This window comes from Danaus plexippus, assembly GCF_018135715.1.
Source record: "Danaus plexippus chromosome 29 unlocalized genomic scaffold, MEX_DaPlex mxdp_37, whole genome shotgun sequence".
NCBI lineage: Eukaryota > Metazoa > Arthropoda > Insecta > Lepidoptera > Nymphalidae > Danaus > Danaus plexippus.
In genome coordinates this window covers 223915-339232 of record NW_026869858.1, presented here as the reverse complement: position 1 = coordinate 339232, position 115318 = coordinate 223915, and the positions used below count along the sequence as shown (strand labels likewise).

The 115318-nt window shown below is 37.0% G+C and overlaps 10 protein-coding genes and 1 long non-coding RNA gene across 17 annotated transcripts; 5 read left to right on the top strand and 6 right to left on the bottom strand.

Annotated features, from left to right (window-relative positions):
* Window positions 1-4608: 4608 nt before the first annotated feature.
* Window positions 4609-12868, bottom strand: LOC116777008 (uncharacterized). The gene is made up of 10 exons (XM_061529230.1): window positions 12759-12868; window positions 12471-12533; window positions 11814-11879; window positions 11445-11564; window positions 9311-9373; window positions 8514-8648; window positions 7999-8114; window positions 7216-7397; window positions 5997-6180; window positions 4609-5120 (listed from the first exon to the last, which is right to left on the bottom strand). Exons 1-10 carry the CDS (start codon window positions 12801-12803, stop codon window positions 4985-4987), a joined length of 1110 nt encoding a protein of 369 aa, XP_061385214.1. The 5' UTR covers window positions 12804-12868; the 3' UTR covers window positions 4609-4984.
* Window positions 12869-21631: 8763 nt separating this feature from the next.
* On the top strand, window positions 21632-35654 carry LOC116777017 (phenoloxidase-activating factor 2-like). 3 transcript variants are annotated; one of them, XM_061529227.1, is made up of 9 exons: window positions 21632-21767; window positions 29396-29564; window positions 29763-29880; window positions 31168-31270; window positions 31458-31564; window positions 32101-32357; window positions 32861-33048; window positions 34560-34724; window positions 35317-35654. In XM_061529227.1, exons 2-9 carry the CDS (start codon window positions 29396-29398, stop codon window positions 35476-35478), a joined length of 1269 nt encoding a protein of 422 aa, XP_061385211.1. In that variant the 5' UTR covers window positions 21632-21767; the 3' UTR covers window positions 35479-35654. The 3 variants fall into 3 exon arrangements, with proteins under 3 accessions (XP_061385211.1, XP_061385213.1, XP_061385210.1); XM_061529229.1 differs by lacking the exon at window positions 21632-21767 and adding an exon at window positions 22247-22265 and having other exon boundaries at window positions 32122-32357; XM_061529226.1 differs by lacking the exon at window positions 21632-21767 and adding an exon at window positions 22247-22265.
* A 2783-nt stretch (window positions 35655-38437) lies between these two features.
* Window positions 38438-39420, bottom strand: LOC116777012 (transcription initiation factor TFIID subunit 10-like). The gene is made up of 2 exons (XM_032670349.2): window positions 39262-39420; window positions 38438-38923 (listed from the first exon to the last, which is right to left on the bottom strand). The coding sequence occupies exons 1-2, from the start codon at window positions 39417-39419 to the stop codon at window positions 38704-38706; spliced, it is 378 nt and encodes a 125-aa protein (XP_032526240.1). The 5' UTR covers window position 39420; the 3' UTR covers window positions 38438-38703.
* A 1034-nt stretch (window positions 39421-40454) lies between these two features.
* Window positions 40455-41738, top strand: LOC116777006 (ADP,ATP carrier protein). The gene has a single exon (XM_032670344.2). The coding sequence runs from the start codon at window positions 40683-40685 to the stop codon at window positions 41583-41585; it is 903 nt and encodes a 300-aa protein (XP_032526235.1). The 5' UTR covers window positions 40455-40682; the 3' UTR covers window positions 41586-41738.
* Window positions 41739-47597: 5859 nt separating this feature from the next.
* LOC116777013 (V-type proton ATPase subunit e 2) lies at window positions 47598-51873 on the bottom strand. Its single transcript, XM_032670350.2, has 4 exons — window positions 51674-51873; window positions 51558-51605; window positions 51054-51141; window positions 47598-47797 (listed from the first exon to the last, which is right to left on the bottom strand). Exons 1-4 carry the CDS (start codon window positions 51769-51771, stop codon window positions 47777-47779), a joined length of 255 nt encoding a protein of 84 aa, XP_032526241.1. The 5' UTR covers window positions 51772-51873; the 3' UTR covers window positions 47598-47776.
* Window positions 51874-52082: 209 nt separating this feature from the next.
* On the top strand, window positions 52083-53105 carry LOC116777019 (uncharacterized). Its single transcript, XR_004353979.2, has 3 exons — window positions 52083-52307; window positions 52394-52539; window positions 52903-53105. It is a non-coding gene; the product is annotated as an uncharacterized LOC116777019 (long non-coding RNA).
* A 387-nt stretch (window positions 53106-53492) lies between these two features.
* LOC116776996 (uncharacterized) lies at window positions 53493-63780 on the top strand. 2 transcript variants are annotated; one of them, XM_061529149.1, is made up of 7 exons: window positions 53493-53678; window positions 55415-55552; window positions 56125-61428; window positions 61856-62028; window positions 62429-62643; window positions 62846-63045; window positions 63463-63780. In XM_061529149.1, the coding sequence occupies exons 1-7, from the start codon at window positions 53566-53568 to the stop codon at window positions 63518-63520; spliced, it is 6201 nt and encodes a 2066-aa protein (XP_061385133.1). In that variant the 5' UTR covers window positions 53493-53565; the 3' UTR covers window positions 63521-63780. The 2 variants fall into 2 exon arrangements, with proteins under 2 accessions (XP_061385133.1, XP_032526219.2); XM_032670328.2 differs by lacking the exon at window positions 53493-53678 and adding an exon at window positions 54124-54290.
* LOC116777003 (uncharacterized) lies at window positions 63777-70369 on the bottom strand. Of its 3 annotated transcripts, none has more exons than XM_032670340.2 (8): window positions 70172-70369; window positions 69728-69883; window positions 69136-69261; window positions 68850-69013; window positions 68318-68473; window positions 66565-66692; window positions 64116-64222; window positions 63777-63973 (listed from the first exon to the last, which is right to left on the bottom strand). In XM_032670340.2, the coding sequence occupies exons 1-8, from the start codon at window positions 70298-70300 to the stop codon at window positions 63794-63796; spliced, it is 1146 nt and encodes a 381-aa protein (XP_032526231.2). In that variant the 5' UTR covers window positions 70301-70369; the 3' UTR covers window positions 63777-63793. The 3 variants fall into 3 exon arrangements, with proteins under 3 accessions (XP_032526231.2, XP_061385135.1, XP_061385136.1); XM_061529151.1 differs by having other exon boundaries at window positions 69728-69878; window positions 70172-70262; XM_061529152.1 differs by having other exon boundaries at window positions 69136-69256; window positions 69728-69878; window positions 70172-70262.
* Window positions 66862-68196, bottom strand: LOC133320551 (ubiquitin-associated domain-containing protein 1). Its single transcript, XM_061529150.1, has one exon. It carries the CDS (start codon window positions 68078-68080, stop codon window positions 66932-66934), a length of 1149 nt encoding a protein of 382 aa, XP_061385134.1. The 5' UTR covers window positions 68081-68196; the 3' UTR covers window positions 66862-66931.
* Window positions 70370-70639: 270 nt separating the features above from the next.
* On the bottom strand, window positions 70640-86387 carry LOC116776998 (kinesin-like protein KIF3A). The gene is made up of 14 exons (XM_032670334.2): window positions 86228-86387; window positions 85906-86112; window positions 77722-77927; window positions 77143-77273; window positions 76655-76854; window positions 75507-75704; window positions 74868-74998; window positions 74679-74731; window positions 73851-73975; window positions 73689-73765; window positions 73098-73278; window positions 72449-72685; window positions 72076-72189; window positions 70640-71725 (listed from the first exon to the last, which is right to left on the bottom strand). The coding sequence occupies exons 1-14, from the start codon at window positions 86231-86233 to the stop codon at window positions 71597-71599; spliced, it is 1995 nt and encodes a 664-aa protein (XP_032526225.1). The 5' UTR covers window positions 86234-86387; the 3' UTR covers window positions 70640-71596.
* An 856-nt stretch (window positions 86388-87243) lies between these two features.
* On the top strand, window positions 87244-97685 carry LOC116776997 (coiled-coil domain-containing protein 186). 2 transcript variants are annotated; one of them, XM_061529188.1, is made up of 15 exons: window positions 87244-88453; window positions 89133-89345; window positions 89964-90083; window positions 90880-90988; window positions 91190-91344; window positions 91818-91927; window positions 91998-92157; window positions 92885-93001; window positions 93833-93934; window positions 94046-94133; window positions 94502-94581; window positions 94936-94974; window positions 95412-95618; window positions 95994-96140; window positions 96367-97685. In XM_061529188.1, the coding sequence occupies exons 1-15, from the start codon at window positions 87395-87397 to the stop codon at window positions 96436-96438; spliced, it is 2778 nt and encodes a 925-aa protein (XP_061385172.1). In that variant the 5' UTR covers window positions 87244-87394; the 3' UTR covers window positions 96439-97685. The 2 variants fall into 2 exon arrangements, with proteins under 2 accessions (XP_061385172.1, XP_061385173.1); XM_061529189.1 differs by lacking the exon at window positions 94936-94974.
* Window positions 97686-115318: the final 17633 nt, after the last annotated feature.

Genomic DNA, 115318 nt, shown 5'->3' with positions numbered 1-115318 from the left:
TTGACTGGTAAGTAATTACATGGATAAAATTTTTTTAACAGCCTATCTGTCACAGAATTAATACTTGTAGACACGGGCAGATCTCGACATTAAATATTTTTATAGGTATTTATAAAACGGAAACTGCGATTACCAACTTTTAATCTCTCAAACTTTGATATTTTGGTAAATTTTTAATTGACAGAGAAATGCATGTACAATAAATGATGTCTAAAAGATGTCTGTTTATATTACATTTGTTATATATTCCTGTTGTATTTGTACTTTGGAAGTTATTTACGATGTGATAATCATTTATTATTAGTTTCTGATCCGTTAGGAATTCGTTAGAATAAAAACAAATGAAGACAACAATACTTGTGAGAGAATCTAGTTTATGTAATGAGGTAAACATATAGCGTGTCCCAGTGTTCAGTGAAATGATATAATTTTTTTTAAAAATTGTGTTCTACGTTTAAATATTGATGGCATCGTGGAAGTAGTGGATTCTCTGACAAGTGACGAATTGAGACGAAGGAATGAAAAACTTAGTCCATTCGTAAAAATTACGTTACGTACGTATTTTAGACCTAATTCATTTTCTTAATATAAATCATAATACCAATTGTATAAGAAATTAAATATTAAGTTATAGGATGAAAAAAAAACTTTTTTATATCAGGGGAAACTCCGTCGAGCGGTCACTCCCTGTGGGGGCAGGAAGCGGTGTCTGGAACTCGAAATCGAGTGCTCGTGCAAGCAATTACCAGATTTAAAATCATTATCTTTAAGTGCATCCCGTTAGTCCATCAGCTAGTTAAACCATTAAGGCATAACCTCAAAATGTATTTCATGCTTTGCTGGCAATATCGCTGGACAGGAATTGTACTACATCTGTCAAGTCGCAAAGCTCATTCGCTTGCCTTAAACATTCAAAATTATTGATTTATTTGTTCAATAATAAATTGGTTCGATATTCTGAACATAATTAATGTTCTGACTAAAATTATGCAGAAGCTCACCATGAATACTCGTACTAAAATCTGAATAAAGTTAAATAAGTTAATAAATAGGCTCACAGGATATCGCTCGGCTGAACACTTTAAACAGTGTTAGCAGAAGCTGAAGTGGCTCAAGATCTCAACGTGAAAATAGATTCCATAGCAATAAATACAAAGCGTCTCAGAAGAAAATCAACTATAAACATGGTGGTGAAGTGTTAGGAGGTCCCAAAATCAAATATAGAGCAGACTTTATTAACCCTAGAGCCACAATAACTTTAAAGGATAGATTCGATTAGTTTAAAACATATTTCGACGTACGTAGAAACTCGATTAACCGGACTAATTATTGTCGTTAGGCACACGGATAATCGAATGTATGAAAAAAGGCGGGTTTAGTGCGTATGTAGTACATAATATATGCTTATTAAAAAAAAACAATTACATATCAAATAAAATCATTGTTTATTTATATATAATTAAAGGAAACATTTTCTTAGATTAGATATACATATGTATACGCAATAAAAACGGAAGCTTTTATGATGAAATAAAATATTTACGTACTCGTGTACGTGTGATTTGTTAACAACGTGTAATGGTAATGCAATTGGTAATCATGAAGTAAAGTAATAACTTCAATTTTAATTTTTTTATATTCGGTTATTGTTTTTTCACGTAAGCAACTCTTTCTCTTCGTTGCTGCTATATCGAGAATTCGTTTCAGCTGTAGTAAGCTCACAGTAACACTCTGTTTGCTTTTCGAACCACTTGAGATCCGTTTCCAGTGCATGAAGTGCTTCATCGTGAGATGGTCCCGCATCATTTTCCTCGTCTTGATTCTCTTCTGTTTCGTCTTCTCGCATTTCATGCTGTTCGTTTCTCTGCATTATGTTTTCTACGATTCCGTCACCCGACATAATCTGAAAGCCTCGATCATTACTGTCACAAGTGTCCCACTCTTTCGTATCATCATTCACAATCCTGACATATTTGTATATTTAACAGTAGCTCATTAATTTCCTCTAAAATTCAATCATCCGTATTCGTTACTGAATTTTCAATGTCCCGATTAAGTAATTTGTTCCAAGCCTCGTTCAGAGTTTTTCTTTCAATCGAATCCAACACATCTACACCCATGTAAAAACACTCCTTGAAATTCATTCCCTTAGAAAAATGATAAGACGACTTCTGCATTATTTTCAACAACCGATAATAATCTACGTAAAAGTCGTTTTCTATGAAGTCGCTTCAGTGTTTCAACAACACTTTGATCCGTTGCTTGTAGCCAGGACGTCACATTTGGAGGCAAAAATTTTACTTTAAATTTTTTATTTTCTCTCTCCAACAGTTCAGCCGAAGATGGGTTGGTGCAATATCCAGTAAAAGCAGTACATTACCTTGTTTACAAATGTCGTTTTGTCTTTTTTTTACTTCAAGTATAAAAGTGTTGTCATACCAGTCTATGAATATTTCACAGTTCATCCATGCGCTTTTTTCATCATCATTATCATCAGCCTATAGGAGCCCACTGCTGAGTAACGGCCTCTTCTCACATGGAGAAGGTTAGAGCATTAATCACCACGCTCACTCAAGACGGGTTGGCGATTTCTATCTTATAATTTATAATCTTGCGCTTTTTTCATGCTTATACATTAAGGGCACCCTGATATTTTTGAAACATCTGTTTTTTTTTTTTATTTTCCGATGAGAAGCAAAGGTATATTATGTGTGCCGGTAGCGTTAACGCAAACTAATATTGTTACTCGCTCTTTGCTACTTTTATATCCTGGAGCTGAATTCTCTCGCCTATAACCTAAGGATTTTGATGGTAATGACTTCCAGTTAAATCCGGTTTCATCAGCATTATAAACGAAACTCAGGTCATAGTTATTTTCATCCAAATTCTTCTTAAAATCATCTTTGAAAGAGTTTGCTGCATCTACATTAGCTGACATTTGTCACCTTGTATTTCGAATTCACGAATTCCATGACGAGATTTACATCTGTACAACCACCCGTTACTAGCCACAAACGATCCATCACCACCAAATTTTTTATTTAACTGTACTGCTTTTTCACCGAGTACAGGGCCAGGTATCGGTTGCCCAGTTGATAGTTTTTGTAAAAACCAACAGTACGAAGCGAGCGTCCTCTAAAAGTTCATTGTTCTGTTTCTGCATCACTTTCCGATGTTTACTCCCGTCTTCACTATCTAATTTGCTGGCGTACAACAAAATTTAATCGGTATTCTTCTTGATATCAATTATCGTGGATGTACCTATACCATAATTTTCAGCTAACTTACTACCGGTTTCTCCTTTTTTCAATGAATCAATAATATTTACTTTGTCTCTAAGCGATAACACCACTCTCTTACGCTTTGACATTTTTTAATATGTATATTCAGGAACTTCGTTCGAATATATGCAAAGAAAATAACAATATGACATTTAACAATTTGACAATGAGATTTTAATTAAAATGAACACATAAAAGGTAAATCAAGGAACAAAATAATACACTGCAAACACAAGCATAACAACAAATAAACTATTCACAGAGTAATGTCCTTAAAATAGCCTTAGAACTAATTGCTGACGCAATATTAACTCTTAAAACCCTTGAGCGATGTCGCCTCGACGATCGAACCTCAAAAAGTGAAGTCCACGTCTCTCTCCTGCCCTGCTTCCATTTTTCTTTTTATTTTAAAGATGTTCCTTATTGTATGTATAATAAATGTAACACACACGTCAAAGCGTAGCAACGATTGCTGACTAACTAAAACAAATAACAATAAGGAAACTCGCGGGCTGTTCAATGCAAGTTCCGACACGTTCATGCTTGCATAAGTTCGACTTGTAAGTTGTAGGTATTTCATATAATTTGTCCGTAGTCCGGATAATCGCGGATCCGTACAACTGAGGGCCGGATAATCGAGTTTCTAATTTGTTTTTTTTTGGCAATAGCTCATTTTATTATACAAACAATGAGTTAATGAAACATTGTATACACTAGAAAATGAAACTTAAAGCTCGCTCAAGTGGAGGGTCAGACACTACTGGATTTTTGTAAGTAAATGTGTATGTAAGTTTGAAACTTTTCAAATTATTAAAAAAAAAATAACTAATTGATTGTTTAAACCATGTTTAAATTAAATCTCTGTTTAGTGGTTTTTCGTTTTTCCCACCATTTAAAAAAAACATGATTTTTTTTTTGGTAAAAATTTACATAATAGGTATGCGGGGGAATAAACAACTAGCGGCAGACCGGGTTTCTGGCCAGTCAGAAGCCCCACAAAAACTACGAAACTAACTTATAAGTTTGAATAGGTTTGTAATAAAAATTACATATTCAGACTTATAACCTGTACCTAAGTCTATGTGACTGTCCCGATGTCAGGATAGCAATAGCAATGCCATTCTATTTCTTGTCATCAGGAATCTTCTGATTCACATGCCCAGGTGTTCCTTCCCAGTCAGCAGCCTTATTTATGTATGCGATATATATATCTTCATACAACGCTGTGGCCCTGGCGATGTTCGTTAAATTTCCAATACGTTGCGCACACATATAATCTACGTCTGTATTTTATACTTTAATGAGGACAAAAATGAAAGCATTGAAATGCTACGCACATCATTTATTGCGGTGTCAGGTTATATTTATATATTTTATTAGTTCCGATCGTAATCTTCAATGTCCGTTTTTGGCTTAAAGTCAATCAGGTCTTGTATGAGTTACCAACAAATCAATGGCTTCCATAACGATTTCATAAATATTTCCTACATTTTTTTGTGGGTACTTGTAAGGTACGACATGGAAGAAAATAAAACTATCGCTTTTAGTTTTAATATGACTCATTTGTTTGAGAAACTTCAGAAAAAATTGTACGTCCTAATAAGATGTCAGGGTATTAGTTTTCAGATGGAAATTAGTTACTATGTATTTTGTCGAGAAAAATCATGAGTGCTGAAAGGGGCTGTAACGATACTGATGCTGCTCTATTCTGCACGTAGACATCTCGCGGAGCATCTCGTTAGACAGTCGGCGTCGTTGCGACAGTGCATGCGGCAACTGGCCTGACAACGAGTCACCGTACGCACATTGCTGCGGGTGAGGCGCTCGTCGAACATTACACTGGGAAAATGAAATGGGGAATTATATTAATGTAACAAAACATAGGCAGTGCGGTCCGAAAGATAGCAAAATCTTTTGAGGGTCATAGTTGATAAATGTCTTTGTCCAGTTTAGTCCTTAATAGAATTTATATCTCGAGAGCACTAAGACGTGAAGAATGAAAATCTTTCCAACAGAAGTACATGGACTGTTCTTTGAATCTAAACAAAGTCCAATTATCTATCGCATGTCACAACGGAAATAGATGCGGAGTGGGGTTTCATCAAGTAAGATGAGGCATCGCCGATAAAGAGCTTTTTGGCCGCAAAACATTGTTGCGTTTTAAAGAGAGACTGAATTGATATTGGATTTAAATGTTGATATACATTTTTATATTTATTAGTTATTCCTTATTTTTTATCACAAGATATCGTATACTGTTTTATCGTCACCACTTTACAATGATAAAAAATGTAGTTTTAATAATTTTAAATTAAATAAATGATAGCATTTTTATCTAAAAAAAAATATATATTCGTTGTAATTTTAAATCCATGTCTTGTTTAAATGACTCAGCCAGTGTGTAGAAAGCCCAAGGTATTTTTTGCTTTTTTCCAATTGAGCATTGTTAACATTATAAGTAAGGCATAGGAACGACTTTGACCTATTATCTTTTGTGAGCCCACAAACATAATAAGTTGAAAAGAAGTTTGTAGCTACCGGTAGATAATATAGCAGAATAAAACAAAATCGAAAATACGTAAAGGAAAATTGTCATAGGCACTACTCGATTTTACAACCTTCAAAATATTGCGTTCCAAGGCCTTCACCAATTGGCCTATTAATAAGTCATTATATGTTTTTGCACATATAACAAGTATATGTTTAAAACATTACCTGTCGATGAAAGGCACTGAAGTGCAAGTGGCTGCGTCACAGTGTAGTACTGGTGGTGCCACCGCCGCCATTAGGGATCCGTCCTCGCCAACCACGTAAGGAATGTGATCGATAAACACGTTGTCGAATAAACACATACGCTTCATGTACTCCTCGCTGTGAGTGAACATCGTCGGAGGGATTCCTGGATGAAGTGGAACATCCAACGGATAAGTTGGACGAATTAATCCCAATTACACAATTACATCCACGTATCTGACTGAACGAAGTTATCAGAACACTTCCTACTAACTAATTTCAAAAGAACTGAGATAATATTATTCTATGAATAGAACTTGGAGTTAGAAATCTAACTGAAGCTGCTTTTAGAATTTAAAAACAAATAACTTTATACTCGAGAATTAATTTTACCGTCATGGAACCTTTACTTGTTTCACTTGTTTTACAAAATTTCAAACACAAACATGCAAAACAAATAAACCTTCGCATGTTTTATTCGCAACAAGTGAAAAAAAACGCTATTTATGATACAAAACAGAAAATAGTAATCCATAAGTCATGGTTAAGAGATGTAACTCACAAGTAATTTAAAGAGTTTTTGAAGATGTGATTGTTTTCGCAATTTAAAGGTCTAAAAGCGGTTATATCTAAAAAAAAAATCTAGAAATTAACTATGCAAAAATACAGGTAAATTATAAAACTACACGTCATTCTTTTGATCTAATAAAACTAAGCAAATGAGAGTATTTAAACGCTGCAAGTATTTATATCATATAATATGCAGTGATATTCGATGTAAATATTTCATTTTATTCGTTTGGAGCCTTTTTTATATAATGTTCTTAATTTTCAATAAATTTTGTAAGAGTATTTAGACACATTTAAATGAAGTAATATAACCGTGATCACGGTTGCTGAAAAGTAACCGAAACGTCGGGATTATGTAGTTTTTTTAAAATAATAAAATCCGCGTAGTATATCCGAAATATATTAGTTTCATTTAAATGAATAAATCTTAGATCTCAGTGTTTAGACACAACTGACAGGCGGTGAAGGAAAACATCGTGAGGAAACCTGGACTTATAATTTCAAATTATATAATCCGCCTTGAGCGAGCGTGGTGATTAGTGCTCTGAGCTTCTCCTCGATGAGAGGCCTTTGCCCAGGGATGGTTTCCGATAGGCTGATGACGACACTTTATATGTCAAACCAAACTCACCGACAGCATAGTATCTAGTATTGCAAGTATGCTCCTGGATCAGCTCCGAACGATTCGTGAACCAGCCGATAAGCCACTTGAGGTCCTCGAATTTCGTTATCTCGTCGTTGATCACTTTCCGTGTCAACCGCAAATACTCCACGTCGGCTTCGATCACGGACTCGTCTTTATCCTCGCCGTAGCTGATGTTTATTGTTCAGTTAAATTAAACCATTAGAATGAGCGAGTTAAATATTATAACTATACTTAATAAAGCAACATACTCTATGGTCTATACCAAGCGAGATGTTGTGTTTCTAGCAAATAATAGTGAACGGAACTGTCGAAAACAAATGAACAGCAGAAGAAAAATACATTAAAAATTAAATGTCAACCGCTATGTATATTCTGTGATCTTGTTATCTTATAAACATTCATAATTGTATATAAAGTATTATATTTAATAGATACTCGGGTAAATAATATATTAATAAAGAATCCTCATTAAAACCAACATCCAAAATATAGATAACAAAAGCATTAGGTATGTTTGTTTTCAAAATGGCCGTTTTACAAAATTCTCGTCACTGACACGTTGCAACTCACGCTTGACGATAGATAACTATTAATATCCTATCAAATAAATCAAAAATAAATGACGCAAAATATTATTTTTTAAAATTCACTAACATAACATTTACAATCAAAGTGATATTGGCTATAAATAAAAATTGATGAACACGAACAAGGAGCAATATCTCTTTAGTAACAGAATTACGAGAGTTGAAAATGGTTTTAACTCACTTTCGGTATTGCATTTTCAATATGGCCTCGGACATGTGTATGCGGAAGATGACACCGGGCCTCAAGTGCGCTTGGTAGAGATCCTTGGGCATCTCCACGAACGACGACTCAAAATCCTCAAATAAAACACAAAATCCAACTACATAACAAGCTTAGATAACCGAGTTATTTGATAATTTATGTTCACACTGGTTTTTGCTCGCTTCTTCAGTGACCATCAGTATTGTGCTCAAAGAGAAAGGTATGGCGTGCTACAAATATATATATATAGTAACCTATGTTGAAGCTATGTTCATTTTAAATAACCTAGATACAGACTGCAGCGCCATCTGCCGGGCTGGTTTGTGAATACCCTCAGGGGCGTCACACACACATACAAAAAGATTCATTAATCTAGAATTATATATATATATATATATATATATATATATATATATATATATATATATATATATATATTCGCTAACAATTATATTGTAATTGCTTACCTTTTCAAATAATGTTATGCTATTTACCTTAACCGGTGGGTCGTAGGCGTCGTAGGAGGGCTTGGCCTTCTTACTTTTACGATGTCTCCTCTTGTTCTTAATCTGTTGGGTGTCTGAACGATCAGCTCGCCTGGCTATCGGTACGGTCGTTGTTAGATTTCCCTATGAGATACCAGGAACAAGGTTTAGTTTTCTGGCATGGCACGACTATAGCGTCGGTATGGTACTATTAATAGGAACGTGATTTCCAATCATCACATCAAATCAATGTATTTTGTATAGTTCTCGTTTTTTATCATTTTATTTTACATCTCTCTACGATTCGATCACTTTACATCAGCCCTGATCACGGGCAGGCGAGATCAAGGTCTCATTTTAATTTCGTACACGCTAAAATCTTAGATCTCATCGCTGAAAATTTTATAAATATTTCATAATTATTGATGAATAATGAAAACCAGCGAAAATAATCATTGATACTGTTCTGTCTCTTGTTTTTTGTTTACTCATTAAAATAGGTTGGTGCCAAAAAAAAAATTTAGTCAATTCTTAGGAAAAATTATAATTTAGTTAGATTTTATACTTATTTTTTTTTTGCCATCTGTCTTTATATTTTCCGTTACAAATTGCAATAAATAATTTTCAGTAATGATTGAATAAGTTATTTTTATATTCAACTGGTAGTCTCGCTGTATTTGGTGATCAAATTTTGGTAAGAAACTTTTTATGTAACAGATCAGTTTAGATTTTTTTTTAATTTTTATGATGACAAGCGTCGTGTGATATAAATTTTAGTTGTTCTCATATAAAATTTCATGTTATACCTCATGAAATTCTGCCATGGGAGTTGAGGTACGGACTTTGTTACGTCGTCTTGCTTTGCGATGCTGAAACAATGGTACAGAAAATTTTTTATATATAACGGAAAAAAATTATTACTCTTATATATTTACACTAAATTATCAAATACAGGGTATTATAAAAAAAAAAACGTATGTGAACGTAAGTATAGGAATATGTAACTAACATTGAAATACTAATTTCAGTTGTTTGCACAAAAACAAAAATGCATTAATATATATATATATATATATATATATATATATATATATATATTTCGTCTGACCGTGTACACGGTCGCTGCAAAGCAACCGAAACGTCGGGAGTGTGTAGTTTAGGAAATAGTAAAATACGCGTAGTAATCCGAAAAATATTAGTCTCATTTAAATGAATACTACATTAAGATAAATATTGTTTGATTTAGCATGTTAGTCCATGAAGGTAGTTTTAAAAAAAATATTATATATGATGTAATAAAAAAAAATTCTCCAATTTTTAGTTAACGTAGGAATTGTGATTGACAGGTTAACTCTGCAAAAAATATCAAACATATATATATAAAAATAATATCATCGATGTTTGTGAATCACTTTTCTCTGTCATCCGTATCGTAACCAAAGAAAACGAAGGTAGCAAATCAAAAACGAATTCAATCGAATCACTATTTTATTGCGATCATAAATCACTCCTCGATATCCTTGGGTTCGGTTATGGAATCGACAAAAACAACCGAATTGCATTCAGACGCGTCGCACTGCAGCATCGGCGGTGCCTCCACCGGGGTCACGGAGTACTCGTCGCCAATCACATACGGGTTGCCGTCTATCCAGAGCGCGTCGAACAGACAGTATATGTGGACCTTGATGGTCATGTAGCTGATGAACTTGTATATCCGGCCTCCGCACTCGCCGAGGTGCTCCTTGATCGACTTATCGGTTTTATACATTAAGAGCAGGTTGTGGAACTTGGTTATCTCGTCCATGACGACTTTTTTTATGAGATTCGTATAAATTATGTCGGCCTCTATATGCCTCTCCGGATCTTCGTACATTCTTTGCTTGATCCGCAAGATGGCGTCTGACATTCTCACGCGGAATATCACACCGGGGTTCATTGTCTCTGGAAGGATACCGGGCTTCTTGGTTGTGGTGGTGAATTCCAGGATTCTATCCTTCACCGGTTCCGGATATAGATAGTGATGAGGGCGCTCCCTCAACGCTGGGCCACTCAATGTATTAAAACGACGGGTGTTCTGTGCAAAAATTGATTTTGATTTAAAACACTTCTTCCCGTTTAGCGATTATCGATTTTGTCTGAGAAATGCTCGCAAGAATCTCCTGGTAACGATAATTCGTAAACGACTAACAGAAGTAATCAAGGAAAAAATTTCCCAAAAAAAAACTAAATGCTTAAAAAAACTGTTATTATCTTTATCATCTAAAATATTACGGAACATCGGTCCGAGTTTAAAGCATCGCGGGTTTATGTTAAGCAATTTGAAGAGCACTTTTTAAAGAAAACTAATTCACATAATAATCTCGTCTCACAAATATCACTTAAATTAATGTCGTCTTTTAATCGAGATAACAAATATATCGAAATATTTATATTTTCATCTACAATATTTCGGTACGGCACTAACTGGGCAAACGAGACATAATCAATCGATTTTATATTTAAAATACACATAATCAATACGTTATGTCTTTGCTGACGCGATAACATCTCTTAATTTTAAGATAATTCCGTTTTTAAAGTCAATCTATTAACTTAAATTTTCATATTACAAAAATATGTCTTATTATCTATCAATCACTTATTGGTCATACATATATAATTAAATCACTTAAAACTCGTATTTGTTTTTGGCAATTCTTTTTTTTTTAATTATATAAAAAAAATATATATATATATAAACTTTTTTTATTCATAACTGAATTCGACCCGAAGTTTTTTTATCTGTGTAATACGTCAATATAAAAGTCTCAGACCCAGTGAGTCCCTTTTAATACTATAGGATTACTCAGTGCGGATCTGAGCGAAAATTTACAGGAATATGAAAATATGTATGTATAAAATGTTTGTGTGTATTTTTGTCATACTTCCGTGATGGAATACCTTCGCACGTCTCTTAATACGGTTGTTGTCTTCCTGTTGCTGCTCGGCTATAATGGCATCCAACTTGGAGAAGTCCAACGGAGACCAGGGGTCCTCGGTGGTGGACTGTTCTTGGACGTTCTGAAATTCGCTTCATTTAATCAATGAATTAATTGCAATACGGTATTTTTATATCTTTTTGGTCTGGTTGTATATATAGAACAGGTTTCCTAAAGAGAATCGTTTAGAAAATTAAATAATTTGATCTTCAAAGATTTATGCATGCTTTCTGTACGTACCGTTTCCGATTGAACTTATAAATTGTTAGGAAGAATCAAGTTAAATACTGAATAATTTAATATCAAAACTTCCATACTTGGGCTAACCTACCTTCATGTGTGGATTTTTCTTGGGAGCCATCAGGTTTACGGGTTGATCGTAAATATCATCTTTTACCTGAAATCAATTTACCTATAATGAGATCTAAGACTTTCGCGAGTTTTATTCATTTAAACGAAACTAGTATTTTTCGGATAAACTACGCGTGATTTATTTTTGTGAAAAACTACATACTCCCGACGTTTCAGTTACTTTTCGGCAACCGTGATCACGGTTGCCGAAAAGTAAAATACTAGTTTCATTTAAATCAATTTTCCTATTTTATATTCTGACACAATCCGACCGATACATAGCCGCTGTGCTAATCTTACGCATAGACTGCCATTCCTTTCAAGATTTCTTCTCGTTAATGTAGTTCCTATTAAAATCTTTATACTACTTTTCTCAGCTGAGTGAATAACCCAAATTTCTTAATGAACTAACGTGCCCTATTTTCTTTAAGTCCTACTCCTACATTTTTTAATAGTAATAAAATATGTACAATTTCTTGGCTGTTTAAACTGATTTAAATTGACAGAAAAGGTCCAATACAATATGACCTTTAACGCAAAGTCTGAATAAGGTATTAATTCAACAATTAAATAGCAAAGATTAAGATAATATAATAATATAATCTGTGCTCAGAGATGCTGTTTTATTTATGCTTACAAAGTTGTGATTGAAACTGAAGCTGGCAGCAGATTCAACGTCGATGCACAGCGACGACCACGACTGTGAATAAATAAAAAGGGCTAAACACTCTCTGTAGCTGACTGAAGACGAGAAACTCGCAAAGTATTTTATTATAAAATATATTTTATGCTGAAAACATTAAGTTACACAATGTGAGCTAAGAATTAGTCGTGTTTAGTTATAGCTGTAAGTGTGCTGACGGATGTCATTGAAATTCAATATATATGTAATTAAAATTTTATATTGAAACTTGAAAATTCTCACCAAAATCAAAAATACCGTCACCATTCCGCCACCTGCTTGCTTCATAGGCGATTCAATTGTAGTAAAATACAAAGAAAAGAAAATAATTGGACAATTATAAAAACAGTAAATCCTAACAGAGTTACCGATTAGCTTAGGTTTATTTAATTGTTATTTTTAACTTCGTTATCCATCGACAATTAATGACGAATAAAGAAAAAATCGAGGGAGAGGTATAACGGCTACAACTCTCTACAACCTACTAAAAGACTTGGGCCTGTCCGGAACTCACATGAATTCATTCTTGGAACGTACTTCGAAGGCAGCCCTAGTAGGTTCTTTTCAAATTTGATTAGGTAGAAAGAGGAACTTGAACAGTAGAGGTGAGCGTTTAACGCGTTAGATAGGGCCCCTTAAACCTACACCTGGGTCGCAAGTCCCAGGCACTGTTGAAGCTCCTCTCCCTGCAGCTATGGACCCGGCACCCGCACGGTGAGTCCACTGAATGCTAAGAGGTCTCGTCTCTATAAATAAAAAAAAAATTATAATATTTTTGAAATTTACTGATTGATAAAACAATAAGTCTTTATCTCATTTCGTTATCTCTTTATATTTCGTTTTTTTTTTTCAAAACGTTAAAAAAAAATATGCTTTGCTATTAGTTATTATATTTTCTTCGTAAGACGGAGCACACTACAAATTTCAGAAGAAAAGGAAGAAAATATATGTAAAATTATTTCCGCTAGCATTAACTATTATAAGAGACGATACTTTTCAGCATTCGATGGATTCAACGTGCTGGTGCCGGGTCCATCGTTGCAGGGAGAGGAGCTTCAACAGGGCCTGGGACTTGCGACCCAGGTGTAGGTTTAAGGCCTCCAATGTTGTCCTGAATGCTGTTGTGTTGTGTGAAAATATAAATCCAATTAATCTTAGTTCATTTCGTCATAACATTCGAGTTATTTTTTGGACATTACCAAAACTTATTGCCTTACACATACTCAATAGATTCCTTCAAAAAAAAAAAACAAAATAATATACGTACTCATATAACAGTTACATAAAAAAATTGCTCTGTAGAGATTCTCGATACTAATTTTAATTGTTTTAGTAACCACTATTAACAACGGTTTCAGATTCCTGTACAAATAAAAACGTATAAGGTTATTAACCTTTCACGAAATTGGAGGCAAAGTCGAAATCAAGGTTCTAAATCCTATTCCTTATCCTCTTTACGTATTCGTAAATAAAAAAAAAAACCTGTCAAAATCAACTGTCTATTAATAAATTACAAATTTAAAACCTTTTACCTGTCAGATAGACAACACTTCGATAATTCTACCATACTAGTTAAGATGTTGTAATGAAAAATGAATTCTATCGAGAATTTAATTGAAATACATTCGATTATACATATATAGTAAAAAATTAATGACATTTGACCTTCCATGTGCATTTAAATGTTAATTACTTATTCGGATGCTTCGCATTTATTATCATTACTTTTATCTCATCTGTCTTTGACCACGGTTGCTGCAGGGGACCGAAACCTCGGAATATTTATATATAAAATAAAAAAAAAATGCTCTGTATCCAAAAAAACTTAGTTTCATTTAAATATGTACACTAAAATCTTAGACGTCATTACGCTTCCACAAGCCTTCCGTATAAGTCAACGAAATAATAACCTTATATCACGTTCGTAAATTTCTTTTTATTCTTTATAGTACAATACAAAACATTATCGGAAAATTATAAAAAAAAAATGTCCTTGCAGTCCCTCCGCGCGTAAGAAGTGAAACTTCGTAATGTTGGGATGAAATCAGGAAGAGAAAATGTTTTTAAAGGATTTTTTTGTGTTTATTTAGAACAAACTATTAACATTACTCACTAGTCATAAGGGAATGCCTGCGTGCGTTCGAGCGCCACGCATTTCCTCTCGCTCTGTCTCTTTTTATCCTCCTCTCTCCTCCTCTCCTCTCCCCCTCCTCCGGAACGTTAAACGTTAAACGCAACCTTGTTGGAAGTCGAGTTAGAAAGTACAATACGTAAACAATATAACAAAAAGTTTTAATTCCTTTATATACTAATATAGACTGTAGCTTAATAATGTACTTATAATAAATAATAAAATAAAATAAAAAGCCTTTTTATTTCTTGTAAAAAGTAACAGAGTATTTGATTTATGCTTCCATTGTTAACTAATGAGTATCTTCTTTTTATTCTCTTCCATTTGCATTTGCCTACTATTTGATTAACAATATAATATTTTGACGAATTTAGACAAAATTCTAATTACCGTATGATTTAAATACTTAATCTAATCTACAAGAACCCCTCTACGGGTGTAGGCCTCCTCCAAAGAAGCCCAAATGTCTCTGTTTTGGACTGTTTGTATCCAACTCTAGCCAGCAATTTTGCGGATATCGTCATCCCATCTCGTGAGCGGTCTTCCCCTTTGACGTTTCCCCCACGGACCTCGCCATAAAGTTATCGTTTTTGTCCATCTTTCGTCAGTCATTCTCGCTACATGCCCTGCCCACTTCCATTTCAGTTTCTGTGAATAGTTCAGCGCATCTGTGGCATTAGTTATGCTCCTTATTTTGGTGTGACGTATTTTTTGGATTCTTTTGATTTTTAGCATGCTTCGTTCTAAACTTGTTTGCCTAGATATATATATTTATTTGTATATTTCAATGTTTCCTTGTCGACTGATATTGTCTTTTCTGAACCGTTTGTCATCAACATTGTTTTTGTGAGGTTCATCTCTAAGCCCACCTTTTTGCTTGCCACATTTAAGGAATGAATCATAGCCTGTAATTGTACGCTAGATTCTGATAAGAGTACCAAATCGTCAGCGAATCGTAGGTGGTTCAGATAGTTTCCGTCTATGTTGATGCCTTTAGTTTTCCAGTCTAGCTTTCTTATTATGGACTCTAGAATGGCAATAAGCAGAGTCGGGGAGGCTGGGTCGCCTTGTCTCACCCCTCTCTCTATGGGGAAGCATGGGCCTGCACTTTCCAATTTGACTCTACCTCTATTGTTTTTGTAAATATTTCTTAATATTTGAATGTACCCGTCTTGTACGCCTTGTTCGGCTAGCGCCTTCCATATACTTGAATGTGAAACTGAGTCGAAAGCTTTTTTATAGTCGATGAAGACGATGTACAGTGCTCTTTGTTTTTCTTTGTATTTTTCCATAACTAGTTCAAGGGTGTGGATATGATCAATAGTCGAATAATTCTTCCTAAATCCAGCTTGTTCTTTGGGTTGTTCGGCGTCTATTATGGTGCCTATTCTTTGGTTTATGAGAGAGGAGTATAGTTTGTAGGTACTGGGCAACAGGCTTATTGGCCTATAGTTCCCAATCTTCCAAATCTCGCATGGGTCTCCTTTTTTATAGATGAGTATAATATCTGACTCGGACCATTGTGTTGGTGTTGTTGAGGATTTCAATATTCGGTTAAAAAGGACAGTCAGCGGTTGAGCCAGTAGTAATACTGCCGATTTTAATGCTTCATTTGTAATGTTGTCGGAGCCGGGACTTTTATTTGCTTTTAGTCTATTTATTGCTTGGGTTACTTCTGTTGTAGTGAATGGTATGCATTCATTTGAATTTGCAGCTCTGAATGTGTTACTTAGATCGGGATTTTCCTCGTAGCTTTTCTGATCTTGCGTGCTATAAAGTGATCTGTAGAATTTTGTTGCAATTTCTTTGATTTCGTGGCGACTGTTTGCGGTTTTTCCTTCACTTTTTAGACCGTCGATCCATTTCCTGTTTGTTCTTAGCTCTTTAAACGCTCTTTTTGAACTGCCTGATTGAATTAAATGTTTCTCGACGGTATCCGCTCTGTATCTTGCATAATCTTGCTTTATACGTTAGCTTACTAATTTGTATAGCGCTGAGAGTTCGTTTTTCATAGACCTGTTTTTGTTTTTAGTGTTTAGTAGTAGCTTTCTTCTCTCCATGAGCGCTACCGTGTTATCTGATAATATCTTATGTCTTTTATGTGGTTTTTTACTAGGTGGTATTTTTGCGTTCTGGAGGCTTTGGGTGATTGCATTTACTATGTTATTGTAATAGGATTGCACTGGAACATTATCGTGAGGGTCAAGTGGATTTGGTAGGCTTGCTGAGAGGTACTCGTGGTATAGGGTTTCTTCATCATCATTCTTCAGGCTGGAGTTATAGTTGTGTTGTGAGTAGCCAGACCGGTTCTTTTTCGTTTTTAGCAATTTTATTGTTGCTCTGACGGGTCTATGGTCAGAAGGAAAATTAAGATTTAGCACTTCTATATTTTGTACCATATTGGGTTTGTTAGACAGAATGTAGTCTATTTCGTTTTTGTAGTCCCCTCTTGGTGAACGCCACGTCCATCTTCGCTTCGGTTTCTTTGAAAAGTAGGTATTTAAAATTGCTGTTTTATTTTCGAGTGCAAAATCTATAAGCCTTTGTCCTCTGTTGTTTCTTGTACCGTAGCCGTTTGGTTTTGTTATCAAGTATTCATCTGCCTTTGGTTGACCTATTTTGGCATTGAAGTCGCCCATGATTATGTATGTTCTATAAGCTAGGTTGATGGCTTTGTACAAGTCTGCATAGAAGTTTTCTAGTTCTTCATCTTTTGTTGCCTCTGTTGGGGCATACGATTGTATTATGGACAACTTTTTGTCCTGTATACTTATGTTCAGTAGTGCGACTCTTTCGGATATACCCATGAAGCTATCTATGTTACTCTTGTGTTCTATATTGATTAGAAATCCGACACCGTATTGCCCTTGAGTCCGTCCTGTGTAGCAGAGTATACAGTTATCGTATTCTTCGATCTTTGTACCCATGCGACGCATTTCTGATAATCCAATTATATCAAAATTAATGTTTTTAAGAGCTTCTGTCAGCTCTAGTAGCCGACTGTACGACGACAACGTTCTGACGTTGTATGTTATTATGTAGAGTTTATTGTTTGATAGAAGTGGAGTTTTGAGTTTTGATGTTAATTATTTTCTTTGGAGGGTTTTGGTCGTAATCTTCCACGGCGACCAACCGGTTTGGAAGATGGTTATTGTTGCTGATCTCATTTTGCTCATATGTGTAGTTCGTGCAATGGGGGTGGTTTAATTGCTATGCTTTATTGTCTCTATTTTCAGTATTTTGCCTTTGGGTTGTACTGTTAGTATTTTTGTTGACTAGGAACTGGAGCATGCTTGGCTTTACAATACCCTCGGGCAAGCTGTTCGATCTTAGTATGGGTGCATGTGTTTTCAGAGTTTTATTCTTCTTTGTGGCCTGTGTGGTATTGTCGCTTTGTGGTTTGAAGGTATCAACTGGTGACACAGGGAGTGGCCTTTTGTTGTTAGATTTCTGTATGACTAGTTTATCATATTGAATTCTCACATTATTTCCCTTCTCTTTCTCTATTTTCGCTTGCTCTAGCAGCTCCTTTCTTTTCTCTAATATTTGTTTTGGAAAGTCTTCTTTCAGGTAAAATTGAGTATCTTTCAAAACTCTTTTCTGTTTCAAAATATGAATTTTCTGACTGAGAGTTACAAAGGTTATTATTATTGGGCGTGGTCTATCTCCTCGTTTGCCTATTCTTTTTAATCCTTGGATATCGCGAGCTTCTAAGGTAATATTGAAGCGTTCATTAATAAAATTGGTTATGTTGGTTTGTAGCTCATTATAGGATTTTTCTTTTTCTTCAATTCCAAAAAAGACTAAGTTTCTCTCTCTCGCTTGCTTTTCTAAGAAATAGATTCTTTTTTCTTGATTTTCTACCTTTTCTTTCAGTATTTCTTGATTTTTCTCCCAATTGAAGAACCTTTCTTCTAAATAATTGTTAATATTTTCTGTGACTTGTTTCGCAACGTCTTCTCCGCTTTTTTTAATTGCTATTTTTTGATTGTCGAGTTCTTTTTGGATGTTTTTAAGTGCGTTCATAATTTCCTCCATGGTTGTACCAATAATGTACTTAAGATCTATAAATTGTTCACGTTAGAACGTGATATAATCATGTAGATGGAGAGTATATGGAAATTTACAGGAAATGTTTTAAATGAAAGTAAGTTTTTTTTTATACTACCCATCATCATCATCCGCCTATCAGAGCCCACTGCTGAGCAAAGGCCTCTTCTCACATGGAGACGGCTAGAGCATTAATCGCCACGCTTGCTCTAGACGGGTTGGCGATTACAATCTTATAATTTGAAATTATAAGACCAGGTTTCCTCACGGTGTTTTCCTTCACCGTCTGTCAGTAGTGTCTAAATACTCTTAGAAAGTTCATATGACAAGATCACAAGGCGGACCTTTAACCTCCAGGCTACCACGACTCTTTATACTACCCGTTTTTTTCTTATTATTTTTAACTGCGTAACCGCGTTTTTTCGATTCTTTCATACCAACCGTGATCACGGGCAGGCGAGATGAAAGTGTCCCTGATTTAGTCTTGTTATTTGTCATCTACCGACAACGATTCTTCTTGGTGTAGTTAAAAAACAATAAAACAACCGCGTAGTATCCGAAAACCTTAGTTTGATTTAAATGAGTACACTCGGAAATCTTAGATATAACTACAGAAAATCTTGTAACTATTTCGATCTAAGACTTTCGCGAGTCTATATATCGTCTGCCAATGATCACGGTTGCTGCAAAGTAACCTAAACGTCGGGAGTATGTGGTTATTAAAAATAATAAAATACGCGTAGTTATCCGAAAATATTAGCTTCATCTTGTAGCTAGGTAGAATGATGATATAAGTAAGAACATTAGGAAAGACTGGAAGACAAGACCTGAACATCTAGCATATCGCCCTTCTCTGGATAGCCTGTGATCAGCTGACTGCTTGTCTGATGATAAGTCAGGTGACCATTGAACTGTCACTACTTACTGTCTTAGCTCTAGACATAACACGACAGTCTCCAATAATATAGTCCGGCAAGTTACATGTTATATACTAGTTTTTGCCCGCGACTTCGTCTGCGTTACTTTCAAAATAAGTAACGTACGCTTAACGGGCGAACTATTCCTCCTTAACGGCAGTAAATAAGATTTTGGATTTTATCAAATTTTTTTTACGATTGCATTAAAATTGTCCTATGTCCTTTTCCTGGTTCTGAGCTATCTCTCATAACCCGTAAAGCCGTTCTTGAGTTATAAACAGTGCAAGTAAGCCGACTTTCCTTCATGTATAAAGACCATTATGTGATCTATAATAAAAATTATATTTTTAAACTATAAATAGATTATCCTTAATCATGTAGACGTTTTTATTAATTGTGAGTAATTATACGTGATTGCTTAACAAGTTCAACTTTGCCACGTTTCTGAATTATGATACCACGTACTGAGAGTCTGTTGTTCTGTATTTTTTATACGTATTGTGATTTCTCTAAATAATAATGTAGCGACATCTATTATTCACTGTTGAAACAACACTTAACTGGATACTGGTTAATTAATATTTACAATATTTATATTCTATTATCTATGCCTTATCTGTGCCGTGTCTATGCTCTCTGTATAGTCTGTTTAAAATAAACACACTCTTCAACGTTTTCACAAGGCCCGAGCGTCGTTTCGTTTTAATACATACGAAGAGCTGTCAGTGAAATATTGATTTGTATATACATATATAAATTTAATTGTACAGAATACTAGATTCAACGTTAGTTCGCCTCGTAAAGTCTAAATCAGACAACGTTCAGGAGTTACGTTTGAATTCATTTATTACGTAATACATTATAAAATAGTAACTTAAATGTTTGTCTAAAGAATATTATAACAAAAAGCCCCAATTATTATACTAATATTACCTTAAGTTTTTGTGTGTAATTGAAAAAAATGTGTTAGTAACACACGCGAGATACGTTGCTTAGCTATGTGATATTTTTTTTTGTCTCATCTTCATCTTAAATATTAAAAAGTTGAGATGTCCTCAAATAGCCTGTTTTTTTGTTACTGCGATAGATTAATTCAAGGAATTCTTAGAACTAATGTATAAATATCCATTCGTTGTGTCTGTGTCGTTTATGCTAGCGGTTACCGCGACTTCATTCGCATGTACTTACATTTTTATTGATTTATTTTAATAAAAATAATGTATGTTTAAATTAAATATATCACGAGTTACTTATTATTGAATCTGCCATGCAAAAACCTATCTAAATAGGTCCTGCGACGAGAGATATAAAAATTCTTAATATATATATATATATAACGATTATTAGCTTATATACTGAAGATATAAATCAGACAATATATATATTTTTTTATATTTTTATATGTATTATAAATATGTCGGTAGATAAGAAACAACAAGACCAACACAAAGAAACTTTCTCATTATCCTTCAAGCTATTCACTACATACGGATCTTTGACAGTTATTAATTCGTAAACCTTCACAGTTAACGTGAGTTGTTACGTGAGAAACGGCAAACGCATAGTATAGAGTGACGAAAAGAACGTGTGCTATTACAACGATGTCAAACACGATTACTGACATTAAATAACTATAGTTAAAAAACAAACAGTCACACCTTCTTCAGACGACCTTATGCGTTACGTAATTTTTAAGAGACAATAATTTTGACATTTACGTTGATTAAAAAAATATATTAAAATATGCCGAAATATTCAGTTGAGCTAACTTATCTGTTCGACTTTATTGTTCTTAAATAAATTAAATATTAGAACTTTTACCTTAACAACAAAAACAATTTAGAATTTATTGAAAAAACATTTTATTAGACACGTATATATAAGTGACACTTTTTCCACAGCACTCACTATATACATATACTATGAAAAATTATATAAAATTTAGTTAACATAAAAATAAATTTAAATAAACTATCTTTTGGAACAACTAGAAAATGTTGCATATATATATTTTTAATTATTTACTGTATTCAATATTGGCAACCCTGCCGGACCTCGTCGGGACAGGAAAAATAATACGAGAATTATTACACACTTAGCACAGCACATGCCTCAGTGGGCTCTGTGTCTTTGTAGTGTGAGGTTGTGCACAAGGTTAGTAAATTAATTACTTTTAAATCAAATAGCGTACTGTGAAGCACTGTGTGTTGATTGATGTATTTAGATATTATCTGACCTTTTGAGAACATGTTATCTCGTCGTATCGAATATAAAGTTCACGGGATGTTTGTAAAAATGGTTTCGTTGCTCGCATTAATATCTGATATTTAATATGGAGACGTTATTAATCGTTAATTATATTTTCATTCAAATGCAGATTTCTTATTTTAAACTAAAACACGAACCGGATATATCATTCTATTCGTTTGAGATTATATATGTATATATTTTTAATTTAAAACTTAAGTTAGTGATGTCTTATTCGGTCAGTCTTATTTGCGTGTTTATTTGTGAGTAAAACCGCGTATTTTATGTTTGCTTATGTGTTGGAATGACTAAAATCTAAAAAAGTTGCTTTTGTATAAATCTTGTGATGAAGAGAATCTTGTATAATATACGACGAGACTTCACTGGCGTCCTCAAATAGTGATGGTAAATAAATATCACGTTTAGTTTCCAAAAAACAGATCCTTATACAGAAATGTGCACACATAAGACACAGTCACAAAGAATAATCCTGAATTCAATCAAATCAATTACTTGGTCGGCTTGTTAAGTTGTTTTCCTTAAACTTAGATTTTGTAAAACGAAAGAATATTTTATACGTATCGTATCTCGTTTTATATTATAATGACTTGAAAAGCAAGAAATATGAGCAAAAAACAACAAACTAGCTGATTTCGCGGTTTTGTCCGAGGAGAATAATATTTTTTTTAAACAAGAGATCATCTAATGATGATCGATTAATATTTATTTGTAAATAACAATATACCCTTTTTCGAAGCCGGTTAAAATATTTAGCTATTTCAATGCATTTATATATTTAGTTTACAAATTAGCGTTTAAATTTAATTACCTTATCCATTCAATAATTAAACGAATAAAAAACGTGTTCTCACTAGTTACGTCTCGCGGTTTTGTTTGTTATAAATAACTATGGATGGGATTAAATCTCAGAAGGTTTTTATATGACAAAACGGATATGTATTTGTGATTTGTTAAATACATAGTTATAATGTTTGTTAATGATCTATTTTATTATTCGTTTGTTTTTTTTTATGTATTCGCAAATGTAATGACATAAAAGTGTTGGAACTGACCGGTTTTTTGACACCAAAATCAATTGGTGGTATAATAAGTGTTGCTATTTAACTACCCGATAATCAAGAGGCGTCCCAAAGACGTTCTCTTGGACCCTGACAGTAAGATAACTACCGACAACACAGACACACACAGACCCGCTTTGTACACGTCGCTCCTGCGTTCTGCCGTCGGGAGGCGTCATGCAATCCCATCTTCCAATGCCATCCTCCACTTCAACGACGTCCTACGCCAAGGTCCGGCGTCTTAGAGGCACCCTTGGACGGGCGTATCCCCCGTCGGGCCCGAATTTGATGGGTTGGTCCCATCGGGCTCTCCCACCCCTCCCGGTGACGCTGTCAACTGTCATTAGGGCTAACAGCTACAGTCAAGTCGATACAACAAAACAAAATAGACGATCTTTGCAACGAATAAGTGGACACTCGAGTCTCGGCTCTCGTTTGCTGGCGGTAGTGTCCCTTGGTTTGGAAACACTCTTTTTCCGTTCCACATTCAGACATTCAAGACAAACCATGATAAAACATAGCTCTCAGTAACTTCGTAAATTCAACGCGTATGTTATTTTTACTTAATGGCTTTTGTTTCGCTGTTTTATTGCACGAACAGTGCCTTAAATTTTGGAGGTGAGTCCATTTTTGATGCAAATTTTAAATTTGCGTAAATGTTTGCCGTTTGCAAGATCGCCATTGAGAAGGTCGTATTTGTAACAAACAGTTCACTGTTTCTTGGTGTGCTGTGTGTGTGTGTGCTGTGTGTGTGTGTGTGTGTGTGTGTGTGTTTCAGTCGTGTGCTGTCGACAGAACTGAATCTCACTGAACTATGTGTAAGTGCACCCATCAGTTTTATCACCTCGTAATTCAAATATAAAAATCGCCAAGATTATTCGTGTCCATGGTATTTTTTGGCGAAACTTTTCCCGCCATCATTTATCTTTGGCATCCCTGTTAGGCTTCCTAATTTAAAGAATATTCGACTATTTACTAGTTACAGCCAAACGATCGACAGTCATTATTGATTGATAGTTTCATGGGCTAATTATAATATAAACGTCATTATGTTTAACATTCAGTGACGTCACACTCATTGAGGAATGTTCAGGGGTCGACGTATTATGTGTGTGTGAGTTGTGTTAGTGTGTGAGGTGCCTAACATTCAGTGACGTCACACACATTAAACAATGTTCACGGGGCGATGTATTATATGTGTGATGTTTATTTTATATAAATTATATATGTATATATATACACTTCTCTATATTAACTTAGATTTATAAGTTCAACGTTCGTATTTCTCTTATAAACACTAACAGGGTTCTCACATAATATATAATATTCATTATAATTAGTTCTTAACAATGTAAAAAAATTATCTTCCTCGGTGATATATTTACTGTTTTATTAACAGAAATGGAATTCCCATAACCTTACACGGGATGGATTTTCCAGACGATAAGTAAGTTCACCTTAGTAATGATTAGAACGTCATACTTAACGTTATTTCGTATCTTAAACTAAATACGCACATTAACGAGTTTTTAGTAATAGATATTCGTAGTAACAGTTTAGGCGTGCGAATGGAATAACTGTTAACTGTCTGTTTTTAGTCTTGACTTTATTTTTCCCGTAGATTTACTTTGAAATTAAAATTCGTAGTGAAAATACGGGGTAGTCATTTTATGATATTATTTTCACTCATATAGTATATATATATATAATTAATAGCGTTAATTGATGTCTGAGGTAATAGTGATAAGAGGGAAACGAAATATTGTAACGTAAACTGCAGATAAGGTTCTTATAAACAAAATATAACAAGGTTTTTGTATGGGTGAATTTAGAAATACATTTTTTCCTATAATTACGTGGCTCACCAGAAATACAAGCGCAGGTTCATAGATTAGGAAGAAATGACTTTGTTTGTTTTAAAGGAAAACTTGTGAGTCGGAAGTGAATTACTGTTTGTGTATAAAAAACATGTTTAGTTTGGGATTTCTTTGTAATGATATCCCTTTATTGATCTTTAATTAAACCATTGACCTGTCAAAACTTATCTTTTAATGATACACAATGACTAGGGTACACAAACCTTGGAGGGAAATAATGTTGCTAGTTTGACACTCGCATTTTTCTTGATTATGGTTCTCATCATCTTCAAGATTTCTTCTCTCTTCGATACCTAGAACACTAGAATATGTAGACAACGTCAAAAAGAATATATATATATAATTCTACTGTAGGTGTGGTATCACTGAACTTCAAACGGCTGGACCGATTTGAATGATATTTGTGTGGCACCTTAGGTGTTTTAGATTCACAAACCAGCCCGGCAGAAGGCGCTGCAGTCGGTGTATAGGTTATTTTATAATATTATTTTAACATACTATGTACATTTCTCTCTGAGAACAACTCTGATGTTCACGCGGACGGAGTCAAAAACTAATATACGTATATATGTAATTTTCGATTTGAAGATATAACAAAAGTCGTGTATATTTGATATCTAAAAGGAAAACTTGTCTATCAATTCTAAATGATTAGCGAAAAAACCTGGCAATATGAATTTTTTTGCTATACGACCTTGACAAACAAAGCCGCCGCCTCTGTGCAGCAGATTTTTAAGTAAAAATGTGCATGTATGTATGTATGTGTATATATATATATATGTGTATGTGTGTGTGTGTATGTATGTATGTGTGTATTTTTCGCGTTATTATTCTTTCGATTGTGATCTAGGCAAAATGTTCGAAAAATCCCTCAATTGGGCAATTTGATATTATAAGAACAACTCACGCATAAGATCAGGAGTGATATCAATAAATTTTACATTGATTTTTAAGTATTAAATAGCGTCTTTCGTAAACAATGACGATAAATTCGGCCTACCGATCTAGTCTTTCTAAGGCCTTAAACATACTTCCCGGTGAAATAGTCAGTGACACCAAAACCTCTCATCATTCCATGGATCCACCGAGCTGGTGCCGGGTCCATCGTTGCAGGGAGGAGAGCTTCATCAGTGCCTGGGACTTGCGACCCAGGTGTAGGTTTTAGGGCCTATCTTACGCATTAAACGATCCAAGCTCCTCTCTCTAGTCTGTACCTAACCTATTCAAGTTCTATTACGAAAAATAATATATTTCGTACTATAAATAAATTATCTAGAATAATTTGTAAAATTAGTCGAATTTTTTAATTCTATTTAATATAAAATATCTGAAAATATTACTTATTTAATACTATTACGTTAAAAAATCGAGAGACAACGGTCTTATTGTGGGTCTGAATTCTAAATTTTGAGGACTTACACAATACAACTATGCTTATAGGTATCCTTACCACAAGTCTCTCTAAACCGCATACTCATCGTTTTCCGTTTTACGAAGAACCCCTCCGATAATTTATGAATTACAACTGTTACCGCTAAATGACGATACAAACACAGAGTAAGCATAGAAACGAATAGTAAAGTAGTAACTGTATTAAGGTATGTAATATAGCCTTTGTAGAGACCCTTAAAATCTTTTATAGTACTTACATAAAGGTATAAAGCTAGTTAGTTTGCCAAAGTCAAAGTTTTTGTGGAGGCAACACAGGATCTTGTCGAATGGAAGAAAGGCGTTTCTTTAAATTACTATTATGATTATCTGCCCAGTATATAAGAACGAGTCTTAGTACAACATAAATGTATTAAAAAAGTTAAAAGAACCTGACGCGCCTTGAATTATACGAATTGACGGACTTTTCGACGTGTTATAACCGTGAAAAAGGTCACTGAATAGTCGTTATATGATTAGAACGGTAATATGTATTAGCAAAATATAAATAAATAAAATTTTGAAAAAATTTAATCATATAGAAAATTAGACACGTCATAAATAATTTAAATTTAATTTCCGTTATCTCCGCCATTTTTTAGTTTACGAAAAATTCAATCTCAGACCGTTGATATACATTTTCAAAACAATGCAATCGATTTTAGATTCGCAAACGTACATACGTGGTAAAACATAACCCTCTTTTAGCTTTGATGGTCAAGCGACGGTTGCTATGTTGTGTTATCAGCAAAACTCTCTGTCCATCTATTCTACTATACATCTCAATATATTCCGTACCAACCGGTTTACAGAACTTGTCTAGTGTCATCTCAATCCAAACAATACGAAGCTATTCTTGTACGAGTTTTTATATCAACATTATATAATGTACGTAACTTAATCCGCGTTTTACTTAACATTATATGTTGAATTGATTAAAAAAATAAGTAAGTATAGTTTTCTATCAAAACGAACGGAAATCCCATGTTTAACATTGCACGGATTTTCCAGAAGGCTACTGGTTACTAACTTTCATAAATTGGTCGTTTACCTTAGTCTTAGTTGTTTGGGTTTACGTAAAACAAACGAACAGTCACCAGCCATCCGCTCGTATACCTCCCATCTAATATCATGTCACGATGGCGAAAAACGTGACGGTTTTCGGTAACTGTTAAGTTGACGTTTCAATTCAATTTAGTTAGTTGCTATTCGTGTTCGGATTAACGTGATAAATCTAACGTAGCAGTTTCAAGGTCTGTCAATAAAACTCGCGTTGTCAAAATATACATATACAAGGTAAATTATTACACAAAATTAAAACTATCATGCTATATAAAATATTATAAGGTCGAATATGTAAAAAGAAATACAAAAATCCCTGTAATAATATTTTTTTTTTATTAAACTATTTCGTGACGTACATTGTGTTTACACAGAAATTTGAATGGAACTATTTTTTAAAATATTCTAAATATTTTACGTTTTATTTAATTAAAAATTATTATTATTATTTATTTTATTTCTTGATATTTATCCCGCGTTAAATATGTGTAATTTTCTTATCCATAGCTGCCTATTCAGTGTGGCATGTGACATTTTTTATTACGACACACAAATAATGTACATACCTAGCTAGGTAAAAAATATTACAGGAACATTTTGTTAGATCAACAGTTGACGGGTATTAAATGTTGCCAGTCTAAAAAATATATAATAATATTAGTGCCAATGACATATTTTTTGACACACAACTTTTTCATATATTTATATATATATGTTGTAACCGTAAATCTATTCAAAATTTAATATCATTAATAAAACCGATCACTCTTTATTATTAGATGCGGATTTATTTCTTAACAAAAAATACGGGAAGCGATTTTTTTTTTTAATTTTTCATTAAACAACCGACGCTTTGTGCTGACAAACCAATAAAAATAATTGTGCGTGGAGAACCTCCGCGAGGAAGAAGTGAAACTTCGTAATGTTGGGATGAAAAAAGGAACGGGTGGAAAATCATTTTTATTAAAAAAAAATTTGTGTTTCTTTAAGACAAACTTTATTAACATCACTTACAAGTCACAATTGATTGACCGTTGCGTTCGAGCACCACGCATTAACTCTCGCTCTGTCATTTTTATCCTCCTTCCCCCCCCCCCCCCGTTGCGTTAAACATCTAACGCAACCTCGTTGAAAGTCGCATAAGTCCACTTCTATGCGTAATCGAAATGTTACTTGATAATTTATTTAAAATCAATGCCAAATTGCGAGTGACATACAAAGGTCAAGTGACTGACTCACATTTCGGGATTCCCGCCGATTTAACAAGGATAATATAAAATGTATTTACTTATTGCTTATTTCGTCAATATTAAGAAATAAGTTAATAACAATATTATAAACTAGTTTTTGCCCGCGACTTCGTCCGCGTAAATTTCAGAATTAGTAATATATAGCTTTTACCCGTGACTTGTACTTTTTTGTACGTATGTTTGAATTGTGCCGAGATGGGATGAGGCCATACTAAGGTTAGGTTAATACATTTTAAGAAGGAGATGGGTTACTGCAATACATTTTTATATACGATGTTTTTTGTTTTTCCCTCCTTGGCCAAAAAAGTAACTTTTCCCATGGGAATGCGTTGTTTTCCCACAGTAACTCATGTCCTTTCCTAAGTCTCAAACTATCTCCTTACCAAATTTCATTCAAATCTGTTCAGTAATTTAGGCGTAAAAGCGAACGGCCCGCCTGAATGTTCGCATGGGAATGCATCATTTTCCCGGGGTAGAAAGTATCCTATGTCCTTTCTCGGGTATCAAAAGATCTCCATACCAAATTTCGTGCAAATTGGTTCAGTAGTTTAGGCGTGATTGAGTAACAGACAGACAGACAGAGTTACTGTCGTATTTATAATATTAGTATGGATTATAATACTTTTGATATTTTTGTTGCTAAACTATTTAGATAAAGTTAAGTGCTTAGTACGAGATGTAAAGTTGGCAAAACCTAAATAACGAAATGTGATAGACCTTATCTTTACATTCTTCGTTACGTACGTACTTACAAACTGTCCGTGATGTGTTTGAAGATAAATTTTACTCTTACTACTACTAAAATATCATTAATAACTATATTTATATATTTTTTTTAGATGTTAAAGATAATTCTTATCTTAGCCCTGGTGGGTTCCATCTACCCTCAGGACGATAAGGACTTGGATTCAGTGATCGAGTCTATATTTGGCAAGCCGTCTTCCACGCAGCCGCCCTTCATCAACGTGAAGAAACCATCAACAATAGTACCCCCAACCAACAACCAAGGTAACTTTATAATGAACTCCCATGACGGTTGTGTAAGCTGTCAAAAACAGCGTATGTTATATTAACCAAGAGGGTAGTTCTAAATTTTTTAGCAAAATTTTTCATATATCTGGCATATTGATGAGTTATATTTAGCAAGTATTTTGCTCGTACATTTATATACTAATTGTGTGTTGTTGCCAAAAAACTTGTTCACAGACAAAGAGAACCAGCCGTGTCAGACGGAAGAGGGCAAGGAGGGTCGCTGTCTGCGGTACTTCCTCTGCAATTCAAACAACACTGTCATAGATGATGGTGTAGGAATCATAGATATAAGGTACCAACGACGAGGCTTTGAAATTCAGCTCTTGATATACAATTTCAATTAATGAGATCTAAGATTTTCGCGAGTTTTATTCATTTGAATGAAACTAATATATTTCGGATATACTACGCGGATTTTATTAGATTCGCTAAATTTCTTTCAAAGATATTATCTAAACTCCTCGGCCACACAAAGTCATTTGTTAGGGATTCCTACCAGTTTTGTCAAATATTTAAAACACCTAAAATTGAGCGACAATGACAGTATGGTCAGTTTCGATGTACAGTCATTATTCACTAGTCTAGCTGTTCTTGACTGCATCGAGAATGAAAGAGGTAGTAAATATAACAATATTTATGCATTTTACAAAGTTTTACCAATATTTGATGCTGTCACGTGACACCTTGCTGAAAAGTGACCGGAACGTCGAGTGTGTAGTTTTTGAACAAAAATAAATCACGCGTAGTTTATCCGAAAAATATTAGTTTCACTTATACCATTTGAATTACAAGTGGTTACTACTTATGATTTCGGGTTAAATGTAGCCTATATCCCATTCTTCTGTCCAATCTATTAGAACGTAAAGTTACATCAAAAACTATTAAGTGGTTTTCGGATGAAACAGCGACAAGCATGTGTCCTCAGGCGTAAATAGTCACATACTATTTCGTAATATTATTAGAATATATCTATATATATATATATTATTATTAATTATTTGGTACGATGTAAAATAAAAAATCGAAAGGCGTATATGAAAACCATATATTTATAGCCATTGAGTTTATAATTGAGGAACTGGAGGACTAAGTCACTAAAACGCAAAATATTATTCGAAAAATTCCAGGGAAATGAAAATTACTTAAAACTGAAGCATAGCAATTGAATGATGGAAGATAGTAGAGAAATTTTGAGGCTACTAGACAAAGATCGATGCCCGACCATGATTGATTGATTATTTAATGTTCAGTATTATAGTATAAACGTCATTATGTTTAACATCCAGTGACGTCACACACATTGAGGAATGTACAGGGGTCGATGTATATGTGTGTGTGAGTCGCGGTAGTGTATGTGATGTTTATTTTATATAACATGATGTATTTATACATTTTATATATAAATGGTATCTCTATGTGCTTCTTTTTGTCAAAAACTTTGACTATTATACAACAATCATTCGTTCAGTCGGTGTTCTTAAAAGGGACACAGAATTTTCGCTTCACGAATTGTAAATAAATTTATTATTTTGAACCCTAAAAACTGCTTATTCTCCAAGTTTCTTCTTTATTATGACAGAGTTCAAGCCGACGTATGCAGTTCCTACTTGGACGTGTGCTGTAACGTCCCAGACGTGAGACCACCAGATAATCCCATCACCCCGAAACCTCCGAAATTCAGGGTAAATACGAAAAAACTAGAAAAAAAACTATTGCCATACTTAATACGAATAATCCGTATCAAGTTATTGGTGTGATAATTGGGTTGGACTTTTAATTTTTTAATCGATAAATTTTTTTACAAAGACCTAATTTTCGTGGAGTTTTCTTTGAAAACATTAAAATTAATTGTCTTTTCGGACCATGAAGGAAGGTTGCGGGTGGAGGAACCCCGACGGTATTGGATTCAAGACGATCGGCGACAACGACGGTGAGAGCAAGTTCGGGGAATTCCCCTGGATGGTCGCCATACTCAAGTGAGCTGCGCACATACATATTGACATACACGCTTGATTTGCTACCCTCATACACACCAACTACATATATGTATATATATATACATATATCTTTTTCATCTTTCTTAATCCTTCATACTTTTTTGGATGTAGCTCCTTCATACTGCACATTAAGTAGGAATCTATGAACCAATATTATAATAACTCATCCACAATATTGATAGCGGGGGTGGGGGCTAACAATGACTATTTTCATTATCAAAGGCGGGAAACGTATATATATATATATACACTCATTTACTATATTATATAAATCACAATTGCTTATTGATTTAAATGAAACTAATATGTTTCGGATTACTAGTCGTATTTTATTATTTTAAAAACTACCCACTCCCGAAGTTTCGGTTACTTTGCAGCAACCGTGATCACGGGCGGACGAATTGCTCATTGTTTTTAGTTCAAAATCCAATTCATCCCATCCATAACCCTCCGCGCCTGACGCTTGTAACACTACCTACAGGAGGTCAAAAAATACTTTTTTAATGCGATGTCAGTACTGATTACGTTGATCCCAGAATCGAGGCTGTGAACGACGCTAACTCTGAGGGTCAAAAGCTGAACGTCTACGTTGGTGGCGGGTCGCTGATACATCCCAGCGTTGTTTTAACAACTGCCCACACAGTCGCATCGATTCCAACGCTGAAAGTACGTGCCGGGGAATGGGATACCCAGACATCTAAAGAGATATACCCGTTCCAAGACCGGGACGTCGATTCAGTAATCATTCACAAGGACTACAATCACGTCAAAAGTGAGTTTTCTCCTTACTATCTGTGTGGAACTAAACACGAACAGTATAAAGTTTTATATTCATAAACCTCAGTGCGATGTTAATGTAGGATGCTGTGCGGAAACTGAAAGCTGTCCGTGATTAATTCAACTGTGTTTTTCACATTATCATCATCACACTACGTACGGAGAGTTAGCAGTTCCTGATACACAAACCCTTTCTTAGCACCGCCGTATGTTATTGAATGTAATAACAAACGCAATTTCAATTTATTGCTTAAAGCAAAAACAAAAAGCAAAAAAAAATCGTCCCGCACCTAAGTGGAAAACAAAGAAAATTCTGAAAGCCAAACTATTTTGTAATATCAACTTTACGCTGCATCTGAAAGAAGAATATGCAACCCGCTTAGGATTCTAGATGTCAAATCTATCCTATAGTATATTTTAATTTAATGGATATTATATATATATATATATATATATATATATATATATATATATATATATATGTAAATTTATTTCCAGAGAACCTTTTCTACGACATAGCCCTACTATTCCTCTCATCGCCCGTGGATATGAACGTGCCCAACGTGGCCCTGGCGTGTCTCCCGCCACCCAGACTGGTAACGCCTGGTGGAATCAGATGTTTCGCCAGCGGATGGGGTAAAGACAAATTCGGCAAGGAAGGTCGTTACCAGGTCATATTGAAAAAGGTTAGTATCCACTAGCAGAGGCACCTTCGCATCTTCTCGCTGCCCTAGAAAAGCTCTTAGGGCGTTTCAAGCGAAGCGACTTCAGCGTTTCCTCTACAAGAGTTCCGTTTTCCGGACTTAAAATTGTTATTGTCTGTGCTATCTAATATTTTTTTTGACAATAACCACCACAGATAACTGTCTATCGATCATTAAAACCTCGTCTCCACGGTACACTCGGCCGCCGAGGTCGTCCCGTGTATGACTGACCCGAGTCGGCAGTATAGCGTACAAGTCTTTATAACGTGTCAGTTACATTGCTGTTCAAACTGTCGCGTCTGACCACACTTATTGGTAATGTTCTTGAATACCTGGTGATGTCTATTAGATTTTCTTCCTATTTTTTATTTTCACTACCTTATTTTTGTATTAACATCAATGCGGTAGAAATTAAGAAAGTTCATTGATATTTTTTGTATGGATCTTTTTTTGTTTGTTTTTTTTTTTAACGTAATTTAATTACGACTTAATAGAAAATAATGTTCCCGTTATCTGCTGATTAAGAAAATAGGAATGTAGTTATTTTTGGGGGTTATTGCACTGGATTAATTCTATAAACCTATATAGCATACGATCGATATTCGTTCATAATTGATTGATTATTGAAGGTTCAATGTCACATAATATAAGTCACTACGTTTAACATTCAGTGACGTCACACACATTGAGGAATGTTCACGGGTCGATGTATGTGTGTGTGAGTCGTGGTAGTGTGTGTGATGTTTATTTTATATAACATAATATATTTATACATTCTATATAAATGTCAGCTAAATCTGTGTCATATTTTGATTGTGAAATGTACTTTGAAGGCGGACATATACGTGGTCAATATCAGAAGCATCTCGAGGCTGTCTTAGTTTGTTCGGGTCATGGTCGATTTACAAATAAAATTTGTTTGTCAGTTTGTATTAAGAAAAAATATTATCTAAGATTTTCGTGTACTCATTTACATGAAATTATTTTTTTTCCTATATTTTTTGTTTTCTACCATTCTATACATAAATAATCCCGACGTTTCGACTTTCGGTTACATTTAGTCTGTCCGTGATCACGCTTGCTGTTAAGTAGCCGAAAGTCGAGATTACGTAGATATAGAATAATAAAAAACTCGAAGTATCCAAAAAAACTAATTTCATTTAAATTAGGAAAAAAACGTTTTATAATATATTACGGATATAATCTTTTTCACAATCTTTGTCTCTGTTGTAACCTTAGAAACGGCTGGACCGATTTTCAGACGCGAACACGAGTGTTCTCAAATCACAATCCATTCTCATCATTTTTGGAAAATTTGAAGTTTTTCTATCAAAAATATGTTTAATTATAACTTAATACGTAATTTTTCAATTTTTATGCCATTATTTCACGAGTGTGTTTCAACTTTTTGTAAAAATAAGGGTTTTTTTTATTAAGAATAGCAGTAATTCGTATAGTTAGTTATTATATTCGTCGATTGTCTCTCGCTCCAGGTGCAACTGCCGGTGGTTGAGAGGCAGCAGTGTCAGAAACAGCTGCGGAACACACGCCTGGGACCGTTCTTCCAGCTGCACAGCTCGTTTATGTGTGCTGGAGGTGAAGAGGGCATTGACACCTGCAAAGGGGACGGCGGATCGCCTTTGGCGTGCCCGATTGAGGTAATATATATAGGCTTCTAACAAGAAACATTAAATAATACAGTTGTCAAATGTCTTATAAACCCACTACTTTTAAATAACAAATCAAACATCAACCGGAACAAATTTGGCCTAAACAGTTTTAATCAATTATTATCTTGATCCAAAACACCTTAAATAATTTAAATTTAATTTACAAAGACACTCACAAATCTCGTCGACAAATACTTTCCCGCGCAAAAGTGAATAAAACAAATGTCATCGCTTTAACGTCAGTTCGGGTGCGTTCCGGAGCTTAAAGGTTCGATTCAAATTAAATGTGTTCCCAATATATATATAATATTATATATATATTGACAGATCTGTCAAATTTATTTGATGTAAAGTTTGACATTGAATTAAAATGACAGCATTGAAACATACTTTTAAGACACCATAAACGGCGACCTTGTTCATTTAGTATATATATAGAGTATTGAAATCATTTAAAGATTATATTAATTGATTTTGTTTCGGTATCGTTTATATAATTTGGAATTTTAGCAAGTTTTTGTTACCGTAATTTAATTATTATGACGGTATAATTTAAAAAATTTCATAATTCAAATTTCAGAACGAACCAGGGCGTTACATGCAGAGCGGCATGGTGGCGTGGGGCATAGGTTGTGGCGAAAACGGCACGCCCGGCGTATACGTTGACGTGGCCAGCCTGCGGGATTGGATCGACGACAAAATTATAGGCAAAGGACTGGACCCAAAGGTCTACAGCTTCTAAATGAACGGATGCAAGCAAAAATACTTGTCATTTGAGACATCTTTTTTACTTTTATGAGTCTTAATGCAGCGTAAAACTAATTAACCACGTCCTGTGTTGTTTTTGATTTGCGAATACTCGTGTTGAAATCTACCATATTTTTTTATATGAATCGAAGTAAACAAAGTACTTAATAATATGTTTGTTTCATTTATTTTACCAAATCATACTTATTATATTAAATTTTTTTTTAATAATAATAATTACCCAGAATTAATTTTCGCCTGACGATGTTGCGTATTACTTTTCACATTATTCTACATTGTTTCAAAGACATATTGTCTATGGTTCACAGATCTGTATATACATATGATACAAGTGGCGCCATCTGTGCCGTGCTAAATAATACCTTGCGAAAAAATTTATGACAGATTATAATTAACAATAAATTAATAATTCTGTAGATATTGCGTGTATATTTTTGGAACCTGACACTTAATTTAATTTATATAGTAAAAATATAAATAGCTATTAATGTTAATTTTGTGACGGCAATGTTTGCGTACCGACTTGTATTTGAAAGCTATAAATACTGGCTTCAGTCATTTATTAGGACATTACTAGAAGAAAAACAAGCATAAGGAATCAAGATTAGAATGCTACCTCGAACACATACACATAATTTTTCTCCCAAATACTACAATTTAAATAATACTTATATTTTTTTAATACAACGCTATTTCTGAACGATCCCGACTTGTCGATTACTGTTCAGTGACCGTGATCAATGGCGGTCGGCGGACGAGTTGTGTCTTATATTGAAAAACTTTCACCTCACGCCAGGAACATGCAGAAACTAAAAATATAAAAATTATCCAAAAACCTCAGTTTCAATTAAATGTGTACACGAAAATCTTAGATATCACTACATAAAGAGTTCACGTTTGAGTACAAATTAAATGACTTTTATACCAATAAAAATTTAAAAGGGTGCTTTATGCATGCTATAGGTTTGTTTGTATGCAGTCCCAAGTGCATACGAACTATCAGAACTCTAATGCCAGTCAAAGCTTCACAATACGAGTTCATCCTAAAATAAATCCATTACAAAATTAACACAGATTTAGCCTAGCGAGAGGTATAACAGTTAAATCGATATAGAACCTACTAAAAGACTCGGTTCCGTCTAGAACTAACATCCATTCATTCTAAGAACGCACTTCGGAGCAGCCCTAGTAGGTTCTTTTCATATTTGGTTAGATAGAGAGAGCAGCTTGGACGGTGGAGGTGAGCGTTTAAAATGCGTAACCCCTCCCCCACCCTTTCGGGGCCCCTTAAAAGTTGAAGGTACACCTATCAAGAAATATTACAGTACAGACCACAAATTATAGATGGCGCTATTGTGATCGTTTGTTTTTCTAAAAAATCCAATAGATAACCACAAACTTTTGATTTTTAATCTGTTATTATAGATTATCTTTTTAGTAATTCTTAGTTCAATAAAGGGTAAAAAACATTAACATTCTAATTACTATGTCGTCACAACAATAGTAAGTATTTTTTTTTTTAATATTATTTTCTAAAGACTTCCAAAAAAAAACGATAATAGATATTTTAAATGGTTTATGTTTATTTGAGGTTTAAATAAAATATTCACTTGTCTTAATCTATCATTTTATTATATCGTTTACCATGAATTGTTATCTACCGAATTTGATTGATTATTAAGTTTTGGTTTATACAAGCATTTTTTAATATTTAAACAACATGTTAAGCACGCATAAGAGTTGTCTGTGTGGTAGTGCGCTAAATTACTAAGTTATAGTTATAGACAGTTAATATCACACACTGTAGATCATCACTATATCCGTAAACAATGAATCGTCCGAAAAATAATGTATTAATTAATAATTTACTAAACACAAAGGCACAAGATGTTTTCCAAAATCCGAAGAACATCGAACATTAAAATTAAACATTTGACTTTAAAACTCTGGTTACTGCCATCTATCGTTAAATATTTGCAACAACATTATATACCATAATCATAGATGGCGCTACTTTCTATTTTTTCATTAATATGACTTTCATTAATATATGATTTATATGTAGTTATAGAGAAATATTGCGACTCAGAAGTCTTATAATAAAATATTGTGATGCTAAAGAAGAAATAATAACTAAAATTTTCGCTAATAATTTCCTTCTAGACGTGGTCTTTTAAAAATTCTTTATTACGTACGTTTCCTATAAAAGTAAAATCTTTATACCGAATTGTTATTAATAACATCTTTAATGCTGTGTAACTTATAAATGGCACAGCGGGTCTCTACGTACAAGATTTCTCTCAAACGTAGTCAAATAAAGATTGTCTTGACTTAAGAGGCTTCGCCCGTCAAATGACAGTGCAGTAAGATTTTTTTTTTGATATTGATTCCAAAGTCTCAGTCTTCATTTCAAACATTTTTTTATTGTATTCAAAGTCAATCCCGGATGGCGTCTCCTCCATCCCACACGACACTGGCAGAATATACTGTGCACGTCTTTGCACGGATGAAGGCCGTATTATAAAAAAAAAAAATCTTTTATTTTTTTATGACCTTATCTCATAACACTTGTTATTAGTTATGTATAACCGTTGTGTGTTAAATACTAGTTAAAATAGCCCTTCGGGCTAACCTTCATCAAGTTCACACACTGATTTACTATTATATATATATATATATGTATGTATGCATATGTGTGTCTGTGTGTGAGGTCTTTAGTTGTATTTTATTTAACTATACTATAAGAATATACAAAATCAAAAGAGAAAAAACACAAGAAACATTCTCTAAGGAGGTCTCATTGATTTGAATGTCTGTAATGGACAGGTTTAAAGAATAAATTAAGTTGGGTTATTAAAAAGAAATATTAATGGTAATAAATGAAAATAACACATACATATATATGACAAAAAATTAATTAACAAACAAACAGATAATGTTTCAATTATAATTTATTACAAAGCAAATATTCAGATTACAGTCGATATACGGAATAGAAATGTAACAATGTGTCCGTTATAACATTAATTAAATATTTGAAAACAAATCCCGATACAGAAACACCAATTTAAATAAATTTAACTAATTCCCCCGACTTGAATGTATTCTGCTTCGTTACTTGCGTCGATGTAGGCGTTTATTGTTCATAAAGACTTAAATTACCTTTCACCGAACCCATTAGCTATACTGTTAACCTCAATCAGACGAAGTAGTGCGGTTTCTTGGCTGAGATGCCGTACTCTTGTAATGCCGGCACTAAGTCCTCCATTGTCATGATGTATTTCTTTTCCTTTGGACCTTTCTGGTTTTTAGTACTCTGCGTCATCTGACTGGACGTTCTCATCTTGCAGTGCTGGAGTGCATCATTCGCTACATCCGATAGGAATTTCTGTGACGCCAACGCTATCAGACGGATTAACCTGGAATTTGAAATTCATAAGTCTTTGTGACGATATCTAAGAGCTTTATTGTAGACATATACAAAGATATATAATCAGATTGTACATGTAACGCAGTAATGTATGTAGTCTTGTAAGTGGCATATAAGGATTAAAAAAATTATTGGGTAATTAATTTGTGGTATATTAAAAATCTGTTATAATGGAATAACTCTGCTCTTCTGTAGAATTAATAACAGCGAGCCAGACCTATTACATTATCGATCGATACCTTCTAGTCGATACTGAGGCTGGGAAAGTAAGAAATGTAGGTAGATGTAGGTAGACCTATTTTATATTTATAGCATCTTCTAGAATACCTAGGATCTTGAGATTCGAAGCCAGACATATTCAAGTAGTACGCAACCACCGAGTCTGGTATTGAAGGATTGTAGTTCTCTAGTTGTAACAAGAAGTCGGTCAAAGCGTGACCGGCGCCGTCCTCGTCCATGGCCGTGCCTAAACGACTCATCTGCATACTAAAATATATAACATATACGATATAAAGCACAAAATCTTTGTTTATTTCAACTAAACAATCAGCTTACCTCGTAAAAATAAAGATTTGACATATATCATAACAGATAATAAATCGATTTGTATATAGAATATACATATAGGATATACATTTGGATATTGATTGGGTGATTTTAATTTATTCAACTATAATTTAAAAATATAATTTATAATTTGAGTTATTCATGGATGAAATTAAATTTTTAGGTATAAAAAAAAATATATGTAATTGTCGCCTCTTTTTGAGATTCACAAGACATTATTAATTCTTTGTTAAATTTGACAGATATTTTTAAATTCTTCTTGAAATTAGAACTAATTATATCTTCTAATTTTAAAAACGGAATAAGTTAACTTTTAATTAATTATTACTTGGGTTACTAAAAATGTTATAACTTCTGGTGTTATTTTTTTTTTATAAAATTTAATAGTAGATAACTATATAAGAATATTATCATTTTTATTACATAAAAATATTTAAAAAAACCTAAAAAATAATAATCTAATTTCAACTTTACTATATTTCAAACCTTAGTTTTATTTATAAAAAGACATTGAAGTATTACATAACAGCAGTTGTTCATAGATTTAACGAAACGCTTCATAAAATGTTGCCGCTCCCATAGCTGTTTCCCCGTTTTTGTGGTATAAGGAAATATGAAACCTAGATACGAAATGGAATAAATAAATTATGTGCCATACGATTGTTTCTTTTTTCTAATTTATTTTGTTTAATCTGTGTTATTGTTCGTAAAATTAAATTAAATTGTAAAATTTATTTTAATTTACAGTGATTTACAAGTAATATATTATTCAAACGTTTATGAATGTGCTCAATATTATTTAATTTTCAATCTAATCCAAAGGACTTCATATTTTGATACATAATTTTCGATTAATACGCGTTGCCATTTGAGAAAATTGTAAAGGTAATTAATGTTTTCGCATCGACCACACTGACCTCGTGGTATATTTCGGTCAGGTTGGCAACATCTATCCCTTCCTTCCTTCTTTTGCGCCGCTCCTCTAGGCAGAACTGCGAGAGAACGTGATCGATCGAATTTCAAAAAGGCACTCACCTATCCCTGTGCTCCCGAGATCACGAATTTACTTCATATCTCCTGACTAACAGTTTAGGAGTTCGTATTTCGTGATTCTGACAATATCGCGCGTGCTCGCAGATTCCACGGTTACCGCGAGGTAAAGCCCGACCAATTAAAACAAAATGTCGAACCTCGCTGATCCAGTCGCGTTCGCTAAGGATTTCCTGGCCGGCGGTATATCCGCTGCCGTCTCCAAAACCGCCGTAGCTCCCATCGAGCGTGTCAAGCTTCTGCTTCAAGTACAGCACGTAAGCAAGCAGATCGCAGAAGACCAGCGCTACAAGGGTATAATCGATGCCTTCGTCCGCATTCCCAAAGAGCAAGGACCTCTCTCTTTCTGGCGTGGTAACCTCGCCAACGTCATCAGGTATTTCCCCACGCAAGCCCTCAACTTTGCTTTCAAGGACAAGTACAAGCAAGTCTTCCTCGGTGGCGTAGATAAGAACACACAGTTCTGGCGCTACTTCGCTGGTAACCTCGCCTCTGGAGGTGCTGCTGGAGCCACATCACTATGCTTCGTGTACCCACTCGACTTCGCCCGTACCCGTCTGGCCGCGGATGTCGGCAAAGGCGAAGGACAACGTGAATTCTCCGGTCTCGGCAACTGCCTCACCAAGATCTTCAAATCCGACGGTCTCGTTGGTCTGTACAGAGGTTTCGGAGTTTCCGTGCAAGGTATCATCATCTACCGCGCCTCATACTTCGGTTTCTACGACACCGCTCGCGGCATGCTGCCCGATCCCAAGAACACACCGCTCGTCATCAGCTGGGCGATCGCTCAGACCGTCACCACAGTCGCCGGTATCATCTCCTATCCATTCGACACGGTCCGTAGGCGCATGATGATGCAGTCCGGACGCGCTAAGTCCGAGGTGCTCTACAAGAACACGATCCACTGCTGGGCCACTATCGCCAAGTCCGAGGGTGCGTCCGCCTTCTTCAAGGGAGCCTTCTCCAACGTCCTCAGAGGTACAGGTGGTGCTTTCGTGCTCGTCCTCTACGACGAAATCAAGAAACTGCTCTAATTCTAACATAAGAACTGTTACCATAAATATTCTATGTGATTTTAAATCACATCTAGCAACCGCTCCCCTGAAATCATGTATTAGATTGGAAGAATCACTACTAGTAACTTATTTTTTAGTTAAATAAATGTTATACATTGATTCCAGAACAAATTTTGTTTCATTACATAATATTGATGTTCTATTCTATTTGAATTTAGAATAGAACAGAATTTTAAAAGCTTCGGTGTTCAAAAGCTATGGTGTATAATATAATGCCGATGTAGTATCATATTTATTGTTCGAGTCCCAACCTAGATGGGTTATGTAATCATGTGATGTTATGTAATTGTGGTTAGTGTAACTTTGTAGGTAACAGCTGAGTTTACACTAATGTGAGTTTCCATGCTCTGTGTGAGTTTTTTTCAATAAAAATGTCATGCTGAGTATCTAATATAGTATGTTAAAAAAGTTTGTCTTTTATTTTGTTGTTGCCTACATTGATTACCTAATACCTGCCGACCCACATTTACTTTGGTACAGCCAACACTATCAAACAGATGGATATAGAGATATATAGTATCAAACAGACCTTTAAGATATTTAGGATACTTAATTAAAATATAAAACAAACTCATGATTAATTTTTACCATTCAATCAATATCAGAAAATGAATATAACGAATACTTTTATAGAAGTATTTAGCTATGGCTGTTTAAATGAAAAACATACACAATTTATTCTACTCCTTTAAAAAAATATATCTGACATAAATCATAGAAACAGAAAATGGACAAAAATTACAATTTCCTAATTTCTCAGTGAGAAGTCATATTTTATAACCTTAAAAAAATTTGATTACATAATGTAGCAAAGTTCAACTGGGTATTTGGGTTGTACTGATAAGCTAAATATGAAATGTCAGTCCCTTGTAGATAGCAAGCGTGACGTATTAGTGGTGACGTCATATAGTGACATTAAACGGCATTAGAAAAATCCAGTGTTTGGTCCAGTTAATGTTAAATAATTTAACATAACTCAATATTAATCCATTATTATAAAATTGATACATATTTCCAATAAACGATTAAAGTATTAATTATAATAGTTCTATATTTGAGTTCGCGTCACATTCAAAATGGTGACGCGTGTTGTTGGTGAATGGATGCGCCAGTACACTTTATGTTTTGATCTTTTGATTAATTAATTATTATAACTATAACATTCCACTTTGATAACGGATCAAGTAATTAACATAATTTGCTATAATTATTTTCTTTATTAAATCGATAAAAGTTTATTGTGAGATCTTCGCGCATGCGCCTATATCATATATGCATAATTGATCCTCAATGACATAAAAACTAATAAATTGTTAAGTTATTATTGAAAAAAATGTTTATCTGTCTCATGTAAAGCGATTTAGTTTTTACAAGAGAAAAATTTACGCCCCGAAATAGAATTTCTTTAAAAGTATGATTTATGAATGTTACTTGTACTTTTATTACATATTAAAGCTTCAACGAGGCTGTTTTTCAAGAACACCACTTCATTCTAGTCAATAATCGAGTCAAGTTAATAAACAGAACTGATAGCGTTTAGTTTTGACCGGTTCGTAACAATGAAACAGTAAGTTATGAAGAGAAATAATTTAGTAGCTGGAACTATCCAGATTAATCCGGTAAAATTTAACCGCCTTAAATTCAGCTCAGCTCAGCGATATCGTCGTTGTACAACGATTCGTGTCTCCTGTTACGTGAAACATACGTAATACGATGCGTATATTACGTCATGGAAGTTACGTAATACAGGATTCCGTTTACTTATTAAATTAGGTATATGTCGAATGGGATAAAATCGTAAGTAGTGTTGAGATCTTACACTTTAAACGATCTAAGGAGGTTTTAATCGAATTAAATGAAAGATGTACTTTGGTTTTATTGTGTAGATTACTGTTATAGTGATTTCTTGAATATTAAAAAACTTGGTAAAAATTTAATTATGGGCATTGTCTTAAATTAAAATCTTTTCAACTCTAATACAAATGCCCTTACAACAACATTTTATTAACTACTAATATTCAATAGTTTCTTCCGTCATTACTCATAGATATGGTATAGACTTTCATAATCGAAACTTAAAATTAAAGTCGAAACGTTTTACTTCTTTACAAAATTCGTTTGTAATTTAATCAACATATTTTAATCTACTTAGCAAAGTATAGTTAGATATAGATAGATATTATAATAGATTTCATTATAATAATATAATAGGTAATCTCAATTGTTTGAATACTTCAACTTGTCTTCCATTTGCTGTTACGTAATATTGCAGAGGTTTAGTAGCGTCAGGACTATCGATCAAGGCCACTAACAGTGTACGACCTGTGTCAAATGACGATCTCAATACGATATATGATTTATAAAATAAATAAAAATATTTAAATTTATAATAATGTCGTATTTATGTGCTAATATTTTTATTATTTGTAATTTAATTATCGTCTGTTACTAGCCAGGTCTGTGTAAACGATATGTATTGAACGTCGTAGATTTTGTTGTCTGTGGGAACATAATGTAATTAGGTCATTGATATTTAAAAATATATAAAAATGCAATAATTTTTTTTTCATTCTGTAGTAAATCACTTTATATATCCTTAAGTCTAGACGCTAAAATTTGGCAGCTTTGAGGCAGACATTACAAAAGATTTTATGTGAAATAACAACTATAACAAAGTTGGCATAAATACTCCTTGTTAGAAAACTCAGTTTGCTTTTCATATTTTCAAATTAATGATGGGTTGATATCTTGATTTGTATTACAAATAGGTTGTTAGTAAACCTCTTTTTAGAAAGAAATACAAATGAATTTCAATTGAAGAAATGAGCTTTTTAGTTTTTATTTAGTAGTACGATGTTGTGTTATAAGTAATAATAAATGACAGTGTTATTCATTAATTCTTTCAATACGTGAATATTGTATACAATTGTTTTGATTCAGTATTGTCGAGACGGAATTGGGAAGAGTTTTTCGAGTAGTTTTATCACCGGTTTGAGTCGACAATCCACGTACGGTAAATTAACAGGTTCATTCATAATATTCGCACATAGTACAAACGTAGGTTATTAATAAAAAGGTTACAATAATAAAGGGTATAATAATCACGTTTACGAAAAGCACTCAGCTGTATAATCACAAACGTTACCCTTTATACGCTGAGAATAAAAAAAAAGTTTTTTTTATCTTTCAACGTCACAAACATAGTTTGAAGACGCAACGGTTTTGGCGCTGAATTCTGTCACGAGGTAAGTTTTACGTAATGAAGGTCGATTTATTATGATTATATAGATTTTTATATTATCTTAAGGCAAGTTGTAGGTACATATGATTAGTTTGTGATATAAATATTTTATTATCGGTTGATAAATCGTAATTATTGATTGTCCTAGTATTAGTAGCACTCACTTGACAGAATTCTAGAGCACGATGTTTTAATGATGGTAATTACAAAAAGAAGAGAGGTTTAAATAGGTTTTATAATTTACATAGGTGCTTATGAAAATGTTCAAGAAATGATTCCCAAGTTATATTTACGTTTTGTTTTAAGTAAATATTTCGAGTTACACTATTTCATTTTGTATCTAAGGGATATTAATTTGATAAATTTCTAACAAGGATATGTACATTTTTTAATATATATATATATAAAATACTATGATAGATCATAAATTATCAAACGTAAAAGTTTTTTTGAATGTTTAAAAAATAATATTTTAACGCGGAATGTAAGCATGAAGTTTCCATATTTTAAAAAAATCTGGCAGATTACGAGATGTGAGCTGATTTGAAAATTACGACAAGGAATTCACGGCGCCTCGATTTGGCAATAGTTCGGACTATATCTTATTTAATATTTAGTATTATTTGACTCCAAGCGCTGCTTGTATTCCCAAAAAATGGTTGGTTTGGTGCCATAACAGAATTTTATTGAAATTGTCCAACACAACACTTATATAAGATTAAAAACATTATAAATACAAATTAGGTATGTGATATTCCGCTAAATAATGATCCAATGTTGTTTAGAGGCACATTATAGTTAAGTATAGAAACTTTTTTTTTATTCAGCTTCATTCGCACTGGAATCGTGTAATATTGTGCCAATGTCAACGTAGAAAACACTACATAAGTTGGTAGCTATTTTGATTTTGCTAGCTAGCTGTTTGTTTTTGACAAGTAAGTTCTGAAATCGAGATTGCGATGATGTATTTACGTGACATACGACAATAAATTTATCTAAGAATAAAATATATACAGGTATTTGCCTGTAAATATTCCTGAATAGTTCCCGAGTGACGCAGAACAATACGGTAATTTTAATTTAATAATAAAATATTCCTGAGTACTTCCCGTAATACGGTAATTTTAATTAAATATTACAAACTCATATATTTTTTTTGGTGGACAGAGTACGATTGAGAGATATAAATTTTAAATATACATAAATTTGTTCTTAAAAAAAAAATCTGCAAATATTATTTATAATCTGTATAAATAAATTTATTTTTACTTAATGCATATATATACAGTACGTGAGTACGTAAAATATATTTAAGACTATTTTCTACTTTCATTTATATTATTTTATTGAATCTACGTTACTTCAAAGGGATATCCGTATAAGGTGTGTTGGATTTGATGAAACATTATATAAAACTAGTATTTACACGCGACTGCGTCCGCTGTACTATCAGAATTCGGCCCAGATTTCCACAGTCTTAAAATATAATTACGCTAATGTATGTATTGTTATTCGAATTGATCTTATGTCCGGTACTACAAGGAATACGATGAAAAATCGTAGCTACATTACTTTAGTTTTAATAATTTAACAGAGCTTACATACATCCTCATAACCTTGCTCGTTTACAAGTCTGATTAATTTTTAATATCGTTTTAAATTACGATGTAATACTAACATAATGATGTGTCAGTTACATCCGGCTTTGAAAAGGATCATTTTATAACAGTGAATTTAAAATAACAAAAATGTTAATGCATTTGATCAGGCATTATTATTAATCTCAGGAGTTAAGTACTAGTTTAAAGTGAAAAAGTAAGTGATTAACAGATTATTTGGCAAGTTATTTTAATATTCTTGCATAATTCTTTTATTTTAAACCGCTTGACCTGCAATGGCAGAGCGGCCTTGCCACTCGCCGCTCGAACTCCGCTTGGCTTGAATCCAGGCAGCTTTCAGTACACACGTTCAGATAAAAATTTGTGCGTTTAACAATTATTTCTTAATATTATTTAAAACAATCACAATTACCTAGTATAAGATATAACAGAATGTGGAAGGTATTCATCATGAAGGTTCAGACATTTAAGCTCGCATGAAACGCGACGTCATAAATGTGCGGTTTTTTTTTTATTTGAAAGAAAGTTTCTTTGTGGTTCCTAGTAATGTTTCCTTATCGGTCCAGTAGTGTAAAAGTATCAACTCTTGTCTTAAATGATGTAAAGCATTTATATGCTATGATAACCGTCACATAACGAGGTATGCATAGGGGAATTTATAAAATTTAATAAAAAATTTGTTTAGAGCATTTTAAAAAAAAATCTCCCCCTTATTGTTTATAACAATTATTTACAAACCAAACAATAATTTCATACTGATGATAAAATTATTAGATTATTCTGCTGACACTTTCCCGCGTTATTATTTTCTCGTGTCAATTCACATACAAAGGCGTTGGCACACAGCATACAGCTTTATATAACTTAAATACTCCTTTGATTATTTAAAGAGTGTACTTGACACGGACGAGTCCCGCGGCATCAATCACTATGACGTCCGCGAGACATTGTAACCGAATTGTTTGTTTCAAGATTGGTAGCCCTGTTTGACGCGATTATAAAAATGTCAAGCAACGACATTCTGAACAATAATCATGATTTAAATTATAATTCTTATTTAACTAACAAATTTGATTGACAGTACTTATAATAAAATAAAATAAAACAACATTTGTTTAACTATTGAAACAATTTTATTGATACATTTATCTACATATAATACAGATAAAATAACTTACAACTGAATTATTCCGATGCATATTGGAATGTTGGCAACGAAAACATGATAGGGAATTAAATATTTTTCTTAACGATTCGATTTTTATTAATACATTATATATTTTCCCTCCTTACTTGTTGTATGGGTTACCCTGTGAACAAAGACACAAGATATAAGGAAATTCACACACTTGAATCAGTATATATTAGTTAATGAACAAACAGTTTTATATTCAGTAATATTGAGTTCGTGGGCAGCCTTAAACATTCATCAATTTTTATCCCATATACGAGAATGAAATAGATTTTGATCGTAGAAATTAGGTGTTAGAAAGTATCGAAGTTACGTAAGATTATTTTATGAAAAATATCGTTATAAAAATACGTATTTGATATAAAAACATAGTTGTTAGTTCATCAAATAAATAAATCTATGAAACATAGTATATATATAGTTTAAGATGATCCTCGTCCTTGACAATGTCCTTGAACGTGATCTAACTATAGCCTGTGACCGATTTTAACTTCACTAAAAATACATTTCTGTTCTACTTATTCACTTCGCAGATTCATGTCTACATGTCGAGCTTAATTTAATCTAATCTAAACTTATTATATATTTAGTATCTTGAATTCTTCCATACATTGTTTTTATAAAACATACCGACGTTGTTACGTTGTTAAATCTCCCTACTTCTATAAATAGTAAAAGCGCTCGCTCGTGTTCCAGTGTCGTTATGTTGGCAGGACTTGGTTAGTAAAGTGGGAAAGAGATAGCAATAGCAGTACCAACATTATAATAACGATACTAAAATTACGAAAATTTATTTGTTTTGAACTTCAAAACTCAAAATGGCGATGAATATTCTCTTTCGTTTTTATTTTATATAAAAAAAAAAAATTCATAAATATAATGAATAAAGTAAAATCAATTGTTATCTTCACTGACTATAGATGTCGCTACTGTATTTTTGGGGGGAAAAATGCCACCATTTTCTATAAAGTGACATGCAAGAGATGGTTTAAAATATCTTGAGAATTAAAACTTTTGAAGTCGTAAAATTTTTTTTTGTTGTGATAGTTTAATTTAAAAATCAAGTACTAACAACTTATTTGAAGTAGAGAATTATATAAATATATAGCACATTTCGTAATTTTTATTATGACTATGTAAGCCTATATATATATATATGACCGGTTTCTCCTGACCACTAAACTAGTTTGGAGAATCAAATCTTCTATATCTATCTATCTATTCGAATCTTTCTTTCTAAAAATCTAGATTTTTATTACAGTACAATAAATAATTCCATCCACCTTTACAATTAATTCACTTATGAAAATTTGTTATACAAAAATATGCTAACTTTTTACTGATCATATATACGTAAGTAATATTATATACATTCTTGCCTTATATATATGCCATTAACTGGCATGTGGATTGATTAAACGATTTCACGTAAACAAAGATAAACAGAGCTTATCACATTAATTATACTCAAAATCATATATATACATAATAAATAAAATATGTATATATTTACTGACAAAACCCTGAACCAAAAATAATTTTAATATAGTATTTTATAATTTGCCGCCTTAAATAATAAGTGTTGATTCAAAATATCTCACTTGGTATAATACAAGTAAGCATCACTCAGATTATAACAGATAAAATATGGTGCGTTATAAAGAAAAAAATCAATCAATAAAAATTAATTCTATTATAAATCGGAAGAAAAATGTAGTAAAAAAAATACGAAGATAAAAAATAAACAAAGAAGTATTAATAAGATTTTACCTTAAAAAAAAAAAAAAACTAACGAGAAAGTACTAATATATAGACTATTAGCAATTTAGACAATATCCTCATATATATATATATAAGTTGTGGTGGCCTGGAGGTTAAAGGCCCGCCTCTCATACGCGAGGGCGCGGTCTCGAAACCCGGCAAGTACCGATGTGATCTTTTCCGAGTCATATGTACTTTCTTAGAGTATTCAGACACCACTGACGGACGGTGAAGGAAAACATCGCGAGGAAACCTGGACTTGTAATTTCAAATTATAAGATTGAAATCGCCAATCCGCCTTGAGCGAGCATGGTGATTAATGCTCTAACCTTCTCCATGTGAGAAGAGGCCTTTGCTCAGCATTGGGCTCCGATAGACTGAACATGATAATGATGTATATATACTATATAATAAAAAAAATTAAATCAACAAATTAAACACTTACTAAGTGAATCGATTCTAACTAAACAGTTGTATTCGATAGAGATAGTAACACATTGAGAGTGCCACACTTGATGACACACTGATGATATATATATATATATATAGATTGACATAGATAAGAAAAGATAGGCAAAGAGAAGTCAGTATTTTAGTGTATATATACATATATATACACACACACACACACACATATATATATTTATATATACAGAGACAAACTATCATTTCTGCATCACATTTCTTTCATACCTCAACTAACTAATACATGTGTTCGGGAACTACAGTATTTTTTACCATTTCTTAACTAGTTTTTCTGATCTCGTTTCGTTGATGATCATTTTTATTTCTATGCATAGTTATAATAAAATAATGCTTCTGTAATTCATCATCATCATCAGCCTATTAGCCCACTGCTGAACAAATGCCTCTTCTCATATGGAGAAGGTTAGAGCATTAATCACCACGCTTGCTCAAGACGGGTCGGCGATTTCCATCTTATAATTTGAAAAAGTCCAGGTTTCCTTGCGATGTTTTCCTTCACCGTCCGTCAGCGGTGTCTGAATACTCTTAGAGAGTACATATGACTCGGAAAAGATCACATCAGTAGTTGCCAGGTTTTGAACCTGCTCTGTCATGCATGAGAGACAGACCTTTAACGTCCAGGCTTATTATATATATATATATGAAATACATAGTAATAAATATATATATATATATATCTTAATTATATTTTACAAACTTTTTTGAAAGCTCTACTTTTCAATCACCAACTTACTTTTGGTTTTATAGCTGAATGTATTTTGTATTATCTATTCCTAAAACCTTTCTACATCCACATACAACTTCATCAAAATCACTTCAGCAGTGATTTACAATAGTTTTTCAAATCAATTTGAATTTGATTTTAAAACTATTAATTATTTAAGTTAAATACAATGAAGTAGCTTTATTTTGAAAAATTCAGTAATCTATATCTGTATGGCCGCAAACATCTTAATGCCAGCCAGAAAAAAATTATATATATATATATATATATATATATATATATATATATATATATATATACAATTTCCTCTAAAACCCTCAATACAGGTCAAATGTCAATAATGTATTAAATAAGTAGATTTAAAACGTTTTTTTTCACATAAAATACTCCATTAAAATCTCACCCATGTGCGAGCTATCCAGATGAGAGTTTCGTTGCTGAGTCTCGGTCCGACGAGAGGATTCATTTGTGCCATGTACGCACACAACCAGCTGAAATATATATATATGAGATTAAAATTACTTACTCGGTGTACATTACGATAATTGACTTGTAAGATAGAAACATATATATATATATTATTTGTGTTTAAATTTGTGCAATCTCCAGAAGGAATGTAGCTATGGTACATTTAGTATGTTATCAGTATTACAATATTGAGGAAAATATTTCTCTCATATACTATGTAACCTTGATCAATTGAATCTTTAAACAAATGTGCGTAATATTTAAGGGTCTTTTAAGAGGCGTCGACACCATTATATGGATGAGATGTTAAAGCGAAGACTTCCCAATTCAATATCATCCAAAGATAGCTGATAGCTAGGTCTCAGTCAATACTCGACATTACTGTATTATTAGGTCAATTGGAATTGGTTTCGCTAATAAATAATGTTCAAATACTCACAACAACCAGCACGTAGCCGCTGTTAACATCAACACCACTTGGATAATCCTGAAATTAGTTTTAAATAATATTAAAATGTTAAAAGATCTAGTAAAATTGAGGTGATTATTACTCACCCTCGGTTAGGTCCTTTGGGCGCGAAGAAGGGGCACACAATACCAATGACCCCCCAGAAGACGGTGAAAATGGTGATGGGAACGAATGATGCACCCATTTTAGGACTTTTAACGCGTTTTACAGACAAAAGTCTTTTCTCAAACAAACATCAGCTGCCCCAATAATGGTGGATGCACGGTTATGTTGGTAGCTCTGAACATTGGCAGTCATATGACATGAGAATCGGATTCTCGATATGACATAAATTACTTTATATCTAAATAAATTTAATTAAATTATAAAATTAAGAATATATAATTATAATAAATAACTCCCTTACTCCCTTATCCGCTATTATATTGTATTATATTACAAATCTTTATACGTTCATCATATCCGATTATCAAATTTTATATCTGTCAAGTCAACAGTATTAATTTTAGACGTCGTTTTATACAAAATTTGATAAATTAATTGCTAATAAATAGACGAGGAAATTTATGATAAATGCGTCCTTCATACAAAAAACTGCACAAAAAGTCTAAAGCTGAACCGAGGAAAAAGAATCCGCCGTTTAATGGCCGATATTTAGGTTTTACCCAAGGAATCACTATTTCCGATTTGGAAAACATAAATCGTGTTCTTTATCTACGCGTTAGTCTTTTTAATTTTGACAAATTAATTTAATGTCTCCATTTTTAGACTAAAAGTGAAAGATTTCGAATGATTTTTTTTGGCAGAAATCAACGTTAGCGGAAGGCAAAGGATCTTGGAAGGTAGTGCCAAAAGATTCATGCGAAGTATATAAGAATCGTAGACGTCGTCAGATGGCTATCCAGAAAAGAAATATCAAAACTAATGAAAAATGTCGATGTAAAAATCGACGGTGTGTATTAATACCGTTGCTTTCCTATATTCAGTTCCGAGAAATTTATATTTTTCTGCATAAATGTACTTTATGGATATTAAAATAGTTTTCAATCTATAAGAAACAGAAACTAATGAAGTTTTAAGTGCAATTTTTATGAGATGAAATAATATAACATTTCATCCTTTAAGAGTAAGGCCAAAAGGTGAACTTCAAGGTTGGGGACAAAGAGTAATATCCAGGAAATTATAGGAGTTTTTGTGCTATGCCGCCAATCAGGGGCTGATTATTGTGGAAGAATAGACCGTTATATAGTCTATAGTTATATAAAAACATCTTTAAAACTATGAAAATAATAACTTATACACGACCGTTCCACAGATCTCGCAACAATTCATCGCAGTATTCATATTCTTGTGACAGCCGAACTGAAACGTCTTCTTCCACAGATGATAATTAATTTATTATATATTATACATTTATTGTTTCTTATCTCGCAATGATTATTTAATATTTGATTTTTTTTTTTAATTTGTTTCCTCTTAAAACTTTCTTATAAAATAAATCGTTATATATAATGAGAATATCGTTTTATTACTTTTCGAAACGCATATTTGTCAAATACAAAAATCTCTACAGACAGAAATATATTTTTTTAACAATCTCATAATATTTGCATACGTAAAATATCAGGAAGAAGCCGACGAAACCTACAAAAATTTCTTATTAGCAGAAAGAGAAATAAAATATTTAATAATTAATTTGTTAAGATTCTAGACTTTTTTCTCATAACTTGCTCTGTGGACAAAATAAATGACAAAATAATTACATTATCTCTATCTCTATCTATTTATGTGAAGACTCTTTGCTTTAATTCAATTCTCTAATATACTCTGTCTGTAGATATGTAATTTGTTATAACACTGGCATTTATCATAGTCTAGAAGAAACATGAAATGATATCTGTCAATATTTATTAAATTGCAGTGTAAATGTTTATTGTATAAAAATTTAGAAATGTAAATTAAAAAGTGCCATTTTCTAATGTCTAGACCAATAAAAGCAGATAATTATGTCGTATTTTTCACATGGATAGGAATTGTATCGATTTATATTACACTTTTGACTGTTACCGCTCTCGGGGTTTTATTTATCTTGTAAGTAAAACGATTTTTTTATTTTCACTGTAGTCGAGATCGTTTTTTTACTTTTATCCGTCACTAAATAATAGGAACGGTACAAGAAGTTTATTTTCGATTATAACATTGTATAGGGTAAGTTAAGATTAGTTTATAATTTAAGAAAAAAAAATCTTGAACGTTATACATTTTCCTTCAAATATTCATCAGACGCAAAATAGTAAAACAAATCGGCTGTCTTATGAACTATAAATTAAATAGCTGTTTTAATATTAGGTTTTTGTAAAGTACACTGAAATGACGTTTCATTTAAATTTTTATATTATTCAAAATCCCTTCCAAAGCATATTAATATTATACAGTTATTTTTTTTAATCTACAACATAAGTATATTTGTAGTCTATGGCGACTTTTGACGTTTCGACTTGATTTTAATTTTTGATGTATGAACGCTCAAATAATAAATATCACATTTGAATGCCAACCGTCAATTCAAAGTTTGTTATTGAAAATAGAGTCGAAGTTAATGTTTTATATTTGTTGAAATGTATGATCAGTTATTAAAAGTATAATATATATCAAAATGGACGACACGGGAGCCTCGATAGATGTTAGTAAGGCTGCACCGACGTGAGTTTAAATAAGATCTTTTATCAAAAAAAATTACGCATTTGATGTCTTCAATTATACATATTCTTAAAACTTTACTTATGTATCCCTTGTAAATGCTTATCCCTTATAAATTTTAGATATTTTGTCAGTATTTTATATATAATTCTGACAATTTTTTTTCCTAACAATATAAGTGAAGACGAAGTGCTTATTTATGTTGCTTCGTCCACATTCATCAGTGCTTTGTTTATGTCACATTAATATATACTTAATTTAAAGAACGTAATACATCTTTCTTATATTTATAAAGAAAATATGAGATATGGGAAGTATACAGTATACATATTAAATCTTAAATGGACAGTTGTGACTGTTTTTACAGTCAATAATCTTGTAAATGTATGTGGCTTTAGTATTCCTAGCTTTAAATTGTGGTTAAATATTATAATATTTTTATGTGTATATACATAAAATAGATTTAATCAACCTTACTATGATCACTTTATCATACTAAAGACATAGTTTCTGACATTTTTTATTTATAAACCTGGATTTATAACTTTAAATTATAAGTTTGAAATCGCCAATCCACATTGAGCAACCATGGCGATTAATGCTCTAACCTACTTCATGTGAGAGGAGGCCTTTGCTCAATAGTGGGCTCAGATAGGCTGATGATGAGAACAATATATATATATATATATGTATAAATCAAATATCTTCATAACTTCAATGAAATTTCTGATGATTGTATGATATAAGTAATTTTTATAATAAATTCAAAACAATGAATTTGATTTGTGCGAGTAAAAACCCTTTTAAGGACAAAAATTTTTTTTTTACATCTCACAATGTAATTGTAGTATTATATATTTACTTGCCATCTCGGAGATTATGAGATGTTTTGATCAATTACGTTTTGCTGTGTATGTGTTCAGTTATCGGTCCTCGAAAATAAATTTGTACATACTCAGCCTCGCTAATGTCCGAAGAAATTAACACACACATAAAATCACAATAATATAACATGCATGCTATAAAATATTATTATAACAAAAAGTTTTTGGGTAGCTTACATGTAATTTTGGTCTGTAGAACTACATCAGTAGTACTATATGGGCTATCTATTAATAACTCTGCAGAAGAAAACGCCGTTCTTCAATCCTGAAGAGCCAGAGACCTCCTCGCACACCTTTCTCCGAGTTGGAGTTCAACGTTGCCACTCCGACGGACACGGCCAAGAGCAGACGTGTCAGTTTCAGCAGAAGAACTGGTGTCGCGTGAGATATATTGATTATTTAGACTAGGCTTTACCAAAGTGGGCTATAAATAAGGGGGGCGGTAACAGATCGGAAAAAAAAATGGGTGTGTTGTGTAGAGGCACAGAGAATGAATTGTAATTTTATTCAGCTAGGATAAGTTAGTTTATCAATAGGTGAAAAATTGGGGCTTTAAAAAAAGATTCTCAAAGTGGGTAATAGATAAAATAAGTTTGGCAACCGCTGATGTAGACTGTAGAAGATCTGGAAAATGTAGATTCACATTGTAGATGACCAACTCAAGGTTTACCAGAATGGAAACTGTATAAAACGAAAATTTTGTAGCTGAGATTTCGAGGGTATACTGATATTTTATAGATTTTAATTTTTCAAGCAATATCCATAAAATTTTTCTTGTATGTCATAACTAAATTGCTGAACGGATTTTTGTCGAAATTTTGTGTCTGGGTGGAAGAGACGTTGATGGAAGATGTTTAGTTAGTTTCTGTCTTAATGAGTCAGGAAAAACCTCCGGCAAAAGCTACATACAATAGTTAGGTGTTAACCTATTGTTATATTTCTTTCTTTGCCAGTGAATTCGTCACAAACGAAGCAACGACGACTTGGAAGAATTTTTACGAGGAGCACAACAAATCTTTAGAGTCATCGGGCAACGAATCAGCAGCGAATCCTCGTCAGGTGATTGAGCATATCGGGAAGCGGATATTCGACCAGCAGTTCCAGGAGATCGAGGTGGTGGATATAGGCGGCACTCTCCAGACCAACGCCAACCACCAGAGTTCAATCAATAATGTCAATGTGTCACAAGAATTGACCACAAACGAAAAACTAACGGAACCAATACAAAACTTCGAATTGAGTTCAATGACCGATCACCAAAGCCGGATATTCGGTGACGAGCTCAGCATGCCGGTTATGGCGGACATGTCGAACCCAATTAACATAAACTTCTCAAATATTAACCCTATAGGGGACAAGTGCGATGATCTGGAGGAGATCGAACGAGATCTTGAGCGTTCGCTTCAGAATAATGTGATATGTTCAGGGCCATTCACAGGCAGGGATATGTCAGAATACATTGAAATCGACCTTAACATGACCCACGTCGGTCCCAAGCATGATGATTGCGATATGTCTATAACCGAACCAATACAGAGCCCTAACGTGCAGACCGTGTCCAAAAGCAATTCCTTCAAGGAAAATCCAGACGATTGGGTCGTGGATAAGGAGAATATAGTTGTCAATCCGTACGTAACTCCAAAGGAATCTAAAAATTTCGCGTTAAACGACGCCGATGATAAAATTTTAGTGTTCGACGGCAAGAAATTGTGTGTGCAATCTGATAAAGAACCGATAAGAGATTCGGATGAGATGGACAAATACCGCTGCCTACTTCCAAACAGTTCGGCCACAACGCCTCAAAGGAAGACGATATTCTTAAACGTTAACGACGATTTACCGAACTTTGTCCATGGCACGTCCGTTTGTAACGAAAATAACAGCCAGACAGTGAAAACTTGCGAAAAGCCAAACAGAAAGACCATCGTCTTTGATGATGGTGTAGATATATCTATAACTCAAGCCGTTCCGTCCAAAGTCCTAATTGACGAAAAACCGATTAACGTCACACGATATGATAATGATAATAACTTATCAATGACACAAGCAGTTGTCAGTAACATTGAAAATCCTAAAAGAAAGACTATAGTATTCGATGAAGGCGCAGACATTTCCATGACTCAGGCGATTCCTTCCAATGTTTTTATTAGTAAGGAAAAAACTAACGAAACTTTATATAACGATAATAACTTATCAATAACACAAGCGGTTATCAGTAATTTAGCTAACCCTAAAAGAAAGACGATAATGTTCGAAGATGGTGCAGACATATCTCTGACTGAAGCAATTCCGTCCAAATTCCTAATTGATAAACAAAAAAATAACGTTACACTATATGATAATAATTTATCAATTACTCAAGCGGTTATGAGTGACTTTGATAAACCAAAAAGAAAGACCATAGTATTCGAAGAAGGCGCAGATATTTCTATAACTCAAGCCGTTCCGTCCAAAGTCCTAATTGACGAACAAAAGACTAACGTTACACGATATGATAATGATAATAACTTATCAATAACTCAAGCGGTTATGAGTAACTATGATAAACCAACACGAAAGACCATAGTTTTCGAAGAAGGCGCAGATATTTCTATAACTCAAGCAATACCCTCTAAAGTCCTTATTGATAATCAGATAAATAACGCTCCTATTAACGATAATGATACATTTAAAAATACACAAGCCAATAGCAATGGCCAAAAACGAAAGACGATAATTTTCGACGGCGGCGCCGATGTGTCTATGACCCAAGCGATCCCTTCAAAAGTTCTGATTGAAAAAGTTACGAGCAACACCAGGACGTTTAACAATGCTGATAACTTGTCAGTGACTCAGATTATTCCGTTTCCGCTTGTAAATAACGATATTCAATTGCGCCAAGTTGATGATTTTACGATAAATAAGAATAAAACAACGCAAGACAAAACGATGATTTGTCAGGACGATCGCGATCTGTCAATAACTCGAGCAATTCCAGCGAATATAATAGAGAATAATGAAAATTACAATGCTAATGTGATTCCATCACACCAAATCGCAAGTAATAAAGTAGAGAAGGACATTGTAGGTGATGCAGTCTTGTCAAACGATAACGACAAACGGCGTACCATTTTCGATGATAACATATCAATGACTGAGGCTATTCCAAATGTGTTTGTCGATAAAGTTGAAGAAATTGATGCAAACGCGAAAACAAAAACAGGATATGATAATGATATGTCCATGACAATAGCGATGCCTTCAAACGTGATGCTATCAGTCGAAAACGTAAACGCGGATATAAGTACTAATGATACCTCCGTTCCGCGATCTTCCAAGAATTTTATAGATAATGGAGAAAATAGTAATTTGTCTCTCACTAAGAATTACGATAATAACGACGGTGCAATGAAAAATGATAGAGTGATTCTGCGAAATTCCTACGGCAACGCTAGTTTGATGATAACCAAGCCCATACCTTCGAAATTATTAGATCTACAGCAGGATATATTGAAGAATAATAAAAGTTTTACAACTGATGATAGTAAATTAATTGATAATAAACACGACGTATTAGTATACCAGGCAAAAGAATCTATTACTCTGTCGCAGTTAAAAAATATGAATGATGATGATGATGATAAAGATGTCGAAGAAAGCAATTCGGTGATAAATATTTCTGAAGCAACAAAATTGAAAGACAAGAGTGATATATTTGGAATCCTCTCTGTTCCGATGTTAGAAGATAAGACAGAGGAATGTGAAGTCGAAGATGATTTTGTTGCTAAAGTCGAGTCTTTTGAAGTCGAAGCCCAAAAACCACCAGCCAGCGGATCGTTCGTTATCAAAACCAGAACCAGCTCTGAAGGAAAGGGATGTGTCAAGAAAACTTTACTTAACGAGCTTTTAGACATGTCTTATTCTTCTCTAAACGATGTTCTCCCAGAACCTAAAAAACCATTCAATGCTGTAAATAACATCGAAATGCAAATAAACGAATCACACGAAACAGTGATTAATGTTGAGAACGATAATTTAGAAAATAATGAATTCATCGAACATCAGTCGTTGGGTGAAGAGAAAGAATCGATACGACAAATTACAGCAAAACTGCCAGCACTAGAATACAGAGAAGATTCGGAGGACGTTCATCATTTACAGAACCAAATTGATAATCTTAAGGTCACTCTTGAAGAGAAGATGTCGAATAGACATTACGAGACCGTATTGAGTTCGGATCTACAGCAGAGTCTGGATCAGTTGAAAAAAAACGAAAAGGATCAGAATATATCTAGGAATGTCAAAAAGTCATTCAAAAACGCAGACGACACTAACGAGCTGCTGGAAATGCTGTCCAATTTCACAGAAGGGGATGAAGAAGTTAAGCCGTTCATAGACAAGAAACCTGAGCCAAAGAGATTGAGTTTCGCACCAAACAGGCAGTCAATAGTACTTAGCAGAGAGGATTTACTAAATAATATTTCCATGGCACATGCAGCTTTACAGCAATCGAAATTTGAAATGGATGATAGTGAAAGCATAGAAGATACGAAAGATTTGACAGAAGAACCGTCCCAGGTGGAGGACAGAACAATCAAAAAGTCTGTAAGGATGAGCAACGAAGTCGTCAAAACACTTCAATTTGATGAAGAAGATTCTATAAGTGAAAGCAGTATCGTTTCAGAAATAAAGGCGTCACCGTTAAAAAAAACGGCTTTCGGCGAAGTGTCTTACATGCGAGACAGCAAAGCGAAAGTCATACCAACATATTTAAAGGACGTTTCCGACAACTTGAAAGCGCTGATGATTGATCTAGTGAAACCAATGGCTGATGTTTTGCCGTTCGACACCAGCGGCGCTGATAGATTATTAAAACCTCCGTCGACGTGCAGCACACAGATACAGGCTAATCTTATAACGTCCAGCCAGATAGACATAGATACAGAACTACATTCGAACACAGCATCTTTGCACAGCACTAAAGCTAGCGAGACTATGATAAAAGAGGTAGCTGCTACAGGCAGGCAAGCTATATCCCAAGCATTAAATAATTCCAATAAACAAATTTCCAACAGCGTTTCCTTCGATGCACGCATACATGAGATAAAAATACCCGATGCCAAACCTTCGCCGCGGAAAACTGTCGGACCAGTAATTGTTTTCGATCATACAAATCCCTTAAATAACATAGTCCTGACACAGCCAGATAACATTAAAGTACACAGATATAACCCTTTACAGTCATCCGATAATATGAATTCTGAATACGACACAGCCACAGATGGTACCAATAAAATAGATAGTCAGTACGAAGTGGAGCGCGTCTCTACGTGTTATAACGTTGAGACTAATAGGCAATCGTCCTTACAATCGGGCGATACGGGCACCGGTATATTAAAAATGAACAGTATAGTGTCCAACACGAGTAAACCAGTATCAATAGATAAGTCCATAGATGGATTTTCGTTACACGTCAAAAACACGGAAGTCAACACTCTTATTAGTATGAAGGAAACCAAAGAGATATTAGAGGCTAACTCATCCCTAACATTGGTCGACGACGGTTTTGGCCGTAGTGCTTTCGATCTTAAGCTTCCGTCGGAAGTGACGAAGCCCGTCCCGGATCAGAGGTCACCAGTGAGGGTGATCTACAAATTGAAACAAGACGAACTATTGGAGAAACTCGAGTCTGATTTAACATCCGTAGACGATTCCATGGACGAAGAATACAAACGCAAAAAACGCACCTACAGCCCGACTAAGCGCGACAGAAACAAAACCACACCGAACGTAGATCTAACCCCCAAGCCTGTTAGCAAAATGCAGAAGATTTCAAACAGCCCGAAGCAGATAGTAAATCCGGAGAAATTAAAACGATCCCCAAAACCCAAGGACAGGAGTCCTGAGAAGAAATCCAACGTCAGTCCCAGAAAAGATGTGGATCAAAAGTTGTTAAATGGCAAAAACAACGAGGACGCCCAAAAAACAGTAATAGAAGCTATAAACGGCTCAACAACGACTCTAGAAGAGGACATTTTGTTTAACAATCCAGCCAGAGATTTCAATAGTTCCAACACGAGTTCGTACAAAAGCAGCAAGTGTGGAATAGATCGAGAAGCCAGCAGCGACTCACACACGATATCAGCCGTCGGCAGTAATGTGTCCAGGGTTAACTGGCAGACGGATTTAGTGAACGAATTGAGTTCCAAAAATATAGTGAATGAGTGCAGTTCCGGTGACAACGTCGTCGCTAAGATTAACACACTTCCGTTTATGGGGTGGGTATTACGGAGACGGCTCCTTTGTGGAGTATACGATCGTTTTTAGAAATTTGTTTTTGTTTGAAACTTTAAATTAATGAGATTTAGGACGATACACTGAAATAACTAGTATTTTAGGATTTCACTACGCGTTCTTTGTTACTTTATACTACATACTCCCGACGTTTCGGTTACTTTGCAGCAACCGTGATCACGGGCAGAAGAGATTAAAACTTAATTGACTAGAAAAATCGACGTACAACAGTAGATTTTGATTTCCTCAGACAAAAATTTAAAGACCTAAGTAATGTTTTATCAAATCTAAATTGTTCCTTCGTTAAAGCAATATGTCTTAATTAAAGTATTGATTTTCCAAGAAATGCTAAATTTGGAAGATGTCTCAAGATTCTCTAGCACGATAGCAATTATTTTTTTTAATTCTCAGTTCCCGTGATTGTGAATGGGAATCGTCCACCGGTGACGTATGGATGTTCCGTCTCCTTCGCACCCGTATGAGGCTGATCATCCGTCTCGCTCACACACTCCACAACGCGACCCGCTCACGGGTCAGAGCTGATACTCCTATAGTGTCTATCAATGTGGATTCCGTCTTGGAAGGTGGGCAGAACAAGCATTTACAGGAGATATTTTAATTATGTCCTGGATAGTGTTGGTCTAACTTCACAATTATTGTTTGAAATGCAGCCTTAGATTATAAATCAACTTTTCCTCGTAACAAAAGCTCCTACGGTCCTATCGTGAGGACACCCAAAGAAAGGTGACAGAAAACCTTCAATAAATGGCAGTTGGAGTCATCTCCAAGAACAAGTGTTTATTTACTACATACGAGTACATTATAACATGTAAACTACCTTACCTTACCAAATTACCTTACCTTACTTACTTACTTTACCAAATCGACTATTGATAGTTAGTGAATTATATTGGCTGAGGGTTTGTTGACACGAAATGTTCTAGTGTTATCCTACCCTAAAAAATTTCACAATGAATTCGACAGAGGAATCGGATCCTCTCGCGTCGCTAGTGATCCGTCTGTCCCGGGACGCGATGAGAGCGATCTGCACGAGGTGTGTCTCAGCCCGGGATGTGCCTCATCTGTTGAGATGCTGTGCAGCCATAGCCAGGGTCGCACCTCGCTGGGCCCGCGCCATGAGGGACGCGCGGGCCAGGCTCGCTTACGAACTCGGACCGGGAGGAGAGCTCACGTTTAAGGTGACACTGAGATAGAGTTAGTGTGAAATGTGTCTCTGGAGATAGAGTGATGTGTGTCCGAGAGAGATAGAGAAAGAAAGTCTGTTTATTGTTAGTAGGCGAATGACTGCGTTGGTGTGCCTTTCTCTGAGTGGTGATATGTGAATAGTGATAATGCAGTCTGTATAGCATTAGTCTGAGTCTCATTATGTTCTCTACATAGGTGGCGAACTTCCAGCTTCGGTCGGTGTGGGAGGTGCGCATGCGCATCAAGTTGGTAGTGGAAGACGACATGGAGTCCTGGCCGTGTGCGAGCGACGTGCGCGTGTGTCCCGTACTCGCGGACACTGACAGGATACCGAACGTGGAGAGACTCACGCAGACGCTCAAGAGAGACTGGGGACACGCGCCGGCCGCTATATGGTATACATACCCACACCCACACGTACACACACACACACACACGGGTAGATACACCTTAATAGTTACCAGCACATCGCACACGTACTATTTTTACGCCCACATATAGTTAGCGTTTGATATTTAGTTAATTAATATTCATATAGTTGTTTTCGCGAAATCTGTTAAAAAACTTCAATAACTGAGAGAGAGAGAGAGAAAGAGACATAGTTCTTATAATAATTTTAATAGATAAAAAAAGTAGTCATCCGAAAAGTTTACATTTTGGCAATTTATAGAAGAAATTCATATATGCATACATCTAACAAAGAAAGAGAAGGAGAGTGAGAGAAAGAGAGAGACATATAGTTCTTATCGCAATTATAGAAAAATCTATATATATGCAGACGTCTAACAAAAACTATACCAATGCGATTCCAGGAAAATCTTCAAGCATTTAAAGAACAAGACGAGAAGCGACGACCTGCTGGGGGTCTGACCTGACCTGACCTGACCTCGGCCGACGGAAATATAATGAACGTAACATTCGTTTTATTTGTGTAAAAAACGGTCCCGAGTCAGATATACAGCAGGAGTGAACCCGGAGCGCGCGCGTCCCACCGCACGGGAGCTGGCTTGTTGCTGAATAACATTGAAATCATTTGAAATGTCCCCGTCGAGCTTTGTCGTATATTTTGTTATGTTTAATATACAATAGGTTATTTTTTTTGGAAGATTTTAATAAATACATCATGTGGTTTTGGTTATCGTTTTATTGTTGGCGTCTCGGTCTCGGGACGTGGGTGGGGTGGGTGGGTCGAATCCTGGCGTTCCGGGCGCCACACACCCAGCCGGACTCGAGCCTGAACCGGGCTGAGGCTATTTCGATGGCTGGGTGGGGATTCGCTGGGAGGGTTTGGATCACGTCGAATGTGGGGCACGGTCGGATTACCTAGAAAAATATTGCCTGAGATGAAAAAATATAAATTTTTTAACTTTCTATATGACCTTCTAAATCATCTCCGTGTAGAGTAAACAATCAATATATGTATGTACATGCCAAGTTTTGCATCTTTAAGATCTCAGTAACTCACTCTACCGAAGACGACATTCCGTAAATCGAACTGAGGCAACGCTTTGAAGGTTATATTGAAGATACCGCACATCTCATCGTCACCGGTCATTCGCATTGACAGCAATCCTGAAAATTTATTAAAATCCTTTAAAGTAATGACTACACGGTATAGATGTTTCCTCTATGACAGACGCTTGTCGACTGCCGCTCAAGCTAGACGTTCCGCCTTTTATACTAGAGGACGCTCTCGCAAGTTCAAGAGCTCTACCCGCCTTGTCGGTCATCGGAGAGCTTGCTATGTTGTAGAGCGTTCACTTTTACCATTTTATATTTTTCTCTATAATATTAAATAGCAACAGTCAATACAAATATATCGATAGGCACCTTATTAGTTATATTATATCCGACAAATAATAAACACGTTTAAGTGAAACTTATGCGACTTCCAACAAGGTTGCGTAAAATTTTTGACGCTCGTCAGAGAAAGAGCGGTAGGGATAGGGAGGGCGCGGCGCTCGAACGCATGCGGGCAATCAATTGAAGTGACTTGTAAGTAATGTTACTAAAGTTTGTCTTAAAGAAACGCTAAAGATTCCTTAAAAAACAATTTCTACCACCTTCTGTTACTTCTGTTTTCATTCTAACGTTAAGAACATTTCCTGAGGGCCTGCACGCACGATTTATTTCACTTATATATCAAGTTCTGTACAGAAGTATTAATCAACTGCAAACGGGAAATACGTCAGCAATGTAGAACTAGGGTTAGGTCCCAGATTGATAATGTTGTTATTTGAGTCGGTCAAGTTTCTATTTCATCTTCCCAATAAAAAGTATTTATCAAACAGCAGTATATTGTTTAGTGATATCTAAGACTGACGAGTATTTTTCTAAATACAACCTATATTTCCGGAATTACCACGCTTTTTTTATACTACCTACACATCCCCGAAATTTCCTATAAGGAATTTCAGAGAATTATAACATTATATAATGCTGAACGCTTAACGTTGCTGCAGCGTATCCTCAAAAACTTGCGAACCCCAATATAATGTTAACAAAGATAATGAGATCTAAGATTTTCGCGAGTTTTATTCATTTAAATGAAACTAGTATTTTTCGGATAAACTACGCGTGATTTATTTTTGTAAAAAACTACATAATCCCGACGTTTCGGTTACTTTTCAGCAACCGTGATCCCGACCAGACTAGATGTGACATCTAGTTGTATGTAGTTTTTTACAAAAATAAATCACGCGTAGTTTATCCGAAAAATACTAGTTTCATTTAAATTAACAAAGATAAGTTATAAAATGATGCAGATAACACAGCCAATGATCTAGTCTGGTGTGGATCAGCGGACATTAAAGTTATAGTATTTAAGTCTAATTCTGATGTCTTTCTGAAGTTCCGACTTCAAGTAACATCGTCCATATAGCATGACCTCCCACAATCAATAATATCCGATCACAAACTGCTTTACTATTTATTTTTATAATATTTTCAAACACAGTCAAACGTTAAGAACTTTATTGTGTTACAAAAAACTCTGACGTTCATTGCCATTCAACAATCATAACGAACTCGTGAAGCCCTCAATCGTAGGTTAAAAATGACAATCAGTTTGGAAAAGATCTCAGGCAACACTGCTAGAGAGATTAATGGACATATCTAAGAAATTCGAAAGCAAAGTGGCTATCAAATGAAAGTAACTCATACGTTTGAAAGCTAAGATGCCTCAACATCGAAATTACAACACCCCTTTTTTGACTCGTGAATTAAAAGTAGACGAATGTGAAAATAATCTCAAATATTATAGAAGTAGGACCTTATTTGGTTTTGTTTCGCCACAATCCTGTTTTTTTCAAATATCCAATAGTCGTTAGTCGTACGATAAATTGTTAGTCATGGGTGGAGGGTGTCGGTTTTTCCGCGAGAAAACTTAATCAGCCAACAAAGGTATGCTTACGTATAGATTCTTACAAATATAAAGATATTTATATAGTATTTTTAAATATTAAAAAAAATATATAGTTTAGCATATATTAATTATGGTTCAGGTAATAATAAAACCTTAATTAGATAAAATAAAAATTTATCAAATATAGTATTATTTTACAAAAACTTTAAATTAGTTTCAGCAAACACAAATTTTTAATTCATTTTTTTTATTGTTATTAGAGTGTGCTTTAGAAATTGTTCCTTTTTATCACATAGGTAACGATCTCGAGATCTTCCCGAGAGTGGTCTGTGACGTCATCAATTTATATGAAATTGTTGGTTAATTCAAGTAGCTTCCTTTTCTAATAGATGTGCAAATTTATGTGAACTAAGAATATGTTTCTGTCAAAATCTGTCTGTTTCTGTGAAAATAATATAATTCTGTTACATATTATTTTACATTAGCTGCAAAATATCAACTATTGCGATGTTAATTGCGTGCAAATTCAACAACGATGAACAGAATATACCTGGCATGGAATGCGGAAAGTGGTAGTTCTCGGCGCCGATAGGTCTGCTGCGTCCACGCTGGGCGTAGCACCCGACGCCGGCGTCGTAGATAACATCTCCACCGGACCAAAACAAGTGGGGGACTTTCCTAGAGGGAGAGAAAAGGCGTAGGCCTATTGTTATGTTGATCTCATGATTAGAGCCTTAAAATCCGTTAGACGGTACGCGTTATATTTCTTTTAGTCTAAAAATGTAATTGTGATTAAATTTCTATAGTATAATTTGTGTAGGTGTATTAGGTTATAAGTAAAACTCGGTTGAATACACATTTTATAATAAAAGACAAAACAATCGGTATATATTGTGTGATGGAAAAATGCAATAAAATCAGTTTCTCTGTCTAGAAGTAGACGGTGCAGTTTGCTGTTCCTGTCTCTCAGAGAACTGGTTGACCGCGAGGCAGTATTTCTCTGAATGATAGGTCCTGGATATTTGTGATAGTAAGGGACTGCCGTGGGGAGAATTCAACCAGAGAGACGCGCTGCCCGTCTGCCCAACCATCGCTATAAAGGCGATCAACATTCTCGTGTTCAATAGCCCACGCTGGATCTGAGGCTGCTTAAGGAGAGTCTGCAGGATGAGGCCATCCGGTAGGCCGTTGATCAGTTCGAACACGCTGGAACCTCTCTCCCCCATAAGCCATGACGCGGCAGCGGGAACGTTACATCCGGTGGTTCTCAAGGCATTATCCGCATCGTCGTAGGAAAATCCAAGATCTTTTAGAGCAGTAATCGCCTCGGGGTTTGGAGGGTCCATTATTTTTATTCTCCAAGCTCGAAATTTTTCTAGAAATCGCTGTAAATGCTGTGCTCGCTTGTATAACTCATCACCGCCGTTCGAAGTGCCCGTTGATATACTGTTCACGTCAGCGCTATTCAGTCGCGCTGCTATTTCTTCTGGAGTTATCACTTGGACGATAATTGGTTGAGGTTTCCTCGGCTCTTCCAAAGCGGCGGTTAGCTGAGCCAACGTGAGTTCGTAGTTTCTCCCCGCTGCTGCTAATCTGGCTCCGGCTTCGATGAGCGATATAAGTATCTTCCTCAACTCAAATGACAGTTCGTTGGTGGATAGCAGAGATTGTAAATTCGGCTGACGGACTGGGTTCTGGGGTGCTGGGAGCGCTGCGGTCGCTGTCGTGATAGCTCCGTGCTGTGGCGCTCTGACCGCTCCGAGATCCCAAAGGGTCCCTGCCTCGGGAATTCTCCTTTCAATCAACAATAACTCCTCATACATGACCACCTGCTCCTGCCCAAGAGTTAAAAAATCGTGAAGGGTCGTCGTATCACACACGCGTACTATCTTAAATCTCCCAGCACCGGTCTCTCCGGCCGGATAGAAGTAGTCTATAGCGCGATTCTTAATTTCCTCTATCAGGGTGTCCTCTGGGAAATACGCGGTGAACATTTGCCCTTCGGGGCTGACGATTTTCACCAAAATATCACTACCACCAGTCACTCCTGAATCCGACACTAGCATCGTCCCACTTGCTGAGATCTATCACTTGTATGTTTATTAATATCAAGAACAGAAATATACTCGTAAAAAATATTATAAGGCACAATATCAATTTCAACATAATGCTGTCAGCTCTGTCAATTTTGATGTTATTTTTTTTTTTTTTTTATTCGTAAAAAAGTTTCCAATATATATATTTTTAAAGAATTTTTATAATACCATTTTTATAGTGCTGAATTTAAAGTAGGTTTTAAATACCTAAAGAATCTGGTCCCAACATATCCGTGGCCGAGCCCGTCTCCCATCATCAGCTCGAGGAACAGACCACATGTAAGCGGACACGCATCAGTGAATAGCTCCAATCGAAGATAACCCAGGGACGAGTGACCTCGAGCTCGCAAATGTATATACACCCTAATATTTATATAAAATAAACACTTATCAATGTACGCACAGTACGAAAATTATCATTTTTTTTTATTGAGTCTGTTTGTTAATCCTGATTCCTGATTAATCTCTAAAACGGCTGGACCTATTTTGATGAGCTCTTGACTTCCAGTTATCTGACATAGTAACGATTTCGTACACTACATTTAGTTTGGTTTTTTGTTTATTAAAATATGCTGTAAGTAATAAAATAAAATTTTCCACGCGAACTAAATCACTGTTTTAGTTTTTTAAGGCTATGGCTTCGTTCGCACTGGTATCGTGGAATATTTTGCACATGTCACACAGTTTCAGTTGTCAGTTGGTTAAGTTAGATATCAGTTTTGTCTTTGGTCTGTCTTACCTCGGTCTGTTAGCGCCATCTGGTGCTTTAAAAGCGGAGTCTTCGATGAGGTCAACGGGCGAAGTAGGAAACAACACAAAGTTGTTCCTCGCCGACTTTATCATTTTAATTTTATTTCGGTTCCATTCCTTTATTAAAATGTTCGTCGGGACGACCCTCGGGGCCTTGTGCAAACACAATAATTACTTCTTTCCAATAAAAACAAAAATTACATTCCATAAAACCTCTTTTCTACTTTAAACATCTCTCAATGTAATAATAATAATTGGCGTGACGTCACACTTACGGCATTTTTAATACGTTTGTATATTTCAATATTTTCTCGTACAGTGTTCCTATAAAATTGCACTCTGCTCGCGTAATATTGTTTGCTAGGATATAGCTCTGTGGTCCAATGACTGTCGACTCTGCCCTAAGGAATGTACTGAATTATAACTTCGGGATAAGGCGACTTTAAAGTTAATTTCAAAGCTTCATACGTGTTCTGGTAATTTTGTTTCAACCGGTATTTATATCAGTATGCGTACACTAAGTGTATAATCACACACGATACGGATAGTTAATGGTTTATCGTTGATAAATCTTGTCACATGATAGTATTAACGTAGGTTATTGCATAAGAAACTTATATGTGTAGCAAGCAAAGTGATTAATCTTTATAAATATATTTGGAGTCACTTTTTGTAATATTGAAATAGCCCCTTTTTACTTCATGCCTATGAATACATACTGTACATACAACAACATAACATTTGTTATAATTTTTTGTTTATCTGTCTGTTGCGGCTAATTTCTGAAATTACTCGATTTAGGCGGGACTTTTATTGAAAGGTTGCTGAAGTTAGATATTATAACTATAAAATATATATATAACATACTCCATTCATATAAGCAGAGCTTATAGCGAAAAGCATTCGAGCGTTTTCCATATAAAGTTCTCTGGTACGGTGAACCCATTCAGGAATTGAGCGAAACATGCGTTGTCTGTCGTAACATGGCGGTGAACTGTCAACGATGGATTTGACATTTCTGTACTGGTAAGAAAAAAAAATTAATTGTAATTTTTTTTATCTATTACAGGTTAAAACATGAGACTAATTGTGTATTTCTATAACCAAACATGCCTTAAAGTGTATAAAAATAAGTTTATTTTTATTTAATTATTTTAAGATTTGTGAATAATATCACTTGAAAAACAACATCTTAATTCTGTTATATGTATTTGTTACGTTTGCATAAGTGAAATGTCTAAATAAATCTATGTACACCAAAAGAAAATAATACCTTAAAATCTTATAATATGTACGTCGTAATAAAGTTACCTTGTGATGTCTTTTTTTCGTCTTTCGTATCAATTTACTTTCCTCAATTTCTGGAGGCGGTGATGTATATTTACGTTCACTTGATTCTTTTGTCTTTGCTTTATTAAAAATTGCTCCAATTAAAGTCATTATGTAGAATTTTGTATTAAAAATATCCAAAAATAAAGAATCTCAACGATGAATGTAATCTATTAGGCCGATACACGTTTATAAATAGGTTAATGAATGATGTTTTAAAATATTTTATTTTCTATTAACTTCAAATAATTTTTGTAATAATATTTTATTTTTGTTTTGAATGAATATTTAAAAAATAAAAATATGTTATTCATTAATTATTCGGAAGTACTTAGTCTATTGAATTGCTTGATAGCAAGATGGCGCTGATCTAAATAAACGTCAATGTAATGGCGCCAAAAGTGAAGTTTAACTTTTCGACAAACAGGTGAATCGTAATAAAACACAATAATATATAAAATGTATAATTTAAAATGCATATCACAACAAAAATCACAAAACCGAAAACTGAAAATTAACTAAAAAGTTTAAAATATACCTAAATGTGGTTACAATATTAATACTTGGAATGTGACTAGCATAAATAACAAAAGCAAGGAAACGAACTTATACGTAATGAGATCTTTAGTGTGTTAAATGTGAAGCTAAAATAATTGTGATTGTTAATTTATAATCTGGAGGTAAGCAATTCTTTATTAATAGGACAAATAACTTTATTGAAGATTACATGATGTTAGTGCGTACATCGTACGTAAACCTGGTTATATTCTGTGTTTATACAAGTATAGTCATAGATTGTTATCTATTCTTCAGTTATATTTTACATCTAAAAAGTACGTTAATCGTTTTAAGCTGTAACAGATAATATATATATATATATATATATTTATATATTTATAAAATCAGCGTACATATATCTGTGTATTTCAATCAAAAGCATTTTTTTTTTCGGTGTAATGGTAAAAAATCATATATTCTAAAGCCAACTATTCATATATAAGGTCATACATATTTATTTTCAGTGTTCTTACTACAAGTGTGCGGTCAGACTAAATACCGACAGAATCGAGTTTCGTTCGTACTCCTACGTTGATTCTTTAAGATAACCAGATCGCCGCGTATGTAGAGTGACGATGCCAGCTTGTAGTGTTTTTGAGCTTGCACGGTCATGTGTGTGTTGGTGTTTCTGTGAGTGTACGTATGTATAGTGTGTGTGTGTGTGTATGTATGCATTTATAGTGTTAATATGTGTGTGTGAGTGTATGTAGGAGCGTGTATGTTTATGTATGCATATATGTCAGTGTGTATGGATGTATAGTGTGTATGTGTGTGTTTGTGTGCGTGTGGGTGTGCGTGTGTGTGTGTGTGTGGGTGTATGTATGTATAGTGCGTATGTATGTTGTCCGTTCACTGTCTCTGCCGTAGCGCGGTGTGAGGTCTGGGCACGGCGGAGGCGGCGCGCGCTAGGCGGGACCCTCGGCCGGACAGAGACGCGTACGAGAGGTAACGATCAGACAGATCAGGCGGCTCGTGATGCTGGGAGGTATGTATTGATTAGCTTTCAGACAATTAAAAACAAATATATATATTTTCTTCAGTATATTATATAATTTACGTCGCATAATTCAATATTGTTTTATGCCTAATGCTTATATAGAAATAATATCTTTTGCTAATCGGGAATTTTTTTTAAAATCCTTATTCATACTTATATATTACACATTTAGTAGAGATAAATAAACAAAAATGTTTAATTTTTAACAAATACATATAAAAAGTTTTGCGACCATAAAAAACATATTTTTTTGAAAACAAAAACTTGTTGGTGATGATTTTTAATCATCCAAACTATAAGATCCTTATATTAATATAGTTTATATACATACATGGCTCTTGGCGGCTGGTGGCCCGGGCGCCATATTGTTTCCGGTGTAAGCCACACATCTGACCTGCCATTCTCCCAGCTGTTCGTTCCAGTGGACATATTGCTCAATCAACGCCTGGAAATTTGATTAATAAATATATAGGGATGAAACTTCTCATCATTCAATGTATTTACCCTACGGGTGCCGGGTCCATCGTTGCAGGGAGAGGAGCTTCAACAGTGCCTGGGACTCGCGACCCAGGTGTAGGTTTAAGCTCCTATCTAACGCGTTAAACGCTCACCTCCACCGTCCAAGCTCCTCTCTCTACCTAACCAAATTTACGAACAATAAATGTCCTTCTCAAGTCCGAGGATATATCCTCCCCCTCCTTCACCTGGTACTCCCTAGGTATGTACGCGTCCAGCACCAGCTCCGCCAACTGCAGCTCTCTCCGCAGCGCCCTCACTCCGTCCAGGATCCCCTCCATCTCTCTCTGTTGTTCCCTCTGCTGGTCGGCCAGCTCGGCCTTCGCTGAGTTCAACAGTTGGACCGCTCGCTTCAGTTTGCGTGTCTTAGCCGTGTTCTCCTCCTGCAAGCTGGAGTAGCGCTCCTCCAGGTCTAAGCGTTCCGCCTACGGGTTTCAGAAGTAACTCAGCCATGGTAATGATATATTATGTAAATGACCATGACTTAAACATGCATAGCATTTAGAGACAAATCTTAAGATATCTTTATTGGAATCAATATTGATTTTTCGGATAATTGTTTAAGGTGAAAGATAATAGACAAGAAATATAACAAATATTGAAAAAGATAGATGATTAGTCCTAAAATTGATGCTTAATTAAAAATTAGTAACAAAAACAAAATTACATTACTTATTACACATAGTGATGTGAAAAGATAAACTATGAAATAAAAGATAAAAATAAAAATAACAAAAAAAAATTATCTATGATAATATTACGCATTTGTATTCCTTATGATATCAGTGGACCTGTGGATCAAACATTTATTTCAACACCTGCGACACCTGGCATTACCTCCTTCTTCTGCAAGTCGTCCCTCAGCCGTTGTTCGTTCCTCGCTCGCGCTTCCAGCTCTTTGGCAGCTGTTTCCAGCAGTCTTCTCTGACAGTCAGCCTTATCCAGAAGGTTCTCGCCGCCCACCAGAACCTTGGACTCCAGGCGTTGCAGCTTGTCCCGTAACTCCTCCTGCTGCTTCCTGGTCGTTGAAAATGCAAGAAATCTTAGCTCCCATCTCGATATATAGCCGCTCCGAACTATTTACTATAGGTTATTGGGGCTTGGTTTAACAGACCCAAGAAAATAACAAGAATTACGTCATGTGTCCTTAGATAGATGCAAATATTGGTGTTCTTCTAACGTAAATAAGTAATATGCTCTTAATAATTAATTAATAACAGTATAAAAAGCTGAACTGGCATTTTTCTTCTGTTTATGGATGTAAAATATTTTTAAATACAATAATCAATCGCATTTCCCCAAACTAGCGCAGTCAAACAGACATAACTTCTGTAATATAAGTACAGTCATGTACTGTTTTAAAACCCATTATTTAGTGATATATTCTCCAGTAGGTCATTTTTCGTCACATATCTAGTATATACTAACTTGGTTCGTTGCAGTTCCGCCTTCTTCTCCTCGAGAACCTTCCTGGCTTGATGCACCTTCTCCTGGTTTAGTTTCTCCTGAAAAAATTTTTACAATACAAGAATATCTTACTTTCATAACGGCTCTAATACTAATGGTCTTCAACAACTCGTTTGACCATACCTTCTCTTCTCTCCTGAGTCTCTTCTCCATCTTCTTTTCTTCCGGATCCAGTGCATCCAGCTCGGAGTCTGTGAGGGTGTCGTCTGATAACTCTGACAGTTCCTCTTCACCCTCTTCTTCTGGCTCTGAAGGTATAGGTACATTCTATAGGAAGAATTACTAAACCATAATAGCTCCTACGTATGCATGTGCATGGCCAAATCCTTTAAGGAAAGTTATTTATGTGATCCTTAGACTAAAGCTTTGTCACATCCTGTGAGGATATGACAGGGTGCATCCGACTTAACGCACACGAGATACTTAAAGACAAATAAATCTCCGGATAACCAAATTTGGAATCTGTCTATATTATATGTATTTTTTTTTTATATTTTAATTTCCTTCGGTTTAAAAAAATATCAACATATAAACATCATAAAATATTTATAATACCATCTATGTGTTTCATACAATTCTTAATTACTTCGTATTTATCTGGGAGAAACAACAATACTGATATAATAAATTTTTTTGTCGTGATATCTTCGGATATATCTTAAGATATTTATATCTTGTGCGGCACTCGAACAATTGAACCATGGGACCGTTGCATGGCTGAAGGACGAATCCAATGAATACTATTACGGTTCCGTATCTCAGGGAGTGATAATATTATATTTTTTTTTGTATACACACATACGTGCTATTGTTAGTCATACATTTCGTTATTTAAAATATTTTCAAAAACACTTCCATTAAAATACTTTTACACCAAAAACCAAAAAGTTAATTGATAACTAATGAACTATTAACCAGAAATTTAAACACTTTTTTAAATTACACACTCACCGTTCGTGTTCTCCTCCAATTGCTTTTTGAGTTGATCTATTTCTTGTTGGAACCTGTCCAGAACGTATCAAATTTCATTAAACCGAAGACGAAATTCATTGGTTTTTATATGAGGTATTGCACACCTATAGGAACTAATCGGTGCACACACAGCATATACGAGCAGTACTCCCTATAACAATGATGTACCTGGTGAGTAAGGCGTCCCCCGGCTCGCTGTTCACGTGAGTCTTGTTCTCGATGTTCTTGGCTCTGTTCGCGTAACGCAGCGTGCTGATGGTCTCTACGTAATTCGTCTCCGCCGGTCCCACTGTCGCTATCTTTATTCGGGACATTATTATCACGTCAACAAAGGTCAACTGATTCGAGGAATAAATATAAAATATGCATTTTCTTATTAAATAATAAAATGCAATGTACTTTATGAAATATCGATATGTTGGCAAAGAAGAAAAATTGTTTAATGATCCCTTAGAAGCCCTTCTAATTATATCGAATTCTCATTCCGCCGTCCCGTGATCATGATTACCGTAATCATGGAAATATCGCTAAAAATATTATAGGTTTACATAAACGTGTAATATCAAGGAATCGTGAAGTTTGAGACGAAACATCCGGATGCCGGGTCCATCGCGTTGCAGGGAGAGGAGCTTCAACAGTGCCTGGGACTTGCGACCCAGGTGTAGGTTTAAGGGTCTTATATAACGCGCGCGCTAAACGCTCACCTCCACAGTCCAAGCTTCTCTCTCTACCTAATCAAATTTGGAAAAGAACCTACTAGGGCTGCCTCAAACTATCAAAAGTTTTCTGTAACAGAAAGCTGCTCACCATTACTGTTTTGGAGTTTCCGCCCAAAGAATCCTGCAGTAGTCTGGTCAGCTTGGAGTTCCTGTATGGAATATGCGTCGACTTGCCATCCACCAGCGCTGATATCACGTTACCAAGTACCGACAGTGACTGGTTGATTTTGGTAGCTTCCTTCAGACGTGTTCCTGTAGCTTGGGTCTTACTCTGGCGTTCAGAACCCTGGACACGTCAAGATGGTTCAAAGCGCTGCTTTTTTTATTGTAGCGAGAAATGGTTTAGCTTAAAACTGGTTTCAAGCGCTTTATACCAGTGAGTGTAGCCTCAGAACTCCTGATTTCAAATAAAAATGAAAGGAAGATGCCTTATAATATATAATATAATGGCTATTTAGCTAAAATACGAAGTGTATTTACTATGTATTGGACCTTAACTAAAGGACTTGACTGCTAATATGCCTATATTTTTGGTGCTTAACCGATGGAAGACAGAAGCAAAATCAGTTTTATTTGAGGTAATCAAATAAATTTCAACCCAAAAAAAAAACATTGTCTTTATACAATACTACTTTTTCCCGCGACTTTGTCAGCCTGGACTGCAATATTATGCTCAGAGAAGAATGTTGAAAGTGCATTAAAAAATAGATTTAGTAACCGGACTTTGGCTATATCTATAGTCTGTGTCACGCGGCTTTATACACAACAAGTGTACCTTGATCCTACTGTATTTTGGGAATAATGATTGCTACAAGTGGCGCCATCTTTGCCGTACTAATTTTTATATACTGTAATCCTTAGAATTATTTTTATGACTTATTATAATCAATTTTATACTGAACCATTGTAATTTTGTAAAGGCAACATTTCAGTATCTACTTGTACTTGAAAACTATAAATATTGGTTAGTCATTTTGTAAGATAACTGTATGTAACACTGAACATTGAAGATCAGCACTAAAACTGTACCTCGAACATGATTTCTGATTTGTAAACTACATTACGTTAAAGTTTCTTCAAAATCCGTCAATTCATTTTTGAATGAGAGAGTTATCCACACATACATCCTCACGAAATTTCAGATCTATTTGGATTTACACTCAAACAATTTGACCGCTTATATCACCTATTTGTTACTTAACCCATTTGTCTAAAACATTCAAAAAGCGACCTTACAGCAAGGTCAACAAGGTGCAATTTCCCCATCTTGACATGCATCTTGCCGTCCGCACCACGCTTGCTGTTCTCTACAGTTATAGAAAAGATAGCGTGGCTTCTAGAACTTTCTATGTTCATGGCCGTGGCGCCGATGTGCCTATTCTTATTGCCCACAGCCATGATCTTCTCCAGCTCGTCAGCGTTGTGGACCACGTACCCTGCACGTAAATAACATGATCTAAGTAGCTGTTCACATATAAATATATAATGAAATTTGTTCCTCTGGAAGTTGCATATTCGAATGCTTTTATCCATGAAATTTTAAATAAATTTCTATTTGAAATTCAACCGTTAAGGGTTCGTATTTTTTTGACCCAATCAGGTTAGAAATCTATAGTCTGTAGACATATTCCTTGAAGATACGTTTTTTATAGTCTGGTTGTGTGAACGTATAGTTTCATCAATATAGCCCAAACATCCACCCGCACGTGCTAATTTCTACTAACCAGTGAGATCTTTAACGAACACGCCGATGTCCGGCCGCTCCTTGACCTCGAGGCTCTGGTGAGGGTTGTTCCCAAGAAGGTCGCGGACCTCCTCGTTATAAATTTCCAGATACGTCACACACACCAGAAACCTGCAAATATATGTAGTAGGAGACATCTACGGGCAACAAAATGTCACGAATAGTGGATTTCTCTTGATTGACTTTAAGAGATTCTGACATCACATAAATTGCTGTTTTGGGGATATTATTCTTCTATTTTAAATTTAGTTTCTGAACGTAAGTTATAGGTATAACTTATGTTCAGAAACTAAATATAGATATATTGAACGCGATTAACAGAAAAGTCCTTAAATAGACTTGAAAAACAAAAAATACTAAGAACTTCTAATGATGATTTTAAGCTAATATGGCTGTTTTACTCTTAAATGATCTTAAGCATCACAGAAAATATATCCAATAAATGTTGAAAACTATCAAAAAATCCTCTCAATTCAACAAAAATTCTAAAACGAAATAGACCTAAAAATTGTATATAAACTATTTATCATTGACATTAAGCAATTCCCGTTATACTAACTTCTCATCGTCCTTGGATTTCGCGATATGACTGAATATATGAGCGAATGAGTTCGGTATGATCCCACGCAGCTCTGGTGCTGAGTTGCTACCGGCCATGGTGTACGTCTTGCCCGTGCCAGTCTGGCCATAGGCGAAGATCGTTCCATTGTACCCTCGGAGGACTTGCTCCACGATGGGGCTAGCCGTCTGGATATAGATGTCCATCTGGAAGAGAGACAACAAACTATTGATTTCTGCCATAATATTAGTCCGAGTTAAAGTAAGGGCTTAGGTCACGATCAGGTCAAACAATGTTAGCTGGGTCTCATGATTCAGGAGTCAGGTATCCAAACTGGATTGACACATGATCTTTAAAATTTTATATAGGTATTTGTAAATATAAAAAAATTCACACATGATAAAATAGAATCTTTACTTGATTTTCAAACAAAACCTTAGTCATTATAATGATATGCACACACACACATATATATATGTATTTTTATTGCTTTGCTTTAAATCCTTAACTATGAATCCCGAATATAAGTTTAACAAAATCGTACCTAAGTAATGTTGGTAGGAAAAAATATGTCTAATTCCGCCAAATAAGACATTTGAGAGGTAATTACGAAATCTTGTTAAATCATAAATTGACAGTTTTTAATCAAAAAAAAACAAAATTGTCAACACTTATATCAACCAAATGTCATTTTTATGGCTTACAAAATTGTCCCGTATGAGAAATAATTCAAGCAATAAATATGTATAACCTAAAATACCGAAGAAGCTTATCAGATCGATTTTTTTTTCTCTAAATAACAATGGAAAAATTACGTAAGTATGGTAAATTTACATTTAGATATAATTGGTAGGTTACCGAAGAAATTACGGGAAAATATACTTTAACTTAAAAAAAAAACTATGTACATATAAATGAAACTAGTATTATTCGGATATACTACGCGGATTTTATTATTTAAAAACTACATAATCCCGACGTTTCGGTTACTTTGCAGCAACCGTGATCACGGGCAGACGAGATGTGACGAGATGATTATGTAGTTTTTAAATAATAAAAATCCGCGTAGTATATCCGAATAATACTAGTTTCATTTAAATGAATAAAACTCGCGAAAATCTTAGATCTCATTATCTATGTACATACTTTGATGAGCGTATGCCAAAGAACATTAAGTTATGAGATCATCCCTACACACTACAATATGATTTTATGCAAATATTCTCATACAATCACGCTTTAAACCACGAAGAACAGAATCTTCAGTCCGTTTAACTAACATAGAATCGTCACAGTTGTTATATATTCTTCGGAATAAATCGCAATTCCTCATCTATATTACTATAGGTAAGGAATCATTGCAACGCTTAGCTTACGAGACTAAGGTTCTCGGGTAATCCGCGTTTTTTATTATATATATACATAATCCCGACGTTTCCGTTGCTTTTCAGCAACCGTGATCACGGGTCTAGATCAAAGTGTCTCTCAGTTAGTCTTGGTATTTATCATCTACCGAATAATATTTCTTCTTTGAGAATTAAGAGATTACGCAATTAAAAATAATAAAAAAAAACGCTCTTTTATTACTCTCTTCAGTTAAAACTTATTGGAATTCTTGAGAGACCTACATCGTATTATTAATTTCACGGACTAGTCTCAACAAGATTTTAAAAATCAAGAATATTTTTTTACCATAAATTTAGTTTTACCTTCCCTTGGTGGATTACTAACGATAATCAATTTTTAATTTGTATTATAAAAAAACAACTAATGAACCCAAGAAACGCATCTTTTATACTTGAAATTTATTAGGGTGGAGCTGTGGGACGGTTTTTAGGTCATGGGGAAAGTTACTGGCTTGGCTTAGATGTTTTCAGTTCACTGAGAACTATTCTGGCCTTTAAAAACTAATAATCCAAAAAAAAAAAAATTTAGACAGGTTCAAATAGATATATTTTTAATTGGATCGGATATAAAATAAAAATCACTTATATATTTTCCAATAGGACAAAAATCTAGTACAATGAATATCAAATTTAACCCGAGTTAAGTAACATGAAAAGTGTCTTCGTATTACGAATATATGTAGGTATAAGGCTTAGTAACGCTTGTCCATTACAGAATGACGCAGTCCGCGTTATAGGCTAAAACTTTGCCATGTAATTTACAATAAAGAAACATAGATACAGGGTGTATGGAATAATACAATTAAAAAAAAAACGCATAATTTTCATTCAAGATACTTAAATGCATATTTAATAATAATTGTATACTAAATGTTGGAATATTTTTAACTATGTTGCAGCACTTTCGGCTGTTCTCAACGTATTTGTGAAGCCTTTTCGTGTCACGGTGACTCCCAGGTAACCAAGTGGGTCATGACCTGATATCCTAGCACGATTTACGAGAAACGTGCCGTACGTGATATAGAATTATGTATATACTAGTTTTTGGCGATGACTTCGTCCGGGTGGACTTTTGAATTGGACTTAAACACAAATGTATACAGTGTGTTTCTTTACTTTATACATTGCAATTATCATGTCGTGGTCCGGCATTTGCCACATTAAGTTCCGGGATAAATTACAGCCAGTACTTCATCCTGACATCTTAACTACGTTACTGTGAAAATTAATCAAATACCCTAAGTGGTTCTGCGTTAAGGAGCGACAAAGGTACTCGTAGACCGACGCAAAAATACAATTTTATTGTATTAGTTGTACGTAGAGAACTATGAGTGTACAAAACCGCGTCCTATGTCCCAATATAAAAAAATATGTTTGGCTTGTATTGAGAATTTATAATTGATGAAATAATCGAATTGCGAAAATTACTCTTTGCAAAAAGCTATATTATATTTGTACTAAAAATAATGAAAATCAGGTCTAATATATACAAGTCTTATATGTGTTTCACGTGGATGTGATTTATACGTAAATATTTTATTCACAGTTGAACACATGACAAAAAGGAACTTCCAAAAACCTTTTAGATTTGGCAAAGATAGTACGTATACGAGCACTATCAAAAAGAAATTTCCACTGAAAATAAGTCCCTGAGATGAAGAAAATTATGACTTGATAAATTTTATAAAACAGACGTTATAATCGAAATATATTAATGTAATCAGTTCTAAACCAACGGCCTGGAAAACCTCTAGTACCAGCTGTTCTAAATCAAAACATCTCATCTCAACTTAAGTAACAATTTCCGAAGCATAGCGAGCACTGTTTAATCAATATCTATCTGCAATAGTGAAGTAGGTTAGTAGCACAGGGGTATCCGCGCGGATGGGATGCGCGATGCACCTATCGATCTTACCCTCTCACCCCGCTACCCCCACCCCGCTGACACCCCCCACCCCGCTGGGGTCACGCGAGCCAGCGCCATGTTATCGTGATGAAATATTTAGGTACCACTCAATGTTTGTAAATGTTAAACTTTTTGCTGATGTGATTTTAACGAATTTCAGTCCAAAAGCGATCTATTTCTTTATGGCACAAAAATATATATATTTTTTTCGTAATACATTATACATATGTTTGATTTCAGCGGACAATGAAGCCTTACATATAATATAAGCCTGTCAAACTAAATCCTGATTCAAGCCATATCCATTTACAACATTTTCGCTCTTAATTCATTATATCTATCAAAATATTGTATCGCAAATGTCAAAAGTAATTTCCGTTCAGTAATTCGTATCAAACAGTATTTTTTTAAACAGTAAAAAACATAAAAAAAAAATAGCGAATTAAATGAATATAGTTAATTTTTATGATATGAAAATAAGTGATTTTCCGGGTCGCAGGTTGGATATTGATGATGTCTATTTTTTTACATTACATACATATATCAGAAAAAAACATCGTACCCAACAATAGATTTCCATAGCATCCAAAACATTTAAGGAAAATTCGTTTTAAAACTAATATGTATTTATACACATAATATTTTTTACGTTATCACGTAGAATTTTCATCTATTATATATTAACGAGACATCGTCTGCGCATTGCGACATTAAACCAGGTCAACCTTCGTCTTACGAATAAAAACATTAGCCTTCACTAACTCGAAAACAGAGCCTTTCAGACATCCATTGCTTTCATAGTTCAGTTAAAATGTATAATAGACACATAGACATACATCTCACACGAACTTGCTCATAATAAAGTAAAAAAAAAAATAATCATTTTTTTAAATCCAAACAACACGAGGGTATCTTTATATTCTACCAAACTAATTTTTTTCTCATACATACATATAAAAATAAATCGAACGTTATGTATGTTATGTGATATATATTTTAAATATAACATACAATAATTATAGAAAATGCTTTAAAGTTCGTATCCTTAAAATCAAGACTGATAAAGTTATGTCGAACGTGGTTCATTAGTGTAGAAAATGTTAGTAGTTTTTTTCAACACGACTTTGTGTAAATATTAATTTGGAAGCCAGAAACAAAAGAGGAATATCCGAAAACATTTTCAGTTAAATTGTTATTATATATATATATATATATATATATATATTATATGTAGGTATATATGTACAGCATGAACGCGGTCTCGCTACGCAACATAACCTTGTACTGTCATCTAGACCGTCCGCCATTTTGTAAAAGGCCACGCCCTTAGCATTTCAAATACATCCTAATTTTCATACTTTTGTTGAAAATAATACATTTTTCTTCATGTATAATAGTTATCTATAATTATAATGATAAACAGAGTTATCTACCGATATATAGAGCGGTTAAAATATATTAGCTAATAAAATATATACCTACGATTTTAATATAATTCTCCTAACATGTATTTACGTTTTTATAGTGAGACGTAATAACTGACTCATATAAAAATGAACCCGAATTCATATATCAACTAAAAACGAATAAAATTATATAAATTTTTATCAAAATCGATATAAGACAAAAAAAATAGTCTGACTTGATTTGTTAAATAAATTATATTGAAATATCCTCTTATAGAAATTTACCAAATTATTTCTCACGTTACGTACTATAAATTATCTCATACTATAAACATTACTAGGTACTATAAGTTTAAGAAATGAATGACAACATTTGGTAAGCAAGACTCGTGTTTGGAGAAAATTTCGTATAGACATAGCAGAAAAGCCTTCAACTTGTAGTCCCTGAACTGAATTGTTTGTCAGAATTTTATCAGTATATATAGATGCATATTTTCTATGTACTTCCTATATATAACTATGTACAAATAATATATATAATGTTAGTTTCTCTGCGTGTTTGTGCGCGATAATTTCAAAAACGGCTGAACCGATTTGAGTGCGGTTTTCGCTATTACATAATGGAAGTCTCCGGTTAGAATTTAGTATTTTATTTAAATTTTTTTAATTAATTTGTTTTATCTACTTATACTTAATAAAACACGTTCCACGCCGCGGCTACAGCTAGTATAACAGTGTCTTATATTGCTTTGTCGATATATATTAACTATTTTAACAGCTCGTTTAAACCATACTTATAGTTAAAGAACACATTGCTTAATTTCATTTCTAAGCCTTCACAGCCATTAACATAGTTCAGAATTATTTCCAACAAAACTAAAATTAAGAATAATCTTTTTGTTATTATTTTTCTATTACTCTAAGAAATATATATTAGTTTCGTGTCATCGAACGTCCTTAACACTAGTTCGCATCGTGTAACTAAAGTCATACAGTTTCAAGTGAAAGAAAAAACCACCAAAAGCCACACCTCGTCTGCCCGTGATCACGGTTGCTGCAAAGTAACCGAAACGTCGGGATTATGTAGTTTTTTAAATAATAAAATCCGCGTAGTAAATCCGAATAATACTAGTTTCATTTGAAAGAAAAAAATTAATTGATTCTGTGAGAGAGGATTTATAAATGACAAACGAGATACTATCCGTATGTTGGTTGACGAAGTGTGTCGTTTTAGAAGAAGTTATTTTTTTCAACTCTCATATGGATATAGTACTAATAAATTATAAGAGTTCAGCTTTGATCCTTTCATAAAAATTATGAGTCACCGATGTGAAAACGTCCCCGAAAATACTACCGGATGGATACAACTATATTACAAGTTTTATACAACGGACACTTGGACATTTGTTTAATGAAAGACATTTATATGTCAGACACTTGGACATTAAAAATATATTGCGATATCTCCATGCAGTATAAAGTTGATGAAGTTTTAAGAAACAATGTTCTGTGAGCGCTGTGTGTGTTTTGTTGTGCATACGAGAACGCTATTAATGTAACAAATAAAATACACGGAGCCGCGTGTGCGAGCTAGTGCGTAGTAATCATAGTTTTTCCATTCATTTAATAAAACTTTTCAAGAAAAAGGTTTTATCATATAATAACTCGTTTGTTATATATAAATATAACTTTTTACTTCATATGTCAATAAGGCTTGCTATTTAAACGCTCCAGTGTGTTATATAGAAAAACGGAAAGTGCTCTATCAAACCTTACTATGAGTTAAATGTTACTGAATGTATTACATTTACGGAGTTCGATTAAATTCAACATATATACATATATGTGAGAATGTCCTGATATGCATAATTTGTTAAAATTTTTAATTAATTACTATAATCGAGATTGGCAAAATTTTTTTTTATATGGCAATATTCATTACAATCTACAAATTATAAGACTGATATTCAACCAGTCACAAAAAAATCGAACCTCATTCATTATATGCAATAATAATAAAAAATATTAAATTCGTAATTTTTTTAATTACTTTATATTGTATATAAAAAAAAAAATCTGATATAACGGGATATATAAATCGGGAATACGAAGTGAAGGATAAAATATGGAGTAGATATATTATTTTATTATTATAAAACCACAATAAGTGTTATATATATACAAATTACATAATAGAAATAGTATATAAAAAAAATTTACAATTCAATCACTTAATAACACATTTAATGACTACAGAAAAAACATATTTCTGGAGAAAAACTGTTAAACATAAAAACTAATACATAAAGAAACATAAATTAATTTGCTATAAATAATTTTTACTACATTCAAGTAACAATTCGCTAATAAATTAACAATATTGTAAAATATTAAATACATAGACGTTGTATACATTAATAAAAATTTTTCTTTTTTTATAAATACATAGCAAAATGAACTAACGCCCATCGTGTTAGCTAATTTTTATTATCCGAGCATATTTCTAATAAATAATCCATATTTCAACATCCGGTCGGCCATTTTGTCACGTCGTTTATAGTACGTATCGTTCCCGATGCACAGAGCACTAGGCAGCGTCTTGCTTTGCGCGGGAGAGCCCGACACAAGATGCACTAAGAACGTTACGTCAAAATATATACAGCCAACAATCAGTACTGGCTGAAATACTTTCATTTTTTTTTATTATTATGACTCTCAGAACTGGCTGAATGTTTACTTTTTTTTTTATGGGCAAATGGCTTTTCATTCCTTTCAGGCACAATGAGTTTTCCTTTGTTCAAATTTTTTTTTTTTTATTAATTAAATGATTGCCTACACAAATTATTACATTGATAATTAATTCATTGATGTTTTTCTTTTTTACTTTGTATAACTGTTTTGTGCCAGAGCCATTATTCTTTTTTTGAATATTAATAATTTCTTCATGATATAAAAATCTTTGAACATAAAATACTTCATGGTGTTCTTTCTTCATATCGCTGATTGCACACTCAACCTACCCACCATTCGACAAGACTGAAGGTATGTCATCGCCAGTCAAGAAGAATGGCAGGTAAATTAAATGCTATCTTCTTAGTCCATTTCAAATTTGTATCTCGATCCAAAGAGGTTGAATAGATTTAATAAAAATTGCATAAAATCTATTATAAATTTATACAATACAATCAAAAATAATTGCAATTATAACACTCATTGTGGTTTAATTAGAAAATTCATTCACAAAACAAGGTAATTCAATAAAGAAGCTAAGCAAATACAATTTCATGTATGGTACATAACAATTATATTTAGGTCGATTATAAATTGTTAAACTATCAGCACAATAAAATCCATACAGTAATCTGATAAGATAGTGTAAGGTTGGTACCGCGGCCGGATATCGTGATGTTGGTAATGCGTTAACCTTGACCAGTTACCATCCTTGATGAGACCTTGATCAACTCACCTGGCTGGTGTCGCTGTCGAAGACCGCATCGTAGGCATATATCCTTGGGGGCTCCGGGGATGTAGTGTTGCTTCTAGTGACCGCTATCGTCCCGTGCACAGCGTCGACTGAAACACAGCCCGCAGCCCCATCCAGCCTCTCTCGCTGGTCCATAGGACGCACGCGCACTACAACGCGAACGTTCTCGACCGTCGGGCTGATATCGTCCTATATAATGCGTAATAGATTATGAGTCACGGCTGAATTTTAGGTAACACGTCATATAACGCAATACTAAGGATATAGCATAACGGACATCACATGATCTTATTGGAATACTCACTGGCATCTTGTCGGGCGTCGTTCCGACGCGGAGCTGCGATGCTGTTTGCGGCTCGGGGCGTTTTCGTCTTTGTTTGTCGAATATTAAGTAAAAATCAATACTGACGACCTACTTTTCCAAGGGCCACCGTTTCCCTCTTCAGTGAAAATGAATTGTCAATTCTATTCGGTGTTGCCAGTAACGGATTTCCACGATCTTTATATTAAAGCATATCACACACGTTCTATAAAAAAAATATTTATTATTTTTAATATTGCAATGAATAATTCATTAGTAAATCATGTATTAATATTACATTAATTTTTCATATTAGCGAGATCGATACATAATTTTAGATATGTACAACATACACATTTATTTACTTGTATGGTATGATAGCCAAAATATTATTCTAATTTTAGTTCATTTCTATTAAATCGCAAAAGTAGGAGAAACAAAATATGAAGTTTAAATAAAATTCATCCAAGATTATAAATGAATAACTTCCTGGTCTATAATATTTTGAGAATATTATATTCGTGCGCTGTATTTTATACAAATCTGTTAGAACAATATATAATAAGGGAAAAATGGTCGTATTTTTTAAATAAAGATTCGAATTTTTAATAATTATTAGTTTAAAGAAAAAAATACTTTAATAATTTTCTAAAATCTTTATATTTAATTTTAGATGTGATATCTAAGTTAAGATGTGATATCTAATTTAAGATGTGATCATAAATGACTTTAAAACAAAATATTGTAACTATTAACATTATTCACGTTTCTATTAATCCGCCTGCTTTAATAATTTCATCAACTTTAACTAAATCGTGTTAAACGTCATAATTTATTGATTTTTCTTTGTTCTGCTACATAAAATGCATTTCAATTACAAAAATGTGTTAACGCTTATATAAATGATGAGGGATGATACAAGGAACATTTACGATATCACATCTGAATAGATTGGCTTTATATTTTGAATAGTATAAAAATATTGATAATGACATATTTAGATAATCGAAACTCAAAAGCAATTTAAGTAAATGTCACAGTATACGTCAATCGGTTGTTAGATGTTTATTTTTGCAGACACAGAAAAATCTTTTAAAAATTCTAATGGCTTTCGAGTTTATACATAACAAATTAAACTGGTTGTATATAAATCATAAATAATATACAAAAATGTCGGTGGAAATAGTTGAAAGTGCGACCCATATTGCGAGTGACGTCGACGATTCAAGAAGTTTTGTTAATTCGGTTGTGTCTTGCGATTCAGGGATAGATAATGTCGATGTGGAGTCCACAGTGTGTCCCGACTCAACTAATTTTAATTTATCCCCGTTAAAATCTGGTGAAAGTGTGTCAGATTTCGTAGAAGGCAATGGAGTCCTTTCCACTGAAAACGAAGTTAGCTCCGAGCTGTCATCCCCCACATCCTTGTCTTCTGACGATAAAGACAACCAAAATGTATTTGACCAGATAGAAACCGAAAATTGTGTTGGTTTAAATGACGAACAAGCAAATGTTGATAAAAATAAATTCAATCCAAATCTGTACATTGACAGCAACTTAGCAACTTCCACCATCAGCCTTGATTGTCCCAATGGAATAGAGAAGATCAGTCTCTCAAACCATAGCCGCAGTGCTGAAAACATATCTTCAACTGACGAAACAAACGCCATTACCAAAGAGATTGAAACAGAGAAGATTTTAAATGAATTTTCCCACCAAAAAAGCAAAGTTACAGCCACACAAAGAGTACCTGAGAACACGCTTACATTAGATGCCAAATATGCGAGACTGCCGAAAGAAATTCTGTCCCAAGATATAGGTAGTATCGTCAAAAATGTGCATGGCATATTCTCATCTGTTAGCGGCAGTTTAAAGAATGCTTACACAAATAGCCACAGAGCAAATCCAAAACCTCAAATAAAACTAGTGAAGCCGATCAGCAATGGGAACATTATTAACGATATATTCGAAGATGTACCCGAAGTTATGCCGAGTAACATCGACAAAGTCAACACATCAGTTAACGATAATACTTTAGACGGCAAACCAGTACACAACGGTGACGACGCGAAGAGTGAAATGCTGAAGTTGCAGATAGAGTCGCTGGAGAGAGTGTTGTTTGAACAGAGGAAAGAAAATAGCTCGTTACGAGTACGGGTCAAACAACAAGTTGACGAGCTTCAAGCTAAGGATCAGACATTCAGGGAATTGGAAGTGAAAGTCGATATGGTATGCAAAATAGTCTTAAACCAGGGTTTCCCACACTTAAACCTATTCTTTCTATTACCCAGTTTGAGAATAAATTGTTTCTTATCACCCCCATCTTTTCAGCTACTGTCAAACCACTTTAACTTATCTTAGTTAAAAAAATACAAATCACCCCCCCGCCCCCACAAAACGATCCCACTTACTTGGTCTCTTATCTCCCTTTGGGCCTGCAGCACCCATATGGGGAGGTTGTCACCCACTTTGGGAAAGGCTGTCTTAAAATAACAGTAAATTTTGTTCAGTATACAAGATACTAGTCATTTCACATGACTTAGTCTGCCAATTATTCAAATTTAATACCATAGTTGTGTTAAATAGATAGCGGTAAAAAAATTCTTGTCACAAATTTTTATAATATATTGCATTTGTCCAAATATATATTAGATAAAATTTGTTTGTCTGTGTATAGTATATATAATATAAGTATATAGATTAATATTCATGAATTACAGAGGCCTCATAATCAAATGAGATATATCACAGGAAGTACTCTGTATTTCGATGATAACTTTTAATTTCCTCCATATATAAATTTAGTTTGTCTCCCAATACCTTATATAATGTATATTTATTTATAACAGGAAATTCTTTATAATTTATGCTGTTAAACTTCTGACGAAGAATTTATGTGGTTCATCAGATGTGCAAACGTCTGGAACAGGCCCAAAGGGAGAAAGATGCAGCAGTGATGAGATATGCCAGCACCGAATGTGCTGTTATCGAGGCTAAGAAGGCCGCTGAGACTGCTGCAAAAGCTGAAAAAGCTGCCATCGCTGAGATGGAACTCCTAAATGCTAAGCTGAAGACGGCCAGAGAAGAGAAGCAGAGGATCTGTCAACTATATGATGATAAGGTCAGGAGATCTCTCAGACAAGTCTATAGATATACCTGTGGAAGTCCTCGGATATGTTCCCATCAGTATGTTCCTTCAGCCAATATCTGTGGAAGTCTTAATAGGCAATCTATGCAAAATCTTCCTTCAGCAAAAGCCATTCAAATACTAGTTCTTGTATATGTCTCCGTCAGAATGGAACTTAAAATTCGGTTCATAAAGGGACATATTTAATTCCGTAAAGTGCTAAAAGCAATAATCGGAGATTATATTTTTTGTACTAAACTATAAATGCTATAGTGTTTAAGTTGGCTGTATGTGTGGATGTATGTTTGTAGCACTTTTACGCAAAAACTACTAAACGGATTTCGATGCAACTTTAAAGTTATATACATCGAGTAACAGAATAAGAGAGACTATAATTTGTCGAGATAAAGGCACAACAGTTGTATTGTGTATGAAGTCACGTGACTAAAACTATACGTATCACTAAGACAGTTACCATGTTGGTCGTTTTAACAGACTTGATGCAAATCTCTCTGGTCCTGTTCAAAGATCACGTGAAGCCACAGACAGGAACTAGTATTGGTAATCTCAATGGTTACAAAGTAACTTAGATATAATATCGTCGCGTTTCAGTGCCATGAGTTGCAGAACAGCGAGCGGGAGGTGACCCAGGTCAAGGAGGAGCTAAAAGAAGTGGAGGGTAGACTGAAGTGGACCCAGAGTAAACTCAGAGTCGAGATGGACGCTTATAAGGTATGGGATATGATACGTGCGTGATATGATAACGATAATCGGTGATAGGACTTGGATAGGAGCTTTTATTTTTCGGGATGATTCCTAAGAGGAATTAGGATAATATTTAACAACGACATGAGACAAAACCTCATCATTCAGAGCGGGTGCCGGGTGCATCGCGATCCAGGGAGAGAAGCTTCAACAGTGCCAGGGACTTGTTCCCCAGGTGTAGGTTTAAGGGACCCCTATCTAACGCGCGTTAAACGCTCACCTCCACAGTCCCAGCTCCTCTCTCTACCTAACCAAATTTGAAACGAACCTACTAGGGCTGCCTTCGAAGTACGTTCCAAGAATGAATTGATGTGAGTTCTGGACAGGCCCAAGTCTTTTAGTAGGTTGTAGAGAGATTTAGCCGTTATACCTCTCGCTCCCACTTCTACCGCGTACAAATCCACGACGAAATAGCTTTCGAGTGAGTTCGTTAGTGAGCTCGTAATATTTGTTGACCTTGATGGTATGGTCTTTGGGGATGTTGGTTTCCCAAAGAACCGTAAGGTCTATCATCACAACGCGCTTTAAAATTCGCGAATACGTAACTACGTCCGGTCTGGAGGCCTGGACTGCTGAGTCAGAAATATATGTGAGGAAGTCAAATGTTTTGACCTTATTTGTGTATATTAATAAAATTCTGTATCATAACTATAGCTGTAAACATCTCTATCTGAATTTTTCATACAAAAATCACATTACATGACCCGCTACGCAAATAATAATATGGCGGGTGGGGCTCTAATTCGATTTATATTTTCCACAGGATAGCACGGAGCGTGTAGAGAAACTGAACCAGCAGTTGATCGAACTCGAAGCTTCCAAGGAAACCGCGGTGGCTAACGCTAGCGACGTGGCAAAAGTTAAGCAGTTAGGTACTAACGGACAGACATATAAATATTATAGCGTATATGGATATCCCTATACCTAAATTCACCAAAATTCTAATCAAAACCGGCTCATAAAACCGTAAATAGAATAAAACATCCCTATTCGGTAAAAAAAACTACATTATTTTTTCTATTCCATGAAAAAAAAAACCACTCGTCTTTAAAGTCGGTCAATATCTCAACCAGAATCCGATCTCAAGGAGAGCCAGGCCGCCTTGATACTCTGTCGCCATGAGAGCCAGGAGCTGGAGAAGCGGGCGACGTCACTCGCCCAACAGCTGGACACCTGCAAGAAAGAGAGGGATGACGTCAGAGCCGCTCTCGTCACAGCTGAAGCACAGGTTTGACATTACCGACGTGCTGGGATTGGCTGTCATTATATTTTTTCCTTGTATCATACGAGTTGAATGAAGTGTTGTGGATTTTTCGTCATGACCCACCAGAGATCGCAGATTCGATTCCTGCTCGATATTTTTCGTACTATAATACATATAGTTGTACTTGTAACCAGCTAGCTGTAATATTGAAAGGTTACTTTAGAATGGACCTGTAAGACCTGTAAAATAGAATTCAGCGTTTCCAGGTCAAAACAGCATAGAATATTTCAAAAACATGTTCAGAAACTAAGTATAAGTTTTTTTCCTATATAATATTCCTATCATAATGTTATAGAAATACCTCCATACAGAGAGTTTGGAGTTTATTTTATTTATATACCTTAATTGATACTATTAACGAAATTGATAAGTGAAAACCTGGAGATAATGTATGTAAGGTCCTAATATCCAGGTGTAAATTAACTTGTTATTTGCAGGTGTCGTCTCTAAAGGAGAGTAACATTCGCTTAGAGCTGGAGGCGGCTGAGCTCGCGTCGTTGAGAGCGAGAGCTGCACTCGCTGATACACTGGCTGGACAGCTGGAGCGGTATTATAATTGTAATAGAATCGCAGACGCCTGTATTCTATCCATTCATTCCTTTATTCATCCATTCCAGTGAGACAGCCCGCGCCAGTTCCGCCGAGGAGTCGTTGAGTGTGGAGCGCGCGAGGGCCGACACCTGCGCCAGGAGGGAGGCGGCCGCCCTGCAACACGCGGCCACGCTCACCGCGGACCACGTGGCGCAGAGGGCTAGACTGGCCGACCAACACGCAGCTGTTAGTATATATATATATATATTCCGTATATATATATTGCAAGTTATACCGCTTGTATGTAGATTCTAGAAACGACGACTCAAAACCTACCTAGCGGTACCTCCGCATTCAACAATCCCGTGACTAGAACGTCAACAATAGGAATGTTCTAGTAGACTTACAGCTAACAGTTCGTCCACCCGTCACGAGATGGCGCCGCGCTCAATGTAGAGAACATTACTATATTCGTTTGGTTCGTTAAGCCGATCTTAAGACGTCGCAACAATATAATACACCTCTCGTTTCTGCCACCGGTACCATCTTTTTCATTGATAAGAATCAAAGTGACCACTTCTGTTGCCCCACGCCAACTTACCACCACTACGCACAAATCTTGCTTAGTTATAGACAGCAACTATACACTTAAAATTCATTCATAAAGTTAACTTTTTAAGAAATATAGTTTAAAAAATATAGTTGTCCCATAAAGCCAGTACTTTAAATAACATATCGAACCTTAAATAGAACAAACTAAATATTATCTTAAGCCAAAACACCTTAAATAAGTTAAATTCAATTTAAAAAGATACGAATCGCGTCGGCAAATATTTTCCCGCGTAAAAAGTGCACAAACCTAAATGTCACTTCGGGTGCGTTCGGAAATTTAAGGTTCGGTTCAAAATTAAATGTGTGTTCCTTAAAAAAAAAATTATATATATGTCTGTGTGTCTCATACTAACTGTTCCAGGTGCAAGCGCTCACAGCTGATAATAACTCCCTCCGCGAGAGGATCCTCTCCCTCACTGAGGAGCTGAAGACTGTGGTGGAGGAACGCGCCAGAGAGAATCGCGCCTTAGCGAGGAAGGTGAGTCGGCTGGACAGATTATCGTGAAACTTTGTCCATATTTAGTCTAGGTAAAGATAAAGCTGAACATTTACATAGTTAGGACTCAAAAGACTTTTTTTTTATTTTTCTTGTCTATTCTAATTCAATTTAGACTGATTTGTAATCAAAATGTCTATAGAATTTTTCGTGTCTGTGATATCGATTTTAGCAAAAATTTGGGTAGTTGTAAATTTATAAATTTTTTTCATATATATATAGTCTGTGAGTGTATCTACCATCAGCTCTGGATGAAGTACAGATGTTAATAACTATAGTAGGGGAATACAATACATGGATAGTGTATATACATATATATATATGTTTGGGATAACGCGTCCCAGTTTAACTAGATGGCGTGGGGCTCAAGTCCTGATAGTGTTATGATAAGATTCATTACACACACACATACTAACACACACGCGCGCGCACACACGCACACGTACGCACGCACTCACACACGGACACATGCACACACGCACACAACACATACACACATAGTAGAATACTACAGCACACATAATATGATAGCAATTAAAAACTTAATTTTAATTATTTTACATGTCTGAAGTTGTTTTAATAAGACCTAAATAGTTTATCTGTGGTTTTGATAACATTAAATTTTTTACAAGAAAAAAAAACCTTACAATAAGGTTCTGTTGAATTTTAAGTTAATTTCTCTTATTCGTCATTGATTGCTTACAAAGATATGTGGTAGTTATTGCTTATCAGTTTATTGTATGTCAGTATGACTGATGAAAAGGCTTTGGGTACTTTATATATATATATATATATATCTAAATGTATGTTCAGATCGCGGAATTATCAGAGGAATTGAATGACGTCACCAAGAAATTGGAGTGGGAGAAGGGAGAGAATAATATACTGAAGAAAAAACACTCGAGCGCGATCAAGGTAATGATGAATGAACTCAGCTCCTTGTAACACCAGCTATCTGCTACTAGATGTTACATAGAAATCGGTCCAGCCGTTTGTGAGACTATTCAAATCTTTTATACGTCACAGGAGATGAATCGCGAACTCCAGAGGGCTTTGAAACGAATTGAACAACTGGAGGCTAAAATACCGGCGGACACAACATCAACAAGGACGGGTGAGTGGACTGACAGGTAATATATATATATATATAAAGTTGTGGTGGCCTGGAGGTCAAAAGGCCGGCCTCTTACACGCGAGGGCGCGGGTTCGAACCTGGCAAGTACCGAGGTGATCTCTTCCGAGTCATATGTACTCTCTAAGAGTATTCAGACACCACTGACAGACGGTGTGACCCAGCAGGGGCGGGATAACAACAAGCCCAGCCAGGAAACTGGCCGGGAGACTTCAATAAAACTATACTAACTACACGGAATGACAGAATCTACTGTTATAAAGTGATTTCTACCTATATATTATTTAACAACACTGAGCAAAGTAAAACTAATACTTTGAATAGTTAATAATATTAATTTTATCTTATAGAATCGGTTTCATCGTTAAGCAGTAGCGAGAGTCCCGAGGAGAGAGCGAACACACAGACAGACACGCTACCAGACGTCCAGGTATACACCCAGAAAATACAGGCATTGATAATGTAGACTCTTAAGGCCGGTTGAAAATATATATTGTATGAGAAATATATAAAGAAAAGATTTATATACTTTGTACCTATATATTTTAAAACAATGACTTCAGTGTCTCATTTCAACAGTATAGACACGATGGCTCAGTTTGTAAAGGGACTTTGAAATTCAATACGCATGCGTGGGTTCAAATCCTATATATATATATATATATATATATATTTATTTCATATATATAAATATATATGAAATAAATTTTCCTGTATATATTTTTTCCACGCCTCTTGGAACAGCAACAGGTATATACTTATTCAGCTAACAATAACATTTCAGATAAAGCGTGCTAATGTACTAGATCACTTGTTCCTGAAGGTACCTGTGGGGTTTTGCTTTTAGTTTTGTTAATAGATGGCGCTGTCAAGTAAAGGCGCTGTTAAACGTTAGTTTCGTTTGTAGATAAGAGATGGCGCTTTTAAAAACACTCATTTAGATAGAGCGCTGCGTAGTTTTGTTTAGTGATAAAAGATGGCGCCCCTAAATATTAGTTTCGTGTTGGAATAAAAGATGGCGCTTTCAATAATTCGTTTGATTTTAAGATGACTTGCTCATGAAATATGTACAAAAGCGATACATTGTATTTGTCACTTCCTACTCTTCAAGCTAGTGTTAGAATTGAAGTAATGCTATAATCATTTTGCTTCTTTAGAGCACACAGATATTATTAATTCTATGTAAAAATAAATTAACTTAGCAACTAAGTATCATCCATGTTCAGTGTATGTGAGACATTAATCTTCTATATGACCTAGGCTCGCGAACCCGACCGTCAGGCATTAGTGGAGCGTATAGTGTCCCTCCAGCGAGCGGCGGCCGCGAGGGCGGAGCGCTGCGAGTTCCTACAGGAGCACTGCGCCCAGCTGACCAGGGAGCTCCGGGGCAAGGGGCGGATACTGCGGGCGCTGCTGCCGACACTACCCTCCGCCGCGCTAACATCGGACACCGCCGATAACCATAAGGTAGCTGATACTAAGAACGAGGCACCAAAAGATAATGATTGCTTTTAAATGAAAGTAAAATTTTCGAATTACTACGCGTTTTTATTATTTTTAAAACAACTAACGACTCCTTGTCAGTTGTTTTTAATATAATAAAACAGGCGTAGTGTAATCCTTAAAATATTAGGTTAATTTAAATGAATACTCGAAAATCTCAGATCATATTAATATATATGATAAAAAAAATTTATAATAATAAAAGCAATATCTCGTTCCTCACGCCGCGTGTTCGGAAACGGAAGTTCACGAAGGTAAAGTTGCTTAGAGAATAAAAATTATAGTGAATTTAAATCTGTATGACTTTGTGCCAATGAGATATGACATGTTCACTGACAGAAAGAGATAGCGCGCATCGGCGGGGGCGTCATGGCGGCGGTGTGGGGGGGCGACCCGGGGGGGATGACCCTCGAGCTGTCCCTGGAGATGAACAGGCGGCTCCAGGCGGTGCTGGAGGACACGCTGCTGAAAAACATCACACTGAAGGTGAGGAGGCTGTGGGAATGTACAGACGGATGGAGACGGAGTAATTAAATTAGTTGCTCTATTCACTAAACACGCTGCGGACGCGACGGCTCGAACGTCAGGACGACACCACGCGACCTGCAACGTCCTAGAATCGATTATCTTTAATTTCATTATATTTTTTAATCACAATTTAATTGATATACTGAGATTGTATTGATTTTTTATCATTAATCAATATCGGCAGGAGAACATGGACACGCTCGGAGAGGAGATATCGAGATTGAGGGGGCAGACGAAGTGCAGTGACGCGAAATAGGACTTATATAACATGTACATATACAGACAGACACACGTATATACAGATATATATATTATGTACCAATTTGTGTGAATGAGATAACATTACGAAATAGACATATGATTTGATGGGGAGACCGGGGTGAGGTGGGATAACATGACAATGATTGGAAATTGGAAAAGCACTTCCACTTGTGCTTATACCCGCTGACTCGTATCCATTCTAAAGTCGAACAAATTTATAAGTACACCTAACAAGGACACGGGCCCTTGGAAACCGCCCCCCACTTATCAGTTAATTAGGGAGTGAGATACAAGTTAGCTTATGTCCACTTTCAGGGTTACATCTATCTCTGTGCCAAAATTCGTCAAAATCGGTTCAGCGGTTCAGGCGTGGAAACTTAGCATACAGACAGACATTACATCCGCATTTATAATACAAGTAGGGAAACTTATCTGAGAAGAAACATGGCAGCACTACTAACGTCTTCCTGCACATCTCTCCCCGGCCTGCCCCGAGCTCTCTTTGCCCCGGCCTCCCCTACACAAGACACCAGCCTCGAAGCTTAGAGAGCAACAGAACTGTAATTTTACGAATGTTTAAAGAATACTTATATACAAAATACAAGCCTTTTTTTTCTTTTTCGGGCTATTTAAAGAAAAAATTCTCGAAATATATATATATGGCTTATGAAATTTAACCTAGAGAAAGTATTATTGAATATTCCATATTACTAAGAAAATTTAAAATCTTCCAAAAACACATATAATCATTTATTTATACATATATTTTTCATATATATACATATAATTTACGTTGTAAATAATATTAAACAAAATGTTGACAGTGTTGCCATAAAAAATATATATATAAATTTTTAGACAACCTTACCTCATGTAGTAAGTACTGTTATCATTTTTTTTTTCTTGTATATATTTTAATTTTAAGCTGATGGAGTCGTGTAAGATTTTATTTTTGGTTATGTAAAATTATAATTGTCTCAGAGGAGAATTGAAAAATAGAATTTTTTTTTTTGGTATCAAAAAATATGTCACAAATTATTTATCTGTTTAAGTTATTTGGTTCATAATCATTTTAAAATAATTGTTTTTAGCAAAAAATTTCTCATGATGTAAGTTTTTTAGTTTCCCTTGTATTTCCGGTGTTTAGTTTGCGGACATCCGGCTGTAAAATGTTTATTTATTGATGATGTTGGAACATAATCCGCTGTAAGATAATAACAGAATATATTTTCAAACAGAAAACTTTGTTTTATTTACAAAACTATGGCTTTTAAATCCAAATGCTCTTAAAAAAATAATCATCCCTTTACGTTCAATGCAAGGCATCTTAGTTAAATAAGACGTTGAAAGTTACAAACCTCCCATAGAGCTAAAAATTGGTAGGAATGTTCAGAACACTATTATAAATTAATTGTGAAAACTCCCCGTCTATCCTCCTCGGTCTACTCCGTTCTTTTGGTCTTTTCTTCTTTATCTAATAGATTAATGGCGATTTCAATCAAAGATAAACAACTGTCGCACATGTTACATTTGACGAAGCTTAGTCAATTTAAAAATGAACGAGCGCCTCACTAAGAAAGGGAATTATTTGAAGAGAACTATGTTTTGCTATAAGAATAACCGAGCAAACCCTTAGAACGTGTTAGAGCTGGAGAGTCATGAGGTACGAGTCCCGTCACGTATTTTATTTAGTTTGTAATTCGTAGTTGGAATATCTTTTGATCTTCCTAAATAAATACTTTCTTTTAGATATCATGAGAATAATGATAGAAGTTTATCAGTTTAAAGCTCCTCATGCTTCGAATGTTTGTTCTCTATAAATAATGTCTTAAAGGTAATCAAGGTAACGTCTATACCCTGGAATATTTTACCTACGGTTAAAAACTGTGACAGAATAAAGTGCAACTGATATTCTGTTTGAGTTTTCTCTGGTTTTCTGATATCAAATCGATAACTAAACGTTGCCGTGTTCCACTTCCGGCCTGGCAGCTTTATTTCTCAGTTTAATCTTGTCGTTTATGCTGTTTTGTTAAATTCCTGGAACGGACTAAACCTGGCAAAGAGAGCCGATCTCGTGGCCGCTGTTTTTGCAACCCTTTTTATTTGGAGGGGGAAAATAATAAAATGACCCCTCTTGTCCTGTGTGGGGCAAGAGGGAGTGTCAGACTCCTACTAAATAAAACCCGCCGTACCTTCTGCTCTGAGCCAGGCCACGGTCATCATCATTACGCTGGCACCCGCAACCCGGCTTGTTAAAGAAAACACGTTGTCATTCAGTGCAAGAGTTTTTTATTAAAAAAAAATGACACAATGTGATACCAGAGATAAGTAAATGTACATAGCTCTATAAATCTATACTCATTACAAAAACTTTAGTCCACACACAATAGACTAGGTGTCGCTAGTAGTTGAGGTTGGATCGTTTGTTTACATTCGTTTCTTCTGCTTCCTCGGTGTTTTCGTTGGCGTTCGTGATTGTTTGGAGTTGTTTGTGAGCGTGTAGAGATGGGTAATAGAGAGGATGTCCGGGGGGGAAATGCGGGCAATTTGTTTGAGGACGGTGCCGACGACTCGATGTCGTCGCGCCCAGAATCGGTGTTGGGAGCCAAGCGACTGTTCTCGGATGTGTCTGATTCCGACACCGAGACTGGGGGCGGGATATCTCGGGGATCGGGGTTGTCGGGAAGAAAGGGCCGGGGCCGTACGCTGGCTACAGCCCGCAAATTTTTGAGAGAACGGGAGGAGGACGAGTCGGAGGCTGCTTTCGACTCCTGCCTGGAAAGGAGCCTCGGAAAGGCGAGGGGCGGGGGAGTGAAGGCAAAAGGGAAGGGGAGGGAGGTCCCTTTGGAAGAGGAAACAATGAGAGCGGAAAAGGTAATGGTCGAGGCTGAGAAAAGCCTCGACCATATCAAAGAGTTGGTTGGGAAGAGTACCAACTTGAAAGGGGGTACTCTTCCCGGATTATACGAGCCTTCCTCCGCGAAGCTCTGGACGTGCTGGTGACACGTACAGAGGCAGAAGAGACCCGCCGCCTCAGAGCCGACATTGGTCGGCTCTAGAGAGAAAATGCGGGTCTCAAGAGGAGATGCGTGCTCACCGGTATCAATTCGAAAAGATGCGGAGGAAGCAGGCAGCGGTGGCCCGGGTAGCCTCGGATGGCCCAACGGGCCGGGACCAGTTCGAAGTGATGTATGTACCCCTTGTGGTAGCGCACCCCATAGCACCCAGTCGTAGCTGATATTCCACAGGAGTGGTCCTAGCACCGACCCCTGTGGAACCTCGCATAGTACCGGGCGGCGGACGATCCTACCGCCAACACCAGTGCAGACTACCTCTCTATCCCGGAGGTAGTCTGCCAGGATCCTCCGGAGGTAGGGAGGCACTCTAAAATAGCGGAGTGCCTCCCTTATAGTCGCGTGGGGGAGGCTATTGAAGGCGTTGGCGATATCTAGCGAAACGGCCAACACTCTGCCTCCCCCCGCGACGACCCCCCTTGAATGGGACTTTAGGGCCGACAGGGCGTCCAATGTCAAACGCCCCGCCCTGAACCCGAACTGACAGTCCGGGCCCGTCCACACCCAGACGTCGGGTGAGCCGGAAAGAGAGCACTCGCTCAAAGATCATTGCGAAATCACTTAAGTCGACCTGCGGGCACGTCGGCGGCAGCGATACAACTGCCGCCTTGCATCATTACTGGTGGTCCGGAGCGCATCAATCTACGCAGACCACCAGTACACCGCCGTCCTCTGAGGGCGGCGTCGCGCCCGAGGCACCGACGCGTCGCATGCTGCCGTCAGCGCGGTGCGGAGGCGTCTCGCGGCCGAGTCTAGGTCCGTCACCCTGGTAGAGGGAGTGCACCAGGCCTGGAAGGTTGCAGCCTCCTCGGCCAGTTGGCGGTCTAGCCGAGAGAGAACTCATCGCGGAGAGGCCGCTTGTCCGCGGTGGGGGGGAATTCCGGTCGGGGCGGGGGACGTGGAGATCTCGAACCGTACATAACTGTGGTCCGAGAGTGTCTCCACGTCTAGGACACGCCAGTCTCTCACACGGCGCGTAGCAACAGGGGTAGCGAACGTAACGTCCACCACCGAACCGCCCTGCGCATGCACGCACGTGTGAGTTGTGCCCCGATTAACCGGGGACACTGTTCCACGTGGAACCGTGGCCGTGCTGCCCCATATGAAGGACTTGGCATTAAGGTCTCCCAACACCAAGACCGGTAGTGGGGCCAGCCTCCTGACTACGGGACCTAGGGCCTCAAGATACTCTTCTAGGTCCGCCAGGGGCTTGTTAAGGGAGAAGTACACGCTCACGAAGGCGTATCCTCCCCAGGTAGCGGCCACGTAGCCCCGCCCAACTCTTTGCGGACGAGAGGAGGACTCCCCGCTCCTCCCCCAGAAACTATGGCCACGGAGCATTCGGCGGCCTTGTGCCCGGCGACACCGCACCGGTGGCACAAGTCGCTCCTGTCGCATAGTGATTGGCACGTGGACCGGGTATGGTCCGTGCCCATACACTTGAAACATCGCATCGGACGAGGCCCGAGCGCTTGGACCTTCACCGAGTCCCATCCGATGCTGAGCGGCCCCTCGGCGACCAGCTTTTTCGCGGCCGCGACTGGGCACACAACTACTACCCATCGCAGACCGCGAGGGCCGGTGCGGATCGGACCCACCCTGAACGAGCCAGGGGGACATCCCCCCTTTTCGGCCACCGTCGAAGCGATGCGGTCCGGGGTGACAGCGTCGCTGAAGCCCGTGATGCGGATGTCCGCAGTCTTCACTGGCCTCAATACCCTGGCCACCTCCCCCACGACCTCCCGCAGCTTCTCCGCAAGGAGGTCTGCCTTGGGCCCGCTCTGCGTACCCGGGATCTCGAACATTCGAGCCCCGGTGCTGGTCACGCGGAATTTCAGAGCGCCAATACCTAGTTCCCCTAGGTTGATGGCGCTCTGAGCCCTCTCCAGCACCTGCTGGTATGTGACCCCGCTCTCTGTGGCCTCCGGTGTCAGTGAGATGGTCACCGCGGAGGAATTGGGGGGGGTCAGCTTGACGTGGCCCTTGGCCGTCTTCGCCTTTGAGGCCGGCTGGGTCTGCTGGCCCTGCTTGGCCCCGGACAACGGCATCTTCTTCTTCTTCTTCTTCTTCTTGCCCTTTCGGGCGACCGTCGTCCAGGTCTCACCACCCGCCTCGTCCATCCCGGTAGAGGAGAGGGAGGTGGTGGCACTTGGGCCGGCCTTCTTGGCCGACTGTGAGTCCTTTTTGGTCGGCGCTGGAGCCTTCTTGGCCTGCGCCTGAGCCGAGCCCTTCTTGGGACCGGGACCTTTCTTCGGAGGCGCCTTCTTCGCCACTGCAGCTGCGGCCGCACCGGAGGGGCCGGCCACCGGCGCCGCCTCCTTTCTCGAGTCCGCTCTCAATGGCGGACGGACCGTCTTCGCTGGAAGAAGGCGGTCTTCTAGACCAGCAAGACGGGCATTGATCATCTCACCCATGGTGAGAGTCAATGTCCGCTGCAATTCTCCCAGCATATCGGAGACGCTGGGAGTAGGCCCTGTAGCCGGCGTGCGCTCACGGGCGGGGGACTTTTTCCTTTCGGAAAAGTCCCTCCTGAGGGCCTTGAGTTCGGTCCTCAGGTGCTCGTTCTCATTCTCAAGACGAGCATTATTGGCCCATAAGCGCTGCAACTCCTCCGAGGCCGTCTGATTGGCGAGCATATCGACGATGTCGCTCATAGTCTGGGTGGCCTCCTTGATGTCCCTGACGTAGGGTCCCTTGAGGTTGTCCGACGTCATGGTAACGTTTAAGAGTCGGGCAGCGCACTGACCGGCGATGGACCTAAGTTCCTGCCGGTCTAGGGAATTCAGGGTGGGCTGGGGGCTTGTATGGGCGCTTCTCGCCGTCCCAACCAGAATGTTTCTGTAGGAGGGGCCAGGGCAGGGCTCCTCCTCAGAAGCAGAGGCCACGTCCATTCTAGAGACAGGCCTCGTCGAAGCAGACGAAGGGGTGCTTGAGCTCCTACCCCTGAGAGCAGTCGGCTTCTTGGGTGCGACAGCGCTCGCGGGGTTCTCAGCGTCTGACTCGCTGTACAAGACGGTGCTGGGCCTCTTCATTGGCGCCGCTGTCACCGTCGAAGCAACCGACATTGACCCGTCGTCGTCAACGGGTCCAAATCCAGATATGGGGGTGACCGGCCTCGAAAAAAGGTCCGAGTCCTCCCCGGTGTGGCCCTGAGAAGCGCCTTTTGGCTCCTGAAGAGGCGGTTGTTTCGTTAAGAAAAGACCTTTCGAGTCGCGAGGAGGCAGGGCAGCCGGAGTCGTCGCCTGCTTCCCGCTTAGATCAGGTCCATTCGATATGTTATCGGAGTTCGTCGTTCGTGCCGTGTCGTCATTGGAAGGGTTTCGGTTTATTGGGTTTAAACAAAATTCCATATTGTTCCCACGAGTATGGGGGAAATAAACAGTCCACCCGAGCAGTGCCCCCTGTGCCCGGGTAACCCTAATACTCCACAGAGGTCGGACGGTATCTGTGGGTGGCAAGCCTGGCTCAGGCCAGAGAAGCTCCGAAGAGCCCCCCAGCGTGTGGCTGCTCCACACTGGAGTCGGGGACGGCCAATAAAGGCAAGCCCCTTGTGCATCGGGCCGCGAGACATGACCACGACACCTCGACGCACTCCTTCGAAGGGCACGGTGGTTAGCCGCGCATCTCCGAAGGATCGTGCCCGCCGCCCGATACGGGACAGACGCGAGCACTTCAACCTACACCCAGCAGCCGCTACCCGGAATAAGTCCGGAACGCCTGCCGGGCCGCGACAAAGTCGCCCACGCATCTACAGGGCGGCACGTCAAAATGGCGCGCCCGCACCAACACTACACACAACTCATGCATGCACACAAACACCCGTTCCCGCAACCTCACCACACCAGCCCCGCAAGCGAGACTGTTGATAAGAGACTGCGAAACCTGGCCAACGGAAAGAATACTTACGGACCGCCGACCTCCTTTCATCCTCCCTTCTCTTGGATACCACATCCCCGGTGTCCCCTGATGCAGAGGAGCTGAGGAGTGGTTAGCCGTCGAGAGTGTCCTGCGTCCCCGGAGTGTCTGCAAAAAGAAACTAGACGAGCAGGAAGCCAGCGTACCGTAGGTGCACCTGCGCCTCCGCATTACGTACGATCGAGAGCCCTATCCCGCAATCAGGTATGCTTGGAAAATCCTGAGGCTCCGTTCACACACATACACACACACACCATAACCAGCCGGCCAAGAGTCCAACGAACACAAGGCCGGCCCCCTTTCACGAGTCCCGCGGTTCACCCCCTGTCATGAATCCACGCACACGCACACATGCACGCGAACATTCATGCTCCCACAAGGGAGCCCCATGTACACCGACCGCGAGACTTTCCTCCCTCCCCGGGCTACCGGAATTCTCACTCCCGAACGAAACGCCGCGCGAACGCAGCTTCACGCCCGGTATTGAGTGAGATGGTGGTCCTACCCCGGTCGAGCCAGCCCGTTACAAGCCGCAGTCCGAAGACCACAGCAAAGCTCTACCACTCCTTGCTTCCACGTCCCCGGAGACCTCCGATGCAGAGGAGCTGGGGAGCGGGGTTGTGCCGAAAACAGAAACAAGTCCACTCGGCAGAGTGAAGGATCCTGCCCCCGGAGTCCCCTTTTCAGCGAACAGGGGAGCAAGATGACCAGCACACCGAGAACGGCACGCCAGCCCCTTCACACAAACCTCGAGAAAGGACCCTAGCCCACAGACAAAAGTGTCAGGAGATCCTCGGGTCCCTCTCACTTCCTCCAACGTCACACCGGCCGGCCAAGAGTCCGAAGACCACAAGGCCAGCCCCCTCACGCGAGTCCCACGGTCCAACCCCACATTCACGCGCACCCACGCACACACACACATACACACGCACATTCAAGCTCCCCAAGGGAGTCCCATGTACACCGACCACGAGACTTTCCTCCCTCCCCGGGCTACCGGAATTCTCACTCCCGAACGAAACGCCGCGCGAACGCAGCTTCACGCCCGGTATTGAGTGAGATGGTGGTCCTACCCCGGTCGAGCCAGCCTGTTACAAGCCGCAGTCCGAAGACCACAGCAAAGCTCTACCACTCCTTGCTTCCACGTCCCCGGAGACCTCCGATGCAGAGGAGCTGGGGAGCGGGGTTGTGCCGAAAACAGAAACAAGTCCACTCGGCAGAGTGAAGGATCCTGCCCCCGGAGTCCCCTTTTCAGCGAACAGGGGAGCAAGATGACCAGCACACCGAGAACGGCACGCCAGCCCCTTCACACAAACCTCGAGAAAGGACCCTAGCTCCAACCAGGAGATCCGGGTCCCTCTCACACCCTCCTTCGTCGCGCCGGCCAGCCCAGAGTGACGACCACAAGGCCAGCCCGCACTCACCGGCCAGGCCATACGGCCACACGGCCGCGCCGCCCCTAGAGTCTCGCGACCCCTTTGCACAGGCTCCGAATACGAAACCCACGCATCAGGACCACGAGACTATCCCCCCCTGCGGATATTCGCCGCCGAAGAAAGACGCCTGCTATGCAAACATCGTTCTCCGTCGTTGCCCAGATTGCACCAGGCCCGGCTGCTACCCTCCCCCCGGACCGTAATCCGTGAGGGACCGGTAACAACCAGGCGCTCGAGGAGGTTCCCGCGTCGCAACCCACTTGTCGGTCCTCCTAAGGGCCGAGAGGGAAATAAATACGAAGGAGAGCTGGGCATCGGGCCCCTGAAAATCCGTTCATCGGCAACAGGTGTCCGCATCATCGAGGTGCTCGGCTCAGCCAGCGCGGACAAAGCCGACGCTTTGGCCGCAAAGCTGAACTCCGTGCTGGCAGAGGAGGTGGAGGTAATGAGGCTCGTGAAATTCACTGACGTGAGGGTCACGGGCCTCAACGACGCGAAGACCGCGGACCGGCTGATAGCCGCGGTCACGTAGTAGGAGGCTGCACCGAGGCCCAGGTCAGGGTTCGTAGCGTGTGACCTGGGCCTCGCGGCACAGGCTCCGTCCTGGTGGAGATGCCGGCTGCGGCGGCTAAAAAGCTGCTGCAGCTGGGCAGCCTGTCGGTCGGGTGGAGCCAAGTGCGGCTCTCGTACATAGAGGCACGACCCAAGCACTGTTTCAAGTGCTTGGGAATGGGGCACGTAGCGGACGCGTGCCCCAGTCCAAAACACCGCAGCGGTTTGTGGTACTGCTGCGGCAAGGAGGGCCACAAGTCTGCCTAGTGCTCCGCGTCACCGCACTGCGCTGTGTGCGCGGACGCGAGCAAGCCGGCGGACCATGTGATGGGGGGTCATTCGTGCCACCCCCCATCCACTCGTGGGAAACTCCCGGCCCAGCCACAAAGGACGGGCGTTTCGGGGCGGGCCTCGGGAGCTGAGATGTCCTAATAATGGCCGGACATCTCAGTTTCCTGTAGGCCAACGAGAACCACTCCGCCGGTGCTCAGAATCTCTTCCTGCAGTCTAAGGTGGAGTGGGCCGTTGACGTGGCGGTCATAGCGGAGCCGTACTATGTCCCTGCCCTACCTCATTGGCCGGGAGACACGGGTGGCTCCGTGGCGATCGTCACGCGGTTGGGCGCCGTGCCTCCCTCGCAGTCAAAGCGAGGGGCCACGGGTGTGTGGCGGTGGTTCGGGGGGAGATTGCCATAGTCGGGGTATATTTCTCTCCAAACCGCGACCTGCCTGCCTTCGAGAGATTACTCGACTTTCTCGGGCAGTTAGCGCCTCTACAGGCAGTTGTGAGGGGGGAGGAATGGGCGCTAACTGCCGGGCTGTCCCTACTCAACACGGGGTCAGTCCAGACGTGCGTGCGAGGGTCGGGAGGTTCAGTGGTGGACGTCTCGTTCGCCACTCTGACCATCGCACGCAGAGTGGAGGGATGGAGGGTTGAGGCATGAGTGGAGACGCTTTCGGACCACCGCTACATACGGTTCAAAGTGTCTGCCACTCCTGCCGGTCGCCGGAGTCCAGCGTCGAGTTCTTCGTCGTCCCGGGAGATAAGTCGGTTCCCGCGTTGGGCCCTGTCAAGGCTCAATAGGGAACTGGCTGAGGAAGCGACCGTTGTCGGCCGCTGGAGTCTCCCCGGGAGTGCGGAGTTGGGGGTGGACGAGGGGGCTAGTCGCAGCGAAACGAACCATCGCTGCCCCCCGCCAGGCCGAGCCCCAACAGGAGACACCAGAGGTTGTGATGGAGGAACATTAATGGCCCTCAATCGCAATCTCCTTCAGGGCAACTTGAACCACTCTGCCGATGCACAGGACCTTTTCCTGCAGCACCTGGCGGAGTGGCAGATCGGCCTGGAGGTGGTCGCGGAGCCATATTTCTTCCCCAATGATCACCCGAATTGAGCGGGGGATGTGGACAGCTCTGTGGCCATAGTTTCGGGGGGAGGAGCGGGGAGTCCTCCTCTCGTCCGCAAAGAGTCGGGGCGGGGCTACGTGGCCGGTACTTGGGGAGGGTACGCCTTCGTGGGAGTGTACTTCTCCCCTAACAAGCCCCTGGCGGTCCTATTGGAGTATCTTGAGGCTTTAGGTCCCGTAGTCAGGAGGCTGGCCCCCCTGCCAGTCTTGGTATTGGGAGACCTCAATGCCAAGTCCGTCAGCTGGGGCAGCGCGGCCACGGACCCTCGGGGAAGAGCCGTGGAAGAGTGGGCCGCCGAAATCGGTGTGTCCCCGGTTAATCGGGGCAGAACTCACACGTGCGTGTGTGCGCAGGGCGGTTCGGTGGTGGACGTTACGTTCGCCACCCCTGTTGCTACGCGCCGTGTGAGAGACTGGCGTGTCCTCGACGTGGAGACACTCTCGGACCACAATTATATTCGGTTCGAGATCTCCACGTTCCCCGCCCCGAACGGAATTCCCCCAAAACGGACCAGCGGCCTCTCCGCGGTGGGTTCTCTCTCGGCTAGACGACCGAACAAATAGACTATGAGCGTTGGATGAGGCGGAAACGCAAACCCCTCACTTTCCGTCTGACGCAGGTCTTCACCGGGGATGGGTGCTTCGTTGACCACTATGTCACTACTAAGACACTACTTGTGTCGGACGTCCAGGAGAGAGCCAGGAAAAGGCTGTGTTGACTGCGGTGCCGCGGTGAATTTGGCCCAGCAAACCCTCGAGGTGTGCCCGAGATGGGCTGCGCAGCGCCAAGACCTCGTGTCGGCTCTCGGCGGAGTGGACTTGTCGCTTTCGAGCATCGCGGAGAAGATGCTCGTGAGTGACGAGTTCTGGCTGGCGGTGTCATCCTTCTGTGGTAGGTCATGTCCACGAAGGAGGCATCTGAGCAAGTCCGGTCTATGCCAGGACCGGCCAGTCGCTAGTGTGCGCTGTCGCTGACAAATCCGATGTGCACCTACATAGCGGCCGATGGCTTTCGCAGTGGTTTTAGTGAGTAGGGGCTTGCCCAGGGTCGAGTATCACCCCCCCCCCCTCGGCCCCACCGAGCCCGTCTGGACGTCTTGTAAAAAGAGTTTCCCAGCGTAAACAAAAAAATAGGTGGTCAACCTTATTGATCCTTATTCGCTACTGGGGCCGACTGCTCCTTAATTTAGGAATAAACTCGCGATATTTATTCCAGGGAAGAGGAAAATCGTTAGTGTGTCATTTATGGGTATAGGCGTGTGTTCAACGCAAAGTATTACAACTGCTGTAGAACTGAACGACGTTTGCATCGTAATAGTATTTTATGTAGTTGGCGATTCTCAAACTCAGTTCGACATTTTAATTGGCTTCGATGTTATTGAAACCCCAGGTCTAAGCGTTACTTTTTGTAAAGAGGGTATATCGATAAAACATAGTTTTATTATAAATGAAAGTGTCACCATTATTGATTATAATGACTTTAATATTAATACTGATATTCAAGATCCAATATCATTGAATTACAAAATACTCTTGACAGTTTCAAATACAGTTAACAGTCGGTAATCGTGTATCGAAGATTAAAACGGGCGAATTGAGCATTAAACTGAAAAATCCGCATAAAATTGTTCAACGTAGAGCATATCGATTGTCATCATTAGAACGTGAAAATGTTAAAAATATTATAAAAGATCTGAAAGCTAATAATATTATTCTTCCCCGTTTAGTAGCCGCATTCTTTTGGTTAAAAAATACGGATCTGACCGTCTCTGTGTCGATTACAGAGAGTTAAATGCAAATACTGTAAGGGATAATGATCCACTGTCATTAATCGCGGAACAAATTGATAAATTATGCCACAGATGAACTGAACTATTCACAGAAACTGAAATGGAAGTGGGCAGGGCATGTAGCGAGAATGACTGACGAAAGATGGACAAAAACGGTAACTTTATGGCGAGGTCCGTGGGGGAAACGTCAAAGGGGAAGACCGCTCACGAGATGGGATGACGATATCCGCAAAATTGCTGGTCAGAGTTGGATACAAACAGCCCAAAACAGAGACATTTGGGCTTCTTTGGAGGAGGCCTACACCCGTGGAGGGGTTCTTGTAGATTAGATTAAGTATTTAAATCATAGGGTAATTAGAATTTTGTCTAAATTCGTCAAAATATTATATTGTTAATCAAATAGTAGGCAAATGCAAATGGAAGAGAATAAAAAGAAGATACTCATTAGTTAACAATGGAAGCATAAATCAAATACTCTGTTACTTTTTACAAGAAATAAAAAGGCTTTTTATTATTTATTTATTATTCATGAGAGACATTCTACTGTTGTTCACTTAGCTGTGCATTTGGAAAATGGACAAAGAGTGTATTTTACAGCACAGAACGCAGTACAAAGAGCTGCTCAGCCACCATCTACTACATTAACCAGTTTTTTTGAGACGATAACTTTTCACAAACATTGCTATATTCCGAAATGCCAAAATATTATACTTGGAATCAGTCCTCAAGGAGATTTATACGACGGAAACAAGGAAATCCAGTTCCAGGATACCCAGGTGTGTATACCACCGATGCGATTGGTCGAATTTATTCAGTACATCCAAGCAATGATGAATGTTTTTATTTACGACTGCTATTAGTCAATGTACGTGGCCCAACATCATTCCAACATTTACGAACTGTTGATGATGAATTGTGTGGATCTTACAGAGAAGCCTGCCAACGTTTGCAATTGCTAGAAAATGACGCTCATTGGGAACAAACTCTCAAAGATGCTGTAATATCATCACACGCTCATCAAATACGAACATTATTTTCTATAATCATATCAACATGCTTCCCATCAAACCCAATTGATTTGTGGAACAAGTACAAAGATTATATGTGTGATGATATTTTGTATCAAATACGCAATAGAATGGGAAATCCAAATATACAAATCAGTGAAGAAATTTACAACGAAACATTGATTTCAATTGAGGACATCTGCTTGATGATATCAAACAAACTATTAATTCAGTTTCAATTGGCCTGGCCGCGCCCAATCGTCCCATGCATGATGCTTTTAACCAAGAGTTGCACCGAGAAAAACTGTATGATCTCAACACTTTGAAACAATTAATTCAAATAAATCTTCCACTGTTCAATGAACAACAGAAGTATGTATATGATACTCTTATGAAAGTAACAAATGATGAAACTGGAGGGATTTACTTCTTAGATGCACCTGGTGGTACGGGAAAAACTTTTTTGATTTCATTAATATTAGCAACAATCCGCTCACAAAATAAAATTGCACTTGCACTCGCTTCGTCGGGAATCGCAGCAACTTTGCTTGAAGGTGTCGAACAGCCCATTCAGCACTAAAATTGCCATTAAATATGCAAAGCAATGAAACTCCAACCTGCAACATTTCGAAAAACTCTGCAATGGCAAAAGGTTTTGCAACAATGTCAATTGATTGTTTGGGATGAATGCACGATGGCATATAAAAAATCTTTGGAGGCTATAGACAGAACCTTAAAAGATCTACGAAGCAATCATAACCGATTTGGTGGTGCAATGATTTTACTAGCAGGAGATTTTCGTCAAACACTGCCAGTGATTCCACGTTCAACGCCAGCTGATGAACTCAATGCATGTCTAAAGGCCTCCAATTTGTGGAAACATGTCAAAGTACTTCATTTAAGCAAGAATATGCGTGTCGAGTTGCAAAATGACCAATCAGGAAACATATTCTCTAAACAACTCATTGACATTGGTAATGGCAAAGTTCCTTTAGACATCTTGACTGGCTGCATTAACTTTCCTCAAAGTTTTTGTCAGTTAACTCGATCAAAAGATGAACTTATTGAGAAGGTGTTTCCAGATTTTTCTAAAAATTACAGAAACCATAATTGGTTGTGCGAACGAGCTATATTGGCTGCAAAAAAACATAGATGTAAATGAATTAAATTTCAAAATTCAAGAAAAAATTACAGGCGAATCTAGGATGTATAAATCAGTTGATTCGGCTACTAACCAAGATGATGTAAGCAACTATCCACCGGAATTTTTAAACTCGCTGGATTTGCCAGGACTGCCACCTTACAATCTTCAATTAAAGGTTGGATCGGTAGTTACGAGGGGTGATCAATAAGTAATGATAATCGAGTATTTCTAGAACGCACAAAACCCCAAATTATTTTTTTTCTGCTTGCTTATTTATCCACTAGTTCAGCTTCAAAAAATTGTATAAATAGGACACCATTACCGGAAGATACATTCATTTGAATACGAACTGTCGAAGAGAAAACATCAAAATGGAGAAAAATTAAATAAGAGCTGTCATTAAGTACCTCTGCCTGAAAAAAATGTCTACCAAAGACATACACAGCGACTTAGAGGAAACATTGGGGGAGTCTGCTCCTCCATATTCCACAGTCGCACGCTGGGCAAAGGAATTTAAGCTGGGCAGAACCTCCACTGAAGATGAACATCGCGAAGGACGCCCTTCCACGTCCCTTACTGGAGAAAACGTAAAAAAAGTGGAAGATATCGTGTTGGCCGATCGAAGGGTGACCGTAAGGCATGTAGCTGAGGTCACAGGGATCTGCTATGGCAGCGTTCAAAAAATCATTGTCAACGAAATGCATATGAAAAAGGTCTCTGCGCGTTGGGTGCCGAGAATGTTAACCGACGAGCAAAAAAAGAAACGAGTCGACATTTCGAGGGTGAATCTTCAAAAGTTCCAGGCCGATAAGGAAAATTTTTTGTCGCGTTTTGTGACCATGGACGAGACCTGGATCCACCACTTTGATCCCGAAACCAAACAACAATCAATGACTTGGAAACGAGCTTCCTCACCAACGCCGAAGAAATTCAAAGTGTCAAGTTCAGCGGGAAAGGTTATGGCGTCTGTTTTCTGGGATGCAGAAGGAATTATTATGGTGGAATATTTGGAAAAGGGGGCCACTATAACAGGCTCTTACTACGCAGACCAAATAAGAAGATTGCGAGAGGCTATTAAGTCAAAAAGACGCGGTAAACTGCGCGCTAGAGTGCTGTTTCACCAAGACAACGCCCCGGCTCACAAAGCCGCAGTTGCGATGGCTGCCATTGAAGAAATGGGGTTCGAACTGCTCGAACACCCTCCCTATTCGCCAGATCTAGCTCCCAGTGACTTCTACCTCTTTCCTTGGCTCAAAGAACATCTCCGGGGCAACAAATTTGAGAACAATAGTGAAGTGATGGCCGCAGTAGAGGCATTTTTGGAGGGTCAAGACGAAGAATTTTTTTCTAAGGGAATCATGGGCTTAGAAAAAGATACACTAAATGTATTAACTTGTTAGGAGACTATGTTGAAAAATAAAATACTTTTTTTTTATCTAATAGTTCTGTTTCATATTGATTATCATTACTTATTGATCACCCCTCGTATAATGTTGCGAAATATCAAACAACCGCGTCTTTGCAACGGCACACGGTTAGCGATAAAAAAATTACTAAACAACGTGATAGAAGCAACTATACTGAAAGGAAAGTTTAAAGGAGAAGATGTACTCATACCGCGCATCCCAATGATTCCGACTAATGTGCCATTTGAATTTAAAAAACTACAGTTTCCAGTGCGGCTTGCTTTTGCTATGACCATAAACAAGTCCCAGGGGCAATCATTAAGTGTTTGTGGTATTAATCTGGAAAACCCATGTTTCTCCCATGGTCAATTGTATGTTGCCTGTTCCCGTGTTGGAAAACCATCAGATTTATTTGTACATGCGCCAGGGAATCAAACAAAAAATATTGTATATCATAAAGCACTACAATGAAAATAAAACTGATTTTTGTTAATGATTATGATGATTAACAATAAAGCGATTGCTTAGTTTTAAATGCTTATATCTGTTATATTTAATAATTATTTTTTATTCACAACGCCCTATCAACAGGGTGAAGGTTCTGTTCAGGAGAATTTTTGCCCTGACAATAAAATAGATAGGAACAAAAAACTGTCATATTACAAATCTTTTTGACAGAACGAAGTCTTTCGGGTCCGCTAGTTACTTAATAAATTTATTATTACCTGTTAATTGTTAATAAAAACCAAGTAGTAATTATGATGATACGTTCATTAATGTAAAAACTCATAATCAAAAGTTATCCATATTTGCTCGCTGATATCGACATCACTAGTTTTGGTACCACAGACAACCACTATGTCCGAAAAAACCAAAATGGCGATTATCAAACAGGCACCAAAGCAATTTGACAGCCGCCAGTGAGCGCACACCATAAATTTAATCATAGATGAGGTTTTAAAAAAGTTTTTTAAACTTTGTTGATTAAATAAAATTTATTGTGACCTATTTTAAATACTTAATGCTTCTGATCAATTAAGACCTGAGCAAATAGCAGAAGGAAAAAAAGGCCAAATATTTATGCTCAACAACCAGTTAATACTCGCTTGAATTTTTATCTGGACATCATGGAAAGATTCCTAAAATTGTGTTCAATTATCGCAAAAGCATAAGCCGGCGGCGTTCGTGTTGTCTGAATCTCTGCCATGGGATCTGGCGGTGAAATCCCTCTCGTTACTATACCGGTGGCCCGAGAGAGTGAAAGCTCGTGGAGATATGCCAATCCCAAACGAGGAAGAGGCACAAAGGAAGGAGTTCCTAGGTGCTATGAGGCTGGAGTGGATGTCGAGGTTAGCTCAACCGACAGCAGGCATCCGTACAGTTGAGGCGACCCGTCTGATTGTGCATGAGGGGCTAGCTCTCAACCAGGGGACGCTTACTTTCCGACTGACCCAGATCCTTTCCGGGCATGGATGCTTTGGGAGGTACCTTTGGCGTGTGGCTCGTAGGGAGACAAATCCAGTGTGCCATGGGTGTGGTTGCGCTGGAATTACGCTGTCTTTTTAGTGGGTAGACTGGGCGCTTTATACCAATAAATTGGACGGCATTTGATTGTCTATTATTGATGCAAAAAATATATTATTAAAAAGTATTTTGATTTTAAAGGACAGATACATTTTTTACGCTAACAACACTGATTTTAACAGTTGAATGAAATATCGACAGTTATTTGTTATTTACAAAAATGGCGGCTAGCGGTCGGTTTGTTTTGAAGAAACCGTAAGAATTATTTTGTTTTTTATTATTGATTTATAACAACGCCCTTTCGCTTATTCGAATTCCCTTTAATGACTTTTGGACTTAGGAACGCAGCTCAGACTTTCCAAAGGTTTATGGACGAAGTTCTGCGAGACCTACCCTTCTGCTACGGATACCTCGACGATATTTAGGATACAAAGTTTCCTTTTCTGGTATCCAACCGTTGGACAGCAAAATTCAGGCCATCCAGGAATTCCCAGTGCCAAAGACGGTCAAGGAGCTAAGGCGTTTCCTTGGAATGCTGAATTTTTACCGCCGATTTTTCCCAGAAGCAGCTGCTAAACAGGCACCTCTCAACCGTCTACTCTCAGGTCCTAAGGTCAAAGGATCGCATCCAATCACCACGACTCCAGAGCTACTAGAGGCATTCAACATCTGCAAGCAGAGCCTATCGGAAGCCACACTTTAAGTGCATCCAGACCCTTGCGCTGAGATCAATATCTAGACGGACACTTCTGATAACGCTATAGGAGCTGTATTACAACGAGGCAAGTCGGAATGGCAACCACTGGCATTCTTTTCCAGAAAACTCAGTCCTTCACAGAAGAATTAGAGCCCAATTCCCAAACCCTGATAAAGACCCAGTCTAGTACAACATTGTAAAGGGACATTGATGCATGGTCCCTGTGGTACACTAAATAGCACGTCACTCTGCATGCAAAACGGTCAGTGTGTGAAACGATTCCCAAAAGCATTGATTGAACACACTCTAACTGGTGACAATGGCTACCCCATGTACCGCCGACGTTCTCCTCAACAAGGAAAATTTACTTCCGAAATCAGACTACGCGGCCAGCAGCAAATAGTGGTAGATAACAGATGGGTTGTACCTTACTCTCCCGTGCTGTCTAAAACATTTAACGGTCATATTAATGTTGAGGTATTCAACAGTGTACCGTCTATTAAATATATATGCAAATATGTAAATAAAGGCAGTGACCAAGCCACACTTGCTTTACGAAATGAAGGAGATGAAGTGACTCGATTTCAAACGGGCCGCTATATAAGTTCGTTCGAAGCTGTGTGGCGTATTCTGAGCTTCCCTATTAATGAAAGACACCTCCCGGTCATGTATCTTGCATTTAGAAGGAGGTCAGCTTATATATTTTGAGACTGAAAGTGCAATGCAGCGCTTGGAAAACCCTCGACAAACGACGTTATTAACATTTTTTCAACTTTGCCAAACAGATGATTTTGCCAAAACGTTGAGTTACGATGAAGTTCCAGAGTATTTCACTTATGACAAACAACAAGGACGTTTTATCGTCGAAAAAGAGGTTTACCTGTTGATGGTGCACCCGGTGTTTTCAGAGAACACGTCCTCGGGA

Excerpts from the sequence above, each read along its gene's own strand:
- LOC116777008 (XM_061529230.1), bottom strand. The coding sequence starts at position 12,803 with ATGAAGCAAGCAGGTGGCGGAATGGTGACGGTATTTTTGATTTTG. Across the intron at positions 8,115-8,513 it reads CCTACGACCCACCGGTTAAG|GATTTTGAGTCGTCGTTCGT; the intron begins GTAAATAGCATA and ends GTTTTATTTGAG. Across the intron at positions 5,121-5,996 it reads TCAGTGCCTTTCATCGACAG|TGTAATGTTCGACGAGCGCC; the intron begins GTAATGTTTTAA and ends TCATTTTCCCAG.
- LOC116777017 (XM_061529226.1), top strand. Across the intron at positions 33,049-34,559 it reads ACCAGGTCATATTGAAAAAG|GTGCAACTGCCGGTGGTTGA; the intron begins GTTAGTATCCAC and ends CTCTCGCTCCAG. Across the intron at positions 34,725-35,316 it reads CTTTGGCGTGCCCGATTGAG|AACGAACCAGGGCGTTACAT; the intron begins GTAATATATATA and ends TTCAAATTTCAG.
- LOC116777012 (XM_032670349.2), bottom strand. The coding sequence starts at position 39,419 with ATGCAGATGAGTCGTTTAGGCACGGCCATGGACGAGGACGGCGCCGGT. Across the intron at positions 38,924-39,261 it reads TTCGAATCTCAAGATCCTAG|GTTAATCCGTCTGATAGCGT; the intron begins GTATTCTAGAAG and ends TTCAAATTCCAG.
- LOC116777006 (XM_032670344.2), top strand. The coding sequence starts at position 40,683 with ATGTCGAACCTCGCTGATCCAGTCGCGTTCGCTAAGGATTTCCTGGCC.
- LOC116777013 (XM_032670350.2), bottom strand. The coding sequence starts at position 51,771 with ATGGGTGCATCATTCGTTCCCATCACCATTTTCACCGTCTTCTGGGGG. Across the intron at positions 51,606-51,673 it reads CCCAAAGGACCTAACCGAGG|GATTATCCAAGTGGTGTTGA; the intron begins GTGAGTAATAAT and ends AACTAATTTCAG. Across the intron at positions 51,142-51,557 it reads GCGGCTACGTGCTGGTTGTT|CTGGTTGTGTGCGTACATGG; the intron begins GTGAGTATTTGA and ends TATATATTTCAG.
- LOC116776996 (XM_061529149.1), top strand. The coding sequence starts at position 53,566 with ATGTCTAGACCAATAAAAGCAGATAATTATGTCGTATTTTTCACATGG. Across the intron at positions 61,429-61,855 it reads AACACACTTCCGTTTATGGG|TTCCCGTGATTGTGAATGGG; the intron begins GTGGGTATTACG and ends TTTAATTCTCAG. Across the intron at positions 63,046-63,462 it reads CACGCGCCGGCCGCTATATG|GAAAATCTTCAAGCATTTAA; the intron begins GTATACATACCC and ends ATGCGATTCCAG.
- LOC133320551 (XM_061529150.1), bottom strand. The coding sequence starts at position 68,080 with ATGCTAGTGTCGGATTCAGGAGTGACTGGTGGTAGTGATATTTTGGTG.
- LOC116777003 (XM_032670340.2), bottom strand. The coding sequence starts at position 70,300 with ATGACTTTAATTGGAGCAATTTTTAATAAAGCAAAGACAAAAGAATCA. Across the intron at positions 64,223-66,564 it reads CTTTCCGCATTCCATGCCAG|GATTGCTGTCAATGCGAATG; the intron begins GTATATTCTGTT and ends ATAAATTTTCAG. Across the intron at positions 63,974-64,115 it reads GGAATGTCGTCTTCGGTAGA|GTAATCCGACCGTGCCCCAC; the intron begins GTGAGTTACTGA and ends ATATTTTTCTAG.
- LOC116776998 (XM_032670334.2), bottom strand. Across the intron at positions 76,855-77,142 it reads GTTCGTTAAAGATCTCACTG|GGTACGTGGTCCACAACGCT; the intron begins GTTAGTAGAAAT and ends ATTTACGTGCAG. Across the intron at positions 73,976-74,678 it reads ATTGGAGGAGAACACGAACG|AGCCAGAAGAAGAGGGTGAA; the intron begins GTGAGTGTGTAA and ends CTATACCTTCAG.
- LOC116776997 (XM_061529188.1), top strand. The coding sequence starts at position 87,395 with ATGTCGGTGGAAATAGTTGAAAGTGCGACCCATATTGCGAGTGACGTC. Across the intron at positions 94,134-94,501 it reads CACAACATCAACAAGGACGG|AATCGGTTTCATCGTTAAGC; the intron begins GTGAGTGGACTG and ends TTTATCTTATAG. Across the intron at positions 95,619-95,993 it reads ACACCGCCGATAACCATAAG|AAAGAGATAGCGCGCATCGG; the intron begins GTAGCTGATACT and ends GTTCACTGACAG.